The sequence below is a fragment of the Erpetoichthys calabaricus genome, chromosome 3, assembly GCF_900747795.2.
Source record: "Erpetoichthys calabaricus chromosome 3, fErpCal1.3, whole genome shotgun sequence".
Classification (NCBI taxonomy): domain Eukaryota; kingdom Metazoa; phylum Chordata; class Cladistia; order Polypteriformes; family Polypteridae; genus Erpetoichthys; species Erpetoichthys calabaricus.
Window position 1 is genome coordinate 291,252,398 of NC_041396.2, and position 144,179 is coordinate 291,396,576.

Genomic DNA, 144,179 nt, shown 5'->3' on the forward strand with positions numbered 1-144,179 from the left:
TTTAGCATAAGAAGAGCCAGCGCTAGGTGTTTTTTTTAATTATTATTATTAAATTTATTATTCGTGTTGGTTTTTGATTTTGTCATGAAAAAAAAAAAAAATCCCAGATATGATTAAACAACATTCAACAAAGATTACATCATTAGGTTGGAAAAAAAAAATAATACAAATTAAAAAAAAAATCAAACACCGTGTTTTTTTGTTTATAGAAAAGCGTCTACCTTTTATTACTAAAGAGGACGGTTCAATGGACTGCAACACAAGAGAAAGTACAGCGTGACAAAATCACTTCACAAGAAGAGCTATTAGTGTAAGTGACGGAGGGTACTGCATTCATTTACTACTCTATCATGCTTAAAAACCAGTATTGAAAAATATTTAAAAACATCTATTTTACATATACAAAATAGTACAGGATTTCATTTTGGTTTTGCTTTTTGTATCCCAACCAAAAACAAATCAAACAAAAAAGATGAATTACCCCCAAATGACTGTCTGTCCATATTTCTACTCACCCTCACCTCCCAGGTGTACCACTGAAGTGGGGATCACCAGTTAGAAGGGAACAAAGATAAAAGAGAAGATCAGCAAATATAAAACAAAAAGAAAGAAAGAAAGACCGAGTTTTAGCTTGGGCATCTGGGAGGACGGGGTGGGCTAAGCCACTCGGTGTATTCTGGAGACACGTGGTGCTCCGGGGACTGGCCATGCATTGGGAGCTCCCCTGGTGCAGGCTAAAATCATCTTTATTTTGGGGGAGACTTCCTGGGGACTGAGCCACACGCTCGTCTTTGGAGATCAGAATTGCTTTGGACGTTAGGAGCGGCCAACCGCCAGTGAAGAAGATAAACAAACACACACATATATAGATTTCAGTTTTGGCAATTTACATTAATTAAATAAAGAAGACATAACTAAGCATCAATCCCTCCACCTGGTGCAGTCGGACTGCGGCCTGCTTTTCATCTATGGTGGTCAGAGCTGTTTGACCAAAGGACACAACCTGCCGAGGAGAGTGACACCTAATAGATTGGGTCACGCGTGACGTGAGAGTGTGTACCAGGTCTTCTCCTGTCCGAATGCCCAGCAAGAGAGAGAGAGCAAACTGCGTATTAGACCGTGTAGCACCTTTTAACAAGGTTCCAATGTTAGCATCAAGGGTACGTTTAGCGTGAGGTAGCTTTAAAAACAAACCAAAAAAAAAAAAAAAAAAAAAAAAATCACAAGGGAAGTTGCAGATTTAATTACAGAAAGACAAAAGTAAAAAAAAAAAAAAAAAAAAAATAATAATAATAAACAGGGGCCAGAGGGAAAACAGCACACTCAAAACAAAAAGAAAAAAAAAGTCAAAAAATACGCACAAAGCCCAGGTCAAAATGTACTTTCCACAAAGGGGTCTTTTATATGAATTGTTGTTAAAAAATACAGACGGTTTTACAATAGCACCATTGTTTTATTATAATACACAGTACTTCTGCAGATACACAAACGGCGAGGGTTGCTCTGTACGATTATCTGCACTTATTCACTTGTCAATAGGGGCGGGTTTGTTTTCCTGTGCTTGTGAGAAAGCGATTATTTCAGTATACCACTCGGTAACCCCACTGCTAACCCCAAAAGATCTTATAGGAAGACAATAAATAAATAATACCAAGTTTGTTTTGTTTTCTCTTTTTTTCTTGCTTTTTCTCCCCCCTCGTTCTTGGTCGCTTGTTAGTTGCTGGCCCAGGTAAGGTTTACAGGAAATCCAGAGAACGGGTAGGGACGGAAAACTTGTGGAACAGTGAACTTTGGTGGAGCCATTCAGTGCAGAAGTTCTAGGAGTGACTGGAAAGTACGCAAAAAGTCCTTATCAAAAATGGAATCGTATTGTTTTCTTTCTTTTTTTAAAAAAAGGTGTGTTTTAATTTTTCTTGTGTTGTTTTAAGTTATTTGATTTAACTTTTTTTTTTTTACAAGAAGCAAACTGGGCCAATATCAACACCAAATTCTTGGTCTGATCCTCCAATGTCCATTGGTGCAATGTCCACAATGGGTAGACGGGATGTCTTCTGAGATTTATATTCAATTATAGTCTTGCCCCATCGGCCTGTGTGTTTCTGTATAGGAAAAGAACACAAAGAAAAATCACATTAAGAAACTGGAAAAAATGACAAAGTGAACGTACAGACACCTCATTTAACCCACAAAACATCTTCAAGTACTGACACAATACTGTGCTCTCTGGGACTTTGTGACCAGATTCAGACACCCCCTGTTAGGTGCCATGAATGTTTTACCCCAAACCTATTTTATGCTGATTGACCATCTTAACCCATAGTACTGAGTATCTTACTTAACTTTTAGAACAGATAACATTTATGTTTTTTATGGGATATAAACAAACTACTATGCAGGGAGAGTAAAATCTACTAAAATAAAGTCCACTATAGTAGATAGATCCGAAAAGCACTATACTATAGTTAAATAGATATACAGATAGGGTGGCACAGTGGGTTGCGCTGCTGCCTCGCAGTTAGGAGACTCAGGTTCGCTTCCCGGGTCCTCCCTGTGTGGAGTCTGCATGTTCTTCCCGTGTTTGTGTGGGTTTCCTCCCACAGTCCAAAGACATGCGGGTTAGGAGCATTGGCGATTGTGCTTGGTGTGTGGGTGTGTGCCCTGCGGTGGGCTGGCGCCCTGCCCGGGGTTTGTTTCCTGCCTTGTGCCCTGTGTTGGCTGGGATTGGCTCCAGCAGACCCCCCGTGACCCTGTAGTTAGGATACTGTGGGTTGGATAATGGATGGATGGATGGATGGATGGATGGATGGATAGATAGACAGATAGATTGATGGACCTGTAATTGTCATCTGGGGAAATTTAGCTTTAACAGAAGCTCAAGAAGTATAAACATATGGTGTGTCAAAATTGACCTGAAGGACAAGGAAATGTTCAGAATGTGTAGCAGCTGTACAGAAATGTGACATTAGGAAATGTTTGAACTTTTTGTAAGTTATGGTATTTTATTAAAAGCCTTAACATCTTTGAGTTACAAAGATGGCATTTAGGATGGGGTGTGAACAAACTGCACTGGAGGCAGAGATAAATCCATTAGAGTCAACTCATTAGACCCTATGGACATTGCTGTGTTTAAAAAGTTTAGCAGCTGTAATAAAAATATAGCATTTGGAAAGTTGTTTTGCTTTTTGAAAAGTCAGGGTATTTTATAAAAACCTTTACAATTCTGAGCTGAAAAGATGAAATATTGTGTGTTGTATGGATTGTGAACAAATTGCCCTAAATGCAGTGGAAAATGCTAGGACAAAATTGATCTGAAAGACATGTCAAGGTAAACATTTTTTAGAAGCTGTATAAATTATAGGATGTGTAAGATTTTTTTTACTTTTCATTAATTTTGGGGAACTCTAGGAAAAGTCATAAAATTGAATCCTAAAAAGTTTTAGGGTGCCTTTGCTAATTTTTCAAACAGAAAACTTGTTAAATTCGATCCAGAGACATTGTACGGGCTAATGCTAGCAGTCATTTGGCTTTAGTACAGATGCCATACTATCTTTGTGGTTATGGTTTATATACATTCCATAAAATTACAGAAAAATGAACAGATGCGGCAAGAACTTGTTTAAGAAAGGAACAACCTTTTCATTTAAGGTGTAGAGAACTTTAGTCAAACTAAATAGCATGAGGGGGCTATACTGTTTTCTCCACAAATTTCTTTTTCTCTTTTAGTGTACCTTCCCTTGATCCTTTCTAGCTCTATATACCAGAAAGCAGAAACAACACATACTGGCTGCTCCTCTTCCCCCCAAGTCTCTTGGCACTTACCGTGCAGCTGTCCTCCAGCACGTTGTACGTGAAGCGGCTGTTGCCCTCTGCTCTGATTTCAACATCATTGGATCCTTGAAGCAAGACGGCCTTCTTCAAATTGCCTGCTTCCTGGTCCATGTAGGCAATGCTGTTCTTACAGTGGTAGGTCAGGTTCTGGGAGGCTTCCGTAGACAAAAGTCGAAGGAAGGTCATCTGGATGCTGGCAGTGTTAGGAGCCAAGCTGTCATCTCCATAGCTGAACTGTATAGATGGAAGGGCGAGGAAGAAAAAGTATGTTACTGTCTATGTGGCTAAAAATGGAAGATGCCTGACAGCTTATTGCCCACATGCTTTAATAAAACAGTACCATGAACTCACTATATGAATATAGCATAATCCATGTGAGATTTGGATCCATACTGGTGTTCTTACTCTCATTTTAAAATAGAATTTACTGTTTTACTTTGATTGAAGCGCTGGAGTCTATTATAGGTGCACTGGGTGCAAAGCAGAAACCTAGTCTGGATGGTGTACCAATCCAGTATATAGCATTTTCACATATTTGTTTTCACTATTATACCAGACCAGTTCACCTAATATACATGTCTTTGGGGCAGTAATATTCACTAGGGAGCTACTCTACAATTCATCAGGCATTGTAAAATGAAATTAATAAACCGCTGCACCTGGGTTATTCTTTCTCCTATAAGCTTCCTGATTTACATAAGTATTGCCTTATGTGCAGCAATAAATGAAACTGACTACCAAGCCAATGATTCAGCCCTAACTGACTCAAACTGAGTTTTTGATGTAAACTGGAACACTGTCTCTGGAAAAAAACAAAATAATCTTTGTATGTTTCATAAAGTGGCACTCATGTGTACATGGCATATCAAGTAAAATTTGAGCCATGAGACACTACACATCTGAACTGTGATCTGTCACATCCGAACTGTGGTTTGTCCTGCTAAATGTTTGTCTGAAGACAGAGGTGCAACCTGATACAATGCTTGCTTTATATTCATGGTTCTGCTCATTCCTAACCTTGAACTCAAAAAATCTGCTTATTTCATTTATGGAAGTTAAGCACTCACATGGAATCCTCCGTTCATTGTCTCGCCAAACCAGACGTGCTTGCGGTCCTTGCTCTTGCTTGACCACCAGTTCTTGCGTGGAATGCTTGCAGGGTTAGGATAGACACAGGTCTCTCCAGTTTCCATGTTGCAGAAAACCTTGATGGCATCTATCGTACAGCCTTGGTTGGGATCAATCCAGTAGTCTCCTGTTGAGGATCAAGAGAAAATAGACTTCAGGAAACAGGTTACTACATAAAAAACACTAGCATGGTCGCAAGACTGGCCTGGGCACAATGCCTTATTGTACAGATTGATAGTACTTACCACTCTTCCAGTCTGGGTGGCACAGTTTGAGGTCTCTGCAGGTACGTGAAGGGTTCTTCTTGGAGCCCTCTGGGCTACGGATGTTCTCAATTTGGTTGTTAAGAGATTTAAGGGTGGCATCTACCTCTGCATCATGCTGCCTCAAAGAGGTGGAGGCTTGGTCAGCACGCATGTAACGCAGAGGATCAGGAGCCTTTTCTGGCTGGGATAATCCAGCAAATGCTGACATGTCAATTCCAGGGCCAGGAGGACCAGGAGGACCAGGTGGTCCAGGATTACCTGGGGGTCCCTAAGCAGGTGAAAGGAGTACATAAGAATTGACATGTGATGAGTATGTGAAAGTAGTCATGACAGATTTTAAACAAAAAATGTATCTGGATAGGTGCTCTAATTAGTCAGCAACATTATTATTAGTTAAAATCATTGTCAAACAGAACTCACAGCAGGGCCAGTTTCTCCAGAACGTCCACGGGGTCCAGGGGGACCAATAGGACCTGGCAAACCATTAGATCCATCCTTTCCTTGAGGACCAACTGGACCAGGTGGGCCCTATTAGGGAGAGAAGACGAAAAGGTTAAAACAAAGAGGTAACTACTTAACCAAAAGACAGTTAGTCCTACCAGAATGTATGTAAGCTCATTGCAATGGGTGGTAATTTTATTGAAAATAAAATGGTGCTTAATCTATGTTTTCTTTATTTTAGAGTTTAGATGTTCTGTCAGCATATTCTATCTATAACAAATGGATGACCGACAGGATGAGAACTGCAATGCTTATAGCGAAGTCATTGAAGCTAAGGCATCCAACATAGGCCTAGCACTTTAGCATCTTGAAGATTTGAATATTCAAGTAAAATTGTAAGGAATTGTTTTTTTTTTCTTTTAGTTAATGCAAAGTTGAAAATCAATCAAATATTCTGTGTAAATATGATGGATATAGAGCTATGAAATGTTATTTTTTTTCTGTGACATTATGGATTTTGGTCTTCATGAACTGGCTGCCAGCAGGACTATTTCAGAGATAAGCAGTACTTACTCTTGCACCAGAAGGACCAGCAGGACCAGTGGCACCTTGATCACCAGCAGTACCCTGCAGAAGGAGACAGATAGGAGAAAATTGAAATTCCAGACTCCTGTACAATTGCCTTCAAAACTAGAACAAGCACTATGAGTACTTACAGGAGGTCCAGGCAGACCCTGCAGACCTGTGAAACCACGGTGTCCCTTCTGTCCTCTCTCACCAGCTTCACCAGTCTCTCCTTTGTCTCCACGGGGTCCTTGTGGTCCCTGAAAGGAGGGTACACATACACTCTTAGCTTTGCTCAATTAGCAACAACCCTCTAATATATTAATAAGAATTAAGTTATTTACAGGCATTCCTCTGGCTCCAGCAGGTCCAGGAGGTCCAGAAGGTCCTTGTGCACCCTAGAGGAAAACAAAGAAGTAACTAAAGTATACATCTACTATGTGATTTACAGGAATTAATAATTTAGTTTGCCCAAAAAATGTATTGCACAGAGTGGAGTGATGGTCTGTCTACTGTCTTAACATTGAACTGGGGGGTTATCTTGATGATTGATCATCATAGCAAATTTAACACACTTAGCTAGCTGGATTGAAAGACTGAAAAAAAAATCTAAATTTTCAATAATGGAACTTGAATAAAGACTTACTGATTCACCACGGTCTCCTTGTTTCCCAGTAGGACCAACTGGTCCAGGGGCACCTGGAGCTCCAGGTGCACCCGGAGCCCCAGCTGGACCAGTCTCACCACGATCACCCTGTGAATGGAAGAGAATGAAACAGAAAAGAAATCAGGTGTGCACAGAATCATATAACCTTTGTTACTTTGTTTAGTAATACTCAATGAGCATTCAGGATGAGAATCATGACATATTAAATTAACTAGTTATCTGTTAAAGCATCCATCCACTTTTTTTTATTCCCGTACATGATTCCAATTAGAAGGTCCATCCCAGCATCAGTGGGTCAAGGTTGCGCAAATTCAAAAAGGGTCACATTAATGCTTACACATAGAATTTCACTTATATAGGGCCTATTAACTCACATAGATGACATCACACAGGCACACTGTTTGGGAATTGAACCAAGGTCCTTAAAGCTTGCAGACTATGGTAATTTTCAGTGTTTAAATATAATATGTCCATTGGCTATCCTGGTGTACTCCTCATTAATAACTCAGAACAGAAGTGAGACACTGGTACAAAGCTTATAAAATTTTGCACCAGAGGCTTACGGTTCCAAGATGACCTTTGAGCTAAGGGGTTTGTTGAAGGAAGACTATGTGGTCAAAAAATCCTAGATAAACTCACCTTTATGCCAGTAGCACCATCTCTGCCAGGAGGTCCATCAGATCCGGAATTGCCCTAAGAAGGAAAGGAAAACCCATTTAGATACAAAGGGAACATCAACTCACTATGTCACTGATTCTTGACTTGCAAGTCAGACAGTCAGTCAGTCTATCTTTGTACTGCAGTTATTAATACAAATATTGTGCCTTAGTGATCAGTGAAAGGTGGTATATAAGATAAAGTCAATAACAAAGTCTTTCTCTTCTTTCAGTTATCAGTCTAAATATTGCCCCGTCAGTATTTTTTATTACAGTGCTCATCGGCATCATGTTATAAATATAAGAAATGTAATTTTCAATTGACAATCTAAAGCTTCACTTTGCAAACTGCATTGTCTTGTTACCAGTTGTGAAGTGTAATCTACAAAGTTGATTTATTGAGAAAGTCTTTTTAGGTAGGAAATCCTGAAAGGTGGTGACCTTTCCTTTCAAAACTAATGCAACAGTTAGAAGATTTCTGAAAATATACTTTATATTGTGTCACTTGATTGTTAAAAGCATCCCAAGGCACTGTACATGAACAGAACCGGGGAAAAACAATGAGTTGGTGAGGGGTTATGAACCCTATGATTTGCTGAAGTGCCTGCTGCAAGACCGCCATTTAGGTAGAATTATAGTTAACAGATGGAGCAGATGTTCCCTCAATCAAAGTGGATTTTTTTAAAAAAGAATATTTATAGTTGTACTCAACTCATTTGCACAAGATTACAGTGAGAGGTCATCAGTAGCCAATGCTACAGTCCACCTCAACAAGCCGAAATTCTCATTTTATCTTCTTGTACTCAATGAAGATTGCTTTTCAAAAAGAAATTAAATCGAAATCTACTGGACAGTGGCAAGCTTACAACAGAACTCATCTCAGATGTATAATTCTGGTAGACTAGTGCGGATCTGATAATCAAAGCGTTATTCTATTAAATAGCACTTTTCACAGCTAGCAGTTACAAAGAAAACAAGATAACAAAAAAGTTGTACTAATGATGACTGGGAAACCCAAAGTGTCAGATTTAATCCCTCAGCCTTCCTCACACCAAGTGTTTAAGTCACATTCTGGGTTACAGATTAGTAACTTGCATATAGTCATGCTATGCAGTTTTATCACATTTACAGCCCAAGGTGCTACACAATACTAGGTTTATTGATTTTGCTGAGCACCACTCACTGTTCATCTCTATTTAGATGGCCGAAAACAAGTTTGCCTCTGCATGAAAAGTAACAAGATGTATTTCATCTCTGTATATACGTATAACCTTATATAGCACAAGCCCAAACCACCTGTGTAGGTTCAGTGGCAGTCAAACAATAATCTCCGAACTCAGACAATGAAAAAGAACTCCAACAGTGATTTATAAGTAGGAGACACAAATGATATACTGTAGAACTATACTACAATTGTTTCCATTTCCTTAAAAAAACAGACCTGTTAGACTTAGTAACTCTGTCAGGTAGTAAGAAAAACTGAGCCTGAGCATTGCACAACATTGCACTTTATGGTTCAACCCCTCAACTACCAGGGGGTCACACTGTCCACAAATCATACAAAAAAAATTTGATATAAAATTCCTTTCAGCCCAGCTTATCAATTTTAACTCAAGCCAAGATTTAGTGGTGCCCAATATACCACTTTCATCCACACTAGTAACTCGCTCAACTCATTTTCAGGGTAATGAAATATTTTCTTAAAATGCAAAATCTGTTTCTAAGTGTACCCCATGTACACATATTAAACAGCTGATATGCTGTGTAACAGAAGAAAAGCTGACATCCACAATATCAGCAAAACAAAAAAGATGAAGAACAAAAGGACATACAATGCTGTGCAAAAATTCCTAGGCCTCCACGTCATTTCTCTGTAATGCTATTTATACGGGCAGTTTCTCCAACAAGAACTTGCTAGATCTTACAAAGTCTAATAACACCTGAGATGATTAGGGCAAGTGTTAAGGATGCCAAGAACAATCATCACAAAATATAACCCTTTGATGGACATCACAGGGTAAGAGACCAAAAAAAGGCAAAGAACTCTAGAGGGACAACTGAAAGAGCTGGGAATGACCTGGGGAAAAGTAGAAGCAAAAGCAAAAGATTATGCCAAATGAGGTGCTCTTGTGTTCACCTTATGCTTCGACTAGAGTGAAGAAAGTAAGTACTGTATATGGAAGTTATTTGTCTGTGAAAACATAATCTATATTAGAATAAATAGAAATGAACATTGATATACTGTAAGAATATCTTGCGTTTTTAGAACTTTGTATTTTATTTGACCTCTCTTAGAATGCAAATGGCATCATTTTAAATGCAGTCCTGTGGTAAATTCTTCTCAGCTTCCTTCAGAATTTGCCATAACTCTTATTTTAATGGTGGCTGTTCTATGTTCTTTTCCCTGTCCAAATTCCTTCACTTATATTGAAATTGGGACTGAGTGGTGCTCTGTCTAATACTGTTCATGGTCCATTTAGAGACTTCCACGTCAAGTAGGTCTCAATTGTGTTTAAAGAATGTTTAGGGTTGTTATTGTGCTAATGAAGTTTTTGCCAATACATTGTTTTTCTGAAGGTAGAGCAAGATGAATCAAAATCTGTTTCTACTGCTCAGCAGTTATCATTCCATCAGCTTTGTCCAGATCCCCAGCAGTATTGACTAAAAAAACGCATAGACCATGACTGATCCACTAACTTACCTCACAGAAGGCTGTAGGTAAGCATAATTGTACTTTCTTGCTAACACTTCATTTGACATATTGGGATCTTGGTGAGCCAAACATTTCAACTCTAGGCTTCTTGTTCCAAAAAACTTCCTTTCACAGGCTGTCCCTCCATGCTTTATGTTGTTTTGTGTACAGCATTTTCCTTTGCTTATCATCTTCCTGGTGGGCGGCACGGTGGCGCAGTGGGTAGCGCTGCTGCCTCGCAGTTGGGAGATCTGGGGACCTGGGTTCGCTTCCCGGGTCCTCCCTGCATGGAGTTTGCATGTTCTCCCCGTGTCTGCGTGGGTTTCCTCCGGGCGCTCTGGTTTCCTCCCACAGTCCAAAGACATGCAGGTTAGCTGCACTGGCGATTCTAAATTGGCCCTAGTGTGTGCTTGGTGTGTGGGTGTGTTTGTGTGTGTCCTGCGGTGGGTTGGCACCCTGCCCGGAATTGGTTCCTGCCTTGTGCCCTATGTTGGCTGGGATTGGCTCCAGCAGACCCCCATGACCCTGTAGTTAGGAATATAGCGGGTTGGAAAATGGATGGATGGATGGATCATCTTCCTGCTAGAATAATTTCTTAGCCTTAACACGCTTTACAAGAGAATTTCTTTGAAGACATCTTTGCGCGCTACACAGGGATCGCATAGTGACTAAGTGATAGGGTATAATTTTATAACCAAAAAGAGCAACCTAGTCCTAGTTATATCTCAACTGATTGTTTTCTTGTAATTATGGTTTCTAAAAAGACAATCAAGCTAATGAACATAATAGATTATGTGATGTAATTGTTTTTTTATTGCTGTTCATAAATTTTATTTTCCTGCACTAACCTCTCTTCCAGGTTCTCCAGGAGGTCCAGTCAAACCAGGAGGTCCAACAGGCCCAGGTGGTCCACGGTCTCCAGCAGCTCCAGGACCACCTTGCTTGCCAGGTTCACCCTATAAGGAAGAAAAAAAAAAGATTTAGAAATTGACATCTCAACCAAAATGACTGTTGAACCTATTAATCCTCCATATGTCTTTCAAACATGATGAGATTATCTTAACTAACAGAAACAATTATTAAAATTTTGGGAAAAATAGGTCATGTTTAGGCATAAGATAAAATTTATTTTATCAAATTTTGCAATACAAAACATTGCTAATATGAAATAAGGCCTTGTACCATGCATTGCATGACATTACTTCATGACTGAAATGAAACACAAATGAACTCAAATGAAAATGTCTTTTGAAAGCAAGGGATTTCAATTGATTTAAAAATCTGATTGAACAATTAGAACTAAGGTATAACATGTTAACTGATTGCACTTTGGCTGTTATCCACTATCCATAAAATGAAGGTGAAAGTTGAAGGCACACAACACAAACATCACTAACACATGATGAAAGTCAGCTGAGGCCACAGGTTTCACACACATACCTAATTTAGTGAGTTGTATCCTTGGATGAGTATGGCAAATGACAACATTATTTCATAAATGCACCACTGCTTTCACAGGCTTGTTTTCAAATCAAATTATTGTATCAGAACAGTTCTCATGATATACTCAAATGCTAGTGGGAGAAGCAAGATGTTGTTACTGCAGATCTCACAAGCCGCAGATGCTTCAGAGATCAATACATGTACGTGGATATTGCATTGCTCTCAACAGCAGTCCACTAGCATGGTGGAGAGAGAAAGCTGCTAAATTCCCAATGCTTTCTTTTCTGGTCAAATCATATATCTGTCCATGCAACATCTGTACCCAGTCAGTGAGTGTTTGTCACAGTGGGTTGACATTCTCATGTTTCTTAAAAGAAAATATAACATTATAAGTTCTTAAAAGATCTAGGTGGAACCCACAGCTAACAGGTCAGTAAGATATTCAAGCAGGAAATAAAATGACAGTTGTTTGTGGGAGAAATGTTTGATATTAACTCAGAAGAAAAAAGATACATTTAAATTTGGATGGTTTTGCACTGTAGTAGCTTATTATAGTTTTTTAGGTATATAGGGTCATTACAACCACATGTACATAGTAGAGTGAAATTCTCACTTGTATGTGCTAATCAACACAAAACACATCTTATGTTATTGCAGTTCTAAATATTTAATGTTAATATTTAAGATTACCTTACAATAAAAAAGATTACAAAAGAATACAATAAAATATGTGTGTTTGTGTACTGATTTGGATTATTTTTGCAGTGTCTTGATTGATAAATGACTAAAAATAAGTAACACTAAAATATGGCACATTTCTTTTATGAAAATTTTATATGGTGGGAATATTGTATGATGAAGCCTGAAATGCAATATGAATTGTATCGTAGGCTAAGAGTATTGTCTCATGCCTTCTCATGTTGTGTAAAATGATTATCATGTGTGAAGCTCATGCTCAATGTAAAAAGCATTAAACAAATAAAATATTGACAGTTGTGTTGCCCAAGTGAGTCTTTCTTTCACATTTTCAACACTTGATTGCTAATGAAGATGGACAGTCTGCAACTTTATTCTGTATGAGCAACCCATATATCACTGTGTTTGGTTTTATCTCCTCAGACTCCCCTCCATCACAATAATTTGAAAGTACTTACAGCTGGGCCAGGAAGTCCAGGGAAGCCTCTTTCACCACGTTGGCCTGGAAGACCCACAATACCACGTTGACCTGCCAGACCCTGAGGACCAGGAGGACCATCGGGACCCTGTAAAACAGCACAAGGGTTTCATTAAGGTCTGTGTTTAGTACTTAGCCATGGTAGATGACATGGCCATGGAGGCATCAGAAGAATGGAACCAATCTGCCACAAATGCTAAGGGACAACCATACAACCATAAGCAGCTGACATAACATGACTTGGGCATAAGAAATTAGTCTAAAAAGTCATCTTTTAGGTTATTTTGGAAAAGTGGAGCTGGATTTAGCTGTCTGACTTGTGAGCCGTTCCAAAAGTGTTGGAGAAGCAGTCACTCTATACTGGCATTGACAGACATTCAATTCCATCCCACCTTAGATGTCTAGCTGGTATGTACCTCAATATTTTCTTAATACCGAATGCAATATTTGTATTTGCCTTCCTTCTCTGATTTCTACACAGATTGTGGTGATGCTAATTTTTGAGAAATATGAATGTTATTAATCCATTATTATAGATTATTACACACTTACAGGTGGACCATCTTCACCAGGTTCACCCTTCTCTCCAGGAGTACCAGCAGGTCCTTGCAAACCAGTGTCTCCTTGGCGGCCAGGAGGACCACCATCACCACGGACACCCTTGGGTCCATCTTTTCCAGCAGCTCCAGGGGGTCCTGGTGGTCCAGGGTTACCCTGTTAAACAAATGAAAGTGTACAAAACATCAGGCAATCTGTATAAGGTTAAGACTGAACTCCTTTTTCCTGCTGTAACTTTAACAGAATGTAGATGCTTTAAAAAGTTGCCAACATCTATTGGCTTTAGGTAGCTGACCAACTGATCAAGAACCAAGCCAAATAAGAAGAAATTGAAGATACTAATATTACAACAATCCTTTGCAATCTTAGGCAGCACTATAAATCCTTTAGTGCAAAAATGATAAGTCCTTTAGATAAGACATCCACCCATTTACTGAGCCTGTTTGATCCAAATTACGGTTGCAAAAGACCACAGCCCAACCCAAGAGCATTAAGTGCAAGGCAGAATGAAATGCAACTACCTTTGTAGGGAACACTCATTGATAATGCACCAACTTAAGAGTGTACAGTGTCAAATTAACCTAAACACACATTATTGCTATGTGGAATGAAACTGTAGGAAATGGAGAAAAAATACTTGTGGGAAGAAAATGTAAAATTCACATACTGAAGGAGATGACATTTACCTCAATCTCATGGAACTGAGAAGCAGCAGCGCTAACCTTTAACTACTGCTCTTCCCACATTATATGATGGATCTTTCAAAGGCAACACAGCAAAGTGAAATTTAGAGGCATATGCCTTTCAATCAGCGATATTAGTGAATTCAGCTTAAAGGACAAACCAAATAATAGAATGTAACATCCTATTGTGCTTGTGTTTGTAACCCTTGTTACTCCCCTCATTTGACTGAGTGCCTGTAGGAAACCAGATGAGGGTGTTTGATGACAAGAGTGAAAAATACACAAAGATACAACATATATATACTAGGCAGAACTTTTTTCACTTTACCAGCCAACTGCAGGTTACATTAATGCAATATTTTCAGCAGAAGGAAAGTAGACCAGTAGAAGAATACCCTAAGGTTCTCCCTTACAGTGTTTGGGTCAGAATCAAAATAACATTAAAGCAGCCCTTGTGAGGACATCAAGCCATCACAGGGCAAACAAAAATCATTAGGCCAGTTTACATTCACCAGTTATCTTGTTTACTCTGGAAATTCTAAGTGAAAGATTACATTGACAACAATCAAATTCCTCACTGACAGTGACTAGGCCAAAAGAAGAACTCGTGTTTTTGGATTCTTTTCATGAGGCAGCTATTTAAATTAAAGTGTTCTTTTTCTGTAACTTTATTTTTGTTAATTTACAGATATAAATTAAGAGGAGACATGATTTAAGTTTTTTTAAATTATGAAGGGAATTAGTCCAGTGGATCGAGACTGTTACTTTAAAATTAGTTCACCAAGAACACAAAATCACAGTTGTAAACTTGTTAAGGATAAATTTCGTACAATTAGGAAGTTTTTCTTCACAAAGAGAACCAGAGACACTTGTAATAAGTGACCAAGTAGTATGGTAGACAGTAAGACTTTAGGGACTTTCAAAACATGACGATGTTATTTGGGAGGAATTAAGTGGAGAGGACTGGAAAGCTTTGTTGGGGTGAATGGCCTGTTCTCGTCTAGATTGTTCTATTGTTATAAAAAGGTGAATATTAACTTCATCTTAAAAACATGAGGCAAATAAGCAATCCTGCATAGGACATTCATCAGTGGTAGGGCATGCTGAAATTCACCTTCACTGAATAACAATGACCACATTTAGAATCACTAGTTAACATATTGTACCTGGGTGTCTTTGGACTGTAGAAGGACCATAATTTCCAATTAAAAAGAACATTTTTAATTAACATTGGTCACTTACGTTGGGGCCAGGAGGTCCAACTCTGCCAGCAGCACCTGGGAAGCCCGTTGCACCCTATTAAGAAGAAAAAAAAAAGAATTACTACTAAAAAGAAGCATGGGTGGAACATGTGGTATAAACAACACTTGTAGGCATTGTGTTCTGTCTACTGCTTGTGTCAGGAAATGGTCAGAAATAAGAACATGAACAAATCTTCACATTTCAGTGGTTCCCTTCTGCTTAGGAAATGTACAATACCAATCTGGCTGGTCATGATATATGATCACTAATGGACTTTATCTCCCCTATCTATCTACCCTAACCCTGTAAATGTGGTTTAACTTCTAAGAAACACCAGTTTATCTGTTGAGGAGTCAATGTTAAATCATGCTGGATTAATGATCTCTTTCACCTAATAGGGAGCATAATGTCATTTTTCCCCTACTTGTTCAAAAACCTTAGAAACATAAAAGAAGTCTATCAGTTATTAATAACTACTTTCTCAGCTTCCAACATAGCTTTCAATTTACCTCATATAACTTATGGATTCTTACTAGAAAGATCATTATAGAGATGTTTTAATAATAATAATTCTTTGCATTTATATAGCGCTTTTCTCACTACTCAAAGCACTCAGCAATTGCAGGTTAAGGGCCTTACTTAAGGGCCCAACAGAGCAGAGTCCCTATTGGCATTTGCGGGATTCGAACCAGCAACCTTCCGATTGCCAGTGCAGATCCCTAGCCTCAGAGCCACTGCTTGCCCATAACTGGACTCATTACAAAGTAGATACTGCGAAGCTAGAAGGAAAGGCCATTCTGAGTATTGTGTGACTCTGAATGCAGACAATTAAATTGATTTTGTTCCACGTAAACGTAAATAAATGCACAATAACATGCACCTTAGAATTGCTTTCACTATAGAATATTTTTATGCAAAATTAAAGGCTCTTTTATACTGTGCTTTTCCATTATAAATCAGTATCAAAAATATATGTAAACAATTTTATTATATACACATACTTCGTAAAATATGCAATTTTTGGAAGATGCTCACTATGGACAAGCACTACATAAAATAAAAGTATTTGTTTTATATAACTCTTTTCTTTACTGGATATTATCAAAAATATGCAAACAGTTTGCAGTTGCTTTTCATTTGTAAAGGACCTTGCAGTGATGCATACTTTTGAAAGGTGCCATGTGAAAGCTGTTTAATTCTGCACTTTTTCAGAATGAATACCATCCCTAAAAACAAGTAAACAATTGCACTATAGTCTGTACTTGTCAAGTGTCCTTATAGAAAAGTGTTATTGAAAATTACATTTTTCAATTTGTTTTGATTCACTACTCGGACATAGTGCCACAGCACTTCTAACGAGATGTCAGGAACCTGTTCTAATTAAATACTTTTAGATGATGTGTGACTCTGTCAATACAGAATCCAAAGAATTCCTGAGGACAAAGCCATGAGCTGATGTTTCACTGGTGGTAGAAAAAAACAACCAGATTTTAAATGATCAGTGAGTGCAGACGGGGCAAAGCAGAGGAGTTTATAGGTTTTGTTGGTAAGTGGCTCAGCTACCAAAGCATATGAATGAAAAAATCAAAAAAGAATTCTCCTTAATATCTTTTTGGTTTCTCCTAGACAACAACAAAATCAGAAAGAAATAAAATGGACTTTCTGTTTTGTCTCATGCTTCTCATATTTTTCTCCAGACAAAAATAGCACAGTAGTCTCACAAGTGTCTCCTCTTGTGTTTCAGCAGAGATTGCAGCAAAGTTATACAAGGGGCTCAGACTTTCCAAATAGTGTTTTGACATTTTTTTTTGTAATTTGAATGTATTTGCATTGCGTGCGCAACAATATATGGCGAAATATATTTAAAGCTATTAGTGGTAATAAAACACTTTACTACGATTACAAAACCATAGTCGTTGCTTCTGAATAATACTATTAATTGCTCTAATTTACACTGCTACACTCCTTCTGGAAGATAAGGCAGGCAATATGACATTGGACTTCAAGCCTGAGGTTATGTGTTTAAATTCCACTTCTAACACCATGTAGCTACGAACAAATCACTTCACCTGCCTGTGCTCCAATGGAAAAGACAAAAGAAATGAAACCAACTGTATCTCAAATGTTATAAGTCACCTTGGATAAAAGCATCTGTCCAACAACAAGTAAAAAACATCAGGTTGAAAGAGAGTCTAGACTAGAAATAGACCTCAAAAAGCTTTTCAGACCACATTCTCGGTTTTGACTCCTTTTACCTCAGTTGAATCTCATGTCTCATTTTTGTCTAAAGCTATTTCTCCTAAGTAATGTTAGGAGAAACATTTGTGACAAAGTTGATTCTGAAATGAAACATAAATGAGAATCTCTTTTAAGTCTCATAAGCCATCAAAGGTCAACCTTTGAGTGTAACATTTTCCTATGGGAATTAAACCTTTCTAGTAGTGGGGTAGGTGTGACTTTGTTAATTTAATTTGTTCCTTCCATTTGTGTTTGTGTGTGTGAACAAAAAGCAAAAACATTTTCTTTTTTGGACTGAACAATATTTCTTAGGTGTTATTTATCAAGTTTTGGGGTAACTAGATAAGAACTATATAACAAATGGAACTAATAAAATTCAAATGTGTACTTACAGGAGGTCCTTGTGCACCTCGTGCTCCTTTAGGTCCAGACACACCAGTAGGTCCCTGATATAAAAGAAAGGCAAACGGAAATGTTTTATGTAATAATAAGATAAAGTCATAAATTTAAATATTTCATTCTTTTTTATGAACATACTTTTAGACAATTTACGATGACTGAAATTTATTTTAAACACGCTTTTCACTTTTAATCCCTTTATACCAGTTTTCTTTGTCTTCACAGGCGTACTTTAGCCTGACCAGTTCAAGTATTGGAAGGCGGGAGACAGCATTACATAGTGTAGTACTTAACAACAATAATGCAACAATAATTCTACCTATAGGGCAAAATGGAAAATTAAACTACACTGAAATCAGATAGACCAGTAAAGCTGTGTTTTAGGGAAAAAAAACCCCAAATATTTCACTCTTGGATTTACTAGAAAAAACTTTTACCTAATGTTCAGGTATCTGATTATTAATAAGATGAGTATTGATCCTCATCTGAATCCATGATTTAAAACTAAGCAGCTTGCCTTCTCATTTTATCCTTTAAATCTCACTTCATATTTAATCAATAGAAGATTATTTCTAATGATGCATCTCTTTGAATGCAATAGAATAGGTTATTTATACAGTAGACAGAACCATGTCATGGTATCTAATATTTCAGAGCTGTTTTTCAGTCAACATACAAGATCATTTCTAACTGTAGGTCAGATTTTCACGTTCAGTTAGTTTACCTGTGGGCCGGGAGCTCCAGATGGACCCTGAGGGCCTGGGGCACCAGCATCACCCTTCTGTCCAGCCTCACCCTGTTCTCCTTTGGCACCAGGCTGACCATCAGCACCCTATAAGAGTATGAAAGAAACAAACATTCAGAAAATTCAATTTTACTTGGATTCTGGTTTTGCATGCTGTCGTCATGAAAACCATACTCCTTTCTGTCTTCTGGAAATCAGTCTTAAACCATTTTTTAATGAGAAGCAATAATTACTTACTGGAGGGCCAGCAAAACCAGCAGGTCCAGGAGGCCCAGTCTCTCCACGATCACCCTGCAAGGGGAAGGAAAACAATCAGAATTTAACAGAAATTGTTATTTCTCAGCTATAAAACATCAACTCTACCTGCAGGTAGTGCTGAAGGCCAGGTTAGTAGGTAGGATTTTCTGATTAACATTTCTACCCTCAGACAGTCTAGATGATCATTTCTGCTTTCATGTGGTGCAAATGTCCAGTAGAATACAAGAAAGTTCCATTTAGAAATTCTACCTTTAGTTGATCTGGACAGCTAGGCCAAAACATGCTGAACCTGATAAACAATACCATTTTCATGTACTCTAGATGTCTATTCTTATCAACACATAGTAGAAACATCTAGTCCAATTCCCAAGTGAGCACAGAATAACAGTACAAAATTTAGGTGATGTGAAAGTCCAGTCCAACACTCACTGGTTTGAACAATTCAACCTTCAGGTGGTCTCTAAGGCTGGTCCAGGAGTTATTATGATGTGAACAACATTTCTACCCTCAGATACTCTCTGTATGACAAATTCTCCTTTCACTTAGTATAGATGTTGGAGGCAACTCCTAGAAATGACTGAACAATATTCCTTTCTTCAGATGATCTAAAAGGCCAGTCTAAAAACAACTGTAAAAACAGCTCAACCCTCAGTTCCCAGGTAGTAAGGAACATTAGAATACAGCCACAATGGTCTGAACAACAGTCAAACCCCAATATGGTCATAGTGGCCATTTCAACAACCTGGCTAACTTCTCCACTAGTAGTAAACCAGTTCAATCTCTACTGTGGTTGGAACAGAAGTTACAGTTTCTATTAATCTAAACAGGCAGTTCAGATAACTGTACGGGTCACTTCTTCACTCGGGTTGGTTGGCCTGAAATCCAGCTCAGCTATCAGAATGGTCTACATAATGATCCTACCTCCTCATAAGGAGCATGTTTAACTTTCAAATTTTATGTTGTTTTCATAGCACAAGATCAACTAAAGTTGGGTTCATTACTTTGTTGTCACCAAAACGTTCTTTTATAAAGGTCTTTATGTTATCAAGCGTTCTGTGGCTTCTTTTTATGAATGATATGTTGGTAAAAATGTATAACATACTAAGGAAAATTAAGTTTTGGTCAAAAGAAAAAAGTAATACAAACAAAGAAATAAACTTACAGGAGCACCACGGGTACCAGCAGCACCAGAAGGACCAGAAGGTCCAGATTCACCCTAAAGATGAAATGAGAAAGTGAAGTTTAATAGACATTCTGCAAATTAGAGCTTAAATCTGAACAATGACATCTTGAGTTAAATAAATAAATAAATAAATAAATAACCAGGAGACCATTAGTTGTATCTCAAGGTACATAGGCAATTTAGTAAACTTTTCCTAGGTTTCTCTCTATTTGGGAGAATTTGTGAATATCTGTGCTGAGTATTATATGAACTCCCAAATTCCTAGTGCTGCTGAAAAACTTAAATCTTGCAAATGACATCTGTGACCAAGGCTACACAGAAAAACACTAATAAGCAGAAAATAACAAATATACACTAGGATGGTCTCCTTCTGAGCTAGAAAATGATAACCTGGCCTTTGTGTGGACAACATCAGATGTTTAGCTAAAGTGTCTCTTGACTTGTACAATACAACTTATTTTTACATAACAATCTTCACTGAGTGCAGGCACAGAGGTTATATAAACCACATAGTGTTCACTTCTCCAAAAAGAACATTGAAGAGTATTGAAAAAGTGAAGAGATTAGATTTCTGTGCAATAATTAATATTTAATATTTGATTTTATCCAAAGTGACTAATAACAAATAATGACCACTTACAATAACTGGAAGTTAATAATAAAAATATGGTGCTAGTACCGTACTATATAACATATGGCAATAATTATACATGTGCAGCTGAGACTAATCATTTAATTAAGTCCAATCTGTCTTTATACTGTTATGTAAAATAAAATGATTATTTAAGTACTGGTGCACAATCATAAAACATGTACAGTACTGACCATAAAGCACATAGTACAAAAAGTATTAGTCTTATAGTGTGGTGCGTGTATGTTTCCATTCATCCATGTTCTTAACCTGCTTAATGTGTGTGTTTGTATATGTATAAATTATATGTGTATGTGTGTATAGTTACATAAAGTAGAAATTACAAGTGTACAGTAGAAGAAGGGTTTCCATATTTCAACAGTGCGAGAGTTGGCAGATAAAATGACTTGTTTTGTCATGAAGTGAGTCGGCGTTGATTAACTATGGAAAAAAACAATTTACATAGCACCTTGTAACAATGGACCACCACCTCCTGATTTTTACAGGTACATTATTTTCATATTTCTACTCATACAATGTTAGATAGTGAAGTGGTAGACTGAGCCTCACATACTGAGTTGTGGATGTAAACTGAAAAGTGAATCTTGTGATTGTGTTTAGTTCTTATCAACACTGAATGCCACTGCATGGCACTTTACGGTTATGGTATCAATATTTAGAGCAGAGATGGGTTAAGTGACTCATTTAGGGTCATAAACAGAATCAGTGATGGGAATGAACAATCATCCTTCTGATGTACAGTCTACTCTCTTAGTAACTGGAGGCCACACTTATCAAATGTTATCAGAGGACATCTGAAAACAAGCATTTTATTCACTAATTCTATTTGCAGAATCGTCTTAATCCAATTTTATTTACAAAATTAAAAACTTTTAATAGCTACATGGAACACCATTACACCATTTCAGGTTGGTTTAAAAGCATAGTATAATTGCTTCCCTGGTACTAAAATAATAAGTGCTGGAGACTGAACCATTTAGGAATTTACAGTAAAACCACGGGCACAAGGAGAACACAATTCTTGTAGTAACTCATGTTAGCATAAACGGAACAGGGGTTGCAAAGCCTGTGGGAATGTTTATCTATTATTATGGCTTTACATAATGATTGCCATCCTAAAATGCTTACATGCTTTAACATTATGACCACTGGTAGTTAAATTTATCCATTCAGGCCTAAACAGCTGCTGCTAAGCGTTGAATATATAACCTTGTGGACATACTGTATATAGTGCTTTTTAACAGTGAACACCATCCTACAATATTTTTTATGCTCATTATAATTTGGTTCAAATTTCTGCTGTTACTGAAGGTGTAGATGAACTTATTTAGCACCTTGGGTTAATGCTGCCTACCAACAAGCAATATCATTTTATAATTAGCTAAGGAAATCTAATTCAAGTGAAATATCTACAGCTTTTAGCCCATCTGAATCTAGCATGATGTGTAGAGATTTCAAGTCAAAGAAAGTTATGCTTAAGCTTTATAACACACTAGTGAGGCCTCACTTGGAGTACTGCACGCAGTTTTGGTCTCTGTGTTACAAAAAAGACATAGCAGCACTGGAGAAAGTCCAGAGAATAGTGACTAGGCCAATTCCGGGACTCCAGAATTTGAGGTATGAGAAAACACTGAAGGAAATGAACCACTTCAGTTTAAGTAAACACCAATTTAGTGGTGAAATGATTGAAATGTTTAAAATTGTGAAAGGAATTTGTATAGTGGATTGAGACTCTGGCTTTAAAGTGAGTTCAACAAAAACACTGTTGAAAATTTTTTAAAGGTAAATTTTTCAAAAATTTCTCTTAACACAGAAAACTATAGACACATGGAATAAGTTAATAAGTAGTGTGGTTGAAAGTAGGACTCTAGGGACATTCAAAACTCAACTTGATGTTGTTTTCGAGGAATTAGGTAGAAAGAATTGGTGAGATTTGTTGGGCTACATGGCCTGTTCTTGTCAAAACGTTATCTAATGTTATAATGATCTACAGACAAAAGGCTCGAGCATTGTTCCTGTGTGACATTTTCTGATCTTTTAATACATTACCTTTTCGCCATTAGGACCAGCTGGGCCAGGAGGACCAATTGGACCAGTCAAACCCTAAAAAAAAGGAAGACAGACGTTAAACAAAATGGATGGAAATTTCAGGACAATCAGTATGTCACCTATATATCACTCATAGCCAAGACAGGAATACTTACTCTAGCACCATCCTTGCCAGGAGCACCCTCAGGTCCTTTCTCACCAACATCACCCTGTAAGATAAATTAATTAATAGTTTAGGTTCTAGATGCATTTAGCTGTGTAGCAAATCTCACTGTCTTCCATATTTTACTTTACAAAGCCGTGATACTTCCCTTCACACCCCAAAAAAGACCACAAGTGACCCACCATGACAATCTGATGACCTTACAAACTATAATGATGGCAAAATCACTACTTGTTTGCATTTGTTATCTTATAAAATTTTCTACAGTGTTACATTTGACACAGACTTATTCATATACATGGGTATTGTGTTAAAATATGTAAATTTTACAGTATATTATAGCTGGAAGTTATTGTGCGCTACTCTCATTTTTATATGTCCTTATACAGTTATTATTCTGGAATGTGCAAATCTGACATACTATTTACATTAAGTATGTCATGTAGCGTTTAAAGGAATACAAACCCTGAATAAGTCAGGAACTGTCCATTAAAACATAAATGTGCTTGATCTGTATCTCTATCACTCTTACTGCATATTGGTGCTCTTGCACAACATGAACTGAGGTCCTGCACGCTGGGCCAGGCTTTAAATGGTGTTTATCTTGTTTAGACACAATTCTCTTGAGGTTGGTTACAAAACCCCCTGACACTGAATGCTTTTCCCAATGGCAGCCAAAGAGGAGTTATCTTAGTGTCTTTGGAGTACTTCGAATATCAGTGCCATCAATGCCAGATACATAACCAGGTTTTTTGGCTTTTCACTTCTCCTTGTCTGATCTGTTTTTAAAATCTACATCAACTTAATAGTAACAGTCTCTGTGAGGCATAGATATTATTGTGTGTTCTTGGGGGTACTTACTCTGTCACCCTTGGGTCCGGGGATTCCAGCTGCTCCTCTCTCACCAGGCATTCCCTGAAGACCAGGAGGTCCTTGAGCACCAGCAGCACCAGCTGGACCAATTGCACCCTGTAAAAATAAAAAATATAAATATATATTTCAATTACCTAATCACATTTTTTCTATCAGAAACTAGACAAAAACCAGTAATGGTTGATGTAGCAATCTCTCGTAGGGCACACAAACACACACACACAATTTATAACTGTCAGATGCACTGACGTCCACATGTTTATATTGTAAGCGATACTAAACAGCCGAAAGAACATGCCTGTACAAGGTATGAACCAGGTTCTTGAAGTTGAGGGGCTGGGGTCTAATTTTATAATTAGTCTTGCACCTATTCTGATTGTTACATGATTAAACTCATCCTGATAATCAAACAGGTAAGACAAGTTCCAGGTACACTCTTAAAAATAAATGTGCTAGGGCAGTTCTTCAGAGTGATGCAATAGGGGAACCATTTTGATTCCCAAAAGAGCCATCCACATGAAGGTTCCAGAGAAAACCTTTATCTATTTAGATCCATAACAGGTTCCATACAGTGAATAACAATAACTAGATGGTAACAGATTTGTGAAATACCAATGGATCATGATTTTAAAATAACTCTTGCTGCATACGTTCAATAACACAAGCTAAGTTCAGGTTTTCTTAACCTGTTAGTGCCCTGTAGCAGACCATACATTAAAGATTTCAGTTGTTTTCTACATATTAGGAACTTTTTCCAAGCCCAAAGAAACAACTTCAAATGCAAAGAAGCCATCCCAGAATGAAATGGTTCTTTGGCATGCAAAGGATCTATGAGGATACCTAAAATTCTTCAGCTGAACAAACTGTGTGTGACCAGAGAGATACGATGCAAACCAAGTGTAAGAAATATCATAGATTTCAATTAAGACTAATCTATCTAACAAAATACTATGGGAAGCTGTATCAAATGCTGCTCTCACGTCAAGCAAGACCAAAATGGTCAGCAGCCTAGAGTCAGCGGATATTAACAAATCATTAGTTATTTTAACCATATTGTATGTAATAGGAATGATCCTTTGATCTATCTATTCATCAGTAAGACTAAGGCACAATTTATAAACATGACTGTTAACTCCCCTGCTAAAGAAAACAAGGCCCAGGGTTAATGAAGCGATTGGAGGTAGGCAGAAAAAAATGTAATTCACAGGGCAGACTTTCAGTGGATACGTACTTTGGGACCATCTGTGCCAGGTGTACCAGGCAATCCACGAGGCCCTTGCAAACCTTGAGGTCCTGGACTTCCACGTTCACCTGGGAAACCACGCTCACCCTGCATGGAGGGAAAAAAGGATGTACTAGTTAGCCAGAGTAGCAGTTGAAACATGCAATGTATATGAAGGATATGAACATACAAGCCATATTTGTGTGTTAAGTGTGATGCTCCTTGTGAAAAAATCTGTCATTTAAATAGACCTTAGCTACAATGGATGTAAAAATGGTTCTAATTGAAAACTGAAGTAAGCATCACTCACAAACCCCTTGTCAGATATAAGATACGATGCTCTAATTGGATTTGAAAAATTCATCATTTAAATAAACCTTAGCTACAATTGATGTAAAAATGGTTCTAACTGAAAACTGAAGCATCACATCACTCACAAACTCCTTATCAATTATAAGATATGATGCTCTGATTGGATAAGGATCTATTAGTCCATTAAAGGCATTCACTTTTTGTGTGTGAGGAGATGGCACACATGCAAAGAACAGAAGAAGTTCAAACGATACTTACTCTGGGACCAGGTTGACCTGCAGCACCAGCTTCTCCAGGAACACCCTAAACAGAAAAGAGAAAGGAAACATGCACTGTAAGTCCCATCAATTTTCCCTCCATCCTTCACAAATGCTTGGTGTGGAATTTCAAAAGGCTGTCAATTTAGAAATATTTAGGTGAATCCAGTCATCTACATCACTTATGCAGTAAGGCAAGACCCCATCAATCTTAGACCCACCTAATGTAATGGTTAACATCTAAAAACAAAGTTGTGACTGCAGCTAATCAATATGAAAAATTGCCAAATCATGTGGAATTCTTTTTCATGCTGTATGTCCACCAGATCACATGATTCTCATCTTGAAGACTTCACTTTAGCTTATTAAGACAAAAATTAATCTGAAATGTTCAGAATACTAACCTGGTCACCGGGTTTGCCACCTTCACCTGGTGGGCCAGGAGGTCCGGGTAGCCCCTGTATTTAAAAAAAACAAAACATCCAGATTGAGCATGGGATACCTGTATTGCAGCACACAGGTAATACATGTAAATTTAAAGTTATGTCTTGAAAAATTGCTAAATCATTAACAGTTGATGATCAAGAGTGGCTTTACAAATCAATAGCCATGCCCTATATATTATAAGATACAGAGATAAAATTATTATAGTATAGATTATATTGCTTCGTCCTGTAGAATTCCTAGCAGGCCAATCAAATAATATTTTTCTTCCTACAATAACAACTAACTTAGGATGCTTTACAATGAAATAGCTATTGTGCAATTTTATACAAACATTTTACAGATGGAGCTCAGACAGATGATTAAACATCCCTCCATTAATCCACAAACAATTCTAATTTTATAATACCTATTATTTACATATACATTGAAGTTGAAGAGCAAGCACATTAAGTCATTCCCTCAAATTCCATTTAGTCAAATAATGATTCAGTGTTGAACAATGGAGCAATAAATATGATTTTAAATAACTTCATTCTATTCTGAACACCATCTGAAGTCACTTTACTCTCCAAGGCTTGTATGATAAAAAACATGTAAATAACCTTTCTTTGAATGTAAAGTGACTAGTGTAGTGTCAGAATGAGGCCTTGAGGTCTGATCATTGTAATGTATATACCTTCCATCCGTTATTACTAGCCTCCTTGGGTTTAACCCTGATCATGACTCAGCCTTGGAATTCTATGTAATTAAAATTAAATCTGACTCAGGGTGAAATAATGATACACTTTCTAGTGTTAAGCCTGAACAACTCTTTGGACAGTATTCTGATGCCATCTAGTGGATGAAATAACATCATGCTGCAAAAAGATGAATATTTTTTGCTTTCTGACACTTTATGGTAACTCTAAGGTAACTCATCAATGCTCATGAGTGGGGGAAGAGGCTCCAACAAAAAAAGACAATGTCAAACAAAAAGCCGTAAAAGCAGTTTTGAAATGAATTGATACTGAACCATTTCTCGAATGATAGTGATGACATTGTGAATTTTTTCATTAGGCGTTGATACAGAATTTGAAACTGATGCATGATACTGCATCATATGACCAAACCACTGTGATATGCCCAGTGAATTTGATCATGTGAAGCTTCACCATGGTGCAACAATAGCAGTGTGACAAAAAGGCAAAATAACTGTAATGAAATGCAAGGACAAGCAAGATGTTAGCCCACTAAGCACTGTCCACAATGAGGCAACAGTCAATATTTGTGTCAGGGGAAATGAGGAAGTAACTAAACCTTGCAGTGTCGTAGCCCACAATAATACAATGGGTGCATCGATCTGTTTTTCTACCCTCTCATGCGCAAGTAGCAAAAAAACAAACAAAAAAAATATTGTAAGAAAAGTAAGGAAAGAAACACACTTCTGCTGTCCCGATGAAAACATTGGGTTGTGTATTAGTGACTATTTCAAAACATATCACACAAAGGATGTTTCGTAAATTTGCATCAGCACAGCAGTGGACAGTACACATACCTTTTCTACTGTATTTATGTAACTTTGTTGACATCTTGGTATTAACATGTTTCTGCTATACATAACAACATTTTTTCTTGTTGAAGAAAATACAATGTCTTTTGTGCATTTTTCTGGGGGGAAACATAACACTAAGGAGGTTAATGGCAGCAATTAATATGGAGAAGATTGAACATCAAGTGGTAAGGACAGATGCATTAGTGAACAGTCATCATGGATTTAGATAGGAAGATCATGTCATGCTGGCATTATTAAAGGAAGCAATAAAAGGATATGATCAGAGAGGTTTGTATTATACTACTTATCTTGATTTTCAGAAAGCTTTTGACAAGGTAGTACAGAAGTGGTTAGGCATTAAACTAAAAGAAACAGAAATTCAAGGAGCAGGGTGTATAGATGGGTGCTTCAACAGCAAGAACCAAGGGTTATGGTAAAAGGAAGATTTCAGAATTAGCTGATATTAAAAAAGGTGTCCCTAATGGGTCAGTCATGTGGTTGCTGCTCATTTAATTTATATCAATGATCTTCATAAGAATATAAATATCAAGCTGGTTAAGTTTGCAGATAATCCCAAACTATGTGGAACTGCAGATAATGTAGAATCAGTTGAATCATAGCCCATGATAACACAAGGGACACGTTGATCGTAGAATTTATGTGTTTCTGTTATATACAATAACATTTTTTCTTGTAGAAAAAATGTAAACATTTGTGACTCATTTTTTGGGGGGTAAATATCACACTAAGGAGGATAAGCTCTGTCCGAATGCACATCACATGTACGATAGACTTTTTTCATAATTTAATACTGCAAGTCTTTGCAGGTAAAATATTTGCTTAGGGTCACATGGAGCCAGCCAAGCTTGAAATTTTCTACAGTGTCTTTCAGTAACTAACTAACTTTATCCCAAAGCACTTTACATTTGCATTGTAATTGTCTCCATATCCCTTTCATGTGAGCCATGACAGGTGAAATGACTTAATCAGGGTTGCACTAAATCAGTAGAGGGATTTATATTATTAAACTTGCAACCATGTATAGCACCATTCTACACTGAATCTTGTCCTAACGCACTTCACATGTTTAGCACCCTTGTCTTGATATTTCCTTGAGATGATCTACAGAACGTGCTTATACTTTAAACCTCAATGCATTATCCAGTAGGCAGCAATACTTTCTGAACCATTTATTATGCACAAGCAGTACTTGAATTACCAAGTATGTTAAACTTTGTTAAACTACTACACTGTATGGTTTCAAAATGTGCCAAAAGCTCTTATCTGGCTCTTGTTTGGTTTTATGCATCTGGGAAGAGATGTGACTTTTTGAAAGATTTTTCAAGTGGATTCTAGCTCATTATTTTTGTAAATTTAAATGGGACCTTTTTATATATTACTTTATCCCTGGTCAGTTTGTATGAACTGCATAATTGTTTACAGATTTCCGTAATACAGTATAAGCCATTTTTAAAACTACGGTGATTCTGAAGTGGGGCTCAGTTTTGCAATTTTATATAGTGTCCCTTTATATATAGTTAAATTGTAACATGAACGGCTCAGATTGTACATGATTATAGCGAAACAGATGACAAATCTGAAGGCAATAGTTACTACAGGTCCCCCTCTATATAAGACTGCTTACCATCTAAAGGTGCAAAAATGTACTTCGTACAATGCATTCACTTTAACAAGACTATTTTAATACTGCTGGTCGGCTAGGACAGGGTTATATTGACCATAACCTGAAGGACCAGCAAGTATGTAATGTCCACTCAAGCAATGAGTGGCATGTTTGAACTATAACCTATCAATCTGAAAATCAAATGGTAATTTTGCAGCATTGTTAATAGGTGGAAGAAAATGGAAGGGAAGGCTAGAATATCTACAATAGAGTGAAGATGTCTGTTTGATTTGCTGTAGACAGCAATAATAATATTCAATGTGTATACCAGTGTATATCAGTGATGTTTTTCTCATTCAATAAAATCAATAAATTTCGTTCTCTCTTATGTACTTGGTTCCTCGTATTAGCCCTTTCAGTCTCAGCACACAATACATACTGTACGTCATCCCCTACAGTATATCAACACTATCAGCATGTGATATAACATGTTTAGGGACTTTAAAATATGCTCTCTATGTGAATGTAGTTCTAGAACTCTACTTGATACTTCCATTGCTGCCCACTGTCATTTTTTACTATTTTGTACTTGTAGCTATGAGGTTAAATTCCAATAAAGAAATAAGAATACCTGAAATCCAGGAGGTCCAGGTGGTCCTTGTTCTCCTCTCTCACCAGCAGGACCCTGAAAAGGAAAAGAAGAGAAACACCGGGTGAATGAAAGAGACACCTACTGGCTATTAACTGATGGGCCATAAGCAAAGGACTATGTCTAAGCTGTTACATAAACAAATATAAAAATGGCTTCATAAAAAAAATATATAAATATTACAAGATATTTAATATAAATATGTAGCTAAATGCTTCCGGCTTAATGCCTTGGGTTGTATAGTATAGCCAGGGTCGCACTAGTGGGATGTTCTAGGGTGGAGCAGTCACATCTTTCAAATGTACTTCTATAAGACATGGCAGGCATTTGGATAAATCAAGTAGTGACAACTTAGCTAGATATCTTAGGGAATCTCTAGAAAGCAATCACATGCATCAGGGAAGCTTGCTTTGGGCAACTGCAGAAAGCAAAAGGAGCTAAGGAAACTCCAACAAAAGCCAGGATCAACAAAGCAGGAGGTCTGGGGTATTCTATAGATTACTTTCATGTCTACTAGATAATTCCACAAGACATAACAGGTAACTCCATTGGTCAAGTTAGAAATACCTTAATTGGGGAACCTTGGAAGACTCCATAGAATAACCAAAGGCACATAAAGTGGACATTTATTAAATAGCTAGGGGTAATGTAGGAGGTCCCTAATGAAATCCAAGGAAATTGAATAAGACATGCTAGAGAGCACTGTAACATATTGTATGAGACAGCTTTTATTTTTAAACTCTCTGTGTATGTGTCATAAAGTGTTCCTTTGGATTGCTGGCACACTCATGTGTCTGTTAGTTATCTTAGCAGCTCTGTTCTGTGAACGATGCACTAAATAAGGATTTACCTGCATCCTTAGTTATCAGCTGTTTAACCGAATGCAAATAACTTTTCTAATAGTATTATTCTCTTTTTAACTATTATGATACCCAGGATATATGACAACAAAGGGTAACTTAGAAGGGTGTCCTGTGGCAACTATATAGAATAGCTCAGAAGGACATTTATTGACAAATTCTTAGGACATTCATTGTAATTCCACAATGCTACCAACTATACAGAGAATTTTTGGCTCCCAAATAGGAACAGACAATGGCTATTTTAGTGGAGTGATCACAGGAAACAGAGTGGATAAAGTTAAGTGTGACTAAGTACAATAGCTAGATATTCCTGTATTAAACAACAGGACATTCATAATACTGTAAGAAGAAGCATGGCATTGTGAGATTCAATTAAAGTGGGTCAAAAAAAGCAACATCTACTCACGGAAGGTCCAGGAGGTCCTTGAGCACCAGTCTCTCCATCTTTGCCTGGAAGTCCCTAAAAACAATATCAGAAGTAAAAGTGAGAGGCATAAAATGTATATAAATCACCTAACAGGTAGACTGTGCTGAATGGGCATTTGCCCGCCTTCAGAAGACTCAACTACTTTAGTTTCTGCTGGCTCAAAAAGAAAGAAAAGTGGGTGTCTGTTTGATGTTTTTAGGGAAATACTGATTGGTTTGCAGGAGGACACAAGCCACAAGTGCTAATGAAGACAATGTTAAAGCCCAGTAACTTATAAATGAACAACTAGAACCAAGTTAATGAACTAACACAGTAAGAGAAATTAACATAGACAGTGCTGTCTGGTAAACTGAATATGTGGCTTTCACTCTGTTGTACATTTTTTACAGTTTTGTGAAGTTCAGCAAATATATATCCGTAACAGTTTAGTCTACTTCTTAATCTTTATTTAAGAAGCTTGTGGTGATTATGTACTTTATTGGGCAGTGTAACAGAAAATATGTGTCCTTAAAATGCTAGCAGTAACATTACTTGATGAGTGGCTAACAGATGCTGTATGGTCGCATACTGCATTGCTGAGGTGCACATCTTCCATGCAAACACCACCAATGATCTTGCTATACAGTAAAAATGTTTATACACAAAACTGGAGCTGAGGCAGGTGATTGAACATTCCTCCAAAAATTCCACAAACAATGTGAACAAGAAGGTTAATTCATTCCCTCAAGGTCAAATAATGCCTTATGGTTGAAGAAAGGACCAACATATCAGATTTTATAAAAACATCTTTCAATTGAAAACCACACCTTTGCATGGATGGAAAATGTCTGCATATGTTTTATCAGTTTATGGTTTAAAGTTTGCTCTTTTATGAAGCGGTATGGTGGGTAAGAACAGGAGATGCCAATAGACTTAAGAGTCATGTAGGCCTGCAATACTCTGGGCACTAAATTGTATTTCCTGCAGGCAATAACAGAGAGAAGGGTGTTGGATTATCATGAACAATAACTCACACCTTCTCCATGACATCGTGGTCAAACCATGTAACACCTTTGGCATAAGGCTGATTGTACAGTGGTACTCCAGGAACACTACTTAAGACCTGGGGATACCTCTTTGGATCAGTGTAGGATCTATTCACCTAATTAGTGTGCTAGAGCTGCACATCCTTCACAAGCTTTGATACTGATTTTTGCATTTGATATATTTTTTTAATGTCTGAGGGGAAATTGTTTTTTTGCATTACCTTGGGGACCAGACCATAGTATCAGCCATTAGCACCCCTGGAGCAGCTTTCAGGTCAAGGGCCTCGCTCAAGAGCCCAAGGGAGTAGGATACCTTCTGGCAGCTTATGTTCCCTTTGGGATGCAATCTCACATTCTCCATGTGAAGGCCACAATTTCTAATCCAACTGATGTAACTCTGACTGTGAGCAGTGATATCACTTTTACATTTTGTTATAAACTGACTTAAAGCCCATAATATTAATTTGTAGAAAACATACTACTTGTGATTCTTTTAAAGAGGAAGGTTCTCTGTTATTATAGTATGGTTTTTTGTTGATGATGAGAGTTGCACATCTTAGATCGTGGAGAAAGCAAACATACCAAATCCCATCTAGTCTACTCGGTACTTTGTACCTGCCATATGCATTTATTTTTCCCAAAATGCTTTTCTGCTTTTTTTTTTCCTGTACTTCTGATGGGAATGGAAGAAGAAATCTTACCCTCAGACCAGGAGCGCCAACCAATCCCTTCTCACCAGGTTTACCAGGCTCACCCTATAGGAGTAAAAAGAAGTCAGAATATGTAGGCAAGTTATAACCACTCAAAATGAATAAAACCTAATGTGGAGTCATTGTGCGACTGAATAACACTAAGAAATGGGTTCAATCAATTTTGTGTTGGCATACATACATTTGCTCCTTTAGGACCAGGGAAACCCATGACACCAGGCTGGCCGCGGGCACCCTGAGGACCTGGTGGGCCAGGACGTCCATCTTCACCAGGTGCACCCTAGCAAAATTGAATTCAAGAGAGAAAGAGAGAGAAAGAGTAGGTCAGTTATCTATGGCCTTATGTAGTGCCTTTCTTTTTTGATTTTGCCACTTTTCAGCAACATTTGCTTAATTTATAGCCTATCTAGGAGGAAGCATTAAACCAAAGATGTTTTCCAAAATTTTTTCAACAGAGGCTCAAAATCTATCATTTATCTATGCTAAAAAATCTAGAAAGGAGGAAAAGTAATACTTACAGAAGGACCAACTTTTCCTTGAGGTCCAGCATCACCAGGGCGACCAGTAAGACCCTACACAGAAGAATGAGACAAAAATAGTCATGTACAAATATAGTATTATAAGAGGTCAACCACGATCTTTTCTTGTTATCCTAATAATCTCTGCATAATCTTGCCACTTTGGTGTAGCCCACAACACTTCCAGGACACACACTTACTCTAGCACCAGGAAGGCCAGGCTCTCCAGGACGGCCAGGATCACCATTAGCACCTTTTGGACCAGCAATGCCAGTGGGACCTCGTTCACCAGGGGCACCCTGTTAAAAGACAAAGAGAAGACTGCTATTTAATTTTGAATATCACAAGCAACCTCTTCAAAGAGACCAAGTTCCATCAAAAGTGTCCAGTCAGTATCCATCATCATTCTCATGTCATTTTATTTAATTGCTAGTGTATATCAACAGTCAGTGGGTTTAATAGGCTATCTTCTGAAGTCCAAAACAGCTTTAATTAAACACGCTTTGTGTTGTTAAGCGTACATATATATCTGTGTGTGTGTGTTCTGTTAAATACACACTGTCAAAAATAAATAAATAAATAAATGGACCAAGAACTTTATTCTTTTGATCATGGAATAGAATATTAGCAGCAGTTTTTTTACTTATGGAACATTTCCCTTTTCACAAAAAAGAAAAAAATGAGATCATAAATTTAAGAAAAGAGTCCATTCTTTAAAGCTTCATGTTAGACAGAACAGTGAGGGAAGATGAGGTTCCATAAAATTCCCAACTATGGAGTGTAGCAAGAAGTTAAAGAGGTATAATGTTTGTATGGGTCATGGGTGTAAAGGGTGTAAATGTTGGTGTTTTGTTCCTCACACTTTTTAATGTAGTACTAGGGTGTTGTACTGTTTTAGCCATTATGGATGTAGTGAGAAGTCAAGCAAAATGACACCTTTTATTGGCTAACTATGCAAGCTTTCGAGGCAAATGAAGAAGAGGCCTGAGTTACCTTGAAAGCTTGGACATTGTAATCTTTTTAGTTAGACAATAAAATGTGTAATTTTGCTTGAATTCTCACTACACTTTTTAATGGTAATTGTAAAAGATCCTCCAAATCTCTCTTATTTTTTCCTCACATGTAATGTTGGACTGTGCTCATGGTAAGCAGGCACTGTGAGTGCCATGGAGGACAGAAGGGTATTCCGTCTGGGTGATGGCATAACCTCCTACCAAGACTGAAGATGCTGGGGATGGACGAGCAGAAGCTGGAGGCCAGGAGCAGTCCCATCCCCAATATGTTCAGGGGCAGTGGTCTGCTGGAGGCGTCACAGCTTGGATGCCCATACAGGTTCACTGGAACTGCAGTTCTGTATGGGTGCTTCAAGAAGATGCTGTTAGGGGAGGACTGCCATAGTTCTCTAAAAACGTGGTGGTGCCCCCTACTGGTTACAGCACATACAGTAACTCTCAATATTATAAGAATATATTTTCTTAAAAAGTAAAAAGAAAGACAATCACTTCTCAGCCTGATACTAGTTTAAATACGCTGCATAAGACTCAAGTAAAGACATGACTGTAAAAATTCCGTTCTAACTTTCCTCCCAATATGCTGATGTGGGACAATGGTCAACAAAGCAAAGATGGATTGGAAATGAAATAAAGATATAGCTATCAAATTGAATGACACTATTTTGATATAGTTTGAATTTATTAAAAAAAAGCCATATTCAAAGACAAAAATTGACATTCGATTGTAAAAGGAAGTTTTTTTGTTTCACCTTGCACTAATTTTAGCATCATGTCACTCCACACATGCTGCCATATTTTTACAGAACTGTTTTTACATATCACTTCCATGATGTTTCTGTAATGTTGAACGGTTAACTGTAATTCTTGTTAATAAAATGGACAAACTTCTGTTCAAGACCGATGTTTTTCTGCCCTACTTGCTGTGCTCATGGATCTACAGTCGTACAAAGAACAGATTGTTATTCACCCTGAAAGTATTGTCCAATGGGAAATAACATCTCCACAGACAACTACAATCAATGTTTTATAATTAAACCAACATCCTTGAAAAAAGTATTACTTTGTACCCTCTATTAAAATAAATAGGTCTTTAATGTCTTCTATATGAGAGACACATGGATTCCACATGATCCATTTTCCCAAATGTTTATATTTCTTCCACTTGGTAACAGCAACATTGAAGCAGCTTTTATTAAAAATTTGGACCTGAAAATTCTGTGCAGCTAAGAAGGACACATGTACTCTCTTTTTGGAAAGGACCTCCAAAACAAAAGTAGCCAAGAGTGGAAAGCTTCTCAAGTTTGGACTGAGTTCACTTCAAAAGACCTCAAAAGAATATAAAGGTAGAAATTGTTTTGGTCATAAAATGGTAATAATTGAGAAGTTATATTTCTGAAGTGGGTCCATTACTGAGATTACCAAGATAAAACAACATTTATTGATAAATATTATTATGTGGGTTACAATGGCATAATTTAATTTGATAAGGGGCTCAACCCTGAAGATTATGAAGAATTTATTTAATTTGTGCAAGTCATTTATAGGGAATCATCCCCTTAAAGACTCATCGACACCTTACAAAATTTATTTAGAGGATTCTAATTAAGGGAATATTGAATCCATAAATAATGTATTATAGAGATCTCCCCTCGGGGATCAGTGAAGGCTTTTATAATTTAAGAATACATAAGTCATTGGCATCATGGAGGATTTATACAGTTTATAGACTCCACTTATAGAGTCCACTTCAGGATTTACTGAATCGTTTAATAATTTATTATGAAGATCCAAAGTGAGGAACTATGAACCCATAAAAAATTTATTTCAGGGATCCATCTTGGAATCCCAGGGGGCTTAACAATGTAATCAGTTTCACTGTAACAGTCATAAAAGAGTTTTATAATGCATGGGCCAATATTACCTTTACAGATGTATTAAGAGTTTTTACTCTGGGGATAAAAATAGGCCATTATTCATAAATTATTGACCATGAAGAATAAGGAATTGGATTAATAAATATATGTGCCTCACCTTATGAATCATTGAGGCATTATATAATTTAGTAAAGTATTCTACCTTGAGCATTATTGATGACGTATCTCACTACTGGACTCATTGGGGTCTTGTACCATTTATGAAGTGATTCCAATGTAAGTCGCCTGATAACATAATGAATTCCATTGTGGAGATGGTCGATGAATTACATAAATTAACACACTGGGCATCATGGTGGGTGTATTATGTCATGCAGATCAGAGTGGGAAAGCACAAAAATGAGGAAACAGAAAATAAATAACAAAGAAATTGTGGATTTGTGTTTGAGATGTACTAGTTAAAATATCCAAAAGGTAAAAAGAATGAAAAATGGAAATATTTGCATTGTAGTAGAAGCACTTACCTTAGGTCCAGCAAGGCCATCTTGGCCTGGGAAACCACGGTTACCTGGAGGTCCCTGGAATAAAGAGGATTAGGATTAGAAAATTGGGATCCTTAAAGCTCATTTGGACAATGACACAGAAGCAGATCAGTATGTTCAGTGCTATCTATTACCTGTGGACTCTATCATATTAAACATCTGAGAATTCAGGTACAACAAAGAAAACCAAACCTAACAGTTCACTGAACTGAAAGGAATTTTGGTGTATTTGTTTGAAGTTAGGTTACAACAGTTTCAATCTCCTACCTAATAATAAAAAAATTATACATAATTAATGATATTTTTGGATTTCTTAACCCTTCTACTTTGAACTGGGATCGCTTACTATTACATAATTAAGCTTGCCCCTTGAATCTCTGAAAGCACTCCTTTGATCTACAGGTAAGGTTTTCAAAGGTCTTATTGTTCTTCATGCAAAAAGTAGTCATTGTCAGCAGCAGTGCTAAAGCTTTAAACCGATCTTTAAGCTGGTCTTGGCTTATACTCACTCTTTCACCAGGTGGTCCTAGTGGGCCAGCAGCACCAGGTTCTCCACGGGCACCTCTTTTCCCTTCTTCTCCAGCAGGACCAGGAGCACCTTGAGGACCAACGGGACCCTAAGAAGAATATTCAGAAATAGAAATGATGAAAAGTCAGGTAGATATATTGGTCAAAAAAATCATTTAGTTGCTGGGTACCAAGAACAATGGAACTATTGTCAACTACCACCATGTGTGATAACCTCCAATTTGCAGAACTGAGTAATGGCAGTGACATCAGAAGATTTACAAATAAGTGAATCATTCAGTCCATCTGCCACACTATGTATGGTAATATTTCATTAATTTAAAAACTTATTTATATAATTATTCAACATGCACAACTATAGACTGGGATAAAAATGATCAAACAAAAAGCTGTTCAATATTATTTATTAAATGTTTTGTTAATCTTAAAAGAGCAGTACAGCATTTTACAATACTTTGTTCTTTATTTTAACTGTGCATTTCTTAATATATACAGCATTATCAGTTTATCAATGTGAAGCATGCTATATAAAATATATAATATGTAAATAAAAGAAATGAATTCATACAAGATAAATATTTTATTTATTGTGAGTGTTTCATTGATTATATATGAATACATTCTGTTTGACTGAGACTCTGCTTGTGGACCCAGCATGACAGGGGCCTTCTGACAATTCAGTTATGGCTTTGCTTACCTTCATAAGAAAAGCATTAACAAAGTGTAGGCGATCTGAGAGAAATACATTTTGCCCACATTTTTAAAAATGTCTTTTAAAAGGCTAAGACATCCAGATATATAATACTTGGCAAATTTAACTCATGCTTTTCCTGTAGATGCTTTTGTTTAGCATCTTGAAAATGAAATGTGCATTTCTGAGTATCTTTTGTAGGAAACATTAACAGTTTGGGCCTCATTCTTCTTTACACAGTACAGTCTCCATACGATTGGCTCGTCACATGCATTACATTTTTTCTGAAACTGTTTTCATTAGTGAATTAACTATTGTCTATTTAAAATTCTTTAAAGGATAAAACAAAGCAACAGGTCACTCACATTTTCACCCTTGGGACCTTGTTCTCCCTTAAATCCTGGAATGCCGGGATCACCCTATAGTTAAAGAGGAAAGGAATAAAAGAAAGAGTAAAAAAAAGAACAGAATGAAGACAGAATAGAAGGTAAAGGAAGAGGAGAAGTCCAAAGAGAAAAGTGACCAAAAAGAAAAAAAAAATAGAAAGAAGGGAAAAAGAGAAAGATGTAAAAGAAACAATGACAGAGAGAGGGAAAGAGTGAGACAAAAATTATTATGATATTACATAACACAGAAACATCACTTTACACCAGACATAATAATTCCTTCTTATCTTTATAAAATTGTATGAAGCAGCATTGTGAGATTAAGGTTGGTGTTATAACATCAAACCTATATAAATTCAATGTCTTCCCCTTCCTATCATGAAATATATGCATGTATGTCAGTCTTAAACAACCCTCTATGCAGCAAAAATACAAAGTTACATTCCTTTTCTAATCCAAATTTATACAGGACAAGCCACATTAGATTCACTGCCACCTCACAAATGCACAGTGCTCAGGCTGTGAAAAGTCATAGCTCTTTAACAAAAGACCCTCCCATCTGCAAATGTTTATGAAGCTAGCTTATAATTTTCAAAGTTATGGTCATTTCATAGGCTAAATGCTAAAATACCCACCCCAGCTGAGTTGTGCAATACATATGGTGATTACAAGCCATTATCAAGCTAACTGGTACAAATACATGATCAAGTAAATAAGAACTTACTAAAATGTAAAGCACAGTACTTTAGTTTAGAAGACCTACCTGTTGGCCTTTTGGTCCAAGAGGCCCTGTTGCACCCTGAGGCCCTGGAGGTCCACGAGGTCCAGGGAAACCAGGAGCACCAGCAATACCAGGAGCACCCTACAGGAGAAGCAGGAAGATGTTTATTTTTCTGAAACAGGATTCAATTTATGGTATCAGTGAAACTTTTCAAAAGACGTCACGAAAGCAGCACTGATAACTTCAGATAGGCTGCATAAATCATCTCTTAAGGTGTGTCCCCAATTATGGATTTCAAAGTAATAAAAAGTACAAATGATTGGGTATTGGTAATAACCTTATAGCAAAAAAAATCTAATTGAAGAAAACAAAGCAGCAATGCCAAATGAATTTATCATTGTGTGATGCTATATTAGCTCAATATGAAATGTTTCTAGCCACACTGGTGTTAAATCAAATGAATTCAGTCTTCATAACCAATGAGTAGGGGGCACTGCAAACTGGTGTGCTTGATGCACTTATTTTTATAGTTTGTTTAATTTTAATTTAATTTGGTAGTCAATGCACAAATTGCACTTTTTCCAATGTGTTTTTGATTTTGGTCAAGGGGATACAAGGCCTACTAATGCTGTTAATTTAATGTCAGACTGCTGGAGTAAAGGTACATTTTATATTGTGATATTGCTTACACTGGCAAGAAAGAAACTGGTCAAATAGGCAGGAGATGATCCATTCCATTTTCTACTGCTTATATGCACTGCATAAATTTCAGTGGTATAGCTAGATGGGTGGTTATAAATGCTCAAATCACCCTGGAATCATTCATATAACAGATGTGAATGGGCATCAGATTTGAAATGCCCAATTTTGCCCTAATATGCTCCCACTTTCACTCAAAAATATTCATGGCAACCATATAAAATAGCATTCAAAAAGCTTACAATAAAACTAGCTTAAAGACTTCAATGTTCTCCAATTAGGTTCTAAAGTGAGAATCCATTTGTAAAGCAACACAAAACTGACATAAAGCAGTACTCAAAGTAAAAATTAGGATAAAGACATAACCTTTTCCCATACACAAAAAAGGGAGTAGCATGCAAACTACAGTATATACAACTGTAATTATAAGTTAGCTTAAACCAAACTAACTCTCCTAAAACAGATGAAATAGCACAAAAATTATATGAACCATAAACAAAGTAAAATCAGCACTGCTCCTTTTCTATGAAGATGCCTACAGCTGGATCAGACTACCTGTTGCCATTCACATTACACCTTAATCTTTGTGATTCATCTCTTTCCAAAGTCAGAGCATAGCTATGACAGTAGGTGGTTTGTTTATTAATTGTGATAAGCAGAGACGATATGTAATTTAGAACCCTTGTTTAATGTATAATCTGTGAATATCAAGGGCAGAGAATGGAGTAACAGAATTTACTGAACCAAGAATGACTCAGGAGCCTAGGAGTGGAAAAATGAAAAAAGTGAAGAGTGTAAAAGAATACAATAAAACTAGCTTAAAGACTTCAATGTTCTCCAATTAGGTTCTAAAGTGACAATTTAGCTCATTGTTGGGATTGACCTAACAGAGGATAGATGAACCTTATCAAACAGTTAAGAAAGAATCACTTTGTTTTTGAATAAAGACATTGTAGGGTCTACTGGGTGGTGACTGAGGATAGAAGAGTGCTAATCTACCATTAGAGAATGATCTGGGGTGACAAATTAAACAAATAGACAAAATGAGATGATACTTTTAAGGTTTAAATTATCTGCTAGTGTTAAGTAAGTGGAATTACCTTTTACAGAAATCCAAAAAACTCCTCTAAGAAATTCCAAAAAAACTGTGCTGTCATTAGAAGTAAAAATTGGAGGAATAAAAACAAAAAAGTTTGCAAGATGCACCTAGGGTATAATGCAGATATGATACTAGAAGAAGATGGAACCTGCCTGACTGGTGTTATGGTGCTTCAGGAGAAATAGGAAGAACTTTGTCATATAGTGAGTAAAAATCTATAAAGCGTAACAGTCCAGTGGGGAACAGGGCTATACTAGAAAATAATAAATGAAGGTAACCTAAAGGAAAACCCTTTGACAGGCTGTAAAGGGCCTTATAATGTGGGCTTCCTCTGGAATAATGCATTATGTTTCTACATTCCTTCTGTAAACAAACAGATTTTCCTCTGGGATAATAAAGTCTACATAATGTAATCAACAATTCTAGAACTGAAAAAACTGAGAAATGTGAAATGTAGAAAGAGTGAAAAAAACACTTACAGTTGAACCTTTTGCTCCAGGAATACCATCAGTACCAGGATTGCCCTAAAAGAAACAGGAAAAGACACATTCATGTCAGAAAACTGTTACTTCAGCCTAGTTAAACAATTGAGGCATACATCTCTAAATCATTCAGTCCATGGCATAAGACAATCAAGTACTACAGCTCTGGTTGATTGGGCTCTTGCTTAAAAGGCAAGACTGTTCAAATACTGTACATGATAAACTTTGAAAGCTAAGCTAATCACCCCCTTTACTGACATACTTACAGATGCGCCAGCAGGTCCAGGAGAACCAGGGGTACCAGCTTCTCCTCTTGGACCCTGAGCACCTTCAGGACCACGGGCACCAGTAGGACCAGCTTCTCCCTAAGAAAAATGACATAAATAGAATTAACTTTCTGCAGATTGTCATAAAAGAAACACAAAACTCACAAAAGGCTGAACAATATGCATGTTGCAAGGGAATCATGCATAAAGAACTACAAACTGAACCATCTGGCTTGATCTAGGATTCACTAGTATGGCTTTACTGACTTCAAGGGCCATTATCATAATTATGCTTTCAGAGTTGCAACTTATAATTATATTTCCACCAGTCACTGTCTTGACATTGTCTTTAAGGATTTATCTTTTATTTCATGTCACAATTGCTCATATTGAGCATCTATTTCCATAGTTTTGTCAGGTGTTTATTACATGGATAAATAAGAACATAACACCAAGGGTTTAAGCCAGCTCTCATATGTTTATGATAGACAGAAATCTCAAAGTCTCCTCCTCATTGTCCATTTTCTTCCTCATGCCTCCACCGATACTTAGCATACAGTAATTCTAAGTGTACACGGTGTCCTTTCTGTGTTTAAAATGTAGGGGATTAACAGAATGTTTCAGTCTGTCCATCCAAGTTTAGAATGTATTTATCCAATACTAGGTTGCAGAAAGCAGAAACATATTCACCACTAGAGTAGAAAAAGAACCCAGTCCACTGCAGAAGACATAAACAAATACTTGGGCTGACCAGTTAGCCAAGCACACAAATATATGGGACCTTGGTGTAATCTTCAAACTCCATATAGGTTACTGTGTGTGTGACTTAACCAAAGCTTCATAAGATGTTTGCCAGCAGTTCTAACCACAGTGCTATCCTTCTCCTCTTCAACCTCATGAATTCATGATACATATTAAAAAACATAAATGGTTTCACTTGTTAAGGATCTCTCACATCTTTGTGAAGAAGATATTTAATATCATGACTTCAGGAGTCTATCTGTAATCTTCACGATGTAGACACACCTAATATGGTGGATTCAAAGTGTCAGTAGTCTACCTTACATCTTCAGCATATGGATATCAAACATAATTACTTTTATTGTGCATAGCTTTCCTCATTCCTCCAAGATGTAAATCTTTAAAACATAAACCCACATGTCCATGGTTCCCCACATGCCATAATGGTGTCAGCTATCAACAATGTGTTTTCCTCCATTACATAAATTAGGGATCTCAAATTTTAACCTTAGAGGTTCGCAGTAGACAGATACAATTTTATTTGAAATTGGTAATTAGCAACTGCAGATTTTCACTTCAACCAGTTTTCTAATCAGAACCCATTCCTTGCTCTTAATAAAACTTGTTCCTTTAGTTCTTTAACGTGTTCACTCTGCTTTCACTGACATTTCTAATGATTTACTTTTTTTCTTTTAGAAGGCCATTTTTCAAATGATTCATGGATCAAAGCAGATTAGTACCTCTCAGTCCTTCACTTTTCATTCTCTTCCTTTTAAATAATTTAACAAAACAGCTATTTTATGAGTACACGCTCAGACATGCTGAGGACAAATGGGACCAAGATAGCTGGTGAGATGCTGACACCCTTGTTATTTGCATCTCTTTCATTACTGGCAGTTGGTTAAGAAAAGATGAAGCAATCAAAAACTACAAATGCTGCTCTTAAAGAGTTTAAGAAGCAGTAAACATTGACAAATCTTAACAAGCGATTCACCAAAAATTAAACCCCAAAAAGTATGTTGCCTTAGGAGAAATAATTCGCATTTGGATAAAAAACTACTTTGTAATGAAAAGCTGTAGCCATTGCAGCCCTCCAGGATCAAGAATCCTGATATAGAACATTAATAACATGAACCAACATGTTTGTACTGTCCCTAATGTCATCTTGATGTAGATATTTAATACCATAACTCCATAAGCTTAATGCCTCCATAATGCAGATCATTAAAAACATAAGTTCTCATCATGACATCTTCTTTGTCATGTCTGCATGATATAGAGATTTAACATTATGATTTCAAGTGTGCAAAGGTTTAGTGTCCCCATGACACAGATCATTAAATATATTATCCCACTTATTCATTTTCTCAGTCACGTTTTCATGATATAGGAATTTAATATTATGTTTTAAAATGTTCATTGTGCTTTACCAGTTTTCATGTGGTAGATTCCATGTCTCAAAGGTCTACTCGACGACATGAACAATGCATTCAATTTGCAGGAAGTGTTTAAAGGTTCATGAACTGCTTAACTGCTCCTGGTTCATTATTTATAAAATATTTCCTAAATGATGTGTGCAGCATCAAAGTTTATGAGTTACATTTTCAGTGTGTCACACTTATGTTTTCATATATACTTGCAGTTATTGCATAGTGCACTGTGCTCATAAGAGTAAGTGTGCTGAATAAGAATAAACCGACGTTTTTTTTGCACAAATATTTGTTTAATGTGTAGGATCAAACTATACACAGGGATAATTAGCTCTAATTTTCAACTATGGCCATCTTTAAAAAAAAACATTTTGCTGTGTATAAGCCAATAAAGTAAAATAGACTTCTATGGCAAATCCTATAGATCAGAATTATTCAATCACATCTCCATGTAATCATTAGCAGACTAAATTGCTGTCAACAGATCAAATCATCATAAGTCACACTGTCGTTACTATTCCTGCCAGATAGTAATTTGTGCTGATAAACTACTCCATCTAGTAGCGAACCTAAAGGGGACAACCAAGCATTTCTCGTCTAATCATGACACTTGTCTTTAACCCCTTCACCGCCCTCTGCCGGATATATCCGGCACCGTTGTTTTAATGCTAACGCCATACTGCCGGAATTATCCGGCACATTTGCCTGTGGTTATATGAATGCCTGGCAAGTAGTATAACTGACGGTTTGGCGTGGGTATTATTACTACGTTGTATTTCGACAAGTCTGTGGTTGTTTTGGCCGGTCATGTGACGTGATTCGCATGTAACAGCTGTGAATATGACGAAACGTAAACTGACTTCAAGTGAGGCTTTGCAGGCGATTTTGGACAGTTCTGATCATGATTGTAGCAGTTCTGAAGAAGATTTTAGTGACAGTGATGAGCAGCAACGTGCGCTGCATGATATTGTGAATGAAGACGCATCGGATGACGGCGATGAGTGGGTGTATCCCCAGCATCTCAGCTGGGCTGCTGCCCGTGGTGAACTACCTTTTCTGCATTCGTTTGAGGGAACGTGTGGCTTTATTGTTGATGTAAACAATTACACTGCTGAGCAGTTTTATGAGCTGTTTGTGTCACCTGATTTGATTAGACATTTTGTTCATCAGACAAATCTGTATGCAGCACAGTTTATTGAGAAAAATCCCAATTTACCTCCACATTCCCGTGTTCGTGCTTGGTTTGACACTGATGAAAACGAAATGAAAAAATTCATTGGGATTTTGATGTTGATGGGAATAATCAGAAAACCAGATATTGAGATGTACTGGTCTACAGATCCTATGTATGCAACACCTATTTTTGCAGCTGTCATGACACGTAACCGATTCTCTTTGCTGCTGAAATTCTTTCATTTGAATGACAACAGAAACGAGCCAGATAAGAAAGATCCAAACCGCGACCACTTGTTCAAGCTACGTCCTTTGATTGATCATTTATTTGAAGCATTTCAGTTGCCCTACATGCCAGGACCGTCAGTTGCAGTTGATGAAAGTTTATTGTCGTGGAAGGGCCGCTTACAGTTTCGACAGTATCTACCATTGAAAAGGGCACTGTTTGGTATCAAGATGTTTTGCTTAGCTGAGAATTCAGGTTACATTTATAGATTTCGTGTATACACTGGCAACTTGCACAACATTTAGTGGTCAATACTGCTTGAATAAATGTAAAAAATGTAAAAAAAATGTAAAAAAGTAAAAAAACAAAAATTGTTCAGATTTCGCCTGGCGTGGGGAATATTTAGGGAGTTGGCGGTTAAAGGGTTAAAGATCTGTCTAACCTTATTTTTATTACCAGCTTAGCCTACCTAGATCCTCGCTCACTCCTCACTTACAAATACCAGGTAAATACACATTAAATGAATGTTTTCATATGATCAGGTTTCACCAGGTGAGAGCTTTCTACATGTAAAAGTAATATACTTGGCTTAATATTGATAGGAAGAGATGCTATTAATATGGCTTGCATTTATTTCAAATAACATCCTTATGTGGGTAACAATGACAAGACTATCATATATAGCCTCCGGCCTTCCACAGAGTATATCAACAGGCAAAGCAGCACTCAGATACTCCTGCCTATACCTACATCAATAAGACAGAGCTATTCATTTATGTTTCCACTTTGCTGAACTAAGTCCTGAGCTTCTGTAAAATGCTAACCTTCCTCCTGGGGACAAACAAAGTTCTATCTCTCTCTCTCTCTCTCTCTCTCTTCTCTCTCTTCTCTCTCTCTCTCTCTCTCTCTATAAAGGTTTTTTGGAGATATCAATTCAAATTATCTATGAATTGAACTGAGTAAAAAAAAGAACAAGCCTATTAGTCCTGTATGCTTCAAAAATATGATAGACCTTCTGATGTGTTTTTGTTTGAAAAAAAGCAGTAGGACAAATTTAGTGCTGCCTGTCTATTTATCTATCTATGACAGAGGACTACAACTATGCCCAGAGGTAATCCTCTGTTCACATTTGTCTCAATGCATCCATCCATTTCCTTTATCCACGTATTCCAATTAAGGGCTTATGGGTGCTGAGGGCTAATTAAGAAATAAATATTATGAATGAAGCCAAGAACCAAACCACAGAAGGATCTAGAGAACAATCATTCACACATGCACCCATAATCACAACCATTTACACCAATTAAGCTAGCTTGCTGTAAGAAAACTAGAGTAATGGAGAATAAAACCCTGCAGATATGGAAAGAAAATGCATACCAAGCCCAGACAGTGACTGGGCATATCATTCTAATCTTGTATTGTAATTCCTAATGACACCTGTCATTTCTAGTTGGTCTGAACTCAAACTGGGGACTAAGGCACTGGACTCTACAAGCAGGATGGACAGCAGGTTTACAGCCATAATGTATAATTATTTTTTTTTCCTTGTCTAACACAATTCTAAATCACCAAAAGACCTCTGACTATGATGGCTAACTTTAATTCTCTCAGTCTCAGATTTCAAGTTAACTGACTATCCAGAAGAATGTAGCCCCACAGCGTTTTTATCATAAATGCAAAAGTGAGAAAGAATAAAGAGGCCTCTAGCAAAATTTAAAGAAAAATCTTCAAAAAAACAAACTGTCAGCACCTATATGGGAAAATAGACATGGCAACAAGGCTACCAAAATGTTAGGGATGAAGGAGTGGCCACTAATTGTAATTTGCCAAGTCCGCTCATACTTTACTATCTTGTGTCACCTGAGGCTTGCAATGACCCATTCTTGAAAGAGTGATCTTACCTTAGAACCTGGAGATCCAGGGAAGCCAGGAGCACCGGCAGGACCAACAGGGCCCTAAAATTTGAAAGAGAACAAGAAAGAGAAAAAGTATTATTCAGAAATCACAGTCTTCAGTAGCATAGCAGTATTTCTAGTTTTTTTTAATTTAATTATGCTGTGGTGACTACCAGCAACAAAGTTAATGCCTGTAGTAATGTCAAAGGGAGTGCTGAAGTAATAAATAAAAAGAACAGCTCTGTTTATAATACATTTGCAAAATTTGTGTTGACTCTACCAGAAATGTGGAGCAATTATATTCGTTAAGTGAATTAAAAATAAAGTAAAACATAAAATCGTACAAAAATGACTATTACATCATGTAGCTTTTAGTATTTAGTTCCAATAATTCATAATTATTTACAATACATTTATCCATTAATTACTTCATTTATTCATGTTTATTCCAATGCAATGCAGAGAGTAATCTATAATAAGGACATTAGCATTATTTAAGCAGATTTAAGAAGTGATTTCAATTTAGGGAGGTAGAGAGCTAGAGCTGATCTCAGCAGCAATGGTTACAAGGCAGGAAAACAAGTTTTGGATAAGATTGCATTTCATCTTAAATTACATTCACTAGCTAAACCAGTCTTAGGATGTGAAAGAAAACAGTAAAATCCAAAGAAAAGCTACTGGGAGATGAGATAATGTGAACACTCTACAATTACCTCTCATATGAAGTTAATCAATGAATTATTATTAAACAAACGTTTAAAACATATTACTTAATAATGAATACATCATAATCTATCTAACATCACATAATAGCTCATGAGATCAATTAATTCATATTCATAAATTAATTTTAATTTTTATATGCATCCACTGAAAAATGTACTAAATCAACTTATAATCTTCCAAACATTTTAAATTTTATAATCACAAAGGTCAGAAACCTATCCCAGTAATACCTGTATCTTTCCATTACAGCTGGCAGCAATGGGCAGCTGGAGCTAATTCATGATAAGTCAGGAAACAGGACTTAACTTAACAGTAACTCTTGGCAGGAAATAGTTCATTTATTAAGATGTTTAGTGCTATATTAGGCTAGAAGGAAAAAACTGCAAATCTACAAAAGTTAATTTTCTGAACCTGCTCTTTTGTATGAAAAGTCTATCCTGACTTCTACAAAGCCAGACCACTGCATGCTAGACTGCTATCATGGATTTGCTTTGAACGCCACTGGCAAATTGTACCAGAATAAGTACAAAGTATCTGTGGTTCATTCCTGAGACAGGTATATTTCACTTAAATTTATGGGAAACTCCTTCACTGTACTGCACTGCTTATGTGATGTTTGAAAAAATTAATCATAATTACATAAATGTCATTGGTAGGATCTGTAAGATCTTTCAGAGCACCCAAAACTAAAAAAAAATCTAATCCCTACTTAAATACAAAATGTGTAAAAGCCCAAAGTCAGATAGGTTCTATGACATAGCTGAAAATTTTAAAGCAATAGAAATGGTGCTATGTTACTGCTACGCCACAACCCTAAACAGGTGAACTGAACTACTCAGCATCACACAGGGAGTTAGTAATAAGGGCTGAACTATCATCTTTGTAGTTTAAAGTGTCTCCAAAGGACACAAATAAAAAGCTTAAAACAAAAAAGAAAGCTGGGTGCCTCAAATCACTTTCAATAATCTGGGTATATAATGAATCTGTCTTGTCTTACAAAAAAAAAAAAAACTGCTGCTCATGCACATTGGGGTCATGTTCTTTAATCAACACTTCAAAACCAAGACAAGCATAGCAGTGCTCCCTCTTGTGAGGAAAAAGGTGATGTGCAAAAGCTGTAAAATTTGATTTTTAATATTCACTAAAAATCATGATTTTTTTTTGTTAAATCTATCTTTTAAAATGACATGAAATCTTTTATTTTATTTCTGATTTTTCCAGGTTGCTTGACAGCAGAGGTTTCATTTGCTCTTGTTTTAGCTATCAGGTTGATACAGGCTTTACAAAACAACTGCTTAACATTGTATTTTTCTTTACTCCTCTGTCGGCTTAAGGTAATGAGGGTGATGTGGAAGAATCCAATTTCAAGGAAAAACAATTAAACTTTAAAGCATTTTCCCATGAGCCTTACTACATTAACTGTTTTAGTTTAATACACCACATACAGTAATAGCTGGGCAAACAGAAAATGTTTTTGCCCCATTGAGCTTGTTTACATGCACACACAAAACGGGGATAAGCCAGAAACCTGTTTTTTTTAAAAAAAATCTGTTTATATGTGCGAGTTCTCCCTCTGCAACATGCTCTATCATCATTAAGCTGTGCAATAAAAAGTTAAACGGCCGCGGTGAATCCCTAAACAAGAATGGAGCCTGTGCTTCCTGAGCAGTGTGGGGAACATTACTTTTAAAAGTAATTTAGTTACATTATTTATTGCTTACAAAATACATAACTTAATAAGTTATATAGTTACTTATCACAAAATGTAATGTTTTACAAACAGTGCATTACTTTGTTTTATTTTTTTCTTCTTTTGTATGAAAAACTACACATTTCACAGGCCAGCATTTGTTATTAAATCTTAAGCCCATATATGAACCTTCACAAAACTGACGAGAAACACAGCTAAACGTGATCATTTTCTTGTGTTTTATAAACACACTTAGTCCTTCATGTGCTCAGAAGCAAATAAAATGAAGTAATTAACATCCATCCCCTTTTTACATCCACAACCTGAGCCCCCAAATATTCTCGCTATGAATGCTGCCCGCTGCGCCACCATATTACACTGTTTCAATATAGCAAATAGCGGAATTCAAACTAATCTGACACATTATTTATAGCTTTCTGGGTAACACTTTAGTTTACTCTTATGTAAAAAGGCTTCTTTTGGTCTTCAGGACATCAGTAGGTAGGTTATTCATCTCTGTACTGTGTGGCATATTGACATGCTGGTAAAATTACTTGTTAATATGAAGGACTCACAGGTCTTATACTAATATAATATCACTAATATTACAATATAATGTAACTAATATACTAATTTAAAATCAAGAGCAATGCATGTCAGTTAAGCCATCTGAGATCACTCCAAATTGAAGTTTCATTAGTTGGTCACATTGCAGAGATGAATACATGCTTTACTGATGCTTTGTAAGTGCCTAATACTTTGTAAGTTACCTAATACTAAATGGGTAATAGATGCATTTTTGCAGTACCTAAACTAAAGTGTTACCAGCCTTTATTACCTGACTGCACAGAGCACACTGTTTGCTGCTTGGCAATGCAATTGAGTCCTATCAAGCACCAACATACCAGTACATGTGCTTCTTGCTTTACACTCAGTGCTGCTGGGATAATAATAATGCTAGCATTTTACTTCAATAAAATAAGTAGGTTACTTGTTACTTTGAAAAGTAATGTTACATTGTTACTTTAAAAAGCAATCAGACTATGTAACACATTACTTTTAACGCATTACCCCCAACACTGCTTTCAAAATTGTGCGGCTGGGCCCAGGACTGTAAGTACAGTTTATCAATAGAAATTCAGTAATTTCTGAAATACTGAAAACTATTTCAAACAGGAGAGGGAATAATGTAATTTGCCTCAGGAAATTTATCTTTGTGGCGACTGGATGTGTGTGAAGCAAAAACTGATGGGCATGGACATGCACAGGATAACAGAGTGCATGGAAATACGCAAACTAGGAAATCCTTAGCTGTATCCTGTTAAGTGTTTAAAATGGCCTCAGAACAGGGTTACTCGCAGAGAAATCTTACGCACATTAACGATGTTTCTCCGAGACCAATATGCTCTATTGTGGAACATTTTCTGACCTATAGAGTAAGGGCATACATGGTATTTTTGAAACCAGGTTTCTGTGAATAACCAAATACTAAAGTACATGTGAATGCTCTGATTGAGAAGGGAAAAGACTGGGATTTTGCCCTTGTAGTCAAGCTAACACTGTAGCTAAAATGGGCTAAAATGGGCACAACTATTAGGAAAAGTGAAGTCATTTTCAAATTAGTGTTGACAGCAAAAAAGACTTTTAATAGTAGCATTTAAGAACGGGGATTGCTTCATTAATTAATTGCATTTGTATTTGTATTTATGCAATGTGAGTCTCTTTTCCTTAATGAACACAATCCCAAATGTAATGCACTTGTTTCAATGTTTCTACAATTTTGTACTCAACATCACACAAAGGATTAAGTGTGGAACCTGAATTAGAAAATGTGTAATTTTTGCATAGCAGTTTTCAAGACTAAATATAATTCCAGGAAACATTCAGAGTGCAGTACAATAACTTCCCTCATTCTATATTAGCAGCCTGTTAACAACATCTCAGGGTCACACAAGGACTGGAAATGTTTTGATTGAGTACATTTCTGTAGTAAACATCACCCTAAAGGTACTTTGCATTTATACGTTTTTCTTATTTTTATAAAATGTCAGAGCCAGTCCCTGAGCCAGTGGAGGGCACTGAAACAGCAGCTGTGAGGTTCAATAATTTAGCCACTAGGGCACAATACTGACTTTTCAAAAATGAATGACTAATTTTCAAATAGGCTGCCTCTAATAATAAATAGAATAAGTTGATTCATAACCAGCTAATCTCATTTTTAGTTGAAATGCAGAGATCAATGTATGCAAATACTGTAAATGCATTTTAATTCAGTTTAAATTAAGCCTATTTTAACCAATATGGAATGCATAATATAAAGACCTTTGGCCTAGTGTCTACTACAAAAGGTTCTACATAATTGTATTTGATGACCTAGACTTATAAAGTGATATTAAATAAGTAAGCAAACAAACAGATAAATAAATACGTGAACAGTATTGGTACTTACAGGGGGACCAGCAGGACCAGGCAACCCATCATTACCACGTGCTCCCTGTATGGAAAAAGCAGAAGAGAAAGAAAAAATTAACGTGGTCAAATTTATAGCAGTTAATTGAAATCAGTGGCAAAGTTCTAAATGTATGATGGTAAACTTTTAAGCATCATTCTCACTATATGTTGGGCTGAGTTTAAAGCAAGTTTTAGAACCAAATGGATATTTTTTAATCTTTATCTAAGGTGGTATAAAAGAAGCAACACCCACACCTATTTGCCCTGGTGACCTGGCAGGAGCAGCGCTGCAACCCCCAAATAGGATCTCAATGGGGATGTGCTCTAGACGCAACTCTGCATGGTGGGATTTGAAGTCCTTACAGCATATGCCACACAGAGGTTTGGGTTAAAGTGTAGTGTACATGACTGCTATGCTGGGGTCTGTCACATGTATACAAAGGTGTGTTACTTCAAACTGGCATCCACTTAGCCATTTATTGAACTCTCTAGCTACTGTATGTCTCACATAGGCAGCATCCCACATATAGCAGGACAGGAAGCCAGTGCATTAACAGGAATGATTCTTCATACCAGGTTAACAATTAATACAAAATCTTTGGTCTGTGAGGGGGAAATTAGATATCTGGAGCAAACTCATGTAGATACATGGAGTACATGAAAACTCCACACAGACAGTGAACCAGGTAAGGAACAAAGCCAATACCTTGCAGTTATGATAAAGCAGTCTTGACCTTTGAGCAAATAACAACACACACACATCAGGTAAAGGAATACCCTATCATTTTTGGACTTTGAAGGAAATCAGTGTGCCTAGGTAAAACCTATATGAATATAGTGAGAACATGCAAAGACTCCACAGATAGTGGCAAGGCCAGAAATCCAAACCAGGTCTCCTAGGCTGAAACAATGAATCCAACCTAGAACTTTTTGTGACATGAGAAGAAACTAGAGAACTTGGGAAAAAATCCACACATGCAGAGTGGACCATCAGTTGAATCCAAGTCTGTGGTGCTTAAGGCAGCAGCCCTATAAGTTACCACTCTTTATTATATTAAAAATGTGCATGGGCCAAACATAGGCAAGAGTAAAAGGTCACCACTGTATCATCCCCTCCCCTCTACAATAAAGCAGTGAATGTAGAACAGTATGGATATGGAATAAGAAAGGACTCAATAGAGGTCATATCCAGGGGCAATAAGGAGGCAAAAAGTGGAAATTTTGTGAACTAAAACCATCCCTTTGACACTGAGTTGTTTAGATTTTGAGATGGGATAACAGGATGCAGCCTGGGACAAAGGCCTAAACAGAGCAGTACTCCAATATACAAGTCTGGAGAGCTCTGTTCCAAGATGCACTGTTCCAGCATATGTGGTGGACTTAAACTTACCGCAGCACCTGGAGGTCCTGGGCGTCCTCTCTCACCAGGCAATCCACGAGGGCCCTGCAAAAAGTAAAAAAAATGAGTTACTACAGTTCTTTAGCTTATCCAATAAAAAAACTAGTGTATTATGACTGATGAATTGGCTGTACTGATTAAGCACAACACCACACCTAATGAAACACCCTTTACAAACCTGCAGTACAGGAAAGATATACGGTGGTCAACCAAGGACTGAGAAGTGGTGATACATTTAAGGTATTGAAAGGACATTCCTCAATTTCAAGGCTCATACTAGGAGCCTATTGCACCATAGGCTGGCGGTGAAAGGGACAGTTAAACAAGGGCCTGTCAAAATGTTCGGTTAATCTGTTTGTGAGAAGTCTAACCAACACATAAAGCTGCTCTACAAAAACCTGCTATAATATCTGAACCTGCAATCCAATGAAATGAGAGAGAAAAGGGAAGAACTTCAAAGTTTCCTTCCTGCCCATTTTCTGTGATTTCATCAAACCAATATGCAGTGCCTGTCATGCAGCCATTCTTGAGGAAGCTCCAGTGGCCATCTGGATTAAAAATCCTTGTGCTGAACTGGGATACTAGACTAGAAAATACTAATCTAACATCAATTAGATTTGGCATTGCTGATAAAGACATATCTTTCCCAATTGTATTGACATTTGGGTCTAAATATATCTAGTCACGGTTGAATGTCCAACAAAGATTAAGCCACTATGCCTCCCTGAGAGCTAAAAACAAGATTACAACCCTTTTAAAAATTGTGTTATTATGAAAGACACATTAAAGAATAAAAATCAGCAGCTTAGGGAGAAAAGAAACTTTTGAGCTTACCATTGGGCCTGGGGCTCCATTCTCACCTGGGGCACCAGCTTCACCCTGTAGGAAGAAGAAGAAGAAAAAGGTGTGAGACACTGTTGCACCAAATGAAGGAAATATATAACTAGAACAGCAAAAAAGGAGCAAGTTTTTTTTTACCTTGGCACCAACAGCGCCACCCTCACCCTTTGCACCATCCAAGCCAGGGTAACCCTAGAAGACATTGAGAGAAAATCTTGCTTTAGTACACTAGAAATAATTAAAGAGAATGCAGGTTATTGTTTCATCTTTGTGTTGTCAAACCTGCTCAACATGCCATCCTGAAATTGTGTTGGCTTGATGGCCTTTGTCAAAGATGGAAAAAAAAATGAGAAAGACTGCAATTGTGTTCATTTTGCAGCTTATAATTTTGTCAATGATAAGATGTGCTTTATAAAGTTTAAGAAATGTAAACATAGAATATAAGGGGATGCCTTATTTAAGGAGGCAAATTTTATGTGGGGGCAGGTGTAAGATTATTATTGTGTGAACTCCACATTTGGTGGAGTAATGTCAACGACAGCCATTTTAGCCCTCCAGAACATAGAGTTTGTATTTAATTTAGCAGATGAATGTTCTTGCATGTACAATCCGTAATGTAACTTTGAGTATAAGGGCCAGAATCTGATCCAAAGAGGGGGTGGAAGGAACTGTGAGAGACACCAATCTCTGCTACAGTGATGCTTTCTTTGACAGTGGACGTTAAAGTGGATGTTTGCTGTTCAGGTGTCTGTTAAGGATTATAGATGCCATAATTTCTTCAAGTGACAGCAAAGCTAGCCACCTAGGCCACGGAAGCTCTTCTTTAGCTCATTTGACTAAGTCTGTAATATGTCACCAGCAAAAAAGTTGGTCAGTGCAATGTTCTTGGTCACTCTATGTCTCTTGTACAATTTTCCCTGACATAGCAGGAGTAAGATGCTAACACGGGCTACCATATCTACCGAGAGCCAGTTGCAAATCTGGCTCTGTTACATGTGACGTGGCCTGCCTGTGCAATATCTCTCCTCCTTACCTGGTTTGTTTGTGTCTCCAGTTATAGCTATGCAAAGGAAAAATGTGAAACACAGTTTTACTTGGGGATGAGCCATGGAGGATGCAAAGGAAGGACCTGATCTTTGCTACAGGTGATATGAGAAGCAAAATGACATTTGTCATTTTAGTACAGCTATGGTGTAGTCATCAATGCAGATAACTGTATGGCTAAATTTCCAGGGAACTGCTTATTTAGTTTAGCTTGTTAGACAGCAAGTGAATGCGGTTGATAGAAAATTGTAAAAAGGGCCACATCTTCAACAGAATTTTGTCAGAGCTGCCTGTTACGTTAGAATAATACTGTGGATTTAAACACTGTCACCTTATGCAAATCTGCAGTTATTAATACAGGGTGTTTCATTCTGGAGAGCTATACTCCAGTGGATATTCCCACAATGCATTCTATCATGGCAGAGACTTTACTTAAACATTCTAGAGCATACTATATTGAAAAAGTAAACATATGTCCATATACTTGATATACAGTACTTCTGTATTGGACCTTATTGACTATCCAAATGCACCATTCAGCTGTGAACGTCAGCAATTTGGGTCATCCCTGAGCAAACTAACTTTGGAGATTACAGAAATGAATGGGGTCATTATATCTGGCAGGGTAGGTTCATCGTTCTGCAAAAGATGAACTGAGTTAGGTCTAAATAAAACTTTCTATATCTGAAAACTGAACCTTTATTGACGCATTGATTTTTGGACCATTTATAACCAGGATAGGTTTATGAATATATGATAAATAATTTCTGAATGAGAGTATTTGAAGGATGGCACCATGCAGAGTGCAGGCTTAGAAGCACATGAGCTATAAGTATAATGTGTTTCTTTGAGATGTTCACATTTGCTGCACACAACACATGTGTTAGCTGGTGACTGTTTGTGCCTAGAGAGTGGCAGAATGCCCATGTAGTGATCTCCTGACAGTCCTGATGAGTCGGACACCTTGTGATGAAGAAGCAACTATGGGGAAGCAATCTGCATCAGTGTCAGAACCTACAAATTCCACATCATCCAGTTGACTGTCACTGTCGAGTGCTGTCATTATCAAAACATTCATCTTTCAACAAAACTATTGTTTGAAAACATCAGCAACTTTACCTTTTTCATGATGATATAATTGCGGACTGTCTATTTATAGCAGTATTTTTCGCATGTGTTTAAAAAAATCTATTTCTATCCACTAGATAGCAGCACTGTAGTAGATAACTGCGGCGTGGCAGTTGCATTTTGAGAGGTTCAATGTGTTCTTGTGTTCAAAGTTTTTAACAGTATTATTTATTTATAATTGAACTTAGTCTTTATGGATGTATTAAGCCATCAGTCTATTTTGAATTTCATCCCACTCTCTATCTATCTATCTATCTATCTATCTATCTATCTATCTATCTATCTATCTATCTATCTATCTATCTATCTATCTATCTATCTATCTATCTATCTATCTATCTATCTATCTATCTATCTATCCCATGATCAAGCTCAGTAATTAGATGTGGTGTAACCAGTGAAAGACTGGTAAATCCAGATTTGTTTAGTACTGTGACGGTGTGGCAGTGACTGACTCATTACTCACTCTATGACCTTTGATTCCGGGAAGACCAGGTGTTCCTGGGAAACCACGGGCACCCTGCAAGATGTAAGAGAAAATGAAAAAGTTTAAATGTCAAACCAGGTAAAAAACAGAGCTCATGTACAGATCAATCACTTACACAGTGACAAACAGTTAAAAGGCTTGGCAACATGCTAGCAGTCCTTTTCAAAATGATCAGGAAACTCATTTAAGCTTAATTTGGTTGGCAATAATACACTGCAAGGATTAATAAAATATCTGGAGGCTTTCATTTATTATTACTGAAAAGCTGTGAGCCTCAATCAGCACAGTTGTTCCATGATGGGCAATGCAGTGCCAGCACCAGATCTTTCCACACACTAATAGAATCACTTCATTTTCAGCATGACGGCAAGATAGACTGGGAGTAAGACAGTCATTAAGAAGGGAAGGCAAGGCTACACTACCCACTGCAAATTAGTGCAAATATATGCAATGTAAAAATATATATTTATTAGCAAGAACTAGCAAGAAATGGACAATTGATCTTTCTTCTGTAGCTTCATGACCACAAAACCTGAACCTTAAAAGCCACAAAGTACGGATACATTCTAGCTTCTCTTTCCAAACCTGCCCAACATTTAGTGGGTCTAACCAAGCTAACTGACCACTTACCTGAGGCCCAGGAGGTCCACGTTCTCCGGGCTTACCAGCCTTGCCAGCTTCACCCTAAAATAAATTAGAGAGAACATAAACTGTTAAAAACAATAAACACCTGAAGGAATCCACATTCATATCTGGCTTAAAACACAGGGATGCATTATCAAAGCAACCTTAAAGCATGTTTACTGTGAAACTAATGAATGTATTCTATGCTGGAGTCACATTTCACCATCATCCAAAAACTATGATTTTGTACCCCCGCAATTTAAAGAAAAATGTAGTGTATGCACTACTAAGTAGCATAAAGCCACCTCATGTTTCTTCTTGAAATTTATAAGGGGAACACTTCAGACCCCTGCCACTACCACAAAACTGTAAAAAGATTTTTCTATAACTCTAGAAGCAGTTAAAGTCAGAGCCACACACCGATTATTATAAAGTCGCACCCATTACCTTCCTAATGCAATCCACTGCCTTATGAAAGGATCTCCATATATACTATGTTTGAACTAAAGTAATATCTGTTCTCCCATTACGAATGAAAGTTACTCCCCCTAGTGTTACTTGCAGCCAAATGTTTTGATTTATCATGGAGAAACTGACATCTAGTGGTTATCTACTGTAAGTAAACTTTGTTTTGAAAAAAACTATCTAGAACAAACCCATGCTTATTATGTTGTACAGAAAAAGTAAGATTCTAATATTTCACAGGTATATAACAATCCAGAGACATAAAAATCTCACAATAGCAGGGATAAGTACAAAATTAAATTTTCAGTTCTCTTTCTAGGTCAACATACTCGATTAGTAAAAAAAATATCTGTAAGTAATTGTATTATAGCCCCGTAGTTATAGTTTCTTAGATGGATGTTCACTATAGTAAATCAACTTTGCGTGTGTTTGCTACTCTATTTATAAAAAAATATATATATGTTTTGTCTTATGTAAAGCACATTGGGATAGTGTTTACTATACAAAGGTTCGATTTACTGTAATTCTTTCCTACTATATACATTATGTACATGGTATTTTTCATCCATGAATATTGAAATTTTCATACATCTATAATAAAACATTCCTATTCTGATAAAGCCTGCAGAGCTGAACCTGGCAGCAGTGGGTGCAGAATGAGTTGGGAAAACAGAGGAGGTAAGAAATATATATATATATATATATATATATATATATATATATATATATATTTCTTACCTTTTTTCTTTGCAGTTTGTTTAATATTTAGGATCTCTTTGGCCTGATTAGCTAAGTCATCTAAATTTACCAATTATTATATTACAACCTGTTAAAGCCTGTGTGTGATGCACATGTTTTGCCTGTTTGTAACGTGTCACAGCTGGCATCTACACATTTATGTATCAGTGCCCAAGTTGGTATCCTCCCAGGTAACTAACCCTTCACTCATTTAAGGATACTGATTGTCTTCAAATGAAGATGATTGTAGGATGTTGGAGAATTACTTTAACATTAATAAATACATTATAAGAGACTGTAATAAGATACTTTTTTGATGGTTTACAATACCTTGAAAATGCTACTTTAAACTAATAATTGTAAATAATGAATTACATGTTGAAATTTGCTAATAGTTCTATAATTTCATAAATTAAATCAAACTTGCATGTATTTACTTCTGTATCATTACTGACAGTGAAGTAAGCGAACGTGCTGTGTGTATTTTCATATATTAATAACATTTATATTTATATATACACACATACTGTATATATATATATATATATATGTAATGTATTTGCACACACAGTGTATATATAAAATTCTGCATATTTATAATAATATCAACATACAGTGTAAAACAGCTAAAGAGTTGTCTTGTGTAGTGCTAAGAAATCATTAACCTTACACTGAATGGTTTGAATCTAAGTCAGAGCTTACCTATGCCTGGTGTGGCAATGAGCTTATATAATCTATTCAATGAGAGGAAAACATAAACATCTGTCCTTTAATGGTATTATTTCATTGATTATCTATACCAATTGTGAACACAGTAGCTCCCTAGGAGTGGTCAGTAGAACTCTTCTGATTCTATTTCTTGAACTTAATCTGCTACTTTACTACATACGGCAACAATTGTAACATGGGGAACTGTTAATTACTTTTGATAAACTATAAGCTCCAAATTATTTTTTGGACTTGCTTTTCCATTACTGGGTCATGGGGAGCCTGTCACAACAGTATTAGGGCAAGGAAGGATGAACAATTTAAGTACACCAGTCCACCACAGCACACATTTACCCGCAATTTATACTTGCTAATTACCTGTATGCCTTTGGGTATTTGGATTAAGCCACGTAAAAACACACTAACATGGCATATGTGCAAAAAAATTAAAAAGACAGTGACCAGGCTAGGAAAGAAACAGACACTTCTGGACCTGTGTTGTGGTAACACTAAATTCTGCTCCATTGTACAATCTCAGGGGCTGTAAATAATGTGTTCTCTGAGAATTATGGTTATGCTATATTGTTAATGAAATAGTTTAATCAGAATGATATTAAAAATTGTGTTTTCTGCTTATCATATTGTTATGACTAAGTTACTATCGCCCTTCTGATGTCTATAAAATAAATAAAAAAACTTCTACATCTCTGCTCAGGTGCATGTCATTTTAAATGCAATCAGAACTGTGTTTCTCCACTATGTCACCACATAACCTAATCTGTTTTTGACAACCCATCCCTACATTTTCTCTCTTGGGCATCTGTAGTTCTCTATGCACATCAATATAGTGGGCTCATTTCTCAATGCTTTAACATACTCATGACAAACAACTGCACACTCAATGTCTAGGTATCTTCCACAGTATCAACATACATGCGTTTTATTGTGCCTTATGCCATGCAATGTCTCATTTCTTCCATCCATTCATCCATTTTATGAATCCTCTTCAACTGTATGACCATTTGGAGGTGTAGCCTATTCTGGTAGCAGTTTGTAAAACAGGAACCAGCCAATGATGTTACTCCCTGAACCAATAATGTCTAACAGCACCACCATCATTCATAGCTGGACACCACATTTCTGTTTCACCTGAGGTTACTTACATCATCTCCAGGTTTGCCAGAAGGTCCAGGGGGACCACGAGGACCAAGAGGACCCTGAAAGAGAAGTAGAAAAGATGGTAATTTGTCTTTATGTTAATGTAAGCAAACAATATATTTTGTAAAAATATTTACACACTTTTAAATTACAAACCTATATTTAAATACAAAAGACCACAAAATTCCTATAGAGACAATCAATTGTCCAGATGCACCTTCTTTATTAAACTCTATTTAATATAGCATCTTTCACAGTAATAGCCATCTCAAGGTGCATTATAAAGAAAACAAAACAAGACAAAAAACAAAGTCACCAAATTAAAACACATTTATATTTACTTGTAATGGTTTTTAACCTTGTCTGATGCAAGAAGCAATGTGGCTTACTTTTACACTAATTTCCTCATCATCTTTTTCATGTGGTTCCTGGCAACAGTGAGTTAAGCTAAGGTCTTTCTCTAGCAGCAAATCACATTTTTTGTGGGATTTTCACGCTGAGCCATACTAGATGTAAGAGATAACCCCTCCAGTGTTTTCTGCGACTTTCTTTCATACGGATATCTTCACTATACATTTTTATGTATATTTCAATGTTCTTGCAGAGGACACACTGAATTGCTTTTTTCTATCTCTTACATAAATAACGCTTAAAACACAATTATTAATACTAAAGCATTCTTCCTTTTCATTGAGTCTATTTTTGACATTCTCCTGGTGCTGTTAGTAGTATGTACACTTACTGTAAACGTAAATTTCCTTTCAGTATAGAATTTCTGAAAACCCTCTTATACGTTTTGGACATACATTAACACAAATTCTCTCTTTTCACTTTACAGAGTGCAGTAAGTTTCAGCCCAGCCAACAAAATTTGAGTGAATGGCTGAAACCAACCATGGACAAGAAGCGGGTCCACTGCAGAGCTCACTCAACCACGATCACTTACACTGGGGTTATATCTGTTCACCTAATCTGCACATCTTTCGAATGTGGCTGGATATTAAGAGTATCAGATTTTATTTATCTATTCACCAGTTACCCACTTCATTGAATTTCAGGGGTACAGTGGGTGGGGCCAATCCTGACAGCAATGGGCAAAAGGTAGAAATCATTCTAAAATGAAATTGCTGTACTATTGCAATCACACTTAGTATGCCAGTTTAGATTCACCAATAAACCAACTCAACATTTTCTTAGTATGCCAGTTTAGATTCACCAATAAACCAACTCAACATTTTTGGGATGAGAGAAGAAACTGGAAAGCAACATTGTGTGTTTAATTCAACCAGCTTTACAGAAATAGATGAATTCACACATTAGCACCGTCAACTCATATCAATTTTCTAACCCAGCTTTTTTCATTACAGATCATCCTAACAGATTCAGGCTCAGACTTTGGTTTTTTTATTCACTTTCTTTCCTAACTGTATGATTTTGGGTCCTGCTGAATTGGATAATCGGAAGTTGAAGCCTAACAGGTGCTTGCAGAATTTGTCAACAGACATTTATGTCCTTCTGCACTTTCCATTTCTGCTGTTTTTTTAAATTGATCTTAAATTCTCCTAATGATCAATTTGCAAAGGATTAAGCCACAAGTCTTATGTCCTCCTGTTTCTGAAGATTGAACTGTTGAATACTTACAGCAGGTCCTGGTTCACCAGGTTCTCCGGGGTTACCTTGGAAACCTTGAGGTCCCTAAAAATGAAAATGAGACAATCAGAATCATTTAGACTGTTACCTAGTAAGAATACCTCCATGTTGGGATTTGTCTTGCTGATTTGTCTTGTATCTCCATAAGAAAAAAGATTTACAGGGTGCTGGACAGGGGGCATTAACTGTGATTTTATGGGGACATGAAATTGCTCAAGCAAGGATCAAGCCCTGTGAAATGCATATAAGTGGTTCGGATATGGGGTAGTATAAGTATTTGGGTTTTGTAAGCAGAAGTTAACAAAATATTAGTTAAGGGAGCTGGAAATCAAGGGAACAAGATCAAGAAAGAATTTCAGGGGTTTCTGGGTGCCACCTCCTCTAACTCATAGAAACAAAACCTCAAATACAGCAGTGCAAACAAGATACTTACAGGTGCGCCAGTGGGGCCAGGTGGCCCTCGGGGTCCCATAGGGCCCTATAAAAAACAAAAGAAATGAAATTGACATTTTATATGGAGATCAACTGTGAGACCTTGTCCTATCTTATTTAGTTGAAAGCTAATAACATAGTAATAGTGAGTTGCTCATTATAGCCTTCACATTAATCATTCAATAAAATGGAGTTCTAGTTCTTTCCTTTTTTCAGAAATATTATATAGTGAAATGATAGTGTTTCCATGCAATATTCAGAGAGTCATGGTATAAAAATAATCACATTTATATAGCTAAACAGGACTGTCCAAACGGCAATCAGTATAAATTAGTTTTAATGAATCAAACACACTCCCCCATGTTTGCATAAAAAACATTTGTGCAGTTCATCCTGGTAAACTACTGTCAAACACTGGATCACCTCAAGATTGCTGTTTGTTTCTTCTTGACTGCTAGAATTCAGATAAAAAAAATCATATGATAGAATCTGTGGATGACTCTGTCATTAATAGTTTTTTTACAAGATAAAGAGGATAGTCATTAATGTATTTATTGTTGATGATTTTGTTCAGTGACATTATTATTCCTTTCTATTGCTAAATATTAATCTCTAAAATAAGGTTACAGAAATAGATTATTAGATGTTCCACTCCTTCTCATCTCCAATAATAATAAAAGCGTGGACTTGGGAGATGGTAGGGCACCATAAATATTTAGTGACAATTATCCCCCTAATAGCTTGACCTTTGACATCAGGATTGAAGAAGTCAGTAAGAAGGGGCAGAAACAACCAATCTTACTGAGGAAAACAAAAAAAAAATACAAGTATTTTATTAAATAAATAGTATACCTGCTTTTATATACTTATTTGTGGATTTTATTATTAAGAACAAAATATACTAATAACATTGTCAAAAGTGGTAGTAAAATCAGTGGTCTGTAACAGTCCACTCTCATTCACTTGCATCACAAGGATGTTAGAAAGAATTCCAACATTGCTATGCCATACATCTTCTGCTTCCAAAGATTAAAATGTGCCATCACACTGCAGATTTAATTTCTCAAGACTCAGGTACATTAAATTTAAAAATATTTTTAATTCCAAAGCTATAAGATTTTACATAATAGTGGCTGTGGGGACCCTGGAGGACTCTAAGGTATTAAAAGTGTACAGTACTGTTAGAACTATTCTAGAATATTCTTATTTAGAGGAGTCCTACGTTTGTGGTCAGTTTTTAAATGATGACAGTCATTCCTTAACTTGTCTTTTACATCTGTGGAACAATATTTTACACTTGTGCATTTCTGCTGCAAACAAACTTTTTTCTGAGATAAAAAGTGTACCTAACCTATCCAACATTAAAAGTCAGTTGCACACAGTGTAGCCCTAAATCGCTAAGGCGTTGGACTTGTTTAATCCCCACTATTGACTTGAACAAATCCCTTCACCTGCTAAAACTCACAACAATGCACTTGTATAACACCTTGGGTGACCTATGCCATGGAAAGGCACTATATAAATTTGGGCAAATTTTTGATTATTTAATATCATGTACTGTATACTACCTGGGCGGCATGGTGGCGCAGTGGGTAGCGCTGCTGCCTTGCAGTTGGGAGACCTGGGTTCGCTTCCCGGGTCCTCCCTGCGTGGAGTTTGCATGTTCTCCCCGTGTCTGCGTGGGTTTCCTCCGGGCGCTCTGGTTTCCTCCCACAGTCCAAAGACATGCGGTTAGGTGGATTGGCGATTCTAAATTGGCCCTAGTGTGTGCTTGGTGTGTGGGTGTGTTCGTGTGTGTCCTGCGGTGGGTTGGCACCCTGCCCGGGATTGGTTCCTGCCTTGTGCCCTGTGTTGGCTGGGATTGGCTCCAGCAGACCCCCGTGACCCTGTGTTCGGATTCAGCGGGTTGGACAATGGATGGATGTATACTACCTTTTCTACCATGAGCTTCAACCATAGTGCATGAAACTAACAAAAATCAGAGGTCCTAATTATTTGCTTATAATCAATGTGTAATAAAAAATTAAGCAGAGGCTATGTGAAAACTTGCAGTTGCTATAAATTCTTAAAAATGCTGTATATACTGTACATAGCTATCTGTATAGGAGGGCTGCAAATAAAATGTGTCCTTATGTGGCTTAATAATAATAATAATAATAATTCATTACATTTATATAGCGCTTTTCTCAGTACTCAAAGCGCTATCCACACAGGGAGGAACTGGGAAGCGAACCCACAATCTTCCACAGTCTCCTTACTGCAAAGCAGCAGCACTACCACTTTAAACATTAAGGAGGCACTAAGAGCTAATTCAAGTATGTTCAAGTGCCTGAGAAAAGACTAAGAATTGAAAATGGAGTATTAAGCATGGGATGGAGGACAGTTGTAGATTACTTACTCAAGGTGCAAGTTAGATTCCAAACCCTTTTATCAACTATTTCTCTAATGGTCAAACTTTTAAGATATGGCACCATGAATATTTATGAAGGAGCCTGTTTAGTGAAAGGTGCTCCTTGCAGGCAATGCTTGGCTTTCACTTACATTCAAAGGAATACTCCACACAAATATTAACATTTTATATGTTTCTGACCTCATGCAGTTTGTATTGATGGCTGAAAAAAAAATCTCGTATTTTCATATAATATAAGCCAATGGTGACCAATGCTGCACAATGGCAAATGATGACAAAAACGTCCATGGACAAAAGAAAAAAAAAACCTCATGTTACTGGTTCCACAGAATCCATATGTCAGTTATCCAGGTGTATGCACAAAATGTGCAAAACATATTCATTTTTTGCTAAAATATTGTTAAAAAGTGACACACGTGTGCATGTAAGACAACTCGAACGTTTATCTAATGGTAATTCCACTCGAGTCGAGGGTTGGTGCTGTAGCCTAATGCTTCTCCTCCTTTCTCCCCTACAGATCAGATGTCCAACAGTCCCAATGACATCCCTTCTGGGTCACAGTTTCTTGTCCCTGCCCTGTCTGGTCTGGCTTCTTCTTAAGGGGCTCCACCGCCCATTTTGAGTCAGTCTGTTGTTTGACTCCAGTCTGAAAAGATCTATTTGATATTTTGTTGTTTTTTTTCCATTAGTTATATGAGGTTTGCCTTCAAGGTACCTCAACACTTTAACTTTGTCTTGTTTTATATCTTACAGTAGATAGTTACGGAAAAATCTCTGCACATCATAAACGGGAAGCACAGGTCACATGGGAATGAGTTTTTGAACTGAAGATCTTCCTGTCCCCATCATTCATTTGTCAAGAGTCTTATCTTCTAAGTGTTCTGCATGTTGTTAGCACACATGGATTATGTGACATAAGTAGTGTGTTTTTTTCCCCCATGGACATTTTTCACATAATTTCCCATTGTAAAGCATCGGTCACCTGTATTATACCTGTATTATATTATAAAATTATAAACTTTTTTATTTTAATTCTGCATTAAAACATGACTAAATTTTTTTCTTGGCCATCACTACAAACTAGGAATCTTCACAGAGTAAGTACCATTAAAAATATATCATTTTTGTGTGGAATATTCCTTTAAATGTGCATAAACTTTGAATAAATGATGACTGAATTAAGGCCAACATCTGACTTCTTGTGAATGGCATCCCAGGGTATTCACTGTGACACATGACAGTATTCTATATGCTAAAGATCAGAGTTCAGGAAGATGAAATAAACAATTCTGTTGCCCAAATTACATTGTGGATGTTCAAAACTGTTTTCTACTACAGGCTTGTATGAGGCCATTAAATTCTTTTAATTTTTATATTGAATTCTTATATCAAGAGAAAAATTAATGGCTAAGGGTGGCAGTAAGTTTGGTAACTTTGTGCACCCTTAATCATAATGAATGAACCAAGCAGCCAGGGCATGGCTTGGCAATTTTAAAATCTAAGTGTTAAACTGAATGGTAAAAAAAAGAGCAGATCCCATGTTTATATTTTTCCTTGCATTTTGTTGTTTTTGGATGGTGAATGTTAAAAAGGTACAAACTAGTCTGTATTCTGTGTTAAAAGCCTCTAATTCGTGACCAGAATTAAGTCACTCTGTTTTGCATTCATTCATTTGTTCATTCATTCAGGGACAAATCATAGGTGCTGTGGTCAATCGTTTTTTCTGCCACCAGTGGTCAAAGTTAACATGAAGAAGCGTCTTACCATTGGTCCTTGCATCACGCCCATCTGAGCTCCACCAGCTTTCTCATCAAAACCAGCTGACATCTGAGCAGCAAAGTTCTGTAAAACAAAGAAAAACAAAATAAGTTGATCTTTTTACTGTAATAGTGTCTGACAGAAACACATCATACTTATAAGATTATCATGGAAAACAGTGTATTTTATATATATATATATATATATATATATATATATATATATATATATATATATATATATATATATATATATATATATATGACAACACAAGATGCATTTGTTTATTGACCAGGCACAAAAGGCCATGGGGACCTAGTAAGGGTCTGAGAACAATGACATTTGAGGAATGATTTGTCAGTATTTGCGTTGTGTTCCTGTCACGTTTATCATTTACTTTGGATAACTTGCTCTAAACCTTGCTTTTTGTTTTTTTTTTTAATTCTATTCTGGTTCACCCTGTAAAGTATTTTGTTGGTGCAAGGTATTGCATAAAATAATGACTGACTGTGATGTTATACATTCAGTTTATAATGTTTTCTGTTCAATGGTTATAAATATATTCTTTGAAAATTCCTCTAGACAGTTATAATATAAGACATCTACCTTTATTCTACCAGTCACTTATCTTATATAGAAACTGCAAGGTTTCATTACAATACATACATTTACAGTGGAAAAAAAGATAAAAGATTATTTCCGTGCTGAAAAGGAAAAAGTAAAAGGCACAAGGTTTCAACTGTATAGTCTTCCTCAGGTGTGTAACCAAACAGGAATGATCAGGGAATATATTGTAGATAGGAGGGGAAAGTGGGAACAAAACCATGGCAGATACAAGGAATGAAAGGTGAGAGTAGGTGTGAAAAGATGACATGAGAGAAGATTAAGGGAGAGATCAAAATGTTTGTCAGTCATTAAGACCTGGAGAAGCATACATTTGCAGTATTACTATATGACATACACCAGTGCATCTTTTTAAGTGCTTCATGAAAACACACCTCATTAAAAAGCATCTTGGAACTGCTTGAATTCTTTTACCACTGTTTTCTTTCGGGGGAATCTGGTGTTATAGACTTAACTGGCCTTCCAACAGCTTTGTTATTATTTGAGTTGTGTGTTGCATGCAGACTAACTGTGCTATTATACCTCTTGTGGTCAGCTTTGCTTTATGTTATCTATTACTCACTGTCGTTTTAATACAGTAACTCAAATTGCGAAATGGCTTGCTTTTGCACCACCACCATCTACTCAAAGCACCATGATGTTCCAACAGTGATGGATTAAAAGCCAGAAGTCTGCATGACCATCATCATCAAGTCCTTCCGTGAGAACCCAATTACAAAGAGGACTATTTTATTTATGTTAGGTAGAATGCGCAGAGGGGACTGTGTCACATTCTGAACAACTTCTGGACTATGCATAATAAAGTGATTTTTTTCTGATTTTTAGTTGGATATGGCATTCTTTTCTGACTGTGCTATTTTGGTATTTGGCACACTTATGGTAGATGGATTAGATTTCCACTGAGCAAGATAAGACAGTGTGCAAGCAGTGTGATGTAATTTACCATAAGTAGCAACATCCCACTGGGTGTTATCCCAGGCCAGGTATTTGACATTAGGCATTATTGTAACCCCAAGACCGTCTGATAAAATAGGGAATGATTTAATTCTAAATGGGCCTTGGCACATTCCCCAAAACATTCCTAAGAACATTAAAATAGTGAGGCTCTGAGGAGTATGTATCTCAGCGCTGTCTCTGGAGCATAGGGGCCTACAACGTTTCTAATGCCTATGTATGTTTCTGTTTTGCTATCAAAACAGAGGCCCCAGTGCACTACTTTGCCTGGGGGCTTATAATTCCGTTAAGATGGCCCTGAAAATGGCATCTCTCACAAGTGGGGCTTGATACATTTTGTATTGTCTGAGTTGACAAAGATGTTTTAATGTGCCTTTTATTTTGAGACCATTTATAAGCACTGATTAAGCAATAATGCAATTTAACTAGAAAGCAAAAACAAGAAGGGAAAGCAGAGCAAATTGTTTGCTTGCTGTAAGTAGTACTGAAGGTCTAGCAGACACTAGCCTACAGATCCCTCTTAAAGATTGCTAGCTCAGTCCTTATCACTTATTTACAACTGTTTAACCTGCTGGAACTCAGATTGTGAACATATGGAAACCACTGTATTAAATCTAATGACCAATATTTGCTATAAAAAGACACTACAGAAAGAACTGCGAGAAAGCGGTAAGCTTCCTCATAGCTCCAGAGATCTAGGTTTAAATCCTGGGAACTGTTTATGAACATTTTATACATAATTGTACTCTCTGTGTGGGATTTCCTCCCAAATCTTAAAGGCGTACAAGTTAGGTTAACTGACAAATCTAAATTGTCCTGGTTTATAAGATTGTGCCCAGCAGTAGACTGGCACCTAACCCATATTTTTTTTCTGTCTTGTATGCTACAATCCTGAATTGGATATTTGACTTAAAAATTGTTGGATGGATACATAAAAATAAGTGTGGCCAATCCTTAAGCACTCTGGCGTTTTTTTTTTATTATATATATTTTTAGTAATCATTACTGGACAAGACCCGGGTTCGCTTCCCAGGTCCTCCCTGCGTGGAGTTTGCATGTTCTCCTCGTGTCTGTGTTTGTGGGTTTCCTCCCACAGTCCAAAGACATGCAGGTTAGGTGCATTGGTGATTCTAAATTGTTCCTAGTGCGTGCTTGGTGTGTGTGTGTGCGCCCTGTGGTGGGCTGGCACCCTGCCCAGGGTTTGTTTCCTGCCTTGCGCCCTGTGTTGGCTGGGATTTGCTCCAGCAGACCCCCATGACCCTGTAGTTAGGATATAGCGGGTTGGATAATGGATGGATGGATTACTATATAAATTAAAAATTCCTTCTTGGCCAAAAGGCTGATATTTCTCATAGTTTGTATTTGGAGGACGGCATACTCTACTGTGTATGATTAATTTCCAATTACTAACAAAAACTTTATGCTGTGCTCACAAGCTATGGGTATTTTCCAGGTTAAAATGGGTTTCACATGCTCACATCCTGATGTTCACTCGACTCTCTGGTTGCTGTTTTGAGAGAAAAATCAACTGTCTATTGATTTGTTGCTTGATTCAGACAAAATAAGTTAGAGATTAGTAAAAATGTTTTATAAATATAAAAAGTAGACTAGAAGTTTTATGCCTGTGCAGCATTGCTCCAACCACTATAAAAGCACAAAAGTGCATTTCAGACTAGCCTGGTGATTTTATTTTATGTAATTTAAGATGGGTTGGCACAGTGGCAGTGCTGCTGCATTGCAGTAAAGAGCCCAGGGTTCACATCTCAGATCCTCCCCACATGGAGTTTACATGTTCTCTCCATGTTTGTGTGGGTTTCCCCCAGATTAGTTGGATTGGTGATGCTAGTGTGGGTTTGGTGTGTGAATGTGTGTGTGTTTACCCTGGGATGGACTGGCAACTTGTCTAGGGTTTGTTCCTGCTTTTTTTCCTATGCTAGCTGGGATAGGTTATGAGCCTGGACTGAATTATGCAGGTTACAAGATGACATAAAATGACAGCAGCATTGCAGTGGGTAGCGTTGTCACCTATTTCAAGATTTTTATTGTTACATACACTGCAAAGGCATAATTAATTTATTGTGCCGCAGTTTCGGGGTGGCAGAGGGAAATATGTGCAGGCAATAAGACAATAAGATGATGTATAAATATATAAGAGTAGAAGGAGATAAATAAATCAGTCAGTAAGAGTAGCAAGTGCAAAATGGAACAGTACAGATGTATAGATTGGGTTAAACAGTATGGAATAAATGTAGATGGCAGTACAAATGTAACATAAACTACAGCTGCAGATAAACTAGAAGGTGTGTGTGGTACAGGGCATGTAAGATTATGGATCCAGCATTCCTGGTTCAAATCTTACACACTGGTTGTTTCTTGTATGGATTTTTCACTTTCTCCATGTGTGTTTCTTTCTTAGAGTCAGGGCTGTCTTAACACACGGGCACACTGGGCAGTTGCCCGGGGGCCCCACAAGCATAGGGGCCCATGTTTTTTTCTGATGCCCATGTATGTTTCTGTTTTGCTATCAAAACAGGAGCCCCATTGCTCTACTATAATGCTGTTAAGCCTGTGATGGAATGTCACCAGGTCAAGTTCTGCCAAGAAAGACTTTAGCATCCTGGGTCCCTGAAATGGATTAAGCGAGTCTGAGAATGCAGATTTATTTTAACATGTGAAATGAGAGATCAGCGTTATATCACATCTCAACTAACTGGCCCAAAATTGTTATGTTCAAGTTGCGCACATTTTAGAAGCTCATATTTCCCATTTGTGACATAGCATATATACATATATCCAATACATGCTAATAATATTTGTACTTACAGTGTAAATATGACAGAAACGACCGCGATGACAGTTTTGCAGCTTGTTTAAACTCTTGCTTGATTTGTCATTCCCACGGCATTTTATTGCATGACCCAAAAGGTCCATTTTGTTCGACCTTCTCGCACGTGTAGGTCCGCTATAAATTTTCTAAGTCCCATCGGACAGTGTCAACCAGTGAATGCATGCCGTCCATTGCCCATCAATACGCGTGCGATTCCATGCTGTGTTGAACAACGCAAACTCAACCTGCTAAAAAAACGGCGCGCACAGCTCCGTGTTCACTCAGATCGTGTCATCTGCTAAACGAGGCAGGCGGGAAGCCAATCCGTAACCGCCACGTCACCACAGCTTCGTCGACACATTCGTAGGTGGGCGCGTCTTTTAAACGCATAACGGAGCCGTGAACGTTTAATACAGTATTACTCTCTACAATCCTCAAGAAAATAAACAAAACAGGCTTACTCAGTTTACGCTTGGTCACTGGCGCTACTGAATTGCAGCAATTAAAACTATGACGCAGGAAAAAGCTGTCAAACTCAAGGACTTACTCCTAATGTGACGTCGAGAAAGTCTCTGGCGCAGCTCGATTCGCCGTTACAATATTGAAAAATGTACCCTGGAGATGTATTATTTTGTAAGTTATTTTGTATTGAAGATTTACATAAATGCAAATGTGTTAACAATAAGTAACACAGGGATGCATTGAAAAAAATTGTCCTGATTATTTCATGTGATTTTTTTTTTATAAATTTTTGGACGCTGAAATAAAAACAGGTTTTGTCCATCACCACACATTTTTTAGCTGACAGTTGGAATTTTTTTTAACAATTTTCGCACTCTGATTAATGAAATAGCAATATTTTATTTTAGCATAATTTATTTGAATTTAACATTTTCTAACATTAAAATCTGTACTTACAGCTTTGAAAATCTTTTCGAGAAAATTATGGTTCATATGTGGGAACCTGAAAGATGTGTAGCTTACTGGGTCAGCAGATATTCAAAGTTTTCTCTATAAGTGGGACAGCAGAGCAAAGAAATTACAGTGCATTGCGTTCAGAAGGAGTAGCCAGCTATTAAAAAGTGACAGCTTGGTGCCATAAACATCATCAAGACTGAGCTTGGTGGATCCAAATGAAGTGCTGCTACCACTGCTTCATATTAAACTTGGATTAATGAAGGAGTTTGCCAAAGCCCTATTTAAAAAAATCAGCCTGTTTTATATTGTTTTTCAGAAGGTTTCTGACTTTCTCTGAAGCTAAAGTGAAAGATTTTTGCTGGGCCTGATATTAGTAAAATGGATGTCTGATGCTGAACTTGATGGTGTGATGAACAACTTGGAATAAGGTATGTGGGTATCACTCAGAAAAGTAACTTGTATGTTTTTAAGTAACAGCGAAGATCCAAATTATAAAGAAATGGTGAAAATGTATTAGCCAAGTTTAAGGAACTGGACTGCCACACGGGTCTCAAAGTTGAATATGAAATTTTTCCCTGAAAACGTTGGAGTGAATGAAGAGCGGGATGAAAGATTCCAACAAGATACCAAGGACATGGAAGAAAGGAACCTGAGACGTTGATGTGGACCACTGCTGGATGAGGATGAAAAAGTGGACAAATGACACGTGGCAAAAACTAGAGAAGCCGTATGTAAGTGAATAAATATTCATTATTGTTTTTTTTGCATATATATTTAAAAATATTAGAGTGACTAAATGTTCTTATTATAAATGGATTTGGAACAATATTATATACAGTACATGAATAAATTGCATAATTTGTTACATTTTAATGTAGTGAGAAGTCATGCAAAATGATACCTTCTATTGGCTAACTAAAAAGATTACAATATGCCAGTTTTCGTGGCAAGTCAGGCCCCTTCTTCAGGCAAGAAGGTTCCATTTTGCTTGACTTCCTAGTACATTCATAATGGCTAACACAGTGCAACACCCTAGTATTACATTTTAATTAAATTTATTTAATTAGTCAGTCATTTTCTAACCCGCAATATCCTAACACAGGGGTCCGCTGGAACCAATCCCAGCCAACACAGGGCACAAATGCCTGGCAGGACTCCAGGACACACACACTAGGGACAATTTAGGATTGCCAATGCACCTAACCTGCATGTCTTTGGACTGTGGGAGGAAACCCACGCAGACACAGGGAGAACATGCAAACTCCACGCAGGGAGGATGCTGGAAGTGAACCCAGGTCTCCTTACAGCGAGGCAGCAGCGCTATCACTGTGCCACCGTGCTGCCCTTTTAGTTAATTATTTAAAAATTTTATTTTGTACTGAAATGTGATGTGTTCAAACATTCTAATTATATGTTTTATCGTGTTTATGAATGCAAGTAAAAATAACTAACAATTAAAACAATTTTTTATGAGTTTAATTTTGCAGACCTGTAAGTGCACTTTATGCTAGTGATGGTGTTTATTATAGAAAGGCCTTATAAAAAAAACATTTTGGCAGGTTCACTTTAGAAGGGGGCTGTAAAAGAGCACTTTAAGGCAGACATCCTAAAATCGGACCAGGAGAAACACAGTAGCTTCATCTTTATGTTCCAATCCAGTTTTTCATTCAGAAGCCACTTATTGCTCAAGCTACATTTTTATGCTTCATTTTAGCGAATGTGCCTTTTTTAAGATTTTCAAACCTTAATGGCTTCCTTTAGTCTTAAAAGCAACAGTAATTGTTTCTATATGACATTGAAATGTAAACAACAAGGGAACCACAATTAATCATTGAAACTTAATCCTATTTACTCCTCTGTGTGTTCAATGTGAGGTATCTGTTTCAATAAAATGTTTGGGGGAAAAAATCAAAGGGAAGAAAGTTAAGAAGGGTTGTGTATTGGTAATCAGCTCCCTGAAAAACCATTTGGATCAGTGGCTGAAGTTGTGAAAAAGAACTGCTGGTAATCCTTGTTGTGTGTACTAAATAAGCGGAGGGGAATGTGCACAATATACAATATATACTTATCTTGAAGAGTGGAGGGTGGGTGGTCCCCCTTGGAGATTTGAAAGCAACTGTAGTGGACACAGTTTGTTGCTTGTATGTACCAGTATGCATTCATTAACTACCAGTACTTATAAGGCAAGAATGGGGAATTTCAGGTACGAAGAACCAGTGTGACCTGGCTACTTCAAGCACTGATTTGAATGATATTCTCAAAGGAAAAAAAGTTTGCAATATAAGATTCACCTGACATGGCAGAATAAAAATGCTGACAAGCTGTAAAATGATATAACAGATTACATTATTGACAAGGATTCACTTCCATTTAAGCAATGGGGTTGGAGCAAAACCCCTGCATCCATTGCAGCCCTCGAGAGGACTGAACTTGAGGATCCTGACTCACTGTTTGACACTGATGGAGTTGCATCATCTCCCTCTGTTCTAACAAAACAATGCCATTTTTATTATAGCTCTGTGATCAAAAATAGATTTGCACTGGAATCATATATGGAAAAGTGATATGGAAAACTGGTTCAATTAGAATTGCTTCAACCTCAAATAAAAAAAAAATCTGTAAACAATTCAACTCTAGCTCTATACTTGTGAAGTGGAATCAGCTCCTTCACTGTTAAACTCCATCAATATGAAAAAGTGCTATGCACGGCTTTTAATGCTTTTGACTTAGTTTGCTCATGCTGTTAAACATTTTACAAATTAGTATAGCTCTGTATTAATGCCGTAACACGAGTTTCAATATGCAAAAACTATATACGATCATAAGGCCGTTAACTGTATCTGTGTCACTTTGATTATCTTGGCTAACGTTCTACAACATGAAATATATAAACATTACTGTAGTGGAAAAGACTCATGCAATGGTATTCAGTATGGAGATGCTATAGAAAACCAGAAGATGTTTGATTCCATCCCTACCACTGGCTGACTTGATGATTTTGAGGTGGTCACTTCCTTTGACTGTACTCCAATTACAATAGGACTACTATAAAAACTTCATTATAGCTCCTTACTAGTAAAGAGACATGTCAGAGTTCACTATAGAAAGGCAGCACTATATAAACATCATAAGGCTGATGAATTGGCACCCACTAGTGACTTACTTTGTGACTCAAATTGAGTCACTTCATCTGGGCATTAAAAAAGTGCCTTGGGATATAGAGTTCACATTGAAGGGTGCTTTATATAATCCCATTACTGACTCACTATATGCCTTTTAGCAAGTCACGTCATGCGATTGTGTTCCAACTATAAAAATGCGAGGAGGAACGCAAAAATTCACAGAACTGTTAAAAATGTTGTGCAGCTTACAGCTGTTCCCCCTCGTATGTGTAACCAGTTGCACAAACTTGTATATGGTGCTTACTGTACAGAGACTGAGTGGGCCACGAATTACCCTGCATTCCAGTCGGGGAGTCAGTCCATCCTTTAGGGCACTTCCACCTTTCAGAAATGTAAAATGCTGCAGTGTTTTACACTCATTCACAGGAAAAGAACATCTTTGGTGCTAACTTAGCAATTGTACAGGTTAGGTGGTCGAAATAATTGTGTGCATTAAAATTGTTAATAAAATAGAGATCCATACTTAATTAACTATAGTAAGATGGGACAGAAATCCAAGAGGATGGGAATGTCAAAGACTCATGCATGAACTCTTATTATTAAGAAGCCAAACAGCCAGATGAAGCCCTGAACACTACCAACCTTATTTAATAGGTTACCAAGATCAGATTCAGTGAATTCTTAGTGTCTGTTAAATACATAAACTGATATTTTAAGTGAAATGTTTCTTAAATTACTTTATATACTGAACATTAAACCAATACACTTTAGACTAAAAGTAACAGAGTTTTCCACCTGAGAAAACAAGCTCAAGAAAACTAGCTGTCTACTGAATTATAGACGTTTGCTAACTTTATCCACTAGGTGTCGACACAACAACACTACTTTACATGGCTATAATTTCCTTATCAGTTTGTTCCTTATTGTTTGCAGATATGTATTTATATGTGTATACATAAATATCTGGGGACTTGTCTTTGCTTTTTCAATAAAATCAACTCCAATTACAAGATGGAAACCTAACATGGAAGGACAAAGACATTAAAGTGAGACTAACAATGTTATGGGTCACACTTTTAACCCATGATTTGATTTTTGATATACTTTATTAATTCCTGAGTGGAAATTGTCTTTTCACATGACCTTGTTTAGATTTGAAAATGTTACTTTCAGTCATAATTTTACAGCCATGGTAAATGTCAGGTGGTGAGACTCTTGATTTATGCAGTATGACTTTATTGACCATTTTTTATTGTTATTTCTGTTTTTCATATTCTGTTTCAGTTTAATTGTAGCTGCTTGCCCTCATGGCGGATGACTGGAATGCTGCCTTACAGCTGTGTTGCCTAGTGGCTAAGGTGTTGGACTGTAAACAATAGTTCAGTATGCACCTCCAGTTCACTGTATTACCCTTGACATGCTGGAGACTAAAGAAAGCTACTATATTAAATAAACATGTTATAAAATAGTCAAAAAATTAATCCAAAACAGAGGGGCAGTAACCAACTGGGAAGCAGAGGGCCTGAAACAGACTGCTCCATTTGTAAAAAAAAAAAAAAAATAGTATAACTATATTGCAAATAACACTGGGATCATTTAAAAAGACACCATATAAATTGAAAATCGCTTGTTTGTAATTGGTCTATAAAGTGTGCATGTGGAGAATGTGAATTCTTTGGTAAACAAAGCTGTATTAAAATCAGCATAATGGGCTAAATGTTGTCATTGAAATTAGTGATGGCATTTTATTTCCTAACCCCAGTTTTTCCCATTCTTACTTCCAAATATTGGGCTCATTTTAGCTGCTGTGAAAGGACTGGCAGCTAATGCATAATAAAATAGGGTTATTTTGATGATGGTTTGAAAATAGTCTAGGGACTCACTAAAAGTATTTACTGTATGTTTAAAATAACCTGGTTTTCACTTCTCAGGTTGTTTAAAGATGCCAAGATGCCACTGGGAGGCAACACTGTATGCTTGGAAACTATTGATTAATAGATTGATGAGATAGGATAGGCACTATATAATAGATAGACAGGAAGGAAAGGGGCTATATAATGGATTAATTTATACAGTAGATAGAAAAGTCACTATAAACAGATAGATAGAAAGGGACTATATAATGGGTTAATAGATAGATAGAAAAGGCAGTATAAATAGAAAGATAGAATTTTATTTGTCCTCAAGTCAGTCAGTAAGTCAAAAAACAGAATACAAAACCTGTACATGAGAAGGCAATTGGGGAATATGGCCAAGAAGTTTACTTTACTAAAGTAGTGCTCCCTTTTTGTGTTTGGAAATTATAGGAGGACAAAATGTGTTTGTGTTTGTGAGTCAGAAAGCAGATCTAATTTAAAGCTAATTACAGAATCAGTATGGCCTATTGGGTGGGGACATGATCATGCTCATAATGAGACATCAGTTAGCCCAGTGAAGCACTGGTCTATTAATTTATTTTTTTTCTGCACTGTAGTTTCTTCACCTTGATTCTCTTTCTTAAAATTCCCATTAATTATTAAATAATCAATCACAGGCTATTATTACCGTGACCTTGGACAGGAATCCACACCATTCTCATACATGTGAAAAACCTGCTGCTCAGGTCAGGTTGTGATGCTATTTTAAGCAAACACCAAAGGATCCACATTTTGTTCCAGAAGAAGGGAGAAAAGGCTGCAGTCCATGCCAGTTCAGACAGAGTAATCGAGTGCATCCCAGGACTAAAGCACATGTCCCGTTCTGATAGGATTAGGAAGTTAAAAAGGAAATGGTTTACTTCAGGATCCATATTTGCTCATCTAAAGTACATGGGCATGACAAGCCTGTTACAATGCAGTGATAGCATCATTCCACAGACAATAACAACATCAGCCAACTGGGCTACAGATTTTATGCTTCATTTGTGAGACACAAGGAATGGGGTTCAGTTCCTGAGACTATAGTGGGACAGTCTGCAGCAGGTACTAAGGGAAAATCCAGACTTTGTTGCAGTGGTATCAGAAGCTAGATGCCTTTCACCGAGAAGTATGTAACAATGTTTAGTGTGGAAGCCATAATGGCACTGACCTCACAGGTGACAATATATATTGAGTTTTCATTGGGGGGTGTTGATTGTGAGCGTTAAGAGTTTGATTCCACGTGGGGAACATTATGGATTAGTGCGATCACAGTTGTACTGTGGCTAGCTGTTGAATACTTTTCATTGATAACCATAAATTAAAGAAAAAAAAGTGAAACACTGTTCTCAGGCTGCAAAAAGACAGAAACAGAAAGGAAGGTTAGAAACACCACATTTTGTGTCTAACCTTCTTTTCTAATTATTTCACCATGGGAATACCCTTTAACTTTTTTTTAATATTTATGGTTATGATTGCCCTTTTCTCCTTCTTTGCCTTTAAAGATGCACACCACACAGCCTTTGAGTGCTACAATGTTGAATGTGCCAGCCTGCTATGGGATAATAATGACTCTGTTCCGGAAGGCAGTTACAAGACTGATGGTTTAGGCCACAGAGGTTCTCCATTTTCAGTTCAGAGAGTTAGGCTGCTTGTTTATTTGGCCCACAGTAAGGCTGTGAACATGATGGTCAGGATTTGATTCCAGGTGAGGGACAAGATGCAGAGAGCATTAAGGATAAGCCTGATGTTAAATGCAGTTGTATCACTGTACCTTTTTCATGAAGATAGTGAAATTGTGTAAGCCTGTTATAATCCAGTTACAGTACCACCCCATAGATCATGACAATAGTAGACACCTTGGCTACAATTGTTCTTCGTCTTACATGTTACACTGCATGCCTGTTGCCAGAACAGCTATCAAGAGATCTGTGGTTTGATTCCCAGTGGGGATCAAATCACTGGACACTAAGGCTAAAACCAATTGCAGCTACAAAATATAGTCCTTGTTTGCTAGTTGGTCCCCTAAAGATTAGTGTACAATATTATAATTCATGGGGTCCACGCAAACAGTTTTATGCTGTTTCATTTGTGAACACATTGAGGCTCTGATATTGTAGATGTGTAGGATTTTGGAAATGTCCAGTAGTCAAATCAATTCTGAATTTACAACATTAGATACAAATTTGACAAGTACAGGCCATTCAGCCCAAAAAGCTTGCCAATCCTATCCACCTAATTTTCCCATTAAAACATTAGAAAAGTTTTGACAAGAACAGAAATTTCTTGTCAGAAAGTGTCAGAGTGGGAAGCCTCATTCAAAGGGGACATGTCAGAATTATCATTTAGTATTAAAAATTGAGCATTAATATATTTTTAAAATTTTACTACAGTGTAGTGAATATATATAATGGATGTTGTGGTGCAAGTCACTGGAAATGCTGAGGCATCAATGCCTTTCATGAACTGATGGTTGATTCAAGGAGAGACATGCTAATTGCTCAGTGTTGTCTCAGGAAATTACTTACTCCGCCAAGGCCAGGTGGTCCAGGAGGACCTGGTGGGCCAGGAGGTCCAGGGTTTCCAGGAGTGCCAGGTTCACCGTCACGGCCACGTGGCCCAGGAATGCCCTAGAGAGAGGTGAAAAAAACACTGGTGAGGTGACTTTAAATTACTAATGGTATATACAGTACAATTAATGCAAATCCAATACATACAAAAAAAACCAAAGTACTAAAAGGTCTTCACTAAACAATATAATTACTTAATCAAACTCTTCAAAACAAGCAAATAAAAAAGTAAGCATTTAAAGATGCAGAAAAAATATGAAAATGTCTTCATTTCCTTTAAGTGTAAATCTGACATGTCTGTTACTTTTCTAAATGTAAATTAAAAGGGAAATAACAGGTCAGCTAATTAAACAATGGGATCAATTAAAAGTAACAGTGACTGACTGATTGAGAAGCTGGTTGGAGCAAAAACCTGCAGGACTGAATGGTGAGAACCATGGTATTAGATAGATAGATAGATAGATAGATAGATAGATAGATAGATAGATAGATAGATAGATAGATAGATAGATAGATAGATAGATAGATAGATGTAGCATTTGTTGACACACTTCTACTGAATAATTTGTTTTCTTAAAGTCCTCATTTTTAATGTGTCAGAGAGAGGATGTGCAGCATTGTTCATAATGACACTTATTTTTGTTTTAATTTTCTTCTTTGCTACTACCTCCAGGGTGGTCCAGAGTGCATTTCATATCTGAGCTTGCCCTTTTAATTCACTTGTTAATTCAGTGGACCTCTTTTGAACTGATGTTACCAGCCTTGTAGAAAATCACACTGGCTATCACAGAGTTATGGAAGAGGTGGAGGATATCACTACCCACATTAAAGGAATGCAAACTCCTAAGGAAAAAAGAGCCTACTCTGCCCTTTCTTATATAGTTATTCTGTATTCTGTGACCATTCCAACCTATCATTAATGTGGACCACTTCACATCTGCTCCTTGAATAGTGACTGGACATAGAGGCTCTTTGGTGCAGCGAAAGTCAATAAGCAGTTCTTAGGTTTTGCTGATATTAAGATGCAGACAATTCTCAAAGTTCTCCACGTGACACCTCTTTTCTGTCTTATTCCCCTTATCAATACACCCCATAAGTGCTGAATCATCTGAAAATTTCTGCAAGTGACATGACAAGTGACATAGGAAAGTAAAACCAACTTTTAATCTTTACAGAAATGTAAAAGTGTATGGAATTAAAAAGTATGTGTGTAAAATGTTTGCAAAAAATAAACAACATTTGTGGCTGATGTACTGGAATTCAGTTTTATACATGTCCAATAACAGTTGAACAAACTCCCATTTTGTATGAAGTCTGTATATTCATCTGTGTCTTTGTGGGCCTTCTCTTATTCAGAGGTAATCTGCAATATCAAAATGTACAAAAATATGTTTGATTTTACCTGGATGAGCATGAGAGAGTGTGAGTATGTGAATGACTGCCATACAATGGACAGTGTTTGCTTCAGCCCAATGCTCTAGGCACCAGCTATAATCTGTACTGATTGAAATGGCTTCAGTAAATGGATGAATCGGGTCAGGTCAGGTCAGGTCGGGGAGCATGCACTGGTACAGCACTTTGCCACATCCACCACACAATGAAACAGCTCAGGGTCCTGGTTGGCAACCGGCAGACACACGGTCCAGTCCCACCCTCCAGAAATGACCATCTATCTGCCGCAGCCAGATGTTACGTGGGCGTCCCCTTGGCCTGGTCCAGCTGCTCGGGTCCTCAGCAATGAGGATCCTGCAAGCCGGATCACCCTTGGGTAATATAGCTACATGGCCGTAGTGCCATAACTGACACTCCCTCACAATGTAGGTAATGTGCCTCATTTGGTACTCCATGAGCAACCACTCATTCGATACAAAGTCAAACCAGCAGTACTCAAGGATTCTCTGAAGAGACACAGTACCGAAGGAGTCCAGTCCTTGTGTCAAGTCACTGGCTAGCATTCATGTCTCTCAACCATAAAGCAAAACAGGAAGCACCAGGACAGGAAAGACTTGGACCTTCTGTTTTTTTGCAAAGATATTGGGAGCTCCACACACCATTTTCCAGCGACCTCATGATCCCCCATGACCTCCTAATCGGTCTACTGACTTCATAGGAGAGTCACCAGAGAAATGAATGTCACTGCCGAGGTAAGTAAACCTTTCAACAAGGTCGACACTCTCCACAGACACACTGCTGATGGCTGTGCCCAAGAGGTCATTAAAGGCCTGGATCTTGTTTTTCATCTAGGACACTTGCAAGCCCAGACACTCAGACTCCTCGCTCAGTCTCTGAGACTGCAAACATCACAGCATCATGGCAAACTCAAGATCAGTGAATCTTCTTCATCAAAAGATGCCCCACAGCCACTGGACCCCACAACCCTTCCCAACACACAGTCGATGCAAGCATTAAACAGAATAGGAGAAAGAACACAATTCTGATGAACTCCAGAATCAACTGGTAAAAACACAAAGGTTCCGCCTCCACTCTGCACAGCACTCATAGTACCAGTATACAGGCTAGCCATAAAATGCAGAAACTTTGAGGAGATCCTGCGAAGTCTAAGGATGTCCCACAGGGCAGCTTGATCAACTGAGTTGAATGCTTTATGAAATCAGTGGCAGGATGCGGTTGATGGTAGACTTTTTAGTCGTAAAATCAGACTGCTCCAATCACTGGTTGGTGAGCAAGTGATCACGGATCCTATTGAGGATGACCTTAGCTAGGACCTTACCCAGCACCGAGAGCAGTGTTATCCCCTGTAGTTGCCACAATCTAGGTGATCACTCTTCCCTTTCCAGATAGGGACAACAAGTCCCATTTTCCAGTCAGTTGGGATGATGCCCATCTCCCAAATGGAAGCTAAGACTGCTTGCAATGCCAGGAGGACAGCCTTACCACCAGCCTGAAGAAGTTCACCCTGGATGCCACAGACCCCTGCAGTCTTTCCTACCCTCAGCTGGTTGTCCACTTGTGCAATCTCAGTGAGATTGGGTGGTTCATAGCTAATTGGATGATCAGCTTCAAGAACCACGGTCCCAGAGATATCCAACATCCTAGCTGGAGGATCAGTTTTTAAACAGCTGCTCAAAGCAGCCAGCCTAGCGGGTCACAACTGCAGTGTCATCCGTAAGGACCGTTCCATCATCCGCTCTGGATGAATGAGTGAATGAATATGGAACAGACATAAATATATAATGGAACATCTCTCCTATGACTACCTGTCTATTGTAGGGTCATTATCAGTCATAGCCTATTCCAGCAATGTAAGCTTTAAAAAGATCCACAGCAGGACCACTCATACCCACTTTGGAAGGGTGAATACAGTATAACTGATTAAGCTAGATTGTACAGAGTAAATGTGGAGGAAATTTACATATACACGGTGGGAATCAGGCAAAGACCTGGTTAGGAATCAAAGCCTTTATTTCAGCACAGGCTTGATGAGATAGAACAGAAGCCACATACACCTACACAGGGCCAACTAAGAGTTGACAGACCAGCTATTTTAATAGGCTCATAGGGTCCTTATTATCACGTATTTAGAGTACAGTGACATTCTTCTTTGCACATGCTGATTAACAAGCAACACTTTGCAGAGAATTTCATTGTTAGGTACCATTGTGGCTAAGAATGTTCTTGTCTCTTTCTGAATGGCTCCCAACTCCGTCTGTCAAATTTCCTGATTATCCTGTCTTTATAATCTAATACATTATATAAATTGGTGTTGTACTTAAAATTTGTGCTGTGGAGGGTGAAGGGAAAGTTGTGACAGGACTGAATGACAACATTTTACAGAGAACACTCACACTCAAACTATTCAGTCATATCATGCAAAATTAGATTTGTTAAAAATTGACAACAACAGCTCTCTGTTATCCAAACCAGATGTTTCTATGTGTGTTTAGTGGTGGTTGTTGTTTGTATTTTTAAGTTTATATGGGAGCTTCTGTAATGTTTTGATTTTCCCTTGGGGACAAATACAGAATAATCTAATTTAATCGAATGTAACATGAATGTCTTTGCGTTGTGGGAGGAAACAAAAGCAATTATCATTCATCAAATTCCTAAACTCACTTATTTCAATTCAAAAAGGAGTAGGAACCTGTCAAGTCATCATTAGCTTAAATTCAAGAACAGCCCTTGATTAGGTATTGGTTTACTATCTACTTATAGATGCCCACATTCACTTAAATTCTAATGTTATGCTGCTAGATTATGATACATGTGTTCCGAGATATTTCAGGTAAGGAAGAGCGAAGTTTCAAAGTTAGCAGCTAAGAAAGTTACACTTAACTAAGCATGGGGACTGTAGCATGACTTTGAAATATGGTGACAATGTTAAGAAAACCTTGAGTAAATGTGCAAATTTTAGTTTATGTTATAAAAAAAATCTTCATTGTGTGGATAATCCTGAATTAAGAAACATGCTGTAATCTGAGTGGCTAAGGGAATTGCATCTTTTTAGTAATAAAAAGCGTGGGCTTTTGCAGGACCTCATCCAGGCCTACAAAATTCTGGGTGAACCCTGGACACTCTTGAAGCTGCTGTGAAAAAGAGAATGATGGCAAAATTGGATGCCACCATGAAAAATACCCTCCAGGAGGCGCTCTCTTGGAACACTTTTAGCCATAGGCTCATTGAACAAGAGGGTTTGGGCTCTGGCCACTGTTATCAGGCAAGACAATTCTTCCACACGGTGTACTCATTAAGTTTATTTTTATTTCTTTATTTTCTTATCAAATGATTGATTAATTGGCTGTATTATCTGTCCTGTTAGTCTGTATTCTAATTTTTTTTTTGTTTTTGCTGCTGTATGCATCTGATTTTCCCCTTGGGATTAATATAGTTTATCTATTCTAATCTAATATAATTCATTCCACAGAATTCTTTCAACTAAACAGTTAATTACATATGTGAGGACGCCTAGTGGAAATTAAAGGGAAAAGCATTCAGGATAGACACCCAGAAATAATTCTATATAAGAATGGATTATGGGAATCCAGAAGAAACTAATTAGATATGCAGTTGATGAGGAGACATTGAAGACAAAAGTTTGAGAAATATTTACAAACCAATAAACCTGTAATATTATTAATAATAATAATAATTCTTTGCATTTATATAGCTCTTTTCTCACTACTCAAATGTTGGTACCACCCCAAACCACTCACTCCTCACCTGCATACTTGAGCAAAAATTCACAATTATGCAGAATCAATTACATAGAATCATGCATCAGCATTAAAATAGGATTGTCATGGGAAGACAAGAGTCCCCAGTAAAAAACCCCAAAAATATAGGAAGAACATACATCCATATCAGCTAGTAACTGAACTGAGGCCAAAATGCAATGAGGCCAAAGTGTTACCTGCTATGCCATCGTGTACTCCCACGTCACAACATACACGCTTCTTGTACACACAGCTAGTCAACAGGCATTATGCAATTGCATCTAATATAATGCATAAAGTAACATTGTAGTGAAAGGAAGGTAAATGGGGAAGATCCTGTTTAGGCAGATGGTCAGTGCTTATACTAACAACATACTGTTTCACTGAAGACTTCTAGAAATGTAAAAAGTTATTCCTTAATAGGTATCAATTCCAAAAATATTTTTATTGAATATGGAGGTCAAAGTTTATAGGGAGTAATACACATTTCCAAGTGTATGGAACAAATGGCAAGAATGAACCTGGGAAAAGATTCCAGTCAATTGCAGAACCTTTACATGCATTTCCCCACATTCACTTGTGCTAGGCCAGCTTAAAAATGAACAGTTAAGCTCATTAAGAAGGAAACATGGGGTACCTGAAGAAACATCTATGTGGACATGGGGAGAACACACAAACTCCATACAGACAGTGATCAGGGCTCTAGAGATGTGAGGCATATCACACTTTCAAAAAGGGTTTTTATTGATTATTCGTAGGTTTGAGAATGTTATGTATATGTGCAATTCTGTCCATTTATACATACCATACATATTTATATAGTTTAAATTTCACTATTTTTGAAGGTGTTTGGAAACATATTAAAATCATTATAAGATGTTATTAAATATATATATATGTGAATACATTTTACATTGCAATTTATTATGAGTGTGTAGTAGGGGCTAAGATGCCACTAACAAGGTAGAACCTTGGGCTAGGACTCTCATCAAACCTCAAAAACCCATTAGCAGCAGAAAAGGTGTTTCAGATCCCATTGACTATCTGGTGACTTCTGTGCATTTATGAAACACGGAAAAAGGTTATTCTATCAGTCATTGTATCAAAGTCAATTCATTCCTATTGTCCTTTTCCTTAAGCTACATTTTATTGTAATGCTGGTCTGTTTCAGTTATGTGCAATAAAAAATACAATTGAAAGCAAGATGCTTCTGCTTAAAGGCATTTTGGACACCTTGACTGAGTTTATTTCAAGGTGTTCAGACACAAAGGTGTGTGACTTACTTTTTCACCTTTGTCTCCTCTCTCTCCTCTTGGTCCTTGCTCTCCTGGAGGGCCCTATGTGAATCATAATAATGAAGAATTAGGGCTTAATGTTGAATAATAGAGAATGCACTGGTAAAGGATTGACGTCAATAAGGCTTACCATTGGACCACCGGGCCCCCTTGGTCCTACAACCTGAAAAAAAAAGAACAAAAGTTAGTAAATGGTTATTGACATGATAGGGAAGATGATGAAGGTCTTTATGTGAGAATGATGGGCAATATTTGGATCACTAAATAGAGGTAGCTGTTCTAAAATTGACGGATATGCCTTTGCTATTCTTCATGTTGTTTGCTGCTGTTTATAAGTATAAGCAATTTTGGCATTTTACCCTCTGCATTAAGAGGGCTGCTCTCTTTAATAATTTGTTTTATCTTCAAGACATTAGTAAATCACTATAAATGTTCCATGCTACTGTTTTGGATTTCGGGTTTTTACTGCCCTCAATTCGCTAAGAGGTCACTAGATCATGTTTGCTTTTTTTTCTTACAATGGTTTCATTTAAAAAAATCTTGTTTGGTGTATATACATAGAATATGCACTTACTTCAGTAATGTCACCTGGCTCACCCTTCTGTCCCTGTGTGACCAAAAACAGAGAAACAGATAATTGTATTACGTCAAACACAGCACTGTCCTGACACCATCAGCTTGGGATGCATGTCAGTGATTGTATTCATACATCAGACAAAGGAGAATATGAGTCAAACATATTTTTGTGTTCCTGGTTAGTTTAAAATTTGCATTTCTTAATGAAAACTAAAAATGAAAACTGTTATCCAACTTATGGTTCCACATATTTTATTTATAGTATCTATCAATGTATTTGATCATCTTTCACTAGCAATCATTTAAGCTGCACCAGCACTGAAGTCTGCTACAACACAAAGTGGGAAGCACCACCAACAGTTTAAAATTAGGAATTTAAAAAAGCCTACAGGGGGTTTTATCATTCTTAATTTAAACGGGATAAAAGGTAAATATTTAACAATAATAGCATATAATTTCATTGTCACAGGGAGCCCTACCTTATAATAATACAAATAACAATAGTAATACTACTACTACTAATAATAATACATTCTAAGCTTGCTTTTTCCATTAGAGGTGAAAGTGGGATCAGAGCCTATAACAGCAGCAATGGGCAAATGGCAGAAATGAACACTGAATGTAATACCAGTTTATCACTAGCATCATACACACATACTGGACTTATTCATGCAGGACCAGTGTAAATTCACCGGTCTACCTAAGAACAATTCACCTATTCACTGCTTGAGTGGTGTTTGCATGGTAAGACCTACACAAATGTGAGAGTGTGTAGACATCACACGGGTTCCTGGAACTGTAAAGCAGCAGTGCAAACAATGTGTTGTAATTAAAATAATAATGGTAATAAATAAAACAGGATCAGAATTTGGGAGGATGGTGGGACTATGTAGTGAACAGGCTACAAAAAGAAATAATGGATAATCCATTTTCTGAACACTGCTTTTTCCTGCCTTAGGATTGCAGAGTGTCTAAAAGTATTCTGGAAGAATTGGCCTCACTGACCATGCAGGACCATTACTGTGCCATTTTACAGACATCACTCAGACTAATCTGCAAGTGTTTAGAAGGGATCCACAGTACCAAGAAAGACCCATAACTGACATGACATGCAAACTCTTCACAGATTGTGACCTGTTGATAAATCCTGCCCAGATCCTCAGAAGTATAAGATAGTACCGCTAACCACTGTACCATCTATTGTAGCATAAGTAGTGATATAGTAGTCAGGGTCATCAAGACTTTACAAAAATTAAACTAAAACATGGAATGAAATTTGTATTCCAGCTCCCCTGATAATGTCAACATTATATGCTTGGACTGACAGGTTCAACTAGTTTTAAAATGAGACATAACTCTGTCTCTTCAAGACAGTATTAATCCCCTTGGTTGCTCGATTATACTAAACACTGCTGAAACTTTATACTAACAGTATGTTGTTTTAAAAAAGAGCTGTTAATTTAATTTCAGCATAAAAAAGGCATTCTATTAATAACATGCTTTATTATTATTTTATTTATTAATTTAAAAAAGACTGTAGTACAAGCGGGTTGTAATCGTTTAAAGTGAAAGGCCGCATGTTTCTTATGCTGAACAAGGTATTAAAATGGCTGGTTTCCTTACCTTTTGACCCGGCGACCCTGTGACCAGGAAAGACAGACAAAGAAAGAAAATTAATCCTGTGCATTTGTGTCACAAAGTCCACTTTGAAACCCAAGTTGTACCCCAACATGCCCAACACAAAGACCATGTGACCCAGCCTAGCCTGCCATTCCCCATGAAACCATACCCCCAAACCCCGCCATCTGGGGGCAACGTATGATGTTGCCACATGAGACACTGAGGACAACCTTAGCTGAGCTGTAAAGGCAGAAAGTCAAAGGCATGGTGTGAAAGGGGGAGACAGAAAATAAATGTCAGTGGGATGACTGGCACAGTAAGCAGTGGCCAAAAAAACATGAATTTGGTAAAAGTAAAAAAAATAATGATTGGCATGCTGTGCTGTTCTCTTAATTGAAGATATCAGGCTATTAGAGAATAATAAGCTAGCAAATACAAGTGATGAATTAAAAAACAGAAAAGTAGATAAGCTGAAGAAAGAAAAAAGGAAGCATTTAAAATAGGCAAGTGCATTTAAAGCAAAAAAGCATTCAGACACTCTGTTGTGTATAAGAACAGAACCATTTTCTGACAACAGGAAGAAAGCCTGACTCTAAAATGGATAAGGGTATCACTAATTGTTTTTATACATCCACTATGGTTTTAAATTCAGTCAATAGAAATGATCTATTAGCCAACTTGCTGTTGGCAGAAAATGGCTTCCCAAGTGCACTTCAAATTTCACATGAAGTCTTTTTCATTGTCCTTGTTCTTCTGGGTTTCATTTGGGACTAGTTATCACAAGAACTGTTCAAATTAGGACTGTGAAGATTAACTTTTGAAATGGTACCCTTTGAGGCAGGAATACAAAATTATTTGACAATCAGTAATTCTTGGACTTCTAATCTCACTCACTTGCTTTATGCTAAAGATGTGAGCCAAAGCCAATACATATTTAATTGAGATGCCCAGACAATGAAGTGAAATTGGAAGTGACTCTGAACAGTAACTGAGTCATGAATCATCTGGACTTGTTGTTAAAAACAAGACCAGCCATTCATAACTACTTGCAAAAGCAAAATCTGTAATTTATTTATGAAGAAGAAATAAATAAATTACGACCATCTCTGTCAGGTGCGTTAGCGCCGCACACAGGGCAACATTCTCCAAATGGAATCTCGGGGTTGGGGCAATCCTTTAGCTCCTCGCAGATGATCTCGTCACACAGAACAGTCCCGGTGTCACACACACAGATCCGACAGGGCTCAGGTTTCCATACATCCTTGTCCTTATAATTCTGCCCATCCTGAAGGCAGCTGCCTTCCTCCTCTGAGGAGGCCACAGCAGTTGAAGGAGGGAGGGAGGAAAGAAAAAAAGGTCATCACATCAGCAAAGGTTTCATACAAAACTATTATCATGACCCGCATCCCCCACACCCTGACTGTCTCAGTTTTTATACATAAGCGCACACTTTTACTCCTGATGAGTGACAAGCCAAGAAATTATATGGTGAGAACAGACGACTCATCTCCATGGATCTAAAGCCTTGTTTGTACTGTTAATATAAACATATGGTGACACAGGCACTCAACAGGGGCCAAAAAAAACAAACACCATTAAAATTCATGTCATTCATGAAACTCATTGCAAACAAAAATAAATCCTCTCAAGTTAGGTGCATCTCCGAGGATATTCCAAACGACTCGAGTGTTTTTCATTGCAAAACTAATTCCCACCACAAGGTGGCAGCGATGATCTTTTGAATAGAGGCCTTAAGTGCAAACCATTAATATGGGATGCAAGAAGCCTGCTTTCATTTGGTCTTATTTAAACTCCTTTTGGATATGTATTTGGCCTTCTGAGCCTATACAAAAAAATATGTATTTTGGTGCTTTTTATCACAAGAAACTCATCAAAAGGTGAATTGGCTGTAATATTGCTCTCATATGACATATAATTGGACGGATAGGTACAAAATGCCCTATTTATGATAAGCAGATACACAAGATGCAATAAATGATTGTTAGATTTCTATAGCGGTATCTAACAAGTTTAATAGAAGTCACTGTGCATTATACACACATAAATATGAAAAACAAGATGTCCTGTACACAGATATTCAAGACACTGTGGCTGATTTTAGGTTTCTGTATCTGTCTCTAACAAGGTTATCATTGTGCATGATAAGATAGACAATAAGAAATGAAATGCAAAATATTATAAGTGGACAGGCAAGGTGCAATATATAATTGTTAGATTTCTGCAGAGGTCTCTACCAATCTTAATAAAAAGTATTATGCATGATGCATAAATAGGTAGATAGCACATTTTGAGTTTTATATCTATAATATACCATATATATCTCTCTATCACACATAATTAAAGTTACCTCTGTATGATAGTTAGACAAAAATGTAAGCGACTGGATATTAGATTTATAGTTAAAAACACTGTAAACATTGTATTTCATATCTAAATAAAAAATAAAGATGAGTACTGGATGTTGTTAGTACTATTTTTATTAATTTTCTCAAATTTCCTTTGAGTAAATGAACACTAGTAGTAAAGAAATGAATATTCCACAGAGTGGTTCAGAAAACTAATAATATTTTTAACTTTGAAATATGATATATGGAGGTAAAATAGCTTTTATGCATAATGAAACAAGCTTTGTAGAAAACAGGCTTCATTCCATAAGATGGAGTATTACTTAACTGTTTGTAGTTGTAGGTTGATGGCTGGATAGATGTTATTTTATTATAGCACCTTTAATAAATTAAAAAAACATAAATGTGCCATATAAAACAACTATCTTTAGAGAAAATAAGATTAAGACCAAATGCTGAATGATACATATTGGTCAGAATAAAAGATCTCATTTGAAATGTGCAGTTTTATGGGGTCACTAGTGGACATATTTAAAATATTCTTATATAATGATGTAATAAAATTTCTTTTTTCCCCTTAATGATCTTCAAAAGGCTTTTTAAGGATACAGATATGAGAGAAGTACTGGGAGAGGAGTGTAGCTTTGAGAGGGTCTGTGCCTGCTCATGTTTACCTTGGTGGCCAGGTCCACCCTCACGGACCTTAGGATTTATGAATGACCTCTTTCTTAAAGAGACAGTCCTCAATTCACAGGGAGCTGCTTAAACAAACATTGGGGCTTTAAACCTCATCTGGAAACCATTGCACCCAAGCATGCCAGTCCAAATATTTCAAACAATGGAGAATGGACACCTTTCACTGGGCCCAGGAGCACCCTGGAGATCTAGGCTATTTATCCTGTGTACATTTTATAACTAGCCTAGTGGAATGTAGTTCAAAGATATTTCATGCCTTTCCCTTGGGCTTTTTAGTCTTGTCAAGTGTGTTTCATTTTATGAATTGACTATTACTGCAATTCACAAGATAGATATCTGTTTCTTGCAATTTGTGTTTGAATGGCTGCAGTGCAAGCATACCTGGAATAAAAGGGGACAGAAAGTAAATGATAAATGAATAAGTGGATCATCTATTAACAGCTTACATGCAATTGATGAAGAGCTCGTAACAATTTGATATGCCTGCATCAAAGTTCCAAACTTCAAAGTGTCACAAAAAAGAAATTGACACTTTCTCAAAATGAAACTACAAATCAAATCAAATGAAATGTGCTGTATTTAATCTTTATGAGTGCTGTAGCTGTGCGTAGTTAATACAACACATGCTTGCTTCCATAAAGCAGAATGTGAGAATATATGGATCTGTTTAAAACTAATTAATTGAAAATAATACTTTGCATGTTTTATGCTTTCAATTTAATTTTTTGATTATAAATATTTCAATCTCTAGCACTACTGGCACTGAAGCCCTTTGAGCCTGCTAGACTGAGCTTTACTTTAATAAAGCACCATTCACTTTATAGAGTTTCAGAAATTAAAAAAATGAGTTTACTGCATTTTGATTCTTATAACAGCATATCCTTATAATATTTTGGAATAATATTTGGCATTTCACACTTTGTTCCAACTCTGTCAAGTCTCAGTACAATAAAAAGCAGCTAAAACTTTTTTTTTCTTTTTTTCCATGAAGGAACTGCACTCATTTGAAAGCCATTATGAGAGCACTTTCTCTCTCTTTATCTTGTGCAGCCCTGTCTGTCTCTCCACATGTAGAAAACAGATGGAAACACTAAAACAGTCACATGGAGGCTCACTTTTGGCATGTCTCCACAAGCAGCTACCTTTTAGCATGCATTTCTGAAAATCGTGGAATGCTGCCCACCTGAACCACAAAAATACCTCAGTAGATATTGGTCTTTTTTAACACGTGTGCTTTATGTCTTAACCATCCACACGTGCCTCTATTTCTGTAATCATTTATGCATTTAGCAGAATTATTGTCAGTTTTTTTGATGCAGACAAGAGGTTTACATATAGAGTTTAATTCAGGTCGTCTGTACTCAGATTTAAGGCTTAGAATGTTTTTGTCTGATACGGTTTTCAGGATTTGGTTTTATTTTGTAAATATATATGTCCACTCATAAAAATAAAGGTGCCACAGTGGTTCTTCAAAGCGATCCCATAGGGGTAGAGGAACCATTTTTGGTTCCCTAAAGACCCATCCAGAAAGAACCTTTATTTATTTAACTCCGTACCAGTCTCCATACAATAAATAACCATGAATGGATGGTAATAGATCTGTGAAATACCAATGAGTCCTAATTTTAAGAGGACTCTTGTACCATACAATAACGCAGGCTAAGTTCAGGTTTTTTTGATCCGTTAGTGCCCTGCTAGGCAGCCTACCAAGCATTAAAAATTTAATTTTCCTGCATATTAGGAAGTTTTTCAAAGCATGAAGAACCAACTTCATATACAAAGATGCCTTCCCAGAATGAGATGGTGCTTTGTCAAGCAAAGGTTCTACAGGGAACTACACAGCCCAGTAAATAACTGTACAGTGCCATTAAAAAAACAGTATTTTTAAGAGTGTAGACCCCTTTTAATTGTGAGCTATACAAAGTTTCAAATACACAAATAACTATGAATACACTAACATAAGATTTTATTTTCTAACTTGATAATTTATATAAGGAAATATATAAATATAAAAATACTAACTTGGAGTACACAAGATTATGTATCATATAATTATACAATTGTGGCTCAACAAGAAACTTTTCTGTGTTTACAATGTTTTCTTGCTGGCATTTATAATTTTTGAGTCATAAAAAATAGGCTATTTTTAAACAAACTGTAAACTAGCACAACTATAACCTATCATATAGTGACTTCTATTATCATATTTATCAACTATTAACCTATTCGTATCTGTCTGTTTGTATAAACGGGTTAGAAGATGATCTTATTTATCATTAATGACACAAGTGCATTACACGATCTGGCTATCATGGAAAGCTAGTTAGAGACTAGCACACAGGTACTGTATCAGTCTGAAATCTGATGCATTTATCCTTAAATATAAATCTTTTTGTACCCATATATCTCCCATTATGGAGTTCAATTAAAAAAAACAATCAAGAGCGGTATCCGCTTAGCAGATCTGAGTCTACCCGCGTGTCATTAATCGATATATTAACTGGCAGACTTGCAACAATTTATGAAAAGTCCAGAATAGCAAACAAGACCCAACTCGTTTCGCTTGATGTAAAGTATTGCTTTTGAAGAGATCTCCCCTCGGGTAGCTTTTATTTCACATGTACGGAACTGTAAAAGTTCATCTTTTTTTTTTTTGTGGGGGGCGCGAGTGTCGGGAGTCCACACAGCAGGTGGCCTCGTTTCAAAGGGGGCGGCTGTGAGTTCTGATTCGCTGTCAAGCTCTATACTGGAATTCCAAGGTTAAAGGGCTCTACCTACAGCAGCTCTACAAACCATCCCAGCCAGCTAGACAAACAACGAAGACATCCGAAATAGCCCTCTAACAAACAGCACGATCCCCCAGCAATGAGTCCAGAAACTTTGGGAAGGCAAGACGCAGGTCCCCGCAAACAACCCCCCCTCTTCCACCCTTCCCCCCTCCCTAATCATCTGCAGTCTCCAGAAAATCTTAAAAAATCTTGGAGAGGTGGAATACCACGTTCTCACAAATATCTACGCCAAATTTACATAGCTTTTTCAATTTTTTATTTTTAAGGATAACGAATAGAGAAGGGTGAGAAAATGAAAAGTTTTCTTTTAAAGCTAACGCGTTGAAGATGACGGCGAGAGACTGGACTGGCAATTCATTAAGCAAATATTCATTAAGACATGGCAAAGTTAATAAATTATATCCGCATTTATAATATATAAAATAACAATGAGATATAATATGTGTCTCCGATTCTAAAATGTTTGATTTGGCAATATTTTCGACTTTTTTTTTAATTTTCTCTCAGACTTGGAATCAAATCGTATCAGTGTGGAAGAGTGAAATTTAGAAGCTCTAGAAATATTCGAACGAGGGTTAACCGCATATCCTTTTCAACGAAGTGGAGGACTGCCTCTCCGCCTGCATCAGTCTCTATTTCTGCACTCGCGATCCTGAAGTTCCTATTAACACCACAACGATAATGTAACCAGCAGTAGAACTTTCTTTAAGGTTAGATGAATCATGCAATGCACGTATAACGGTTTTTAAAATTCACGGTGAACGTTTCAGTGGCATGCCATCATATCACACACATGAATATGGCTCAATCAAATTTGCTTCTGCAACAGGTTCCAAAGGTATTCTCTCCGGCTGTAGAATTTCCCCGGGACGAGCTTTTTTTTATCATTTTGGTAACAAACAAAAGTTGTAAAAGGCAACTTACGAACATCTTCTTCCTGACATTTGACAACTGCTAAAAGAATGACTTGAGTCGCTGCAAAGAGCAGAAGAGTCCGTGAATCCACAAAGCTGAACATGTCTAAATATTAGACATGCAGGGCCTTTGAGGAGAAAAAGAAGGGCCGAACAAGACGAAGAAAGTTTTCCTCCAGTGCCTACCGAGCCTTCATACAGTCAACTATAAAGAAGACGATGGAGAATCCAGCACCGGGCCCCAGCAGAAACTCAGTACTATCCGCTGTAGGCCAGGCACCGCGGTTTTATGTCCACTGTGCCTTCAATGGCTCTTCGTATAAGCCCAAATAGTAGTCCACCCCCTGCCCCCAGTCGAGTTGAAATCTGAGATTGGCTTCCCTCCCCTGCTTTCTACTCGCCCCATTCCTTCTGACCCCTCCTTCTCCTATTCACTTGTAGCTCTGAGGGGGTACCAGCACCAAGAAAAGTCAAATCACTTTTTTTTTTAAACTTCTAATAACATCTCCTCTGCTTTTCTTTTCCTGGCTATAAACTTACTCGTCCTGTTCCGCAGATCCGCACTCTTCCTATTTATCATCACAATTAAGAAATTATTTTAACGTGACTCTCAATTTGGAGAGTATGCAGCAAATCGTTACCTTTATCTCGAGTTACGTTCTGCAACTGTGACAGTGCCTTTCTGCAGTTCTGCGTGATTGATCTGCGCACAGTTGTCGCGTCGATGCCCACTTTGTATTTTTTTGCGTGTTTCGTATTTAAGTTTTTCGTTGATTTTTCTAAACATCACCGGAGTGACATTTAAACACGGTGTTTCGTTTTCGTTAACGGGAGGGAAACTTTAGCAAGTTATCCAGTCGATCCTCAAAACACAGGTTGGTATCCTTTAAACAACGTCTCGATATTGGATTGTAGATAGGAAAGGGAGGGCGAACTGAAACTTTACTGTGGGTGGCATTGGTGGTGGGTACTTGGTAGTTTTAAGCAGTTTCTTGAAAGTCGTTCATGCGTAGTTATACTTTAATATTCACGAAATCAAAGACAAGACTTTCCTGATTTATACAAACTTGCGCCCATATATACTACTGTAAATTTACGCATCCAATGATGTCGATTGTTTTAGGAGATTTTTCTTTTAGGTTTCCAATGAAAGCCCTTGGCTTTAGTTGCACCACAGGGGAAGTGAATGCTTCACAGACACAGACGATGCTTGTCTTTTTGGTTCAATTAGGGACAAATAAAGAGGAAAAATATTCAGTTATACAAAATGACCCTTTATTTGTATAATCAAACTTAATTCACGCCTCGCATTCATTTTTGTTCACGGTTTCGGTGAAGGTCACAGAAAACATATCCAACTTTTTGAACCTCTACGTTCATTTTAGGGCTGCGAAAGCATCCCTTGACAGGACACCAGACAATCGCACACATACACTACAATATTGGGACATAAGCAATATTTTGTTCAATTCTACAAAATTATGGACGAATATTGTTTACAATATCTACTCACTTGGGATGAATGATTAATAGGTAGATAGGAAGGGCACGGCGGCGCCGCAGTTAGCTCTAGTGCTAAGCAGTGCAAAATATCCAGGACCTGTTAGGGCCCGGCTTTTTTCTGTGCTGAGGTGGCACTTTCTCCTTGTGTTCGTTTGGATTTTGTCTTATTTTTTCTTTCAACATTATAATGGCGTGGGTGCTGTCTTATTTAGACGCCAAGATAATAAAGGGGCTGAATCATTTTGCCCTGCGAAAGACTGGCGCATCGTTTAGTGTTGACTGCCGTTTTTAACCCGATGCAAGCTATCGACTTCGACACCGTGTGAGCCTGCAACAGAAAAAAATCGAGTTCGAAAAAGGAAAATTTCACGAGTGACAGTTACATTTATTTCGTGTGATTTTTTTCCCTTATCAGCTTGGGCTCCAACTGCTGAGAAGGAGTGTCGGAGAACCCAGCTTCGTCAGTTTTAGTAAGGCAGTGATCGTTAGATAAATAACATCTTTAGCAGAATTGATTTTCCTGCTACAAAATGAGTTTTGAAACACGCGGCAGATATCCCAAAATATGTCTATTTATAAGTATTTCATACTTTTATAAAATTATTTTGGAATCGCTAATTTACAAGTACCTAACGGTCCCCGGCTCTCGTTTATCCACGAGCCAATGGTTAATAAGGCAATTTTCTGCTCGCCTCGGTGAAACTTTATTTCGGATGATAAATTACTCAAGGAGCCGAAAAGGTGTCGGACAGGAACGGGTAAACATGAGCTGTGTCCGCTTTATTAGCGCTGCGTTTTGCGTTTCAAGGTATTTTTTTGGGGGGGATGGGCCATATTGAGAACAAGCTAAAGGCCACAAAGGAGCGGTCCCAAAGTTGAGGACCCCTATTTCATTCTGAAAAGCTTGATCTATCTATCTATCTATCTATCTATCTATCTATCTATCTATCTATCTATCTATCTATCTATCTATCTATCTATCTATCTATCTATCTATCTATCTATCTATCTATTGATTACTTGCCTTGTCCTTTTTGTCCTCCACATACTAAAACTAAACCCCTCCAATGATTTATGGCTAATAATGTGCATCTCCGAGTGTTTTTCAGTGCAGGGTTGTGTCACCAAGGAGACCTGTTGTTTTTATACAAGGATGCTATATAAAAGGTCACAGTGATAGCTACACGCTGGCCTGGGGATTCCATCTTAATAAACACATTTTCAAATGTTTAGTTTACCCTAACGTTTGACCACATTTTTAAGTGCAAGTCTGCTATCTTTAGTTTCACACAAAACGAGGGACATTTCACTATATTTTAGGAGGAGAGTGAAAATCCAAAGTTAATAAATTACATTGCTTTTATATGTATATTGACCCTTTGGACTGGAGTTATGCTTTTGTACTGTCCTGTGGCCTAGTAGCTAAGGTGTTAGTCAAGGCACAAAGAATGTTAGTTCACCCCCATAACTGACTCCTTGTTTTAACCTTATGCCAACCTCTTAACCTTCCAGTGACCAAAATGGTTAAAAGTATGAAAATGTTTGTACAAAGCCAAAGTTTTTCCCCAATTCTAGACAGAAAAAAAAGAAAACAAATAAATAATACATATGACACTTTTTTTTTTTTGTTCTTTATTTCGCCTTATACAATTTCTTGTATTAGGAATTTGTTAGTTTTCACATACCCCTTGGAGTCAGAGCACAGGGTCAGCCATTGTACAGTGCCCCTGGAGCAATTACAGGTTAAGGGTCTTGCTCAAGGGCCCAGCAGAGTAGGATCTCTTTTGGCAGTGACGGGGATTCGAACCGGCAACCTTCTGGATACCAGCACAGATCCTTAGCCTCAGAGCCATCACTCCGCCCACAAAGTTTCACAAAGTTTCCGCACTTTTTTTTAATTCTGTTTATTAAGAAGTTCAAAAACAAATCACATTGCTTTTCTACATAGTCACTTTCATTTGCAATGTAATTTACCCAGTGTCGTACCAACTTTCTAATGCCCAATTACTACTCCTATCACCTTCACCGTTTCCAACGAAAATATTTAAGTGCAGAAACTTTTTGAACGTCTCTCGAAAGTTTATGACTTGAGGCTCTGTGAAAATTTGAGATCTGAACACGATTTATCCATTTGTCCTTTTATGAGGTCATGTGCCCCAATGCAGGGTCGTAGGGAGTTGGAGCATTTTCAGATAAAGTTGAGCTTTATGGGCCTAAATGGTCCATTGTCATGAAATCCATGCATATATTTTACTCAAAGCAGATGAAAGGTGACAGTTTATTTGGAAGTCTGCTGTCTTTGGTTCCACACTTTGTGAAAACGAGGAGCATTTCCTGATATTTTAGGAGGAGCATGAATACACAAAGTTAATAAATTACATTGCTTTTATATAATGACTTTATGGATTCGAATTGTGCTTTTGTACTGCCCTGAGGCCATGTGGCTAAGGTGTTAGACAAGGCACAGAAAATGCTAGTCCAGCCCTAATACTGACTCCCTGTTTGACCTTGTTCCAGCTTCTTAACCTTCCACTGATCGAAATGACAAAAATCATAAAATATTTGTACAAAGCATATGATTTTTTTCTCCCAATTTTAGATTTAGAAATTCTCTAAAAATGTTACTTCAAGCAGTGCCTTTTATAGCTAGAACTTCCACAAATCACAAAACAATGCACATAATTAGATAGTAAGAGAAACATATTTTATGCATAAACCATAACAAGATTTGCTTATTAATAGAAAGACAGTACAGGCCATATGGATGATGCAGCAAAAGATCAATGGCCATGCATAAAAAAACAAAATTGGGATCCTTTTATAATTTAAAGAAGGACTAAATATAACAACAACAATTTATTTTTTGAATAGCTCAGACTCACACAAGGAATATCACAATAGGCTTTAACAGGCCCTGTTTTTTGACAGTCCCCCAGCATTGACTCCCTAAGAAGACAAGAAAAAACTCCCCAAAAAAACGTGTAAGGAAAAAAATGGAAGAAATCTTAGGAAGAGCAATTTTGGAGACAGTCCTCCAGGTAGGTTGGGCATGCCATGGGTGTCAACAAAATGGGATAAATACAACACACAAAATGGAACACAAGTAATCCTCTTTACATCTAGATGGCCAATCAGTCATTGTGACTTCCTGGAGAACGTGGCCAACTAGAACCCTACCCTTACTGGCTATTCTACAGCTAAGTCAGTGCTGGTCTGACTAATCTGATCAATGTACCATTCTACCCAATGTTTCCAGTGCTCATTTACCTGAACTGACTTTTCCATAGACAGGCCAACAACTTGGCAGTAGAGCAGTAGCAGCAAGTGCTACATGAGGATGCCGAGAAGAGAACAGAGTAGGTGAGTGTTAGTAACAAATCAAAAATTGTACTTATATTTTAGTACTAATGACTAACAACAGAGATGCAGTACGTACAGTACAGCTAATCAGTTGCTCTAGTCAGGGTATGCTAAACTGAAGTAGTGAGACTTCAGCCTGGGTTTGAAGGGTGAGACTGGAGGGGCGTCTCTTATATAAGCAGATGGACCATTCCACAGCCTTGGGGCCCTGTAACTAGAATCTCGACCTCCCACAGTTATTTTATTAATCATTGAAATCATAAGCAGGCCAGAATCTTGAGATCTTAATGTAATTGTTAGTAATGAAGAGTTCAGATAACTAAGCAGAGCAATGGCCATTTAAGGTTTTGTATGTTAAAATGAGGATTTTGAAATCTGCTCTAAACTTAACCGTGAGCCAGAGCAAAGACTTAATAACTGGATTTATGTGTTTGTATTTTCTTCCTCTTGTAATAATTCTTGCAACAGTATTTTGAAGTGACTGAAAGCTGTATAAAGAATGATTTCAGCAGTCAGTGAACACTGCATTGCAGTAGTCAGTCTTACTAGAAATCCAAATGATGTTATTGACCTGCGATATAGTTAATGTAGCAGAGTAATATCATGGGAGCTCTCCTGCCTATAACCCACCCATGTGAACTCACCACTGTTAGACATGAATTCCTTTTTTTTCAAGACCCTAAATCACCAACCCACATCCACCTGTGGTTTCATGCAACTGTTAACTTTACATTGTCTTGCCAAAATACACAAAGTTTATGGATGTTGATTTTTATAAGCTGTCTTGGGCAAATGCATGTGAAAATAAATAAAGGAAAAAAGAAAGCAATTAAGTGAAGTCAGATAGTCATGCATTTCATAGTAAACAATATCTCACAGTGTCACAGCCTGCAGTCATTCCTTACTTCTACAGCACATTCATAATGCACACAGTCTGCGTTACACAGTGTAGTTAGTTTGTATTCCATGTAGCCAGCTCTACAGTCTTCAAATAATATTTATTAACAGATATCTTACAGAAGCTTTCAAGTCAATATACATTACAGATGGTTATGCCTTTCATAATGAGCAGAAATCAAAGTGCCACACCATGCTGTATATAATGCCTTTAATGGTGCTACAATGTTACAGCTCCAGAATAACAGATGATTCACAAATACACTTTACTGAATAGGACATTAGAACATTAGAGCAATCTAGATGAGAACAGGCCATTCATCCCAACAAAGCTCATCAGTCTTGTTCACTTAATTCCTCCAAAATAACATCAAGTCTAGTTTTGAAAGTCCATAAAGTCCTACTGTCTATAACACTACTTATTCACTTATTTCATGTGTCTGTGTATGTAATGCAATGTCTGTAGTTCTCTATATGAAGAAAAACTCCTTAATGTTTGTGTGCAATTTACCCTTCACAAGTTTCCAACTGTCTCCCCGTGCTCTTGATGAACTCATTTTAAAGTCACAGTTTTGATCCACCGGATTAATTCCCTTTATAATTTTAAACACTTCAGTCAGGTCTCCTCTTAATCTTCTTTGGTTTAAACTGTAAAGGCTCAGCTCTTTTAATCTTTCCTCATAACTCATCCCATGTAGCCCCTGAATCAGCCTAGTTGCTCTTCTTTGGACTTTTTCTAGCATTGCTATGTCCTTTTTGTAGTCTGGAGACCAAAACTACATATAGAACTCCAGACGAGGCCTCATCAGTGCATTATAAAGCTTTAGCATAACCTCCTTGGACTTGTACTCCACACATCAGGGCACTGTGTAACCTGACATTCTGTTACCCTTCTAAATGGATTCTGAGTGCTGTCTTGTAGTTGATAATGTCAAGTCCACTGACTCCTAAATCCTTCTCATAAGGTGTACTTTCAATTTTCAAACCTCCCATTGCATATTCAAGAAGGGGGCTTTAGAATGTTAAAAAAAAGTGTAAATTCAAAGATATTTGCAACATGCAAACTCTGAGATTGTATTATATAGTTGTGACCAAATGTTTTGAGAATGACACAAATATTGGTTTTCACAAAGCTGCTGCTTCAGTGTTTTTGGATCTTTTTGTCAGATTTTTCTATGGTATACTGCAGTATAATTACAAGCATTTCATAAGTTTCAAAGGCTTTTCTTGACAATTACATTACGTTTATACAGAGTCAATATTTGCAGCGTTGGCCCTTCTTTTTCAAGACCTCTGCAATTTGCCCTGGCATGCTGTCAGTCAACTTCTGCGCCAAATCCTGACTGATGGCAGCCCATTCCTGCATAATCAATGCTTGGAGTTTGTCAGAATTAGTGAGTTTTTGTTTGTCCACCCGCCTCTTGAGGATTGACCACAAGTTCTCAATGGGATGAAGGTCTGGGGAGTTTCCTGGCCATAAACGCCAATTTTCGATGTTTTGCTCCCCAAGCCACTTAGTTATCACTTTTGCCTTATGGCATGCTGGAAAAGGCATTGTTCATCGCCAAGCTGTTCTGGTTAGGAGAAGGTGCTCTAAGAAGATGTTTTGGTACCATTCTTTATTCATGGCTGTGTTCTTAGGCAAAATTGTGAGTGAGCCCACTCCCTTGGCTAAGAAGCAACCCCACACATAAATGGTCTCAGGATGCTTTACTGTTGGCATGACACAGGACTGATGGTAGCACTCACCTTTTCTTCTCCAGACAATCTTTTTTCCAGATGCCACAAACAATTGGAAAGGGGATTCATCAGAGAAGATGATCCCTGTACCTTTTGCAGACTATTATTCTGTTCTGGATGTTTTTTTTTGGAGAGAAGTGGCTTCTTTGCTGCCTTTCTTGACAACAGGCCATCCTCCAAAAGTCTTCGCCTCACTGTGCATGCAGATGCACTCACACCTGCCTGCTGCCATTCCAAAGCAAGCTCTGCATTGGTGGTTCCCCAATCCCGCAGCTGATCAACTATAGGAAAATGTCCTGGAGCTTGCTGGATTTTCTTGGGTGCCCTGAAGCAGTGGAAATGGTTTTTTGGGATTAAGTTCATTTTCATGGCAAAGAGGGACTTCTGATCTGATCACTCTTCATAACATTCTGGAGTATATGTAAATTGCCATCATAAAAACTGAGGAAGTAAACTTTGTGAAAATTAATATATGTATCATTCTCAAAACTTTTGGCCACGACTGTACAAGAGGCGGCTCATCCATTTCATATGAAGGATGATATTTGAGATCAGATTCAGGAAGAACATGCCATTAAGATGAGTGAGTCCCAGAATGTTGTCATTGAGTTGTCAACAAGGATATATTCACTACAGTTTATTACATTGAATTAAAGAAAATGACACAGGAGTCCGTTTGCTATATATGTAGTTAATAAATTTATTAAATGCGCCCCTAATGGACAGAAGTTTGAGCACACATTGGTGGAGACAGGATCATATTGATTAATGGCTTTCAATTTGCCAGTGCAAGACAGCAGTTAATCTATCTGACATCTTTATAAAGAAGATTGTCTTAAAGCATTCTTAATTTCCATCTGTTGTGGTTGATGTGATGCAGGAGAAGAGAACTGCAATCAAATCAAAAATAGATTCAATCAGAAATTGATTTTGTTTTACAAAATTGCTTAAAAAATCTCAACTCTTTTTGTCATTGTGGTAATATGTATTGTCCATATATTTTCCTGAATCCAGCCCTAGAAAGGTTAATGTTACGTTGAATTGGAATTAAAACATTACAATTAGAAGTAGGTTGTTTAAAAGCCCCAGTGTGAGCATAATTCCTTTTTTGGTTTAGGTTGTCTGTCATGTCCCGCATGGATATCCTACTTCAAGGCTTTAAATGGTATCAGCGTCCAGAAGAGGATTCTCACAAGCAAATGCCATTGAGGCAGCTAACAGCTAGTGCCATTTGGTGTCTAGCAAAAGTTTTTCACCAACAATGTGTTTTTTGCAAGACAATCCTTGAAAAGGGAGTTGTAGAATTCCAGAAGAAAGGAATGAACTTGTGGTGAGATGAAATCTAAAGACATTTTACAATGGGCAGAAAGAGGTTTTCAACAGAAACACAGATTCTTACATTTTTTTTACCTGTCTATTTTCTTTAAAATGCATCCTGTTGAGGGTATTCTATTAATCAGACTGGAATTTCTGTCTTCAATAATAGTGTCCAGCTCCTGTGAGATTCTTAGGTGACTCTGAGGCCTGCTCTTTTCCCATTGTGAGCTATGCCCAGTCTTTATCTTGGTGGGTCATTACACAATGCCAATCTCTACACTCCATTGTGGATAGTGATAAAAAATCAAAGATAAGCAAGTTACTTGTTGTTATGAAGATTAACATTAATGTTATTCACCAAAGATGAAACTACATGTGTGCTGTAGGTCCTCCACCAGCTTTACAACAGCTTTCCCCCATCTTTTCGAGCTTTGATCAGCCCTGTCCCAGTCTTGTTTCTCCTGCTCCAGAATGCTTTTGCATAAGGCCCTCCTTCATAGCAGTCAATCTTTAATTCATAAAGCCACTATTATTAATATCTCTAAAGGAAAATAACACACAAAGCCATTAACTAATCAATCAAGTTTATTTTTGACAGGGAACATTACTTTGTGATAAAGGCAATGTTGACAGTTCAATTCTCGCCCCTGACTTATTGTCTGAACCTGAGCAAATCACTTAACCTTCTGATGCTCAAGGTGTCAAATAAATACCTGTAAAACAGCTATAACATATCCTGATCTTGTAAGTTGATTTGGATAAAAGTGTCAGTCAAATTGGTGACAACAATATAATGTTGAGAGTGTTACACTTGTGTGGTAGAATCTCCTCACGGGCTTGATCAAGGTATGTAGTAACCCACCAGGGAAAGACAGGGCACTATTGCTAATATTGTCTTCCACTTCTCTCCCAACAGCACCAGGAAAACACCCAGTGAGGACACATAGCACCACCCTTCCGGCTCCCCAGCTATAATAACCCCAGTTTCCTGGAAGTAGGTGTCTTTTTGGCAAGAGCGACCTGCTGGACAAAGCACCCAAGCAAACAGACCCTGAACTTGCAGCTAGAGCCAAGCCATTTTGTTCATGTGAAAGCCCAAGAGCAAAATGCCTAAACGCCGTGAGGCATTTTTTAATTTATTTGTTTATTTTAATCCATCCTTTTTTGATCTAATTTTATTTGTTTCAAGGTTATAGGGAACTAAAACCTACGGTATCTGGGAAGAAAGTAACCCTGGATGACAAGCCACCTTTTCAAGAGGCAAACAAACACACCTACACTGGGACAATTTCGTTTCACTAATCAATGTAACATGCATGACTTTGGGATGTGGGATGTAAAATACTCAAACAATATCCACACAAAAATAGTGCAAACTCATCATGGCGACCAGTCCTGCCGTGTTAATTAGTGGGCTGCTGTGCCTCAATGACTTAAGGTCCCATTGACTTATTGATTTTTGCTGATCCTTTTACCCAAACTGGCCTACACATGAAATTGTGGAAATTATCTTTATCTTTTTCTCACAGTTTGTGCTTTTGCCATTTAATGGACTTGCTCAGGATCACATAGTTGTCTACTGGTGGGGTTTGAACCCACAGTCTGTTGGTTTACAGTCTACATTCTAGCTGCTCCCATTGGAAAACTTTACTGCTCAAAGGTTGATCTTTGATGGCTCATTTGCACTTCATTTAAGAATCAACGTCGTCACAATGTTGTCACAGATGTTTCTCCACATATTTCTTAGGAGACATAGCTTCAGACAAAAAGGAGACATGAGATGCAACTGTAGTTAAAGGAGTCAAAATTGAGAAGATAATGTGAGGTTTTGTAAGATCTATTTACAGTATAGGACTCTTTCAGGACTTCATATTTTTTTCTTATTATTGGACTGATGCCTTTATCCAAAGTGACTTACAACATGTTTGACCTGATCAGTTTCTTTTAATTTTGTTTTTTCAACAGGAGCACAGGCAGACGAAGTGTCTTGCTTGTGGTCACACAGTGGTTTCAGTAGTCGCATTTGTACCCAGAACCTAGTTTTTGAAGTCCAAAATCTTAAACCACTGTCTGCCTTTTCCTTCAGAGTAACTATGATCTAATTAGAATACAGCAATATAAATTAGAGCAACTAATAGTATTATTCAGTTCAGTATTCATAATAAAGTGTTTACTACCACAAACAATGGTAAATACATTTCACCAGACATTACAGAGCACACAATGCAAATACTTTCAAACTGCAAAAAAATTAAAGACACTATTTGGAAGATCTGAGCCCATTGTTTGACTTTGCTGTGATCTGTGCTGCAACTGAACAGGGGACACTTGTGAGGATACTAGGGTGTCTGGGAAGCGTGAGACTACCGAAAATGTCTCAATTTTATTTTGTTCTGATCGCATTGTTGTCAATTAGAAACCAAAAACATATTAAGTAGAGCTCTTTTATGACTTTTTCATACCTATGGGTTCGAGCACACTGATAACTCAATCAATAAAGTAACTTTTGTTTAGTCATTTATTATTATTATTATATAAGATTACATTATTAAACAGACAACTTTATTTAATACTTCATTTCTCAAAGCATACCATCACATGGTGCTTTATGAAGCACAGGAAAAATACAATTAAAATAACGCAAGGTAATAAAGTGTGCTGCAAGACAAGAAATGTTTGCTTCAAATTAAGACAATCCTAAGGTTTAGATGAGATATGCAAGATTTCTGGGGAAATCATTATCATTATCAATGTACCAATCATCTTAGGCCTTGTTTTTGATTTTTTATAGTGCTTTTGATTGATTGAAATTGTACTATGCAGTTATGCAAAATGGCTTGTGCTTTCTAGTAGTTTGCTTCCATTTTACATACCTTACCACTAAAGTTTCAGACAGCAGAGGCAATGAGATTGGTGTAACCTCTGTCATGGAAAGATCACATAGGAAGTGAAAAGTGCTAGTAAGAGCTCAGAGAAAATAAAAAAAACAAAACTGTAACATCGTAACAAAGAGATGACCGATGCTTTGCTAGACGCATTCTTTGATACCAAAGTGATGTTTAACTTAACTTGTATTGGAATGGACCGGATTCCAGAAAGAAGAAGGAGCAGAGGGATTTGGATATTTACAAGCATAACATCAACGTATTTTGATATGGTGCAGGCACTTGGAGGAAAAGTGACATTTTTAAAAGCTGACTGTTGAATGCAGCTACAAATTGATCCAAAATTTAGATTTAGAGTCAGCAGCACATTTTCATATACAGTAGTTAAACATTTTAAGGAAAAAGAAAATTTTTCAAAAACTGGTTATTATTGATCTGTTTATCTGTCTAACCCTTGTGGCAATGAAATAAAGTTAATATCTAATTAGAACAATTCTTGGGTCAGTGAACCAGTGTTTGCCAGTATCACTGGCAGTCCCCTACCCTAATGCCTAACCCACCTTATCCAGGGTCACAAGTGCCAAAGACAAGAGCATTCATTACATGTTTTTAAACCACACTGGAGAGATCAGTAGTTAGTAATGATCTGTAATTCTTTAATTTTCAATCATTACTAATAATTCTATAATTCTGTGTTTATTTTATATAGTACATTCCACAAAGGGAGCAACAGCTGTCTACTTTGTGAATCATATACTAAACTAAAGCAAAAATGTAATAAAAATGACGCACAAAATTATTATATACCCCAATGTAACCATTATGGATTGTTTAGACTCAGGACAGTGACACATTTGATGCAAGGTTTTGAGGAAAAGTGAAGTTTTAAGACCCTGAGCATTGACTAATTTACTCCAAATGCAAACAAATTTGGTATATTAGACAGCACCACAATTTGATCCAAAGGAAGATCATGAGATAAACTTAATGTTTTTCTTGCTGTTTATACTGTATATTCTGATAAAAGGTAGATACAATTTTATTTGTCCCTAGAGGAAAATTTGGCTTTTTACAGAAACTCTTTCAATAAGTAAATTAATAAATATACACTATGGTTTGAGCACTCATCGGAATGACTAAAAAAGCAAGTTAATTGAAAAGAATAGTCCCTGTGAGGCACTTTTCAGGCATACAACTGTTGGTATGAAGGAAGCCCTTGACACATTTTTGCCGAATAATTAGTTGGCTGAAAGTCCTCCTTGTTGGTGTGTCAGAGAGATGGTGTGCAGCATTGTTCATAATGGTGTTCAGTTTTTATTTAGTTCTCTCCTTTGCTATGACCTTTAGGGGGTCCAGAGTGCATGCCATAAGTTACCCTTCTACTTTAATTAGCTTGTTGATTCAGTGGGCCTCTCTTGAAGTGATTCTACCAGCTCAGAATTCCACACTGGTCATCACAGAGTTGTAGAAGCTGTGAAGGATTTCATTACCCACATTGAAGGAGCACAATCTCCTAAGAAAAAAAGAGCCTGCTTTGCCCTTTCTTATCTAGTTTATCTGTGTTACCAGTCCTACCTGTCATTAATGTGGACTCCCAAGTACTTGGTAGGAGTGGACCATCCTCTACAACAACTACTTGAAGAGTGACTGGATATAGAGGCTCTTTGGTGCAGCAAAAGTCAATAACCAGTTGATGTTAAGGTGCAGACAATTTTCTTTGTAACAGAAACAAAGTTCTCCACCTGACTTCTCTCCTCTGTCTCTTCTGCTTTATCAATACACCCCCTAAGTGCAGAATGATCTGAGAATTTCTGCACGTGGCATGACCTGTTCTTATATTTATAGGCTAAAGTGTACAGAGTGAAGAGAAATGAGACAGGATTGATCCTTGTGGTGCTCCAGTGATGCCCGCATCTGCATCTGATCACAGTACTGGAGTCTCACCAATTTAATTTAGTTATAGACAACAGATCATTCATCCATCTATTTATCAAGTCACTTATTCATTTTCCTACTCCAGTAACATTAAGGCACAAGGTCGGAGTTTTAACGAGGTACCAGTCCATAGCAGGGCACACTCTCACACACACCCATAGAGCCAGTTTGAAATTGTCAATTGATTTTACATGCATGTTCAAGAAATTTGGGAAAGAAAACATAGAATCATGGAGGGAGAGAGAATGTAATCTCCTCACAGGCAATAGAGCTAACTATTGTGCTAGCATACCAGACTGAAGAACTGACCATCATTCATTCATTTTTATTGTACAGCAAATTTTGGTTAAACATCTGGAGACTAACGTTAAGGTCATTAGGTTTTAAATCACCCTGGTTTAAACAACAAAGCAGTAGCTGTGGGATTTTTTTTACCTGTGGCACCTTTAGAAGAATGATGAACTAGGAAAACTAATGAGTACTGATACTTGTGAGGGTTTCCAATGAGTGATGCTGGAGTCTGTGATGGTAGCAACAGGCATAATGCAGAAATAAGGCTTGCATTGGACACGGGTCCATTGTATGGCACACCCATTCCCATTAGTCATCTAACGGCATGTCTTTAGACACAATATACAAATTCACACTGAGAAATCCAACCTTGGGTCCAAATGTAGTTAGCCTGTGGTGCTGTCTGGTTATTTCTGGTTTAATGATCCTGTCCTTGTCATTGGTCTGAGCTTCTGAAGCTTATGTAGTAATAATAAATGAATGCAAGGCTTCTGTCCAGAAACACTGATGCAGGAAGTAGGTTGAAATGATTGTGGCATGGGTTTCTATGGAAACAGAGAATAATCTGCCATAAGAAGAGTAGAGCTATGTCATTAATGATGAGGCAAGCGGTCCAGCTCTGTGTAGGCAGTAGCCAAGTCTGTAGTAAACCAAAAATATACATTTGATGTTTTTCTAAAGGAGGAGACAAAGAAAAGGCAGATAATTCTGTCTTTGTTTCATATAGTAACTTCCACTGAGTAAACCAGACATTTTATGAAACACACTAGAAAAAAAATGCTTATTATTTCAGTTGAATGTTGACCACTAACAGCACATTTTGATATAAAGATTAGGTTTTCAGGAATTGAGAATTAGTGATTAATATAGGGCAGAACGGTGGAGCGCTGCTCCCTCGCAGTAAGGAGACCAGGGTTTGCATCCCAGGTCCTCCCTGTTTACATGTTCTCCCCATGTCTTCGTGAGTTTCCCCCAGGTGATCCAATTTCCCCCCACAGTCCAAAGACCTGTGGGTTAGGTGGACTGGCAGCACTAAATTGGCCTGTGTTTGCGTGTGTGTGTGTGTGTGTTCAACCTGTGAAGTACTGGCACCTTGTCCAGGGTTTTATCCTGCTTTGTGCCTAGCTTGTATAGGCTCAAGGACCTCCCACGACCCTGTTCAGGACTTAGTGGGTTACATAATAACTGATGGCTGATTAATATTGCCTCAATTCAAGCAGATTTGGCATTTAAATACCGCAAATTTTGCTCCAGTTGTAGAAATTAGTGTTGTTATTGATTTTTTATAAAATATAATACAGTATGTGCTAAACTTGAGCAATATAAATAATTGTCATCTACCTGTTCTCGCTTTTTGACGGCTGAGATCAGTTTCCTGCCTGATGACTGTGCCATAGAGTTTGAACAATTTTTCTTGTGTCCATATCAGTTTTCTCCAGGGACTGTGGTTTTCCTCTAGCTTTGCAAAGACATGCCATGTAATGTGATTGGCTAACAGTGCATATGGGTGTGTGCATAGGGAACAGGGACTGTATTCTGGGTTGGTTCTCACCTTGCTCTCAATGATACTTAGATAAGCTTTGGACCTCTTTGAACGTAGGAAAGCTGAATTGAAAAGAGGTTGTTGCTGGATCATTATGGTAGCTGGAGGTGTTACAGTGGTTAGTGCTGCCTCATGGCTCCACTGTCTGACCTTGTCCCTGACTGTATGGTTGCACCTGTGTGGGTTTTTCTGTGGGTACTTTGGTTTTCTTCACACAACCTAAGATGCTGATTAAGTCTAAAGTGGCCCAGTGTAAGTGAGTGCACCCTGCCTAGCACCTGAACCCAATGCTATCAGAATAGGCTTTTGTTTCTTACGACACTGTAATGAACTCTGTTTGCTCAGAAAATTAAGCTCTGCACTTTAAACTTCATTGACATATAGGAAGGTACTATATAAATAAATGCTTAACTGGGTTAGTAATTTAAAGGCATAAATAAAAAATCTTGGATGAATCCCAGCAAACAAGAAAACATCAACTGGTGGCACAATGTTGCAATGGGTAGTATTGCCACTTCACACCACTTGAACCTCAGTTTGATTCCCAGCTGGGATGCTTTCTGTGTGAAGTTTGCATGTGTGTTTTTTTCAAATGTACTTATTTATGAACGACTGTGCCCTGCAATGTGGCCACTGTGATGAATACCAACTTTCAATGCAGCAGGTATAAATCTAGTAGAATATGTAGATTGAGAAATCCATCTTGGAGTAAAAGGGATAGTTAACCTAGTCAGAGTCAGCAGATGTACTGTACTTGATCAACTTACAGTAGTTATGAGCAGAAAGTCTTGACCATCCATGCACATAGACTCACACATCATCTCCACAACAAGGCATATACTTCCCTCTCTCTAAGTGGTAATTTCTTCACAACTTGAATTCAAGTACTTTGAGAGCATTGCCCCACCATATGAGAGAGAACAAAGCTGGATTATGCCATTACACGTGAGCTTATTGTGTGGCCAACCAATCAATAGGAGTTCCAAAAACTCCCAAATTTAGGCATTTTATTCATTATGATAAATAGTCAGAATGTGACACTTTTTGACAATGAAGCTTCTTTCTGATTACTAGCCAGGTGCCAGCAAAAGAGGAAGGAGAAGGCCAGAAATAATTTAGTTTCAACTTGATTCTTCTCAATATAGAAAGTGTTGCCTGGGCCCTTGTTCTGGCTGACAGCAGCATCTGTAGGGGTCTGAGGATCATCTGTCACGCGTCTCCATAGTTTTTTTTTTTTAAACTAGTGTACAAACTCTTTATAATTGTATCATACAAATGGGCTACTGACAATGTTGGGCAACAAACCAACACTTTTCACCATATCTAGCGCCTTTCTTAGTGTTCAATATCGCAAAGTGTTTTCAAAGCTATTAGCCAATTAATGAACCTTGTTACTATATTGCACTGCGTACTGAGGACATGCTTAGGGCAATCACACAGATTTACAGAGAAATGATTTAAGAAATGTAAGTCTAATATATGAAATTAAAATTAGGAAAGCAAGTTTTCAAAGATGGGTAACACTTTACATTAAGTGTCATTACAGTAGTACTGTGTCATTACAGTGTCATTACAGTAGTACTGTGTCATTACAGTGTAATTATGGACACTTAATGTAAAGTGTTACCCAAAGATGAAAAGATGAAAATGAAACCTCCAATTAATATTGTCACTGGATAAAATAAACCTTCAGATTGAGGTTGATGGCGTGGGAAATTCTATACCAGGTGGTTGTTCTCATCATTTGGGAACCCTATGATATATGGCACACAATGAGGTTAGTAACTATGGTACAATAATGAGATGGTTCAATACCTTATTGGTTGTTGTTGACACTAAAAGGCCCCAAGCCAATTCCATAGCCTAGAAGATCTGGGAATGGTGGCACCAAGCAGAATGGGAGGATGGAAAAGGCTTAGTAACATTTTGTCATGATAATTGATACAATTTACATGTGGGCAAGAAAGCTATTTTAATATGAATATAATGGTCATCATCTCTACTAAGGGAACACTTTGGGTAATAGACAACTTGGGTTGTCAGCCAGAAGTTAAATCTTGACACCAACAGGCAATCTTTTACACTAGTAGTTTGAATGGCATTAACCTTATTTAAGTAGTGTTAGTTATCATTGTAATATTAAACAGTCTTGTATCTTGTGATCACAGTGTTCATCTCCTATGTGGCAGATTCTGCTCAAACTGGCCCTAAACTTAACTGAAAGTTATTATACAAGCAGAAGTTAAAGTGGTGGAGTTTGAATCCCAGGTCTTAGGTTCTATCATTTTCAAGACTGAACATTCAGTGTGGCCTTTTTGTTCAGCTATTACACTAATCTCCAGTGATGTGCAGGTGGAGTTTATTGGAGTCATTTTCCCAAAGTAAGTGTGAGCATGTCCTATAATGAATTGGTGCTCTTTTCAGGGATGCTTTTTGCTATGTACCTGATGCTGTCCAAATAGCCTTTGAAATAAGTGAAAGGATGGAACTTTCATAGTGAGCATTATTACTATCTGTCAGGTAGGCCATACTTTGTGAGACTCAAGGACTGTGTGAGCAACACTGGAGCACCACAAAGAACTGTCCTGTCTCCTGTATTCGTCATTCCATACACCTCCGACTATAAATATAACATTAGGTTATGTCACTTGCAGAAATTCTCAGATGATTCTGCACTTTTAGGGTGTATTTATAAGGGGGATGAGACACAGAAGAGGAGTCATGTGGAGAACTTTGTTTCTTGGTGAAAAGAAAATTGTCTGCATCTTAACATCAGCAAACTTTTGCCACATCAAATAGCCTCTGTATCCTATCACTGTTCAGGGATGGGATGTAGGGGTGGTCGAGTTATAGGAATACTTGGGGACCACATTAATAACAGGTTAAACTGGTTTCAAAACACAGAGGAACTAAATAAGAAAAGGCAGAGCAGGATCTATCTATCTATCTATCTATCTATCTATCTATCTATCTATCTATCTATCTATCTATCTATCTATCTATCTATCTATCTATCTATCTATCTATCTATCTATCTATCTATCTATCTATCTATCTAAAAGAAATTAACGGGTAACTAATTCCTTGTTTTATAGTAGATCCTTCCACAAAATTTTTAAAGACAACTTAACTGTCAGTTAAGCCATGTGCATTTCTTTCCATAGTGAGCACTCTCACAAAATGTTTTAAAAATAATTAACCAGTTATATTGCTTCCTATCTTTTAAAGTGAACATACTGCAGTCTAAAAACTACTTTACAAATGATCTTTATTTTATATAACACCTTTAATAAACAGCATAATTCCATAATGCTTCACCTAGTGCGCAAAATTTTTTGATTCACCCCTGACCATTTTAGGTATATTCTTTAGGCAGGTACTATTTTGTCAGAAAAGGTGATGTGTGTGGCCAGTTATCAAAATATGTAAAATATTTACTTGTCAGTTTCTATGAAGGCCTTTGTAACTAATTCAGATGTAGTGATGCTGAAGCGGAGTGAGTCTGCAGTGCAGAAGCCCCATTAGACATATGAGCCCAATGGGTTCTCCTGAGGTCTTATAACTAAGGCAGTTGCACTTATTCTCCAAATGCAGAAAACAGACCCCAAATTCATTTTTCAGGGGCAGAGTCAGAGCAATTCACATCGGGAGCACATTTTGTACAAATAGAAAGCTGATTACACACACACATATCATGACTAAAATTTAAAGGGTGGATCAAAATAGTTTTATTTTCATTTTTAAATGTACAGTAAATGTATTTTTAATAATTGTATAAATGGTCAATTGAATATCTTTTTCAAGGCTCTCCCAAAACTGCTTAAATGTTTTTTTCAGGTGTCCTTGTGGCTCATTCAGTGGAACTAAGCCCCTCAGGCACTACTATATTTTGCACCATTGCTTCGCTAGTAATTTATCATGTTAACTCCAAACAAGTCACTTCACTTTTTGGTGCTGTACATGTAAAAATATTTATGTAGACAATTGCATTCTAGGATTTTAAAATAAGAGAAAGATTCCTTATGAAATAAAGGTTCTTTGTGGGCTTATTTTATGTATTGCTGTTCATTGTACTTTAACTATTAACTAGCCAATCTTTATTTAATATAGGAAATTTCATTAAAGCATTGCTTCGAAATCTTTAAAAATACTTTAACTAATGTAACCAATAAGGGGCACTCTTGTACTAACCCTTCAAGCAGTAATGATACCAAAAACACTGAAATATATAAAAATAAAGGTTTATTAAATAATCACAGGTGAGGGATAAATAAAGAAACACACATAAGGTAGTGATGCTGCTTTGCAGTAAGGAGACTGTGGAAGATTGTGGGTTCGTTTCCCGGTTCCTCCCTGTGTGGATAGTGCTTTGAGTACTGAGAAAAGCGCTATATAAATGTAATGAATTATTATTTTTATAAGTAACCAATGAACAGAATGAAACTCAAACATAGCTGTCTCCCTGGGTCTATTACTGATTTTCAAGTCTATGTCTGCTACATAGAGCAGCTAAACCACTTGCCTGCCATTATAATACCTTGTACATGCATTCCCTTTTACCCTCCTCCCTCTTACTCTCTCTCTCTCTGGACCTCATGCCAAGCTTTTGCACAAAACTCACGTCACCTTCTGACTCTTCACTCAACAAACCTCAGACACTGAGATGAATTTAAAAACTATTTCAGGAAACACTTCTGATCAAGCACCAGAACCAGTTTTGAGGTAGGGGTGCCCCTAATTTTGCTCCTGTGACACCAGGGTAGGGTTCCCAATAGTGGCTCCTGGTGTCCCTTCAACACTCAGTCCTTTGTTACTTTGTTAGCTTGTCACTCAGTCTCACTTAAAATATCCACATGTTCCCACTCTTTTTGTCAGGGGATGTGTGCTGCCATGTAAGGGGCTGGAGGTTTGCGATTGGCCCCGTACCCATCCCCACCTATGTAAGAGCAACATGGTTGTATTTACCTTGATGTTGTTTGAATTCTAATTTTTTCGTCTAGCATGAGGACAACCTATACTACTCAGCTTGGAATTTCTGACCTCTGTTACTCAGGTTGTATAAATAGTACTGTATGTATTATTACTAGCTTTTGGAAGGCACATTCTATAAAGGTGTCTGTTAAGTAGTGATGAGTGGATCTCACTGAATTCAGTTTGCCCCCAGAAATGTTTGGGAATTTCACAAACTTGGCAAAATACAAGTCAATAGAGAAGGAGAAACTGAATGAATTTTGTGCGGATTATATTTGTGCATGGTCTTTTAAGTGTCCCTGAGCACTAGGAAACCATATGCTGGACCAATAATTGTGGCGAAAAATGTGACCATGTGCTATAAGGCAGCAGTGCTAACCACTGTGCCATTCTGCCTCCCTGAGATAAAATTATGCAATATTCTGAGTCCTTTATCTCTCTCTCTCTCTCTCTCTCTCTCTATCTCTCTCAGTGTCTCCCGAGCTCCAATTACAATGACTAGCTAACATCTACAGAGCCTGTGATGCAAAGATTCAACAATATATACAGGAGAAACTGTCCCTGATACTGTCTGTTCTGTGCTACATAGCCAGGAACCAGGGGCATAACATGCTTAATCCAACAATGAGACATAAAGTACTGAGGTCTGAGGTGTTCACATGTGAGAAAATAGATAAACTACCAGCAGTAAAAGGGACTACTAAGGAGGAACTGAGTGATTTGGAAATTTTAAAGGGAGAAGAGCTGCTTAGATTAAATAGGCTGAAATCTAACAAATTACTAGGACTAGATAATATTTAGCCTTGAGTTATTAAGCAGGTTAGCGAATACACACATAAACCCTTGACAAATATTTTTAGGAAGTCACTACGCACTGGGAAAATTCTGAAAGACTGTAAAATGGCAAACATTATTCCATTATATAAAAAGGGTGACTGAACGGATCCAAGCAACTATAGGCCAGTAAGCTTAATATGCATCACAGGTAAATTAATGGAAGGAAGTTATTAAAAGAAAGACTGAGTAACACATGGCAAGAGCAGGAGTTTTACTGAACAGTCAGCATGGGTTCAGAAGAGGGAAGTTGTGTTTTACCAAGATGCTGGAATTCTATGAGGAAGCAATAAAAAGATATTATCAGAGTAGAGCATTCAATATAATTTATCTTGACATTCAGAAAGCATTTGATAAGGTACCATATAAGAGATTGAACATCAAACCTAAAGAAGTTGGAGTTCGGGGTGTTGTTTGTAGATGGAGGCAAAATTGGCTCAGACACAGAAAGCAGAGGGTTATGGTGCAAGGAACCCCATCAGAATTGGCTGATGTTAACTGTGGTGTCCTTCGGGGGTTAGTGTAGGGGCCATATTCAGGTTATTCAGTTGATTTTTTGACTTTTTTAACTCTGGTGAAAATACCATAACAGTCAGAAGAACCTAACTAGTTTAATATATAGAAATGATTTGGATAGGAATATACAGTAAGTAACAAGCAGGTTACGTTTGCAGATGATACCAAGGTAGGTGGATTGGTAGATAATATAGAATACGTTGAATTATTACAGAGGGACATGGACAGCATATACAGTGGTGTGAAAAACTATTTGCCCCCTTCCTGATTTCTTATTCTTTTGCATGTTTGTCACACAAAATGTTTCTGATCATCAAACACATTTAACCATTAGTCAAATATAACACAAGTAAACACAAAATGCAGTTTTTAAATGATGGTTTTTATTATTTAGGGAGAAAAAAAATCCAAACCTACATGGCCCTGTGTGAAAAAGTAATTGCCCCCTTGTTAAAAAATAACCTAACTGTGGTGTATCACACCTGAGTTCAATTTCCGTAGCCACCCCCAGGCCTGATTACTGCCACACCTGTTTCAATCAAGAAATCACTTAAATAGGAGCTGCCTGACACAGAGAAGTAGACCAAAAGCACCTCAAAAGCTAGACATCATGCCAAGATCCAAAGAAATTCAGGAACAAATGAGAACAGAAGTAATTGAGATCTATCAGTCTGGTAAAGGTTATAAAGCCATTTCTAAAGCTTTGGGACTCCAGCGAACCACAGTGAGAGCCATTATCCACAAATGGCAAAAACATGGAACAGTGGTGAACCTTCCCAGGAGTGGCCGGCCGACCAAAATTACCCCAAGAGTGCAGAGACGACTCATCCGAGAGGTCACAAAAGACCCCAGGGCAACGTCTAAAGAACTGCAGGCCTCACTTGCCTCAATTAAGGTCAGTGTTCACGACTGCACCATAAGAAAGAGACTGGGCAAAAACGGCCTGCATGGCAGATTTCCAAGACGCAAACCACTGTTAAGCAAAAAGAACATTAGGGCTCGTCTCAATTTTGCTAAGAAACATCTCAATGATTGCCAAGACTTTTGGGAAAATACCTTGTGGACTGATGAGACAAAAGTTGAACTTTTTGGAAGGCAAATGTCCCGTTACATCTGGCGTAAAAGGAACACAGCATTTCAGAAAAAGAACATCATACCAACAGTAAAATATGGTGGTGGTAGTGTGATGGTCTGGGGTTGTTTTGCTGCTTCAGGACCTGGAAGGCTTGCTGTGATAGATGGAACCATGAATTCTACTGTCTACCAAAAAATCCTGAGGGAGAATGTCCGGCCATCTGTTCGTCAACTCAAGCTGAAGTGATCTTGGGTGCTGCAACAGGACAATGACCCAAAACACACCAACAAATCCACCTCTGAATGGCTGAAGAAAAACAAAATGAAGACTTTGGAGTGGCCTAGTCAAAGTCCTGACCTGAATCCAATTGAGATGCTATGGCATGACCTTAAAAAGGCGGTTCATGCTAGAAAACCCTCAAATAAAGCTGAATTACAACAATTTTGCAAAGATGAGTGGGCCAAAATTCCTCCAGAGCGCTGTAAAAGACTCATTGCAAGTTATCGCAAACGCTTGATTGCAGTTATTGCTGCTAAGGGTGGCCCAACCAGTTATTAGGTTCAGGGGGCAATTACTTTTTCACACAGGGCCATGTAGGTTTGGATTTTTTTTTCTCCCTAAATAATAAAAACCACCATTTACAAACTGCATTTTGTGTTTACTTGTGTTATATTTGACTAATGGTTAAATGTGTTTGATGATCAGAAACATTTTGTGTGACAAACATGCAAAAGAATAAGAAATCAGGAAGGGGGCAAATAGTTTTTCACACCACTGTAGCATTGGGCAGATTTGTGGAAGATGAAATTTAATGTTAGTAAATTACACATAGGAAGTAAACATGTTGGGTTTAAATAGACAATGGGAGGTCTGAAAATCAAGAGTCAACGTTATGAGAAGGATTTAGGAGTTGTAGTGGTTTAAATACTTGGGATCAACAGTACAGAGTAATGAGGATTGTGGAAGAAAAAGAGAGTGCAGGCAGGGTGGAATGGGTGGAGAAGAGTGTCAGGAGTGATTTGTGACAGACGGGTATCAGCAAGAGTGAAAGGGAAGGTCTACAGGACAGTAGTGAGACCAGCTATATTATATGGGTTGGAGACGGTGGCACTGACCAGAAAGCAGGAGACAGAGCTGGAGGTAGCAGAGTTAAAGATGCTAAGATTTGCATTGGGTGTGACGAGGATGGATTGGATACCATTAGAGCATCAGCTCAAGTTTGATGTGGACATGTGCAGAGGAGAGGTGCTGAGTATATTGGGAGAAGGATGTTAAGGATAGAGCTACCAGGAAAAGGGAGAAGAGGAAGGCCTAAGAGGAGGTTTATGGATGTGGTGAGAGAGGACATGCAGGTGATGTGTGTAACAGAGCAGGATACAGAGGACAGAAGGATATGGAAAAAGATGATCCGCTGTGGCAACCTCTAACGGGATCATCCAAAAGAAGAAGAAGAAGATGAAGAAGAAGAAGAAGAAGTGGATTCACCACTATCAGCTTCCAAACAGTTTTCAAAGCCATTAAGAAGGCTAACAGAATGTTGAGTTATAGCACGATGTGTAGAGTACAAGTCAAAGAATGTTCTGTTTAAGCTTTATAATGCACTGGTGAGGCCTCATCTGGAGTACTGTGTGCAGTTTTGGTCTCCAAGTCAACAAAAAGACATAGCAGTGCTAGAAAAAGTCCAGAGAAGATCAACTAGGCTGATTCCAGGACTACAGGGGATGAATTGTGAGGACAAATTAAAAGAGCTGAGCCGTTTCAATTTAAGCAAAAGAAGATTAAGAGAAGACATGATTGAAGTTTTTAAAATTATGGAATTAGTACAGTGGATCGAGACTGTTATTTGAAAATGAGTTCATCAAGAGCACGGGGACACAGTTGGAAACATGTTTAGGGTAAACAAACATCAGAATGTTTTTCTTCACACAGAGAACCATAGACATATGGAATAAATGACCAAGTAGTATAGTAGACAGTAACGCTTTAGGGACTTTTAAAACTCAACTTGATTTTATTTTAAAAGAATTAAGTGGATAGGACTGGCGAGCATTGTTGTGTTGAATGGCCTGTTCTTGCTTAGATTGTTCTAATGTTCTAATGTTCTGATGTTCTAATGTATAATGAATCTATGCAGAACAATGAAGTATTCCATAATATTTTTATTATTGTCAAGTGATGTAACCCTCAAATGAAAATACAATGAATAGTGTTTGTATATGCCATAAATTATTCATGCATGTGCGAAGAAGATTGGACAGCACTGCATTTTCTGAGTACACTTGCTGTATGCATATATGAAAGTTCTGTGCATGTGCAACACAAATCAGGCATACAGTACAGATTGAATAGTGAAATCCCAGTCCAACATAACAGCTACAGATGTCACACTCGGCTAGCAAATCATCATGGGGTGCTAGGAAATAAAAAAATTGTCTAAGCTGCCTGCATAATTAAATTTTCAAGGAAAAATCTTGTGGGCAAGGTCACTGGCAAAACCAGCAAATTCTCTGCGAAAAATGCTTTGGCAAAATTTTTTGATCTACACTACTGCTAAGTAAAGAATAGAAACAATAATAATAAAATTCAATTGAAGGGTACAAAGGTCTCTTCCCTAACCTTCTAATTTTTTGTGGATATACACATTTTGTAAACAAAAGTTTTGAGATAAGGGAGTTATTTAGTATAAGGAATACAGATGCTTTAAGGGAGGATAGTTATAGTCAATCATAATGGTACCAGAGAATAGCAATGTGTTACATGTTGATTAGCACATGCAAACAAGATGTTTGTTATACTTTGTACATGTGACAATAATGACTGTGTAAACTATTATACATAAGCCTGGTTCCATCTGAAGTAGGAAGTTCTGAGTTCCTAGTTAGAATTTTCAAGTGGAACACCCCCTTTAGTTCAGGCCCGGTCTTAGGTATTATGGGGCCCTAGGCGAAAGGGGGGTCCAGAGCCCCCCTGGAAGCTCTGTGAAATGCGTGAAAATTAGACCAAGGAGTCGATCCGGGGCCCCCCAGACGCCGGGGCCCTAGGCGGTCGCCTACTTCGCCTATGCCTAAGGCCGGGCCTGTTTAGTTTGATTTTCAACTCCGGCTGGTCTGTCTACTCTGAGTTAGTCCAACTTCAGGGCATGACATCAATCCAAAATGGTGATGTACACTGCAAACTTTAGTGAAAGCTGTAGTATTGAATTATTTATTTGTGCTTCTATTTGTGTAACTAAATCAGTTGTACACACAGTACTGTCCAACTTCTATTTGTGGATATATTGTTACAGTGTTTGGATACGCAAAATACTGCATAATGTGTTATTAACTGCTATTTATTCTGATGAAGCAATCACAACAAAGGTTTTTCTAGATGCATCCCTATTGATTTTCAGATTTTTTTTACTGGAACTCAGTCAGCTCAGGTGTAATGTCATTCCCAGCTACAACATCTGAATTCCCAGGTAAATGGAACGCAGTACATTGGTGTCAATCTTTGGATTGTCTGCCCCAAGTGTCTAAAGAAGAATTGCACACTTACACACATGCGGCTACTTTCTCTTTTTTGTGTAGGCTTCCCTGCTTGTTTTCGTAGCGATACATGTCTTCTTATACTGGCCAATAAAAATGCATCATTGTGCCAGTTCCTACTTTTCTCTATCTTTTAGGGTCTTGCTAGCCCTGTCCTCATCCTGCCCTTCTTTCTCCTGACCCCCAGTATCCATTTTCACTGCGCCATCCGTTATAGATAGATAGATAGATAGATAGATAGATAGATAGATAGATAGATAGATAGATAGATAGATAGATAGATAGATAGATAGATAGATAGATAGATAGATACTTTATTAATCCCAATGGGAAATTCACATTCTTCAGCAGCAGCATACTGATACAATAAATAATATTAAATTAAAGAATGATAATTATGCAGGTGAAAAACAGTCAATAACTATTTATAATGTTAAATGTTAACGTTTACCCCCCCGGGTGGAATTAAAGAGTCGCATAGTTTGGGGGAGGAACGATCTCCTCAATCTGTCAGTGGAGCAGGACAGTGACAGCAGTCTGTCGCTGAAGCTACTCTTCTGTCTGGAGATGATACTATTCAGTGGATGCAGTGGATTCTCCATAATTGATAGGAGCCTACTGAGCGCCCATCGCTCTGCCACAGATGTTAAACTGTCTAGCTCCATGCCAACAGTAGAGCCTGCCTTCCTCACCAGTTTGTCCAGGCGTGAGGCATCTTTCTTCTTAATGCTGCCTCCCCAGCACACCACTGCGTAGAAGAGGGCGCTTGCCACAACTGTCTGATAGAACATCTGCAGCATCTTATTGCAGATGTTGAAGGACGCCAGCCTTCTAAGGTAGTATAACCGGCTCTGTCCTTTCTTGCACAGCGCATCAGTATTGGCAGTCCAGTCTAATTTATCATCCAGCTGCACTCCCAGATATTTATAGGTCTGCACCATCTGCACACAGTCACCTTTGATGATCACTGGGTCAATGAGGGGTCTGGGCCTCCTAAAATCCACCACCAGCTCCTTGGTTTTGCTGGTGTTCAGGTGTAGGTGGTTTGAGTCGCACCATTTAACAAAGTCATTGATTAGGTCCCTATATTCCTCCTCCAGCCCATTCCTGATGCAGCCCACGATAGCAGTGTCATCAGCGAACTTTTGCACGTGGCAGGACTCCGAGTTGTATTGGAAGTCCGATGTATATAGGCTGAACAGGACCGGAGAAAGTACAGTCCCCTGTGGCGCTCCTGTGTTGCTGACCACAATGTCAGACGTGCAGTTCCCAAGACGCACATACTGAGGTCTGTCTTTAAGATAGTCCACGATCCATGCCACTAGGAATGAATCTAATCCCATCTCTGTCAGCTTGTCCCTAAGGAGCAGAGGTTGGATTGTGTTGAAGGCACTAGAGAAGTCTAGAAACATAATTCTTACAGCACCACTGCCTCTGTCCAAGTGAGACAACAGTCAATCAACCTTTATTTCATATAGCTTCAACCAAAAAGCACTCTATACGAAAATGCTTTGCAAAGCTATTAACCAGTCAATATCAATTATTATTATTATTTTCAGTCAGCATGGCCTAGTGAGTAAAGTATAAAAACCTTAGTCTACAGGGGTACTAATTCAGATGCCTTTTTCAGCTCACTATGATTAAGCTAAATATGCCTCTAAACAGTTGTGCTATATTTGTATAACATTTTCTTTATAGAAATGAGCTTTATCTTTATTAAATATATTATCATTCATAGAGACAAAGTTCATAAGAACATGTGTAAGAAAGCATTCTCGTAAAACACTCGTGACAAAGCTTTCTTGTACTTATTGTAATTATCCAGTTCTCTGTCACTTTTTATCTGTCTTTGTCCATTGCTTTGACTTGACTGCACACATTTAACCAAACTCTTAATTTATAGAGTGCTATTCACTGTAAACACCGTTTCTACATAAATATAATTGAGACATTAACAACATCAACCTCTGTTTCAATTTTCACATCCACTTGCACTCCCACCCATCAATGCTCTATACTTATGGATTCCTTTCATTAGCTGATGTCACCTTGGACACTGCTCCTAGTCACATATTCTCCAGTGGAACTGTCTGCACTACTGCTATACCGTAATGTCTGCCCAGTTCTCCAAGATAATCTCTCATACTCTCTGAGAACTTGTTTTCTAGCCATGCTGTCCAACATTTTTACATATCATGCTGGTGTATGAATGGCTTCATTACATCAGGATGGAACCATCTGGGAGCACCTGGCTTCAGTAGACTTTCCCATAAGAAAACTTTTGTGCTGAAAGATTGATCTTTGACAGCTTACAAGACTTTAAAGAGATTAAGAATCAACATTGTCCCAGATGTTTTTCCTAAAATTCCTTAGGAGACATAAGATACAACTGTGGTAAAAGGTGTCAAAACTTGAAGAGCTTGTAATGTTTTGTTTTCATCTCTTTCAAGACTTCATATTTTTTTTCTTATTATTGGACTGATGAAGTGACTCGCTCATTGTCACATAGTAGTGTCAGTAGTGGGTTTTTGTGTCAAATGAAACTTAAAAGGTGACACTTGTGAGAATACCAGAGTGTTTTTTCTCAGGAGAAAAATCTGAGAAGCTTGAGACAAAAAAGTCTCCATTTTATTCCTTTCTGATTTCATACTGTAGTTGTCTAGTAGAAACCAAAACATATTAAGGAGATCTCCTTTTTGATTTTTCATTCCTATGGGTTGTGTTTCCAACTGACACATATGTTAGCTTTCTGAATAAAAAACAAAAGTTAAAGCCTGTTATTTATGAGAAGAAGTTCAGGTGACCTGGGAATTACAAAAGCTGCTCCCTGGTTAACTAAGGGGCATTTCATCTGAATAAATCCCACTGTTCAAAGAAATCCCATTGGATTTATGATAAACATTAGGGGAAGCAGCCACATGACCGTTGTTGACCCAGCATTGGGTCTCATGACCTAGGGAGATGACCAGTGTACAAGATTTGCAGCTTTTCTTGTGAAAACAGCTCACCCAGTTAAGACTGTGGTGTAATGAGCCAAGAAATATTTTTGAAACCAAAAATGCCTGTCCTGTTACAAATGAGGCATGACTGAGATTTTTTATTTACTTTTACAGATAAAACTGGCACTTGAATCAGTAACAAAAGTATAATTTCATTTTTTTTATTATATCCTGCATAACATATTTTTACACTAATAATGGAAAAATATAGTCATATTATCCGATGTTTTTAATGAAAATTGTGCACATGGCAGTTTGCTGCACATGAGGACCTGTGAGCAGTATTGCTGTTTCATGAGATCAAGCTTTTGGGGTGAAAATCACACTGGAGGTCTCCTGGTCACAGCCCAGTATAAGGGCACCCAGGACATGTTAGAAGACTAAAACCTCACATTATCAACCCTGGAAATTCTCTTAAGAGTACAATGAGAAGATGGTATCTGTTAGAATGGGTGATCAAAAAAGATGCTAGAGAACAAAAATGGATGGATAGAGTATCAAATCATGCAGCATTTAAAAAGGAGGATGCAGACTCACCAATGTTTTATTCAGTGAAGTTGCAGTCCTGTTCACCCAGTACACATCAGACTTCCAGCACAATACCAGCACTTGCCATCTACAGAAATTTTCAGATGAATCATCTATCATAGGCTTCATTAATGATGGAGATGAGTCAGAGTGCAGGAACAACAACCTGCAACTCCACATCAGCCAGTCACCATTCAGGAGGAGGGCGTGGAGGTAATGCAGAGCTACCTGGGGGGTTCACATGAATGACAAACTCGACTGATCTGACAACACAATGGTGCCACACAAGTTGGGCCAGTGCAGGCTAGATTTGCTAAGGAGACTCGTGTCTTTTGATGTGTGCAGCAATTCTGGAAATGTTCTACCAGTCTATAGTAGCCAGTGTGTTGTTCTACGCTGCACTATCCTGAGGAAGCAACCTGATCTCCAAAGAAGCACATTGCCTGAAGAACTTACCAGGAGAGCCTAATCTATCAAGGGGGGAACCCTGGACACATAGGAAGCTGTTGGGGAAAAAAGGATGATGTAAAAATAGGATACCATTATGAAAAATATCCCCTCCATCCCTTCCAGGAGACACTCTTTTGGAGCAGTTTTAGGCACAATCTCATACCACAGCTGTATGCTACGAAGTGCCTCTGGATGTCTTTTCTGCCCACTGCTCACAGGCAATTCAATGCTTCTAGCCAATATACTTGTTAAATGTATTTTTATTCAATAATGTATTGAATGGTTGATTGATTGGTTGTATTATCTGTTCTGTGAGTCTGTATCCTTGCTTTTATGTTTTTGCAGCTGTATGCATCTGAATTTCCACATGGGATTAACAAAGTTAATCTAATGTAATGTAATATTATGTAATCTAATCTGATCTAATCTAATTTAATTCCTGTGATTTTAAGGTCACAGGAAATCAGAGCCTTTCATGGCAGCATGGCAGAAACCAACCATGAATGAACTGTAACCATACTCTTTCACAGAAGGTCAGTTTAGAGTGGTCAGTTAATCTAGCATGCAAATCTTCAAAGTTCAAGTTTGTCAGGTGTACACAGTACAAGGAGATTCTTACTTATCTCCTGCAGATTGTAAACAGTACATAAAAATGCAGAAATAAATAATGGGTCATTATTATCACATGTACAGAGTACAGTACAGTGAAATTCTTACATGCACATGCTAATCAGCATCAAACATGTTGACAGCCTCAAATCTTTTGTGTACATATTCCAAAAGTAAAATTAATTATGAATATCAAAGACACTGCCACAGGACATATATGACTTTCATTGCCTAGTGTATCGGCTATTGCTGACCAACAACTACAATGCAGTCACCTGTTACCCAATCAGCAATCATCAGGGAAAATTTTACAAGCTCCTCCCTTTAGTTCAACATATGCATGTCAGTTTATTTCTAGTGCTCTCTGTTTTGTTATTCTTTTAAGTATGCCATTTTTTCTAATTCTTAGGACCTTTAAATATACTTTTGACAAATACTTAACCTTGCTCTTTATGTCTTATTTTCTTTCTTCTTTTAAAGAGCCATATTTATGTAATGATCTATCCCTATGTCAATATTGATGATTCAAATTTCTCTTTAGACAATTCTTGGCATCCTTCCTCTGTTTAAGCTTCAACTGACATTAACATCCATACAATGTGGGTCTGTACAGTTAAGAGAATGTTAGAATGCTACCTGGGCACTTGACCCCTCTATTCTCAAGCAGTTTTACTCGGCAAAACCCATGTTTAATCACTGCTGAAGGAGCATTAACTAGGATACAGTCATGTGATGTGAAAGGCGAGAAAAAAAATAGAAACAGAACCCTGGCTAGAGCTCTTTGCTGCAATATCATGAACTGTGTCCATTGTGAAAGCCTCCAGTTCAGTCTTCACAGGTTTAGAATTCTTTCCTTTTTTTAGTATTCAAATATTTTACTTGCTTTTTGTGTTTGTTTGTGTTTTAACATTTTTTGATGATTTTCCCTCATTTTTTTCTCCAATTGCTAATATAATAAAATTACAATAAAATTCTTACTTGCATGTCTGTCACAGACTAGCGACTGTGGTAACATATAGTACTAACAACATACAAGGCAGAAAATGTACACATAACATAACACTCATGTGCGTTTTCGGACTTCGTTAACTGTTTTGAAAGTTGGAACACTTCTAATTTTTTTTAATTCAACTAATCAGACACAAATATCATTTTTGTGCTTATAAGTAACATATAGTGACATTGAAAAATAACAGTAATAATAGAATGTAATTACATACACTATGTTAGTAGCCCATAAGAATGAAAAATTAAAAACAGAGATCTCCTTAATATCTTTTGGTTTCTCCTAGAAAACAATGAGATCAGAATAAAATAAAATGGAGGCATTTTCATTTGCCTCACACTTCTCTGATTTTTCTTCTGAGTAAAAATACCTCAGTATCCCCACAAGTGTCCCCTCTTCAGTTTCAGCAGACATCTCAGCAAAGTCACACAATGGGCTCTCATTTTTTCGAAGTAGTGTCTTGACATTTTTTGCAGTTTGAAAATATTTGTATTGTGTGCTCATTCATATATGGTGAAATTTATGGACAGTTGTTTGTGGTAATACACTTTACTATGATTATAAAACTGTAGTCCTTGCTTCTGAATAATACTATTAGTTGCTCTAATTTATATTGCTGTGCTCCAATTAGATCATAGTCACTCTGGAAAAAAGGCAGACAGTGGTGAAGACCTTGAACTTCAAATCCTGAGGTTGTGGGTTCAAATCCCACTACTGACACCACTTTGTGACCATGAGTAAGTCACTTGATCTTCCTGTTCTCTTAACTGGAAAAACAAAACAAATGGATTTAATTGTATCTTAAATGCTGTAAGTCATGTTGGATAAAGGCTTCAATACAATGATAAGGAAAATATATGAAGTATTGAAAGAGATAAGAAGATTCTAGAAAGAGATTTCACAAAACCTAACATGCTCTTCAAACCAAATTCTCAATTTTGACACCTTTTACCTCATTGTATCTCATGTTTCCTTTTTATCTGAAGCTATGTCTCCTAAGGAATTTTAGGAGAAACATATGTGATTCTTAAATGAAACATAAATGAGAATCTCTTTAAAGTCTCATGAGCCATTAAAGATCAGCATTTCAGCAATGAAGTTTTTCTATGAGATAGTACATAAAATACATTTTTAATAGCATTTTGATGGACTCTTGTGGTTTGTGGAGGGTCTATTTGTTCTTCATATTTCTTAAACAATTTTTTTTAAGGACAATAGGGACTCTGCTCTGTTGGGCCCTTGAGCAAGGCCCTTAACCTACAATTGCTGAGCACTTTGAGTAGTGAGAAAAGCACTATATAAATGCAAAGAATTATTAAGGACATGGAGAGTTACTGTAAAATCTATGTTGAAGTTCAAAACTAAAATTATTTGCTATAATGAAAAATGATGGACAACTGCTTATTGTAGCATTCTGACAATAAATTATAGTGTCAGAGAAATATTTAATCATTACACTTTGCTGATAATACATCCATGAGGTTGGTTTTAGTGGAAATATAAATACTGGGTACATGTTTCTTAACTGTATATATAACACATCTTAGAATCATGCTTAGGGAGATTGTTTCCTCTTCTATTTGTTTCTACATAAATTACACTGCATGCATTTTTTACTGTTGCAGTCACAAAGGTCATGTAACATACTGTACGTAGTTGCTACTTTTTTCCATCTGGAGCACTGTGGGATGAGTCAAAGGTTAAAATATACACGTTGAAGTAACCTGCCTCAAGGTAAATTTGAAACAGTAAACTAGCCCACAGTTGACATTGCTCACTTTTTTGCTGTTCTAAGATAGAGTTTGAAAATTCAACAGTGCTTTTCAATATGAGTTTTTAAAAATTCAAACATGTGTACAGCATGCTCTGTTCAAGATACATCTCAACAAAAACATTCAAAGCACATTTTCATGAAGAATAATTGTGTTGAAGTTTTAGTAAGTTGGACCATTGGGAGGTGAATTCTTTCATGTGGAGAGACAAAGAGACAGAAAGACAGACAGACACGAAGATGACAGAAGGCACTTTTCACAATGATTTATTAAACTTGTGGCCTTGTATTTCAAATTCAAGGCTAAGTCTGACACAATAAAGTGTGATTTTTGTCTTTATTTTAAGGCTAGAAGAGTAACCCAGCCACAGGGGATGCACAAACCAGTATGTTTCTTTGTGCCGGTCCCAAGCCTGGATGAATGGGGAGGGTTATGTCAGGAAGGGCATCTGGTGTAAAATTTTGCCAAATCAATATGTGGACAACAATACAAATTTCCATACCGGATTGGTTTAGCCACAGGTTAACAACGACCGCCACCAGTACTGTTAGCCAACAGGGTGCTGGCAGAAATTGAGCTACTGTTGGCCGAAGAAGAAGGAGAAGAAGAGGGGGTAGACGTGTCCGGAGGCAGGAGGAGAGGAGAAAAGTAAAGAGAGTGGAACTGAGGGTAGGAACTTTGAATGTTGACAGTATGACTGGTAAGGGGAGAGAGTTAGTAGATATGATGGAGAGAAGGAAGGTTGATATATTGTGTGTGCAAGAGACTAAATGGAAGGGGAGTAAGGCCAGGTGGATTGGAGGTGGATTCAAATTGTTCTGTCATGGTGTGAATAGGAGGAGAAATGGGGTAGGGATTATTCTGAAGGAACAGTATGTCAAGAGTGTTTTGGAGGTGAAAAGAGTGTCAGACAGAGTAATGATTATGAAGCTGGAAATTGGAGGTGTGATGATGAATGTTGTTAGTGCATATGCCCTGCAAGTTGGGTGTGCAATGGATGAGAAAGCAGATTTTTAGAGTGAGTTGGATGGTGACGAACAGTGTACCCAAGGGACAGAAAGTGGTCATTGGAGTGGATTTCAATGGACATAATAATAATAACAATTCATTACATTTATATAGCGCTTTTCTCAGTACTCAAAGCGCTATCCACACAGGGAGGAACCGGGAAGTGAACCCACAATCTTCCACAGTCTCCTTACTGCAAAGCAGCAGCACTACCACTGCGCCACCTGTGAGGACATGTTGGTGAAGGGAACAGAGGAGACGAGGAGATGATGGGTAGGTATGGTGTCAAGGAGAAGAATGAAGTAGGTCACATGATAGGGGATTTTGCCAAATGGATGGACATGGGTATTTTAAGAAGAGGGAGGAACATAGAGTTACATACAAGAGTGGAGGAAGATGCACACAGGTAGATTACATCCTATGCAGAAGAGTCAATCTGAAGCAGATTGAAGACTGCAAAGTGGTGGCAGGGGAAAGTGTAGTTAAGCAGCATAGGATGGTAGTCTGTAGGATGACGTTGGAGATCAAGAAGAGGAAGAGAGTGAGGGAAGAGCCAAGGATCAAATGGTGGAATTTGAAAAAGGAAGACTGCAAGGTTCAGTTTAGTGAGAAGGTGAGACAGGCACTAGGTGGCAGTGAAGAGTTACCAGATAGTTGGGAAACTGCAGCAGAAGTAGTAAGGGTGACAGCAAGAAGAGTGCTTGGTGTGATAGCTGGACAGAGGAAGGAGGAAAAGGAAAACTGGTGGTGGAATGGGGCAGTATAGGAGAATATTCAGAGGAAGAGGATGACAAAAAAGAAGTGGGATAGTCAGAGAGTTGCAGAAAATAGACAAGAGTACAAGGAGATAAGGCGCAAGGTGAAGAGAGAGGTGGCGAAGGCTAAAGAAAGGTGTATGATGAGTTGTATGAAAAGTTGGACACTAAGGAGGGAGAAAAGGACCTGTACCTAGATTGGCTAGACAGAGGGAGCAAGCTGGGAAAGATGTGCAGCAGGTTAGGGTAATAAAGGATAAAGATGGAAACGTACTCACAACCGAGGAGAGTGTGTTGAGCAGATGGAAAGAGTACTTTGAGAGGCTTATGAATGAAGAGAACAAGAGAGAGAGAAGGTTGGATGATGTGGAGATAATGAATCAGGAAGTGCAATGGATTAGCAAGAAGACAGCTATGAAGAGGATGAACAATGGAAGGGCCGTTGGTCCAGATGACATACCTGTGGAAGCATGGAGGTGTTTAGGAGAGATGGCAGTGGAGGTTTTAACCAGATTGTTTAATGGAATTTTGGAAAGTGAGAGGATGCCTGAGGAGTGGAGAAGAAGTGTACTGGTGCCAATATTTAAGAATAATGGGGATGTGCAAGACTGTAGTAACTACAGGGTCATTAAATTGATGAGCCACAGCATGAAGTTATGGGACAGGGTAGTGGAAGCTACGTTAAGAAGTGAGGTGATGATTAGTAAGCAGCAGTATGGTTTCATGCCAAGAAAGAGCACCACAGATGTGATGTTTGCTCTGAGGGTGTTGATGGAGAAGTATAGAGAAGGCCAGAAGGAGTTGCATTGCGTCTTTGTGGACCTGGAGAAAGCATATGACAGGGGGCCTCAAGAGGAGCTGTGGTATTGTATGAGGAAGTCGGGAGTGGCAGAGAAGTATGTAAGAGTACAGGATATGTATGAGGGAAGTGTGACAGTGGTAAGGTCTATGGTAGGAGTGACAGATGCATTCAAGGTGGAGGTGGGATTACATCAGGGATCGGCTCTGAGCCCTTTCTTATTTGTAATGGTGATGGACAGGTTGACAGACGAGATTGGACAGGAGTCCCCGTGGATATGATGTTTGCTGATGACATTGTGATCTGTAGCGAAAGTAGGGAGCAGGTTGAGGAGACCCTGGAGAGGTCGAGATATGCTCTAGAGAGGAGAGGAATGAAGGTCAGTAGGAACAAGACAGAATACATGTGTGTAAATGAGAGGGAGGTCAGAGGAATGGTGAGGATGCAAGGAATAGAGTTGGCTAAGGTGGATGAGTTTGGGGGTACTTGGGATCAACAGTACAGAGTAATGGGGATTGTGGAAGAGAGGTAAAGAAGAGAGTGCAGGCAGGATGGAATGGGTGGAGAAGAGTGTCAGGAGTAATTTGTGACAGATGGGTATCAGGAAGAATGAAAGGGAAGGTCTACAGGACGGTAGTGAGACCAGCTATGTTATATGGGTTGGAGACGGTGGCATTGACCAGAAAGCAGGAGACAGAGCTGGAGGTAGCAGTGTTAAAGATGCTAAGATTTGCACTGGGTGTGACGAGGATGGTTAGGATTAGAAATGAGGACATTAGAGGGTCAGCTCAAGTTGGACAGTTGGGAGACAAAGTCAGTAAGGAGACCCAGGTTTGCTTCCTGGGTCCTCCCTGCGTGGAGTTCGCATATTCTCCCCATGTCTGCGTGGGTTTCCTCTGGGCGCTCAGGTTTCCTCCCACAGTACAAAGACATGCAGGTTAGGTCGATTGCCGATTCTAAATTGGCCCTTGTGTGTGCTTGGTGTGTGTGTGTTTGTGTGTGTGTCCTGCGGTGGGTTGGCGCCCTGCCCAGGATTGGTTCCCTGCCTTGCGCCCTGTGTTGGCTGGGACTAGCTCCAGCAGACCCCCGTGACCCTGTGTTCGGATTCAGCGGGTTGGAGAATGGATGAATGGATAGTATCAAATAATATGTTGCGTCTCAGTGATTTTAATGGGTTTTAATCTTAAAGGAATATTTCACTCAAAAATTATATTTTTTAATTTTTTGACTTACCCCATGAAGTTCGTAAAATGACAGAGAAAAATGTAATTTTATGTTTTCATGTAGAATAGAAAGAAAAAAAATTGTGATATAACAAATCCCAATGTTGCTTGTGTCAGTCATTCAGTTGTATGCCAAAAAATGCAAAACATATGTAATTTTTTCTAAAATATTAAAGACATACTTTTGTACTATCAGCACACATCATAAACAAGAAACACATTCCCATAATATTGCACTTTTGAATTGAAGACAGAGTTTTTGGCCAATGAATGAGGTGGGTAGGCGGATCTTCAATTCAAACGCACAGAATTATTGAAATGCCTTTCCTGTTTATGATGTGTGCTGATTTTTACTAAAGTAACTCTCTACTCTATATTAAAATGTGACGATCTGTGTGTTTGTGTGTGTCTAGTCCACCAGAGCAATCTGATTGGTCAGTTTAGCTCTGGTGTGACTGGTCAGTTTAGCTCTGGTGTGATTGGTCAGGTTGGCTTTGGTGATGCAATCAAAAGGAGAAGTACAAGTATGAGAGACATGCAGAGGAGTAAAGGTGTAGGAGACACACTGAGAGTCACCTTCAAAGACCAGATGAATAAAAGTGGACAGGAAGCAAGCAAGGCACCTTAAAATGTGAGCCTCATATGCAGGCTTTACTGGAGGACTCTTGATAGAAGGCCGTCGGTCAAGAGTAGTCTAGACACATGAGGATACTGAAGAGCAAGAGATATAATATATCAAAATATATCTCTAATATATAAGTTTTTTCTATTATCTGTTTTCGACAGGTAGCATACCTACTTAATATTGTTTTAGCAAAAATGTATATGTTTTGCATGTTTTCAGCATACAACTACGTGTATCATGCGACACAAGTAAAGTGAGAGATTTTTTTTTTCCATGTACATTTTTCATATTTATGTGCAGCATTGGTCACCATTATTAAATCATAAACTTTTTTCTCTTCATTCTGCATGAAAACATGAGATTTTCTTTCTCAGCTATAACTACAAACTACTTGAGTTAAGTAACTCATAAAATGTATTCCTTTAATGCAGGTAGATATTAGTTGCCTAACTTATATTTTGATCACATGCCTGTTTATTGGATTACTGTTTTTTTGGTTTTATCTTAGATTAAATATATTATTTCTTTTGAAACCTGCTATTTATACAAAGATTTGTAAAATATTGATTAAAAATCCTAATCTCAGATGATAGATAGATAGATAGATAGATAGATAGATAGATAGATAGATAGATAGATAGATAGATAGATAGATAGATAGATAGATAGATAGATATTGAACTTTGTCCTCCAGGGGAAATTTGACTTTATACAAAACCTCTTTAAATAAATAAATACATGAGTAGTTAAACAAATAAGTAAATATGCGCACTATTGTCTAAACACACACTACAATGATTAAAAAGGAGGAAAATTAAAAAGAAAGAAAACTTCTGACTTGGCAGTACCAGGCCCATTCACAATGAGGCACTATGCAAGGTGCAGTGCTGTTGGTTTAATGGAGCACCAGTAGCATCTGTTGACACACATTTGCTGAATAATTCATTCATAGACTGAAAGTCCTCAGTATTAGTATGTTAGAGAGAGGATGTGCAACATTGTTCATAATGTCACTCAATTTTATCTGAGAATACTCATGCCAACTTACTTACAGTATATGGTGACTCTAGCATCATCAGCTGTCATATATTGTATTAACAGGTAATATACAGTAAATAACAGCAGACAATGCTATCATTAGAAAATGATGGTGCTGTTTAATAATAAAATGGTGTTTGCAAGTTAATGCAAAATCAACCTCTGGGAAATGTCTTAAAAAGAGATACAAATGTTAGGAACAGATTCCTCAGGGTTTAAAAAAAACAGAAGAGACTTTATTTGCTTTGTTAAAATCTTTCACTAGCGGCCCTCAAAAAATTAAAGAAAAAAAACTCATTATAATACATAAATGGCCAACTGGCATGCATGGGTGAGTTGGGTTAGTTTGCTGTTGTCTGATACTGCAAATGCGTCACATATGAAGGATTCAGGTTAAACATGAGTTAATTAAGTCCTAAATTTAGCAGTGATGCTGCATGTTAAATGGTGTTCAGTCATATGATGCACTATTTGGAATGAAGGAAACTGATATGAATGTCAGAGTTCTGGTGTTCCTCCAGCCAACACTTTAGCTTGCCTATAGTAATAAAGTCATATCTAGCAATTTACTTGTTTTTCCACATCACTGTTCTTTTTTCTATATATACACATCACTGTTTTTTCATTCAGTACTTGTTCTAGGTTTTAGAGAAACAAGATCAATCTAGAAAAAATATATATATATTTACTAGAGCCTCTTATATTTTTAAATTACAAGTGGTCATCCCTTCAACCCCTAATTTTGTCTGAAGAGTATCAAATCTGACTTAAGTTTTTTCTATTTCATTTTTTGGTTCAGACTTCTACTGCTGTTTCATTTGATGCTTCATTTGGTACAGATGAAGTGAAATGAAATCTAGTTAATTACCTGTTATTGTTCCAAATCTGAATCATGATATTAGAACATTAGAACAATCTTGACAAGAACAGGCTATTCAGCCCAACAAAGTTTGTCCTATCCACTATTAAGTCCTATCCACTTAATTCTTGCAAAATTACATCAAGTCGAGTTTTGAAAGTCCCTAAAGTCCTGTTGTCTACTGGATTAATTCCCTTCATAATTTAAACAGTTCAATCATGTCTCCTCTTAATCTTCTTTTGCTTAAACTGAAAAGGCTCAGCTCTTTTAACCTTTCCTCATAATCCATCCCCTTGTGCCCTGGAATCAGCTTAGTCACTCTTCTCTGGACTTTTTGCTATGTCATTTCTGTAGCCTGGAGACCAAAACTGCACACAGAACTCCAGATGAGGCCTCATCAGTGTGTCACAAAGCTTGAGCAGAACCTCCTTGGACTTGTACTCCACACATCAGGATGCTATATAACCTAACATTCTGTTAGCCTTCTTAACGGCTTCTGAATACTGTCTTGAAGTTGATAGTGTGGAGTCCACTATAACTCCTAAATCCTTCTCAAGAGGTGTACTTTCAATTTTCAGACCTCCCATTGCGCCCAAGCTTGTCTGCTGTGCAAGTCCCTCAGTAATGATTCAACAGATTCCAGATTATCTGGCAATCCACCTACCTTGGTTTCATCTGCAAACATAACCAGCTCGTTACTTATATTCCTAACCAAATCATTTATATTTATTAAAATATGTAGGTTCTTCTGACTGTTATGGCATTTTCACCAGAGTTAAAAAAAGTCAAAAATCAACAGAATAACCTGAATTTAACACACCCCAGGTAGTCCCTGCTCGTTTATTTCCACTCAAGTACCATTAAAGATTTTTCCAAACATTCAGGAAAGATAAGCAACCTGTGATTCCTGGGTCACAGTTTACTGCAGGAATTCTATCCATCCATCCACCCATCAGTTTTTTAACCCAACTATTCCAGTTGGGAGCCATCATAATTTTGTACGCTAATTTGAGTCTGCAGGTGACACTGTGCTATCCAAAGAAGAAATGTTCCTCCTTCACATTATTTTACAGGTGAAATTTATAACTAGATCTCTTCTGCTTGATACAGAGTGGTGATGATTTTCCGCTACATGGCATTAACGACCATAAAAGTAAATTATAATAGAAGACAAGTTTTAAATGTATAGAGAAACCAGTTTGTGAAATAATCAATTGACAAAGCTGAGAAAAGGTTTGTAAAAATCACTGTAAAATGAAGATGGTTGCTGTACCATCATGTAATTTAAGTGCACAGATACTTATCTCTCCGGGGCCTCTTTGTCTGCTTCGGAAGCCACATAAATCAGTTTATAGTAGACAAAGCAAACACTATTAGAGTGATTCAGCCAGTCAGTATGGGCTGTAGTGCTCCATTCCTGTCCCTTAAGTCATTTTGCTAAAAAACATAAGAGACATTTTTGTATAAAATAAAAGTTATATGAAAATTACCTTGGAAAAATTTGCAATGTATGCTGGGTTATATTAGAGTAGAGATGCTGACATACTGTATTTTCACAAGTACCAGCCATCAATGTGCTACAATGTTTATAATTAAATAAGCTTAAAAGCAGTTTGCAGTTCAAGGTCTTTTCATAATTGAGGCAGAAGACTGGGGTTGATTCTAGACCAAAAGATATCTGGGGCTGTCCTGACTGGTTAGGAAATAAGGATTTAAAAGGAAGGAAAATTGGGATTATCTTGTCCAATCCGGAAACAGTACTATGTGGGGAACTGGGGGTGACCCTGACCAGATGGGGTTCAAGGTGGGACTAGAGAAAGACAAAGAATTGCAGACTGAGGAACTACAGCTTTTCTTGGCAAATCCAAATCTTGATAATGGTACTGTTCCAGAGTCCTGGTTAAAGTTATATGAGCTAATCCTGGCCAAAGAGAGAAATGAGAATTAACACTGCTAGTTAGTGAAAAAGTCTGCTGCTATGAAGTGTTTATAGTAACACAATTTACACATTTTTATACATCACATGCTCAGTACATATATACATAGTGTAGAGTGCAATTCATTAGATATATAAATCTTTTTGGCCAATTTTAATATACAGTCATGTGAAGTAACTACGCCTTGTTAAAGATTTTTTTTTAATTTTTACATATGTGATGTAGCGGGGCAAAGGATGAGGTAAGGCAAAACCAAATGCTTTGGGTACCAGGTGGGCAAAACCATTTAAGTTCCAACAAAAGACAAAAACAATAAAAGATGTGCACTTGTAGGTGCTCTCTTTGAGGAACAATTTCCTTTAGCTATTGCTCAAATGGACATTGTAGTCTTGATCTACACATTAAAGATGGTCAGGCCTGAAATTTTTTGGGAGCATCTTCCTTTTATATCGGACAGACAGAAAAGGAAGGGGTTTGGGCTTCCTTGGCTTTGTTGCCCTGAAGGGGCAGGTTTCTTGATGCCCAAATGGGAAAAGGAGACAATACTGTTAGAGACAGTGCCCACTCTAGTCCCAGGGTAGTACCACTTACTTTAGATGAGCTGAAAACATCTCAAGATTTGATCTTCATTTAAACAATATCTGTAAGTAAAGGTGATATAATGTAACAAACATCAGGCCACATTTATGTTTTGTAATAATAATAATAATAATTCATTACATTTATATAGCGCTTTTCTCAGTACTCAAAGTGCTATCCACACAGGGAGGAACCGGGAAGCGAACCCACAATCTTCCACAGTCTCCTTACTGCAAAGCAACAGCACTACCACTGTGCCACCTGTTGTAGTCCATTGTATACTTTTAATATACAGAAATGCAAATTTCAAATGAGGAAAAAGTAAATCCACTTCAACCTTTATCACAATCTCAAAATCTCAAATATAAATCAGGTGCACCAGCTCAGGTGCAAGTGATTAGCACATCATTAGAGAGAATCTTGTCTGAGCCTTATTTAAATCTCAGATATTCAGCTTGGTTTGCTCTTTGTTGAAGTGTGTGTTATCACCAGCCGAGATCGAAGAACTCTCTGAAGCCTTCAGAAAGGAAGTTATAGATGCCTGTGAGTCTAGGAAGGGATTTAAAAAGATCTTGAAAAAATTAGAAATCAATAATTCCACTGTCTGGAGTGAGCATCTACAAATAGAGAAGATTTCAAACACATGCAAACTTGGCCAAGCCAGGCCATCCGTTCAGTCTGAGAGAAAAAAGCATGTTCAGTCTGAGAGAAAAATGCAAGATTCTGAAAGTAGTCTCTAAAAACCCTAGAATCAGATCATGGAACCTAAGAGTCTAACATTGGAAAGAAGCTGCACAAATTAGATCTACATTGGAGCTGTGCCAGGAGGAAATAGAACATCAGAGCAAGACTGAAGTTTACCCATGAGCACCTAGGCAAAAACCAGGACTTCTGAAACAGAGTACCCAGGACAGATGAGGCAAAGATGGAGTTGTTTGGCTATAGTACCAGAAAACATGTTAGGTGAAAACTGAAGACAGCATTTGACCAAAAGAACAAACCGTAAAATGTAGTGGTGGAAATGTTGTACCTTGGGGCTGTTTTGCTCAATCACTTTTCAGGGATTAGATGTACCGGTGGTCCACAGCTACCATAAATACACAGATGCAAACAGTATACTGTATACAGTGTATATATATATATATATATATATATATATAGAGAGAGAGAGAGGAGCTGAAGACAAGCAATTAACTGACTAACTCCAAAGTATAACGAGTTGCTATAGTCAAGCTGAGAGTCAAGGACTGGGATATTCATCATTGTAGATTCCACTAGGAGTTTGTCATTGTTATCAGTGGGTGTTTGCATATAATGTGAGACTACCTGTCAAAAGATTATCTCAGCCAAAAGTAGACCTTGCAACATGACAATGACCCTTAACATATCAATAAATCCACTAAGTAATGGCTGAAAAGAAAGAAATGAAGGGTTCTGGAATGGCCAAGTCAAAACCCCAATGTGAATTCCATGGATATGCAGTGAGGGGATTTGAAATGGGCTGTGCATTTAAGAAACCCCCTCAAACATCACAAGAGTAAATCAAAACAAAAACAAAAGTTTTGATTTACTCTTTTTCAGGACATCAAAACTGAAATGTACAGTAAATATAAAATTCCTTGCATACCCACTAAATCAGCAACATTTTTTATAATGAACAAAAAGGTGGTCTAAATACATACTTAAAATTCTGAACACTATGCCACACATGACCAGCAAAAGAATTCTGTATCTTTAATAAAATGATAAAACAAACTCTAAGCAGTCTACAGCAACCTAGAGCACAGATATGTCAATAACCACATGCATTCTTTATTTAATGTAGCACTTTGCTAAACTGAGTATCATCTGACTCTGCTGAATAAGTACAAAACTATAGGATAATAATGTGTTCATGTTTATTTTTTAATTTTTACAATAGGAGCAAAGGCCAGTAAGTAATCTTTATATTATATTGCCAATTTCTGTAGACTAAGACCAATTACAAATATGGAGGTATAGTACAGTTATATTGATGTATATACACAGTATATTTGTTATATTAAAATATTACAATTATATTAAAATATTTTAGTTACTGCATATTAAAATATTTCTTCAGTAACATGAACGTCCAGATCATTTAAAGTAGAGCACTACAGTCTAGTTGTACCAAAATATTTCTTACAGTTAGTGGGCTGACAGATTAGGAGTGGGTTTGCTAATAGGTGTAATACTCTACTGCTCAGAATTTAACAGATTTTAGTCATTCACAGGCATAAACATGGAAAGATTCTATTACCAACTGATCATCCATCCATCCTTATTCACACTGTTTTTCACAATTATTCAGCTGCAACAGGAATTAAGAAAGGTATTAGCCCCCAATGTAGTGGCAGTTGACCATAGGGTATCATGCCCAACTCCACACACAGGAGCACTTGAATCAGTTTAGAGTTACCAATTACTTGAACTGCAAATTTGTCTACTGTCCCCAGAAAAAGCTAACACAAATATGTTGAGTATGAAAAGATTATAGAGAGAAGGCAACTCTGGGCAGTGGCAAAAGCTGATTGACTCTATCCACAATTACTTGGAAAGCCAATCAAAGAAGCGATCAATCTTAATTTACTATAACACATTTCACATCAAGACTAATGCTGTTAACTTTCTACTCTTTTAGAGCTTGTGTGCGAAACCCTGAAGCTAGTTAAATTCCTGGCACCTATGAGATCAGACCATAGTGTATAACTATTGGATGCATGTGAACCGGCACAACATGAAAACCTATAGGGCACACTTGAGGTGGATGCATTTCTTTCCTGATTTATTTCGACTTTGCCACAGTGATTGTTTTCCTCTTTCCACCAAACAACTTCACCTGTGAATGGCGGCGTGTTAAAGGATTTGTTAAACACTAAGCAAGTGGACAGTTTTTGTGTTTGAAAAAAAAAAAAGAAATCCCTTCACCTGGAGGGCATGCATTCCCAGCTGGCAGTTTAATGAAAGGTGTGCGGGTAGCTGCATGCTGGGGGTGGGTGGGCATAGGGGAGCAAAAAAAGAAACCGAGAGATGGCATTTGTCAGAGAAGGTCCATATTAATACATGTACTTGACACAATTATACTTTTACAGAATGTCACAATGTAAAACATTTCTTTTTCTTATTCAGAAAAAATCTGCACAAAATTGTATCTTTCATACATTTTACAGATAAGGTTTCGCACACATGAACCCAAATGTCTTAAGTAGTTGTAGTGGAAAGAGGACCAGAAATATTCAGTCATTTTTAAAAATTATTTAAATTTATCTTTTCATCACATTTTATAACAAATAGTTACACGTACTTAAAAGTCTATTTGTTATTGGCTCTGTATGTTTCCGTTACTGTTTAGTATTTGTAAATTTATGCAAGCTTGACATGATTCTCTTCAATGAAGGATGATCACAAGGCTTATTCCCACCTGGACAAAGCTGACAGCACTGTGAGGATTATGTTTTTATGATGGGTCTAGTGCCTTCAGTACCATCCAGCCATCTCTATTAATGTGTAAACTGAGAGATATGCAGGTGGATGAGCCTGTGGTGTCCTGGATGATGGACTGTCTGTAAGGCCGACTGCAGTTTGTGAGACTCAAGGACTACGTGAGCAACACTGAAGCACCACAATGAATAGGCATGTCTCCTTTAATCTTTACTTTGTACACCTTGGACTATAAATATAACAGCAGGTTATGTCACTCTCAGAAATTCGCAGATGATTCTGCACTTATGGGGTGTATTGACAAGGAGATGAGACAAGTGGAGAACTTTGAGAACTGTCTACATCATAACATCAGCAAAACCAGGGAACTGGTTATTGTCTTTCGCAACACTATAGAGCACCTAAGTCCGTCCACTATTCAGGGATTAGATGTACAGGTGGTCCACTCCTACAAGTACTTGGAGGTCCACATTAATGGCAGGTTGAACTGGCCTCAGAACACAGAGGAACTATATAAGAAGGGAAAGAGCAGGCTATTTTTCCCTGCCTAAACTTCTTCTTCTTTTTTTGGCTGCTCCCGTTAGGGGTTGACACAGCAGATCATCTTCTTCCATATCTTTCTGTCCTCTGCATCTTGCTCTGTTAAACCCATCACCTGCATGTCCTCTCTCACCACATCCATTAACCTTTGCTTAGGCCTTCCTCTTTTCCTCTTCCCTGGCAGCTCTATCCTTAGCATCCTTCTACCAATATGCCCAGCATCCACTATCGCCAGCTCTACTCCCTTATGATCAATGCTGTCTATCTATCTATCTATCTATCTATCTATCTATCTATCTATCTATCTATCTATCTATCTATCTATCTATCTATCTATCTATCTATCTATCTATCTATCTATCTATCTATCTATCTATCTAATACAGTGGTTCTCACCACTCAGTCCTGCAGGTTTTTGCTCCAATCAGCTTCTCAATCAATCAGTCACTGTTACTTTTAATTGATCCCATTGTTTAATTAGCTGACCTGTTATTTCCCTTTTAATTTACATTTAGAAAAGTAACAGACATGTCAGGTTTACACTTAAAGGAAATGAAGACATTTTCATATTTTTTCCGCATCTTTAAATGCTTACTTTTTTATTTGCTTGTTTTGAAGAGTTTGATTAAGTAATTGTATCTGAATACACACAGTTAATGATGAAGAGAGCAGACAGCAGCACAAATGACTCTGAAAGGAACAACTACCTCAATTACCCACTTGTGTACTTATTAGTAAATAATTGACTAAATAATCATATCATTAAAAAAAGTACAATGGATGAATTCTGAACCATCTAACACATATACAATCCTGCTTCAGTCAGTAAAAACATAGCATAACCAATCTGTAATTGATGGTTGTAAAAAATGTAGAACCTGGGAAATAATGGCTTGCTTAATTAAGGTAGGAGTCAGTTTAAAAGAAGTGGATTGGAATAAAAACCTTCAGCCACAGGGGACCCTGAGGACTGAACGTTGAGAACCATTGATTTATAAAAGCAAGGTGAGTTGAATTAAAATGAATAAAGTACTGTTTAGGCTGCAGGGCAATGACCACCATGGGGAGTTCAGTTTTGGGAAATTCTCCTAATTTGTCCCAAGGGTTCACCCACTCACAGAATAAAATCAATCTACTTTAAAGCTAGGGTCGAACTTGTAAGAGCAATTTTGTTGTGACAGTACCTTTGTCTTTCATATGCCACATCCTTATCCATATCCACATCCGCCTTAATTCTGGCCAGTGAAAGAAGGTTGTCATTCCATTAAATGGAGAGAGCCTGTGCTTTTTTTCAGCATGTATTGTCATTGAATAGTTGTGTTTATATCTGACGTTTTGGCACAGACCATCGCCATCACTAGCAAAAGATGAATACCACATATTTCAAACAGTGACTAGCAAGGTTTTAGACACATGTGTTTAACCTTATATGGGCATAAAGTTAAGATTCCATTTGTTATCAAACTGATCTTCTCCAATTTGGATTCATGGGAGTTTGAGTCTGACCTTCGAGTTCTAGGCATAGCCAAGAACTAAACATAGAGGAGACCCCCATCAGGGATCACACTTACCCAAATATAGCCAATTTAGTGTCTCCAATTAATCTAACATGCACATCTTTGGGATGTGAGATTGGATATGGGGGTTCTGAAGTACCCAGTTCAAAATAAGTTCTCAAAACTAGAGGACTCCTGGAGATCCTCAAGAAGGAGCCATCCGCTCTCACTGTTTCCTATTTTCACCTCACTAGTCCAAGTTGCCAGCTTGATCAGAGAGGGACACTGTAAGGCCCCATTTGGGCCAATAACACAGCTGGCATGTCAGCTGAAGGTCTGGTGGGCTCATGTGAGATGTGTGTGCCAGCTGACTCAGCAGCTTGTCTGAAACCCAACAATCAAGCGCCGACAACAGCACATCAGTGTCGTGTTTGGACAGATTATTAAAAAGATTTGGGCAGACGGTCTTTGTTTGAAGAAGAGACAGTTAACAGCGGGGTGAGAAGAATTTCAGCTGATAACAGTTTACACTGTGGAAGCTGAAAAACTGTGACTGGGTGAGGCAAAGCATAAAACAATCTAAAAGCCTTGTGGCCTGGGCAGGGGATTATTGCAACAGGAAATATTTCTTTGATTTGAAAACAAAAATGAGATTGGTGGTGTTTCACCAAGGTGATACCTATGTTATAAAGCAAGGGCTTTATTTAACAGAAGGTAATTTGTTATCATCCATGACTGAATAGGACAATTTCAGTGTAGGGGTCAGGGTGGCAAATTGGACAAGGTAGCCATCTCATGTCATT

The 144,179-nt window shown here is 37.6% G+C and overlaps 1 protein-coding gene across 2 annotated transcripts; it reads right to left on the reverse strand.

The window, feature by feature from the left end:
• Positions 1 to 1,371: 1,371 nt before the first annotated feature.
• LOC114649092 (collagen alpha-1(II) chain) lies at positions 1,372 to 95,614 on the reverse strand. Of its 2 annotated transcripts, XM_028798524.2 has the most exons (54): positions 95,308 to 95,614; positions 89,634 to 89,840; positions 88,536 to 88,552; positions 86,911 to 86,943; positions 86,467 to 86,499; positions 86,325 to 86,378; positions 79,829 to 79,930; positions 66,967 to 67,044; positions 62,794 to 62,838; positions 62,352 to 62,405; positions 60,717 to 60,770; positions 57,649 to 57,702; positions 56,998 to 57,051; positions 54,498 to 54,551; positions 54,354 to 54,398; positions 53,511 to 53,564; positions 52,119 to 52,163; positions 47,260 to 47,313; positions 41,789 to 41,887; positions 41,520 to 41,564; positions 39,285 to 39,383; positions 38,501 to 38,554; positions 37,426 to 37,533; positions 36,899 to 36,952; positions 33,688 to 33,786; positions 33,488 to 33,541; positions 33,151 to 33,249; positions 32,961 to 33,014; positions 31,214 to 31,267; positions 29,927 to 29,980; positions 26,098 to 26,151; positions 25,695 to 25,739; positions 25,134 to 25,232; positions 23,891 to 23,998; positions 23,022 to 23,075; positions 22,867 to 22,920; positions 20,145 to 20,198; positions 18,962 to 19,015; positions 18,704 to 18,811; positions 17,973 to 18,026; positions 15,343 to 15,396; positions 13,412 to 13,573; positions 12,840 to 12,947; positions 11,091 to 11,198; positions 7,534 to 7,587; positions 6,874 to 6,981; positions 6,572 to 6,625; positions 6,380 to 6,487; positions 6,237 to 6,290; positions 5,643 to 5,750; positions 5,202 to 5,490; positions 4,896 to 5,083; positions 3,820 to 4,062; positions 1,372 to 2,099 (listed from the first exon to the last, which is right to left on the reverse strand). In XM_028798524.2, the coding sequence occupies exons 1-54, from the start codon at positions 95,399 to 95,401 to the stop codon at positions 1,953 to 1,955; spliced, it is 4,473 nt and encodes a 1,490-aa protein (XP_028654357.2). In that variant the 5' UTR covers positions 95,402 to 95,614; the 3' UTR covers positions 1,372 to 1,952. The 2 variants fall into 2 exon arrangements, with proteins under 2 accessions (XP_028654357.2, XP_028654356.2); XM_028798523.2 differs by lacking the exon at positions 89,634 to 89,840.
• Positions 95,615 to 144,179: the final 48,565 nt, after the last annotated feature.

Coding starts and splice junctions, on each gene's coding strand:
- LOC114649092 (XM_028798524.2), bottom strand. CDS start 95,401: ATGTTCAGCTTTGTGGATTCACGGACTCTTCTGCTCTTTGCAGCGACT. Junction 86,379..86,466: donor GGGGGCCCGGTGGTCCAATG/GTAAGCCTTATT, acceptor TGATTCACATAG/GGCCCTCCAGGAGAGCAAGG. Junction 11,199..12,839: donor CTGGACTTCCTGGCCCAGCT/GTAAGTACTTTC, acceptor TCTTCCTTATAG/GGTGAACCTGGCAAGCAAGG.